The following is a 126,308-nucleotide window of genomic DNA, read 5'->3' as shown; positions in this document are numbered from 1 at the left end:
GACCAGTCCACTACGTCAGCGAAGTCCTGCACGATGCAAAGACTCGATACCCATAGGCCCATAAGTGGCTATACACAACATTAATGACCTCTCGTAAGCTCAGGTATTACTTCAGGCCCACCAAATCAAGGTAGTCTCCTTGTACCTGATTAGGGAGATCCTCCACAATAGGGACACATTAGGGAGAACAGCGAGAAGTGAGAAGTGAAGCTTGGGGAGTTTGATATTCGGTTCGTCCCTTGGACAACTATCAAGTCCCAGACGCTGGTCGATTTTGTGACCGAATGGTCGGTCTTAGAGCCCGAGCAAGAACAACAACCAGAGGTGAAAGAGCACTGGAACATACACTTTGACGGGTCATTCACGTTGAAGGGAGTAGTGGCTGGAGTAGTCTTGACCTCGCCGACCGGTGACACCCTCAGGTATGTAGTTCAATTATGTTTTCCTGCCACTAACAATGTTGCAGAATATGAGAGCCTCTTGTCCAGAATGAGAGCAACCTCTGCACTTGGTATAAAATGGCTGCTAGCGAAAGAAGATTCACTATTAGTCGTAAACCAAGTGCAAACGGATTTTCAGTGCTCGAACCATACAATAGTGGCATATCTCACTGAAGTGAGAAAGCTGCAGCGATGCCATATCGGTTTTACATTTAAGCATGTCCTGCGCGGGGACAACTTTCCTCATTGATGAGCTGGCCTGTCTAGCTTCTTCTCATGCACCTGTTCCAGTTAGAGTATTTGAAGGAAGACTCACATGACCACCCACCGCGGCCTCGGGCCAAGATAAAGGGGATGCTCCACTCGAAAAAGGAGCACCCAAGGTAACACATTTGGAGGCAACATATTCCTTGGTGAAGTCCTCTGGTGACCACACCGTGGTCACCCAGCTTGATTCAGATACGATGTGGATGGATCAGATCTTGGCATACCTTCATAATCGAGCAATCCCTGACAATGATGCGATAACAGAAAAAGTCTTGCGACAAGCCCACAGATATTCCCTGGTAGAGGGACGCATCTACCGCAGGGGAGCAACGATCTTTTACTGAAATGCATCACTCGGTAAGAGAGAAGTGCTCTGCTCTCTGATATCCAAAGAGACATATGTGGTAGCCTCACTTCATACCACACTCTGGTCAGAAAGGCATTCCAGCAAGGATTCTATTGGCCCACGACCCTCTAGGATGCTTGCGAGCTGGTGAAACGGTGCAAACTTTATCAATACCATGGCTGACAGGCCAACCTACCAGCTCAAGCACTGCAAACAATACCACTCTATTGTCCTTTCGTTGTTTAGAGGCTTGATACTGTGGGACCATTACCTAAGGCCCCTGGAGGTTTTGAATTCCTGTTCATGACAGTCGATAAATTAACTAAGTGGATTGAGGCTGAGCCGGCAAAGAAGGTCACCGCCATGGCAGCAATCAAGGTCATAAGGGGACTGGTAATTTCATACGATGGGACTCAGTTCGTTAGTAACACTTTTAAAGACTACCACGAAGAGATCTGGACCAAAGTATGCTACGCGTCGGTGGCACCCCCCCCCCCCTCCCCCAGAGCAATGGTAAAGTCGAAAGGGCAAACGGGATGATACTACAAGGGGTCAAAACCCGAATCTTTGATTGGCTTCGGAGCTATTTGAGAGTTGGGTGGACAAACTCCCCACAGTTCTCTAGTCGCTGCGAAAGACCCCTAGCAAAGCCACGGCCAAAACTCCATTCTTCCTACTGTTTGGCATTGAAGTAATGCTCCCCTCCGAGATCACCCTCCAGTCTCCTAGAGTAATCAGCTACTCAGACGATGACTAGGTGGCTCGATGTGATAATGACATAAACCTGATCAAAGAGTTTCATGATTGAGCTTTAATTCAAGCAGCCCAATGCAAGTAAAGCCTCAGGCGTTACAACGACCGTAGGGTACAGGAGCGAACCCTAGTTGTAGATGACCTTGTCCTAAGAAAAATCCAGAATAAGGCATGCCAGAACAAGCTCTCCCCCCAAGTGCGAAGGACCTTACACAATGGTCGAGGTTACTCGGCCTGGTGTGGTCAAGCTAGCCATAGAGGACGGCCGTGAATTACATAATTTATGGAACATAAACCAATTGCCTAAGTACTATGTGTAAGGCTACTCAAGTGTGAGCTCATTCTCTCTCTCTCTTTTGCAGGATCTCTCGAATTCGGATAAGAGTGAGCTAGCCTCTGCTTGTAAGTTTTTCCTATTCAAGGGTTAGAATGCCTGGTCGGCAGCCCTTCTACCCACCTGACGGTCAGGGGCTAGAGTAATGTTGGTTTTGTGTTCCTTTTTGTGCTCCTAGATTATTTTGCAAGTTCTCGCATATGGTGAGTACCAAGTCGCTTGGGGGAGGAGGGGGGAGAAAATTGCCACCCCGGAACGTCAGGGATGTGGTGGCTGAAGGAAAATAACCAAGAGATCCCAAGTCCCACTTCGGGTCGAGCGTTGGTCGCCACCGAATGGCTTGTCATTCTAAAAATTATCCTAGGCACCACAAACCTAACTAGCGAGCTGTAACACCCTAACTTTCAAATTTTCTCGATAGTTGAAATTTGCTAGAATTAAATAGGAGTTTTAGATTTTTGCATAATTAGAAGAAATTAATTTCTAAATTTGATTTGCCATAGGTTATATTCATGCTTGATGCATTCAGTCCGCTGTAGTTGCATTAGGTTTTATTTGTGGAAAATATTTGCAAAAGTTCGCTAGAATGCATTAATTTAAAAGCTCTTTGTGAAAATGGTTCAAAATTAAAAATAAAAGCATTTACAAATTCTTAAATCCTAATCGGACCATTTTCCCTCTCAAATCCGGCCCAAACCCCTCCCTCCCTTCCTCTCTTGGGCTGGTTTTCCTCCCTCTCCCGCCCGGGCTGAGGCTCATTTTTTTCGTGCCTCCCCCTCTTTTCTCTCGGGCCAAGCCCACCGGCCAAGCCGGCCACTTCCTGTGCCTGAGCCACTTCCTCTCCCGCCCCTTCTCTCTGTCGTGTGGGACCAGCTCAAGCCACGCCAAGCCATCAAGCCGCCGCTCCTGGGCCCGACTCCCCTTCTTCAACCCCTACCTGGCTCGATCCCCTCCGTCGGATTCTGCCAAAAATCACGCCTCCCCATGCCCTCTTCTCTCCCTGTAATGGCTGGATTCAAAGCCTTAATCCCCATCAGGACACCCTCATTGTTTTCCCCCTTCATTCCGCTCTCTAAATGCTTGATTCAATGCGAAAACCACCAGCCTTTATGGCCATGGCCGCCGCCCCTTCACCTCTGAGCCATGGCTGCTCTGCTTGCTCTCTCCCATGTTTAAGCCACCCTCCTCCTTCACGATGAGGTTCCGCATCCTTTTCACCCGCTCATGCCTCGTTTTCTCGCTCGTAGCGCCGCCGCCACCCGCTCCTTCTTTGTCTCCGATGAGAAGCTCCGTTGCCACCATTCTTCGCGTTTGCGCCATCTCCGACCAAGCTAACTCCCTCTTAGGCACTGCAAGACCCTCTAGAGTCGATCCTGTGGGTTTTCGTCGATGTTCGGCCATCGGAACCCCTTCCCCGTCGCTGCACCGACCACGGCCGCCATCTCCGTTGCACGGCCACCTCAACCCCACTTTGGCCTCGTTCCTGCTTGGGGTGAGCTCACCGTGCCTCCTCTCCATATTCCTCCGCTCATCGAAGCTCCCCGGCCACTGGAGCGTTGAGCCCCGCCGACTCATGTGGTCCACCGTGGACTGAGGGCCCCCCTTTGGTTCACAGCCGTGCAGACTTGGTCCGCATGATTTTTAATCACAACAATATTTCAATTATGAATAATGACATCAGCATGCACAATAAATAAGTTTTTCAGTATTAAAATTAATCAGTTTATTATCTGATAATAAGAAAATTTACAGAAACACCCCTAGAACTTCAAATGCTTATAACTTTTTGCTCGTAGCTCCGTTTTAGGCGATTTTTGTGCTCAAATTCTTGTAGTGACGTGTAGAATATTTTTATAGTATTTTTAACCAAGTTTTAGTACTGTTTGGTGTACTGTTCTTATGTTGTCTGTATGCTCGTGTAGACGAATCGGTTCAAGAGTAGTTCGGAAATCTCCAGGAAGAAGACTTTGAAGGAACCGTGGATCACCTTGATGAAGGCAAGTGTCTTGACCATATTGTGAGCCCAGTTTTCAATTAAAGTCAGTTTTACAAAATATGCATTCTATTTTTGTGGTGAAATGAGGTAGTTTAGCAAACACTAGCAACATGTGTAGTTTACCTTTGTAGATGTTTTATTCGATAGCATGAGTATAATGCTTAGTCATGATTTTAGATGAACATATAGTATACAAGTGATGAATCATGAGCTATGAAATTAAAAGTTGAGATAAGATGTATGATATGATAATTGATGTTGCTGAGGGATTTAGCAACAAGAAATCTAGGGTTTGGGCAAGAAGAGGATGGCGGTGTGTGCCTGTTAATGTGTTCCAGGCATGATTAGCTCTGGATGGATATTATGTTGATTACCCTTGTTGGTTAGTTGGCAGTCTTACCCAGAGCATGTTAAGGACCAGTTCATGGAGCAATCACCTATGACAACAGTATAACCATGAGACCTATATGGTACGGCTTGGCTAAGTAACTAGATGTTCTTCCGGTGGTGTCTAAGCCAAATGGATGTGTAGAGAAGGAATGTGTCGAGAAGGCACAAGAGGAGGCTTCTGGGGTGTAGGGTTACTCCACTTATGTACGTCAGTAAAACCTCAGTGAGAAAATACATACTGGGAGACTCTTTAAAAAGGCCTTATAGTGATCTCTCAGCGCACACCTCGGAAGTGTGTAAGGTACCGACGGGTACCGGCAAAAGAGTTGATCACGACTCGTGAGTAAAGTGTACAACCTCTGCAGAGTGTCAAACTGAATATTCAGCCGTGCTCACAGTTACGAGCGGAATGTACCCTCACATGATTAGTTGGGTGGATGTTTACCGTGGTAAATACATTATTGAATTCTCGGAGGTTAAAGGATATCAATTACACTTCTTTTCTTTTGAAAAACTGCTTTCTGTAACATTAGTCTAAAATTGGCTTTTATGTAAATTAAATCCTACAGGATAGAAAAAACTTGGTCTAAGCCTCCATGTCATACTTTCCCTCACCTTTAGAAAAAATTGGCTTTTATGTAAATTAAATCCTAGAGGATAGAAAAAACTTGGTCTAAGCCTCCATGTCATACTTTCCGTCACCTTTAGAAAAAATTGGCTTTTAGAAGGTGAAGCTTTCGAGGAATATCCTGAAGACAACGCAGAGTTCTAGGTTTGTGGAGCTTCCGGTCCACTACCTAAGGAGTGGGCACAACGCTGTGTTTCCTTTTCGCTACCATGTAATTTTTCTTTATACCTGTGTGGTCATTTTGTAATAAATAACATTGTAATAATGAACATTGTGTTTGTTTTCTACTAATGGCATCACTATATGTATGTGTAACTTATCCTAGCATACATATAGTTTACATTCGGTTTGACCTTAAAATCAGGTGTGACACAAGCAGTACGGAAAACCTTGGCCCCCTCTAGGTATAACGGGCAATCGTAGCCCACTCATCACATGGGCGCAGGGAAAATCTATTTAGGAGCAAGTCCTTATATTACAAAATGACCTCTTGGGTAACGCTCGAGGGCTAGTTCTAAAAATATTTTTAGTGTCCCTAGGATCCGAAGACACTTCCAGTGGTTTGAACTAGACAGTCCAAACAAGGGAGCGAGCTAAAAGAAGAAATGATTTTGCAAGGTCATGAAGCTCCTTTGTGGTCTTCTGAGCACTGGCAAAGCCTTCAGAGACTGCCAGAGCAAGGTCATGGTTGGAGAAGTGCTCACTAACTCAGGCAAGGGCAAGACATGCGCCGTAGACTCTGACCTCACAGGTGGTTGCCAACAATCTCACAAAGCCTCTTCTTGAGTACACCGCCTCCTCAGAGGCAACCAAAAGCCAATTGATGTGATCGGCCGTGGTGCTCCCGAGATTTGGATGAACTTGAACGTTGGAGAACCAAAGTAGCGAGTCAATGGGAGAAAATGTCTGACCAAGGCAATCATAGAAATACGCCCGTCGTCGGTCATCTTCCATCGTCATCCACTCCAAGTCCCTTTGTGCTGCAAGCAGCTCATCCTGATAAAGCTGGATGAAGAAATATGTCGTAGAACGCGTAATAGTTAGTTGGCCGAATCTTGCTTGGATAGCCTAAGACTACAAGTGGATTAATCTGTGACAGGGCAAGCGCACCTCGAAGATCACTCTGCAGGGTCTCTCGCTCAACTGCGAACCTAAGTTCACACTCGGCCACTGCTACCCGGCTGTGTTGGTCGATGAAGTCATCGATGGAGGTGGTCGGGGGCACGGAGCGAGCAGAAGGGCAAGTCAAAGCAAAAGCACTACGACCATAGCAACAACACAAGCCCATCAAAGAAATGAAAAACTTTATTCAAATAAGCTACATGCCTATGGTATAGTGCGGTGTTTACTCTTCGGTGGTTACCATCCGAAAGAGAGACCCTACATACTCCACCGGACCTTGGCACTCCGCCAGTAACCTCACCTCAGCTTTGGGACCGGCAGTCACAACCCCCTCCTGAACAAGCTCGAGGTAGAAGTTGGGGTCGCGGCCACATTAACATTGAAGAACGTACTCCACCACGGCTTTTGCCGCCTTCACAACGTCCTCCACGGTCCTCGCCACCAGGATGCCCAGGAGCTAAGTGAACTTCTCTGCCAAGACGCTAATGGTGTAGGCCCAACCCTACGTGGACTCTTCATTTAGCTCGGTGACTTCCAGACGGACACTCCTCAGGGCCCCTCACATTGCTAGGAAGGCATCCCTTAGAAAGTCATAGGTCATCCTCTCAGCCTCCAATTGCTTGGCGCTTCGGGCGATGAGTGCGGCCACCTCCTGCTCAAGCGTGCACCTCGCCTCCTTTTTGGTGGCCACCAGCCTCTCCAACTCAGCACATCTATCGTATGTTGACTCTTTCTCTATGATCAATTTGCTGATGGAGGTGAATTGGCGGGCAACCAGGGAGAGCAGGTCGTAGGTAGGAGAAGGTGTCGTGGGAAATACTGCAGATGGCTCTTCAGCTGTGGAGGCCATGACAAGTGATCCCAGTGTCGGGGTCGCAGTTATCCCGAGGGTTGAGGCATCCAGTCAGGGCGGCACAGGAGGAGTTGCAGCCGAAGTGGTTGAGGGAGTTAAGGACCTGGAGTGATAGCAAAATTCTGAGTCAACAAAAGAATATGGAGTGTCTACGCCTAACCAGAGAACTTGCCATGTAGCCAGAGCGGTGAGCACAACGCTCGTCCTCGCGAAGCCACTAAGAATAGGCGGAGGGGAGGTCGTAGCTGCTAGAGAGCTACCAGTGGAATGCGTCCCATGGGCACGTTTGGATGTTTTTGGGGAAGCCGGATCCACCGCTGACCTTTTGTCCCTTGCCTAGAGGCTTGATGAGCAGTAGCCTGCGATGCCTCCGACGGGTTCGATGCAGGGCTGGTCACTCCTATGCTAACCAACACTGCTTGCAGAACCTCCACCCGTGGTTGGTGGGCGACTCTGAGTAGCATGGTCATCGCCACGACTAGATGAGTCGGTACCACAACTAGGTTGATTGTTGGTGGGGACAGTGCTTGGCAAGGCAGAGGTCGATTGGGTGCCAGGATGGGTGTCTCGGTGAGCCTCTCTGCCTGAGGTGGCCTCATTGATTATCGGGCACAAGACATCGACCTTAAGAAGATACTACAGTGGCACAAACCATGAAACCCTAACCTAGGAGAAGGCTTGAGGGCGGGAATTTTAGGAAATGTTGAACTTACCGTCCTAAACCATGCTCCTTCTGATGAGGGAAGATCGCACAACGGAAGGGCACCGACTGGAGGGCCATCTTTCCTCAGGGCTGCTGACATTAGGCTATGGACACACCAGTTGATAGCCTCGTCAGTAAGATCTAGATAATATAGGAGATGTGAGAGGTCACACACCTAACAAAAAATAAAAGGGGAACATATGTGGTATTACCTGAGGAGCTCTCCAAGGTGACATCGTCTGGCCCGATGTACTACAACACTGGATGTGCTCGCCTCCGCAAGAGGTATAACCGGTGCTTGACAAAGTCGCAAACGACATATGACCCCGTCAGCCTAGCCTCTCAGAGCTGGCTGATCCATCTGTCAAGGGTTAGCAGCTCTGAAGTTGTCGAGAGGCCGCTCCTCCAGTTGTCAATGACATGGGTCAGTGCGCTCAACACGTGGTGTTATCCAAGGAGCCGTCTGCCGTGAGGTAGAACCATACCTCCCTCCAGCCCAATCATGAGGACTTGATGCCCACATCGACGTAGGAGTCCATGGTGTCATCACAGAGATGGAACACGTAGCTTCTAGGGGCAGACCTAGTCACTGACTGGCATGTGTAAAAGAATCGGAAGAGGTCTAGGTGCGGTTCGACCCCAACAAAGTTCTCGCACAGATGAGAAAAGGTGATTAGCATGATAATAGAATTAGGGTTGAGATGGAGGTGACAGATGTCGTAAAAGGAGATTACGGTGGTGAAGAATTCGGAGAAGGGCTACACGAGGTCACCCAAGAAGAAAGAGATGAGCATCTTAATCTCCCCCGGGCGGGGAGCAAGCGCTCTCTCCCCCAAAGCTGTACCCAGAGGACAGGCGACAAGTAAGCTAGCCGGTGTTGTGCATTTGCTTCAGCCTCGTCGCATCGCACTTGGATTTGGGGAAGACGAGCTCGCTACCAGAGTGCGTCGTCGAGCTCGCTACCAGAGCACACCGCTGGGCGACGGAGAAAGATGCTTCGGTGGCAAGAACGGAGGTGAAGATGAAGAGCTCTAGGCGTAGAAGATTGGATGCTAAGGGAGACGAAGAAAATTTTTGTGGGGGACCTTGGCGCTCTAATTTAAAGGGTCACTGCAGTATCTCAACCGTAGCAAGGTCCGATCTTTTCAAATTTAGAGAGACCACGCTTGGAGAATCAAAATTTTCTCGGGTCCAACGATGTTTCATTTCTTTCCCCTCCATGTTCTCTCTCTTCTCTCTCTTTTCTCTCTCTGGTCAGTTAACCTCCCCTTAGGATACGGTTTCCTGAGTCGACCATAAAAACGGGCCACGTTGACGACCACTCCCCAGGACAAACATGCACTCACCTAGGGCCCAAGGGGCACAATCAAACTCGACCACGACGACTAGACGTACAACGACCACAGGCTACTATGGTGAACCACTCAGTCCACCACATCTACGGTGGAGCTTAGGGGCTAATGTCGGTGTAATAGGTAAGGGGGTGTCCCGTCTAGTGGGCCCACGCTGCCAAATGTGTCATCAAGACCATGGGTTCACCCCACGACCAGGGCAGGGCTCAGACGATTGACCCCCTGGTCAAGGGAAAGACCGTGCGACCAGCCCCTGCTGGTCACAGAGCAGGTATTCACCTAAATAGTCAAATCACATTAAATAACATCCACTCAAGTTTTTTCCTTTCCTAGGCACCTCCTTTCGGCTAGCATGATCGTGGACGACCTCGCAGGCGAACGTGACAGTGCTCGGTGGACATGACAGAACCTGCAGGGCGACCAGAGCAGGTTGGATGTGCATACCCCTATAATAATGATTTAAGAGTAGTTGGCTTCATCAAGAGTATGTCTACTATAGGGTTTGGCACGGTCCGTTTGTTTGTTCTCCTTTTCCTCTGTTATATAAAGCGGAGAGGACCCGACTTGTAGAGGGGGACGAGGACATTCTGTGATAAGTTCATCTAATTTATAAGAAAATACACATAATGTATGTCTATTATCGCACGGGAGACCTGAATCTAAATAAATTCCCACATTCTTGCGCTCATTTGATCCAACCACAAAAAGCACCGATCAATGCGTTCGTCGTCCGATACACCACGGATTTATTGTCAGGATCATCCCGACACATTGGGCTTAATAAACTTGGATAAGCTTGGCTCCATTAGATCCATCACTGAATGGTTTAGCAATCCCGTCAACTAATAAAGTAGGTTCAATTATTTGCGTTATGATTTTGATTATGCTGTGATACTCAGGAAAGGAACAAGAACCTGACTATCTACTTGATTTGCCACTCCACGTTTTACAGAATACATCGAGTTCTTGATGCATCATGTCATGATTCATGAACCAAATCAAAGGACGATCAAACAAAGAACATGCCATACCTGTTCATCCCAAGTTCATATGTTGTACAGTTAAAGGACGAGCACTCCATCGGCCTTCCTTTCCCCTCTGCTACAGTAAATAAGGGTGAAACAAAGGTGATTTTTGTTCCGGCGCCGGAGAGGATTGGGAGCCACGGGATTGGTGTCCGATGTATATATTCCTCCTTTTTAGAGTAGGTTTAGATAGGTTAAGGTTAGGAATCCCCACGACGACGTCGGTTGAGATTGTTTTGCTCCTCCTCAGCTTCTCTAGCGATGGTAGTGATGACAGCGTCTTCTTTGGCGATGGGCGACTAAGGTTTGTTCTGCTCTGCATTGTTACGGACGGGATGGAGCTTTTGTTTGTCTCCATTTGTGGGTGGTGCTCCCGGACCGTTGGCTTCACCGCCACCGGCGAATCAATTTCTAGATGGTTGTGGCTGGAGTTACAATGAGCCATCGCAGTTCCTTTTCTGGGCCACTTCTCCTGCTTGAAGGTGGTGGCGCTGGTTCCCTTTCCTTGCAACGTCCGACGAGGTGGCGGTCGGTGGTCTTTCAGCGGCTTAGATGCGCCCTCAAGCGGGGGCGTTGGATGATGCAGCAGCTTCCAAGATTTGAAGCCCCTCGTCAGTGTGACAGTGGAGCTATCTCCGACGTTGGCGGTCATCTACGGTGGCGGCGATCGGAGATGCAGGTATCATGGTTGCAAATGACCCTCATGGACTCCAATGTAATTTTTCTTTTTTCTAGGGTCTTTGGTGCAAACTAGGATGTACTGTGATGCTTTGTTAATATAATTCCATCCCTTCGAAAAAAAGACGAGCAAAAAAAAAAAAGATTACTGCTGCTGCTGGTACGTGGTACAGCCTCTCTTTCCTAAACTGTTCCCTTCCCGGAAGACATGGGCGCCGTGCAAATCATGGAGCCGGCGCTCTCATTTCGCTGCATGTGAGCGTGTACGTCCGTCATGATTAGCCGGGGCCAAAAGTGATTAGGTAGCGTTGTTTCTCGTACTGTCTTCTGCTAAAGATGCATAGCCGATGTGTTTTTGCATTTAAAATGCCGACGCTATTCATTACCCATGGGCGGCAAGTGCCGCGGACTCGCTACCGCTGGTTTTGTAAGCCTAATGACGAGCCAAGTGTCATACTGTACGTCGTCCGTGTCAAATCGTGTATGGGCAGGTACGTTGCACGACTTAGAGAGAGAGAGAGAGACCTGCCGACTCTGGAGGGTTGATGTTTATAGGTAACCTGGGCTTCAGGCATGGTGAAAAACGTAACCGTCCAGAATATTTCCTCGCTGATGCCGACTCATCGAGTTCTCGTTCATGTCATCAGCTGAGCAGTGTGTGCCGATTCTGCTGCTCGGTGGAATGCAACTCGGGTTCGCCGATAGCATTAGTTCAGAAATGATGCGTCACGCCGTATGATGTTGTTGACTTCGCCTGTGAGGTGTAGCGGTTGAGAAGGTGATTTTTGGAAGCATCAACTAGAGTGATGCAAAAGACTAAAACATCCAAAAATAGTAGATCTATCAAACGCAACTCATGCATCCACGATGAGGCTGTTCTTGAGCGTCAGTATGTATATCAGGAACACTTAAACATGCTTGAAAAACTGTGAACTAGCTAGCACCGACAAGGAAGTAACTTGCAGAATATACATTCAAATCATCATGTACAGTGGAAGGAGCCAAAAGACAAGGAGATTTGATTCGTTGGCCAAAAGATATGCTCCGTATATACCAGCGGCTCAAGCACAGCAGGTCCGCCCATAAACGCAACCTGCTCAAAAGGATGGATGGAATTAGCAGAGGACCGAAGGAAACAATAAAGAGAGAAATCAAAGGTTTTTTCTTTGAATGGTCCAACAGCTGTATGTGATGTGCGTGCTTTCGCTTAGGCGTGCCATCCCTTTGCAATGCAGGCAGCTAGGCAAGAACGCATGCGGCCGGGTACGAGAGAAATTGGCAGCATGGGCCTGCCCTTTCGCAAGCGTGGCATGCTTGGTCATGTGTAGCCTCCGTTGTTTCTTGGCCGCAGCATGCATGTTTTGACCACGACACAACAGAAACCTAGCTAATGTTGTTGTAGTTAACTAGTTAGATCATCTTCAACCATATTTTTTTCATTTCGTTTTTTTCTCAATTTTCCTCTCTGTTCACATTCTCTTTATTTTATCTCACCTCCAACAATTTTTTTTAAAGGAATTCGTGAAGAAAAATGAGAGAGAATCCCGTCTCAAAGTGAATGATCTTATAAATTACTTCGTGACAGAAACCGTGAAAAAAAACCGTTAGAGTACTAAAGAGAACGAAAATCTTTTCATAAAAAAATTCTAGATCCTAATAGAAATCAGTTAGAGATGGCCTTATACATCGACTTGGGAGAGAATGGCAAGTAATATAACACCGTCAAAGTATTAAAAAAAACTACACCTGGTATTAAGTAGATGATCAAGAGATCATGGTTTGACACTTTGACCCTTGTATTTTGAAACACCACATATGTAGGAACAGGTGGAGGGAATGTAAAATCAAAACAGCATTTGATATCATTCTTTTTTTAGAAAAGGGTTCTTAGGGGCGAAGGTACTAGCTCCAGGTCGCCATGTGGCCGGCGCGACGAAAACGACAGGCGAGAGAGCCAGCAGCTATAGCCTGACGACGTGTCGCGCGCCACGACAGCACACGAACACATGGTCCGATCTGTATGGCTACATTGCCCACCAACCTCGGTCACAGACGTGGATTCTTTCCGGCAAGAGCAGCCAATTCCAAATAACCGAACGCCAAGATGAATCCAGTAGGGCGCAGAAACATGTCACTTGGCATGATCACCGAAGGGTTAACGCAACTAACACTAGATGATAACATGCCAAGTTCACCGGGTGATCGACCCTGTAACGACAAGCCCGTATATCGCTGTGTATTTCAGCGGTATATGTATAGGGCTGCTGTCGACGATTTATGAACACCAATCTAGCGAATTTGTTGAAGAAATATGAGATATTTTTAATAAACCAATCACGAGGGAATACATTATGATTTTTATATAGTTTTGATTCTTTAAAAGAATAATAACACTACGTCATATTTAACTTGTATTGATTGAACTTATTACAAGTGGTACGTGCCTAACCTAGATGTTCTCCGTAGGGCCGCTAGCTCGGTGTGTGTATATATATATATCAGGGTGTTGTATATCCTCTGGAGTACTCTTTCATATTCTTAGAGATAAATCTTTCGGGTTACGAGACACTTTGGTTATCTACATATAGTTTACTTTCATTTAAGAATCTTCTTTCTAGAGATAAAAATATATCTCGAGAATTGTAAAAGATCATAGGGTTCCCGAATATGGTAACTATCCATCATTCATTGTTAAGACCCCATCAGTACATGAAATAAAGTTTCAATAGATCAAGTATATGACCAACAAAAATAAACTTTTTATCCGATAATATCATTGAGTAAGATTTAAGTCCCCGATTAGGGTGAAGCATCTAACCGGATTCTCCAGGTACTCAGATCACTTACTCAAGATTCTGAACACCTTCGAGTTTTCAAGCGAGTCCTCGAGAAGGTGTTCTATCCGGATAGATTTTCTAGTCGGCACGTAAATATCATCTCGTCCTTACAAAGGTACAAGAGAGATAAGACTCATCGCTGACCAGACTTGAAAGTTGGACCATCATAGCGGAAGTTTTATGTGGTGATGAAAAGATCATTACCTCCTTTTCTGGAAAAGATCATGATGACGTTTGGAAACTAAGTGCATTTGTCCGTGTAGTGCATTAGCTCCTCAGGTATTTTGTACCAACAGCCCCCGCGTGCGTCAGAAGAGATCTCAAACAAAAAATATGATGGCACCCGACATAGAAGGTCATAGCTCTGAGTAGTACTCCAAACCGCTGCGGTGGGTAGTCAGAGAATCGCCAAATCCGCTTATACTTTTATCTGTAAAATGTGATTGGAAATAAAAACTTATTATTTTGTTAGTAAAAAAACAAAAATGATATAAATGAAATTGCTAGGATTCTTAGGAACTCAATACCGAAGAGATAACGATAACCTAAAATGCTTAGTGTTACTCGCTTCCTCCTCCGGCTAGAGTAGGATAACTTCATCATTAATCTGGGAGCTTAATCGAGTCAGCCCTAGGTCCGCGCGTGAGTGGGAGGCGTTGTAGCTCTGGGCACTCAGCGACGCGATAAGAAACCTTTATCATATCCCGCGAGGTCATAACTTAAAACATTGTCCCCACGTGAAGGAAGTCGCTTTAGCACACGCATAATATGTTATCGTTAGCTCTTGGTATATTATATTCATCTAGTCCCGACTGGTTATCAGGGGAAAAAAACTCAGACATACAGTCAAATATAATAAGATAAAAATTACTGACCGGTCATTATGAATCATCCGATTATAGTAAGAGAAAAGAATTAAACGCTCATACTTCCCCTCTGATTGTAGAAACTCTTGTTTCCTGAAGTCGGTTCCTATGTGACCTTATCTAAACTTATCTGGGTGCACGTTTTAGGTAAAAGTACCTAGATTGTGGTTTACCACCGGTGTACCCATTTTACGGGTGCCAGACGTTTATTTTAGGAAAGTCAAAAAAGAACATAAAGATATTCAAGCAACCTTACAAGAAATACGAACATTTACTAGTGTAAACCTACTTTTAGTACTTATATATAAAACTTTTGGAGTTGATAGATGTTACAAAAATTATTGAAGACTCATCTATCCTCCATTGCTAAGATACCTAGGACAAGTAGGCTCAACCACCGTGCAGAGACCCTCCCACTTCGGGGATAGCTTGTTGTCACTATGTTGGCTCTGAACAGGTCATAGAACCAGGTTCCCTGTTCGAAGGATTTTTTGTGGATGTTCTGGTCATGGTAGCGCCAGATAGCTTGTTGGTACTATGCTGATCTTATCAGTACTTGTGTCATTTTTTCTTTGAGAACATTGAGGTTGTCATGTCTTAAAACTTTACCCTCCGGTCTGTAGTAAATAATTTGGTAGATTTGTTAGATTTATAGGAATTTAAATGCTTTTCGCATTTGACAAGAATACTTCATGCTAGATGCATTCGATAACATATCGTGATCTTCTTACTGACTTCTTCCTCTGATTAGTTCAGGACTCGTTAACCACTAGTCATAGCGCTTATTATGACCAGCCTTAGGTCCGTTTGAGTGGGAGGCGTCGTTGCCCTTGGTCACTTATAGAACGTGATAAGGAGCCTTTTTCACAATCAGATTTCTCAATGTAACAATATTCACTTCTCATTGGAATTTGCTTTTTGATGGTACACAATATGTATGTTTCAGTTTTCAGCACCTAGTACTTGTGAAGCCCCCGACTGTCTATCTAGAGAATTTTTCGGATAGACAAATCTAAATAGAAAATGCAATAAAGAGGAAAGATCTCATATTAACTTTAGATTGAGAAAAAAATTTCACCACCCTGGGTGCGCGTTTGGGATGAGGAACCCGAGAAGCGGTTTATCCCATTGTTGAGCATGAGGATATACAGAAAGACAAGCAAGGCAGGGAAAGAATTCAAATAACGTCCTGAGAAATATGATATTTATTATTATAAAGGTACTCTTAGTACTTACGCTTGAGACTTGCAAATCTTATTGACAACTCACGAGTTATTGTAGACCTAAAATTTTAAACCTAAATGATATATACTAGATTAATTCGATAAGGAGTGACCCTTATTACTTCAAAAGTAGTAGAAACTGTTACATGGGTTCCAAACTATTCGTGGAACCTAGCCCCCGAGTTTCTGGATTTGTGTCTTGAAACGTTGTGGTCACGGTTACGACTGAGGTTTTTTTTTCATCTTGATCCTTGAGCTCTTGAGTTTTTTGCTTGGCTGGTATTGAACTGTCATGTCAAGACTCCACTTGTCGCAACAAAGACCTACCTTATGATAACCTCATACGATGATGACTCCCTCGTGTCCAGGGATCTTTATGCACCGATAAGCGTAATACATGACTCTCATGAATTTAACGAGAGTATGTCTTCCTAAGATAGCATTGTATATCGTCTTGAAGTCAACCACGTCAAACAAATTTTTTTCCATCCGGAAGTTGTCATGCTTCCCGAAGGTAACGGGGAGCGATATCTGGCCGATGGGAGTGGCCAAAAATTTAGGTATTATGACATGAAAGGCTTGTGTAACCGGCTTGATGATAGATCTATCATGGATTTTTTATCAGATTGCTCCAGATAGGTATCTTGACAATCCATATTGTCGAAAATTACGAGGGAAGATCTCAGCTTGTGGTGAATATGTCATTCACGGCTGTCTTGGCAACTGGGTGGTTCGACTTGATATTGTAATCCTTGATGCATTGATCCATAAAGCGACTTACCTCATCACTAGAATCGTGGTCGGAAAGCTCTTCGTTGAAGTTTATCCGATCGATTGTCGATACGTCGGTAGGAGGGGTGAAGTCATCGTAGCACCCCTCGTTCGAAAAACTGGTCCTCGGCGCAGGCGTAGTTGACGGGATATTTTGTGTAGACTCTTCAACACCTATTGTTATAATCCCCATGAACAACGTCAGTTATCGATGATTTATGAACTGTCGATCTAACAAACTTGTTGAAGAAATATGAGATGCTTTGAGTAGACCGATCAAGAGAGAATACACATAGTTTTGTTTTATATAAATTTAGACCTCTGAGAGGATAATAACGCTACATTATGTTTAATTTGTATTGATTGAGCCTATTACTAGGGTTATATGGTTATCATAGATAAATCTAAACTTAGTTGGTGATCTCCTTATTCAGTTTCTGTTGGTTTGAGTGGGCTTCTAATAATTTGTGTTTCCTTCTAACTTATCCTCCGTAGGTGCCTTGGTTTCGCGTATGTATATACACACAAGACATCGGGTTACAAGATGTCTGGGGTGTCGTATATCCTCTAGACCCTCTTTTCTATTTTTTTTATTTTTGATGATGAATATTCTGGTTATAAGATGTCTTAGATATCTATAGATAATTTTTTCTTATTCAGCATCTCCTTCGTGAAGATAAATATATGTCTCGAGAATTACAGAAAATTATGGGAGACTAAATATAATAATTCGATCAATCGCCATGAATTACCGAATATGATAACTATCCCGTGAGTTACTTATGACGAGTAGTATTAATTCGATCAATCGCCATGTCTCGAAACTGGAAGTTGCGTACGTGTCTCTAAACTTTTTTAGTTCTGCCGGTCTCCGGAGTAGAAACTGGCTATCGCTTTCTCTCCGCTATATAATAGTCGTACAGGCGCCGTATATTCTCTCCGGTCTGTAAAGGCCACTCACAAACGCACGCGTCCGCGTAGAGCAGATCCATTATTCATAATCCGAATGAGCGGCGCTTTGCGTTTCGATCCCGGCCCTGCCGAATCACGGGTCGATTAGGAACCTTAACTATAGTCCAGAGTGCAAGCAAGAGGCCGGCTTGATTACGTGGGTGCACGTACGCGTCGTTGTTGCGGCCATGTGAACACGTGACGCAGGGTCCCGCGCTGTACCAACAACTCACGTATCTATGGTACGATTATTACGATGGCGCAACAGGCAGGGTTCCATTTTCCACAGCTCGCGTAGCTAGCCGTCCACGCGACCTCAGGCACGACGAAGCGCATGCTGGATAGGGGTGGAAACATATCGGATGGAGATGGATAATAGTTATTTTATATTTTTATTCTTATTTTTAATCAGAAATAAAAACAAATATGGAAATATTGGATATGGAAACAAATATAGATGGTATCAGAAATAAATACGATGCGAATATAAATTGAATATAAATACGGATCTGAATATCTGTCAAATTATAAAGACCCTTTAAATTGTGCGTATAAAAATAATAAAATAACAATGTAGTATGATATCATACATAAGGGAAATAAATTATGCATATAAAAACAACAAAAATAATAATGTAGTCTAAATGGTTAGGGTCGTGATAGACTGTTGCACTGTTGGCGATGGTGATGGCTTGTTCTTTAATGGGTCGGATGAATTTGATATTATCTATATCCTTATCTGAATATTATCCGTTTTCATATCCAAATCCAGTTAAAAAAATATTTCTATTTCTATATCCTTATCCCAATAAAAATATCTATATCCATATCCAATCTAAAAATATTCATATCTGTATCCGGATAAGATCATCCATATTTGTTTTCTTTTATCCAAAACTGAAATCTAAATCGTTTTCAAGCCTAATGCTGGAGCACAACGTATACCAGAAATTTCACATCAAATAACTCTAAAATCGAGAGAGAGAGAGAGAGTCCCATACGTTCGTACGTTTGGTATATGCTTGTTCGGTTGTTGACATAATCTCGCAAGCAGTCCTTAACCAATCTGAGGGAAAGGGAAGCTGGATAGCTCATCCCGGCGTGTGGCGTGGGATCTATGCAACCATGCATGCATCTAGCTGCAATCCTGCAAATAAAGCCCTTATAATTTCGGTGGCCGGCCGGCCCGTCGAAACCCAACCAACAGCGAAGCAATTGCAACAGTTTGGCTGGTTATTATCGAGTACCTTTCCAAATCCCACTTGTTTGCGTCATCCCGTCGAAGTACTTATTAATAGTCTAGGGCTTACAAAGGTTCATCAACCATGCATCAGGATTTGAATTTATCTGAGACTAGCATCGATAGATCAGCTCTTTCCTTTCATCTTTAGTTGCATGCATCAATAAACTAGAGCAGGATATAGCATGTCAGTGGGCATCTTTTCAGCTCAGCCCATGCATGGCATGACTCGGCAGGGGCTTCCTTTTGATACGATAGGCTAGACTCCAGAGCCCACTTTGAGCTGTAGCTGGGGTTTCATGTATGATTTGCACCACTACAGCTGCGAAATCTCATTACCGATGAGCTAGTGGAACCGATGACGAGGAGACTCGCTCTTATCGAGCTGATGCGTTTCGTGGATGCGTGGTCTCGCCCCGATGAGCTTAGCACGCACGCGTACGTGCCGTGCCAGACTGGTTATGGCTGCAGCGTGTCGATGGCTGGTACGAGCTCTATACGCTGGACGCATGGTATCCATCCTCCTTTAAAAAAAAAAAGATTTCCATCCTTACGTACTTGTATCAGCAGTATGTTTAGCTGAATCAACACGAGGCACCGAATTGTATTATTACTCGTGCTTGAAGTTTTTTATGGGAATTTGTGAATCCCATTAACCAGCTGTCACTACTACTACTACAGAAATGATCCAGCTTAAAAGACGATATTGATTACTTGACACTGATAGTCATAAATTATTATGACTATCAATGTCGTCTCTTTGTTATAAAACGATATTAATACTGATTATTAGTGTCGGTTCTTTGTTATATAATAGGTACTGATAATTAGTATTAGTGTCGGTTTTTTTATGAACCGACTCTGATATTGATTATCAGTACCGATTTCAGTTCTCATTCATCCAAGAAACAACATACATAACAAGCACATATACAGATATTTCATTCATAATTCAAACACAGATAACAAGCACATATACAGATATTTCACTCATAAATAGATATTTTAGTCACAATAAACACTACTCCCTCTGATTACAAATATAGGTCGTTTTAAATTTATACACAAGGATTAAAAAATAGATCAAATGATCTTATTGCTTTTTATTTATTCTGCATTAAAAAATATAAGTTATTTATTTATGAGAGTGGTAGCATTTATTAAATAAAGGTAACAAGAGAACAAAAGAGAAAAAAAATGCATAGAAGCTAAAGAATTACTTATATTTAGAGAATAATTGAGGGAAGGTTAAAACGACCTACATTTGCAATCAGATGAAGTAATACATAAATTCAACTACAAGCATTTCTAAATTTACATCAAAGACCATTACGTGTATAGCTTATATCTAAAATTTTAACTCTAAATATTACATTAAAATAGTTCAATGCATAAATGAGTGCACTAGCCGTTGCTTCAAATGGAAGTTCCATTGGAGTTTCGTAGATAACGAAATCGTTGCTATCGCACTGAAACTCAAGATGTGACTGGTATTTTCCTTTATGAACCTTCCAACATTGCGGGCCAAACATTGTGTATCCCCACCACTGGGCAAGGAGACGTAAGATTGAAGTCAATCTATGAGCCGTCTGCATCCGGGTATTCCAGTAAATTCTACATGCAAAGAACAGTAACATAGAGAAAAAACTTAATATTATTGAAATAATCCTAACTACAAGGTACAGGTTCATATCAACGACCATTTAGTAACTCAAATTTGATAAAAATGGTGCAACAACACATGGATAATGACTCAATGATGGTCTTAAGTATCTTTGAATTACCATTAGTAGCACAACTAAATTGCTAATGCAAATTTCGGGATTTAAATTTGCTAACTGTAATTAGAGAATTAACATAGGTGTTTCGTGGGCCTTCCGAGTAGGGCATGGATACGCCGTCGAGGATCTAGAGGTCGGAGTGCGAGGGAGGTCACCCGGACCTAAACGACTGGATAGGATGCAGCGGTTGCCTCCATGCTGTCTGGATCTACACCCTCCACCACCACTGTTGCTACTACTCACCATGGGGATGTCAAGGAGGCGATAAGGAGGAGGAGGTAGTGGTCCAGCGTGCGAAGAGGAGGAGGAGGCAACGGGCCAATGCACGAAGATGATGAGGAGGCAACGGTTCGATGTGCGATGAGGAAGAGGTGGCAGGCTAGGGCGCAACGAGGAAGAGACAACGAGGAGGAGGCGGCGGGCCGGTGCGTGAAGAGGACAAGGAGGCGGCGATCTGGCGCATGACGAGGATGTGACGGCGGGCCGGTGTGTGACAAGGAGGAGGTGGTGGGCCGGGGCACGACGAGGAAGAGGTAGCGGGCCGGGGTGCGCGACAAGGCGGAGGCAATGAGCAGGGGCGCGATGGGGAGAGAAAGAGAGTGGATGCGTGAAGACAGCTAAGGGGTAGTGATATGTAGTATAATATTAGTGTCGGCTGATACCTACGATAGACACTGATAAAAAATATCAATACGGGTTCATGATTACCAGCCGATACTGAAGTATCAGTGCCGGTTTTTCCTAAGAACCGATATTGATGAAGTATCAGTGTTGGTTCGACGTCAGCTCAATCATTGAACAAGAGAAGTTACGAATTGACAATGATACTTCATGAGTGTCGGTTCTGGTCTAGTTGGTACTGATGACTCGGCTTGGATGACCAGTTCTATTATAGTGTGTAACAGCTGGAACTTGGGCTAAAGTTTTAGGCGACTATGCATCAAGTACGAGGGAAAATTCTACAACATGGTGCTCATGCACCTTTTATCTCGCATGTGTGTTTCATTAAGATTCGTGCCAGAGAGTTAAGTGAAAAAAATATGATATAGTTAAGAGTATAAACGAATGGATAAGATAGATGGATAATGGAGATAGTGGATATGTGAACACCATTGCGAAGTTGCATTTCCCGATCCGAGGGCCATGTAATAAGGGCGTGTTTGGTTGCCGTAACGGTGGCCTGCTCTGCTCATGCAAGCTCGCCTCGTGCGTATATGCGGACGAAGACGAATGTTTGGATGACGTGATGAGCAATCCGAGGCTGCATCCGCTCATGCGCTGGAATCGATCGTAGCTCCGATCCAGGCTCACCGGATGCAGCACTGTAGAGCTGGGCCCACTCGTCAGCAACAGCGAACTCCCTCATACAGCCTTAGATTCAGCCTACCAAACACAAACTCAAATTCCTCCTGCATCCGTAGATTCAACCAACCAAACACTCTTCGTTTATAAAATACAACTCCCCCTAGCCTACTTTCCCTCACCCAGGATATACGATGCAACTATACGATACACCATACAGTCAACCAAACACACCCTAAACCGTCCTCGAAAGAAGCAGAGTGGCACCGGATCTCTTGGGCTTAAATGATCCCGGCCTTTCTTTTCTAGAGGGCGAAATGAGTCCCGGCCTGTTCGATCTAGTTAAGGACTAAGTGGATATATAGGTCCATTTGTATTTGAGCCACTCTGAAATCCAAGCCTGCTTGGTTCTGGAATGGTGAAGAACTGATGAAGACCATCGTCACCGAGCCACTCAATATAGGATCATACGAAGTGTAGCAGTGCCTAAGATCAGTTTGTTTCGTGGCAATGGCATTTTTTCTTCATCCATGCCGTACCGGCTCTTGTAAACTTCTCCTGTTTTCATGAATTCAACATTCGGGCATGGCATGAGCCATAATATGTATATATGATGATATATAGCTTAGTACTAAAGTGAATGATAGTGATCTCTAGGAGCTAAGCAAGATCTTACTCTAGAAGAAGTAGAACCCGATCAATGATCTGAAGCTAGAACACACATGCAACCATTGCATATTAGCTAAGCTCTTGTTTTTACAAGACAACATCCTACCCAACTTCAAGGTCTCTCACGTAATACACAACAAACACGCACACGCACAGCGACGCCCCCAATCAATTGCAAATCATCAACCGCAGCCTCCAGCCTACTCTTCGTCTTCGCCGTTGACGAACTTGCCAGTGCCGGGGTTGATGGCGGCGACGAAGAAGAAGAGGACGTTGAAGAGGACGAGCGGCTCGATCTCGTTGATGGGCACGCCGGTCTCGATGTTGAGCTGCGCCAGCGCGCCTTTTCCCGTGATGATCTCACCGATGATGGAGAAGGCAACCCCCAGCTGCGCCAGCCGCCCCACGAACAGCTCGTTCGACTTGGTGAACCCAAACAGCGGCCCTGCATGCGTGCACCACAAGATCGATCTCACACGCGTCAACACGAACTCACGTACACGGCATGGAAATTAATGGCGCAAGTGAGATAGTTTGTGAAGTGTATGCATGCTGTAGTATCGTATTTTTTTACCTCCCTCGCTGAGGCCGAGGGCACCGCGGAAGCCCTTGCCGGGCGGGATGACGGCCTTGTCGAGGCCTGTGGCCTCGTCGACGAAGCTGCCACGGTCTCCGAGAGCGCCGATGGCGCCGAGGAGGGTGAAGAGGATGAAGAAGAGGAGGAGGGGCTCCGCCTCGTAGATGGGGATGCCCGTCTCCAGGTTCAGTTGGGCCAGGATGCCCTTTCCTGTGATGGCCTCTCCAAGTAGCGATGCCTGCCATTGATGTCGTTTAAGAGTAATGGAGATTAACCATTAGCTTCACTGTGCTATGTATAGATTGTCGTTTAAGGTACTCCAAGTAGCAAATAAGGAAACCAAAGATTTTGCCACCTATTATTTATAAACGATTTGATTTGCTGCGCATGTATTCTCATTAAGCATTTAAATTTAAAATATTTGTAAAATCTTGAATTCTGGTAGTAGAATTTTCGAAATCTGTATGAAGTTCAATATTTAGGCGACAATATAAATGTATGCTTGGTTCTTACTTTAAAACTACCTTGGAAATTAACTTATGTTGTGATTCGAATCATATGCAATAGAAATTTAAGATTTCAGGGCACGTATTTTTCATCCAATTACAACATGTGTTTGAACTTTTGATAGGTTTCATTCATTTTTTTGCATTTTGAATTTTCTAATTTTGGACGTGCAAGCGCAGATTGGTTTTGGCTGTACGTTTCATTTATTTTGGTAGGTGCGCCCCTTGATTTCTTTGCATGCATGTCTGAGTTTAGGAAGGATATGCATACATATTAGAACTTACCTTTTAGTTCTGTGCAGTAATTAGATGCAAAACAATATATCTTTTATTAGGAAAAATAGAAATTATTAATCAAACGGCTATGATCTATCACAACTTTTACCTCTTGAGAGCAGGGGCGGATCCAGCCCAATGCCAAGGGGGGTGCTGGGCTTCTTGTTATTGGACCAAATTCATAGTTTATGGGCTAAAATGATGTATTTTTTCTGGATTTTTTATTTCTTTCTCTGGGCTTCCTGAGCTTGTGGGCTAAAATGATGCATTTTTTTTCTGAATTTTACTCTACTTCCTCTGGGCTTCCTGGGCTGGGCCCGTGCTGCAGCCCCCCCAGCACGGGCCCTGGATCCGCCCCTGCTTGAGAGGTAAGAGGGGTACCTTAACAGAGCCCTTGTAACAAAAAATAATATATGAAGTAGCCAATTTATCCTTGGATTGAATTGTCGTAAGATTCGCCAAACATTGTGTATAATTAATTTTGGGAATTGCTAACTATTACTCGAGAATTTTAACCGTTATTAGAAATCCCCCTCCTTTTCTCTGTCACTCGAGCTCATGTTCCCGATTCAATTTTCATTTGCACTGAAAAAACGTGCAACTGTTAATTCAGACACAGCGACCCTACAGCAGTACAAGAATACAATAGCCAGGATACTAAATACCGCAAACATCTAAATATATAAACTGGTTGTCTTTTTTTTTTCTTTTGCGAGGAAACTGTCTGTGCTTTTTTTCCCCTTTTGCGAGGAAACTGGCTGTGCTTTATGGTAACAGAGAGCCAGAGATGGCGTACTCGTCAACTAGCTCGAAGAAGAAAAATGATCGTATACTCCGTAAGCATGCATCTAGAAAATGGTCCACGCACAGACACACTACACGGAACAACAAGATTAACATGAGTGCATGGCTGTTGAGTACTCACGGCGAAGCCAAGCATGGCAACACGCCCGACAAACAGCTCGTTCTCCTTGGTGAAACCGATCCCGCCCGACGTGCCGAAGATACCGTCCTCAACCTTCGGCTTGGGTGCAGGAGCCTGTTCAAATCAGCATCAGACACACGGCACCATGATCCATTCATATAGGGGAAAAAAAGCATCAAAAGCCGATCAAATCAGTGGGTGTGTAGTTGTGTGTGTAGCCGCACGGACCTTCTTCGCCGGCGCGGCCTTGGCCTTGGACCTGCCGAATATGGCCAGGGTCTTGACGGAGACGGACTTGGCGTGCCTGTAGCCCGACGGCAACGCGAGCCGCGGGTACGGCGCCGGCCGAAAGGCCTGCAGCGACTGCAGCGCGCGGCCGCCGCTCACGCTCGTCGACATGAGCATGGACTGTGCCATGGAAACTGCGCGTCACGTACCACACACACACACACAGCTCACTCGCACGCCGACGCCGAGGGTCGAGTTGTGTGTGCTCGTACGTGCGCGGCGGCGGCTGCGTGGTTGTGGCTACTGGCTCCGAGGCTGCGTGGCCAGCTCTTATGAGATGGGGTCACATGCGCGCGAAGCGTGAAGCTGGCGTGGCGCCATTTGGAGGTGGCGAGCGGCGAGGCGGAGGATAGGGTGCGGCCGTGCGGGAGGGGCAGCCGGGAGGCCACGTTTCCACGTATCCAATCTATGGTTGCGGTGCAGTCCGAGGCCAGGAGCTGATACAGCTCGTGCGATCTCCGGCCGCATGTACGTTTGGAGAGGCATGGGGCGTGGAACAAACTGATGGAGCCGGTCGGTAGGATACACGCGTCACGGAAAAGTGCTCTCCCTCCACTCTCCAGGCATGTGCAGAGTAGCAAGGGACTACATTGCATTGGCTTTTAGCGATTGAGAGAGATCTATGGTCGTATGGTTTATGGAGCAGCAAGTCGATGAATTGGAACTTGTTAGTACTGAATTTTGAACTTCCGCTGCAACGTAATCTGTTATATTGATATCGAATCTATGAGCCGTGAAGATCCATTTTGAAAGAAGAATTTTTTTTTAACACCGGATCTTCTTTTCGAAGCCTTCATTGGAGATTTTTTGACATGACATGCGAGACAAGGGCTTGAGACCGGCTCCCTAAACCTTACTCACTAAAACTTTAAAGGTTTGCCACCGAGCTACAAACGTGTTCGCATAGAAATTATTACTTCCGAAAAACTCTCGGGCCATTTCAGGCCCAGAAATTTTTCAAGGGATTCGTCGGATATTCCTGCGCGCGTTCCATTCTGGCGAGTGCAAATAGATTCAAGCCGATGAAAAATGGGCTTCGCTGCATATGCTTGTTAGCTTTGATAAACGACACAACTATCGTTATCAGTGGACCAGGCACAACAGACGGTTCCATAGTGTAGTGGTTAGCACTCCAGACTTTGAATCTGGCGACCTGGGTTCGAATCCCGGTGGGACCTACTATTTTTTTATTTTCTGGCCTCAGGAGAGGCACCAAACTAGTATAAAAACTTCGACGTGGTAGAACGGAGCAAATGAATCAATAACTGAACAAGATGTACTTCACATTGAGACATTATTATATTGTAGCCTTCTAGGGTCACTTTGCAAGTTGCCAAGGCATCTAGTACATAAGATGAGATTTGGGGGGAAAGGGTTTAATACACTTTCCTTCTTTCTACTTGCAATCCGTATAAATGCTGCATCCAGGTCGCCCATCTGCATATTCTCCTAATAAATCATAATGTGACGTCTACGAGGTAATACACATACTGGCAATGAAACCTTTCTGGTAGTGATCTTATCTTGGTACGGAGTACGAGTTAAACACATAAAGAAGTATACATAGATAAACCGTTACCCTCCAGTGTAGAGGCTAATCAAGACTTGAACATACCTCTCTGTCTTTACGAGCACAATTGTAACCTTGTCAAAATTTAGAGAACACCATCAAGGAAGGCACATTCAGTCCCGATGCCTCTGCTGATTTTTTTCTCGTCCGTACGCTTTAAATAGATCAAACCCTAAAAATATATTGAGCAGATTCATCCCTGCCATACCAAAAAGAGCTAGTGGAAGCTCGATGCCCTTACCAAACTTGTTGGCATCAGTGATCAGTTTGTATGTAATCAAGATATGGCATATCACCCTTGCTGTCACAAAGGTAATTGAGTTGAGTACCCATTCCAGCTTCACCATTTTTCTGTTGAAGTCACGAAATCCAGCCATTCGCCTCACTTTCCTTACATGCAAAAATATGGAGTGCAGCTGCAATCATAAACTGTTTCAGTTTGTCTGCTCTGTTAATATAACTAACTTCAGATAAGTCACTACAATTAAAGGTAAACCCCTAATATAACAGCTATCAAGCAAAATTATCAACACTCCTCACGGTGGAGAATGAGATTAATTACTTATTTTGGGAAATATTTATAGACGTGAATGAACACATTAGTATTCTCTTCTAGCAAGCTGAAGAATAAGCTGAATGAACACATTAATATCAACTGCTGCCATGGTTCAGCAACTTTATAGACATAATCTGAAGAATAAGCTCGTTGAGAATCCAACTGACAAAATCTCCAACGCAAAGATGCAAAAAGTTCTAAGATCATCATCATATGCAACCATACATGTCATCTATTCAATCTCAGTAAACCTTTCAAGTAAAAATGAAGATGCAATTGCAACCGCCAATAGTTGAAAGCCCAACTGGGCAGGCAAAACAGTTAGCTTTCAAGGTCATACTGAATGAACTAAACATCTTATTTGTCAGTTGAATGTCTTCACGTCATACTATCATTATGGCAACCATATAGGGGGAGGATTCCTAGTAGCAACAAAGTTGGGCCTAAAACTGGTGCATATGGCCATCTACTGACTAAGGACATACTTGTGACAATAGGTTCCAATCCTGACATTCAAAGGCAGCTTAGAGCCAACAACTCATAAAATCTGTGTCAAGCATTCTCTTTTGCTAAAGCACTATGCATTTATTCCTTAAACAAGTGAGAAAAGAAGTCAATCCTTGCAAAAAGGTGGGACAACAAACAAACAACAACAACAACAACAACAAAGCCTTTGTCCCAAGCAAGTTGGGGTAGGCTAGAGATGAAACCCACAAGATCCAACTAAAAAGATGATGAGAAAACAATAATGATAAAAAAAGGATGGGACAAGAAAGAAGAAATTTATTTCAAGCACGAAAAGTAAGACCAATTATGTCAACAAAATTTAAATGCCTCCCAAGAATCAGAAGAGATGGATGTACCTCGCATGCAAGAGAGAGAATTAGGTAGTTGATTGTGACATTCCTATAGAGAGCTAGTGTAAAGCAAATGAGTAGAATCAGGTGATGCATGAGAATTCCAGGAATCCATCCGCTGTATAGTCGGTAACGGAGCATGTCCAATTGGTCATAAGCAAAGTAGCCACATGAAAAGCACAGAGCAGAATATGCTCCAATCCAACTGCCACCAAATAGTTCTTCATGCTCAAACATGTTCTTGAGGCCCTTGTTACGCCATTGGTTGACAAGAACAAAGATAACTGCAAGTGCGATGACATCAAATCAAAGATGGGATGATACAAGTCAAAGCATGTAAGCAAGCCTAAGATTTAAATGATTTAAAGACGTGATGTACTGATTTTGCTTCCCAATTTTGTGCAAGATCTTTTTATAAGTAATAACTCATAATCATATGCACAGAAGTGTTAAATGTTTGTCTGTTACAGACTTAGTGTCCCAACAATCCTCATATTGGTACTAATGGCTTTGCACATTTAGTTCTTTGCTTCGCCATCCCTAATTTAAGAGTACTAGAGTAAACAAAAGAGAATATTTAGAGCTTAAAGGAGCATCCATATGATCAATACTAAATGGGAATAGCAGTTTTATGTCACTTAAACTAGAGCTACTTTTGAACAAACTTGGCAGCATTTGCCTGCAACGACATTACATGGGACATTTTGAACCACACTATCCCTTGAAACTCACATAACAAGCCACTAGCGGCGAATCCCATGCGAATGTGGCGTTTGATTAATATTGCACAATTTCAATCAAGCAAAGTTCACACCAAGACAAATGACATCACCACCGTGGATGCAGTAACTGACAAAACTAACAGTACTTAAATCTACACTGCTCCCGGTTCCCCAACACGCATGGGCGGAGCTACAGGGTAGTTCGGGTAGGCCCAAGACTACCCTGTAATTTCGACCCTTTTATTGTACTGCCCAGCGGCCCACGGCCAACTAAGAAAAGGCCCACATCACCCTCCAGCAGCATGCACCCTGCAGCCCACTGAGCCAAACTCAGCAATTCCCCGGTCGGCCACAGCACACAGCGAATTTCCCGATCGGCCCATCCCCAATTCGGCAATTCCCCATCCTGGCATCCCTAGCGGGCAGCAGCGCGGCACCGGATCAATCCCCAATTGCAGCTTGCAGCTCACCAGTCGCCACAATCCGTCAATCCCGGATCAATCCCTAATTGCAGCTCGCTGCTGAGGGGAGGGGCTGGAGCTCCGTGGCAGCCGGTGACAGGGGCCGCCGGTGTAGGGCCACAGGGGCTCTCATCCTCACCTCCTCGGTGGCTCGGTGACAGGGGCTGCAAGGCAATGGCGCGTCAGAAGGACGAGTACTTCCAGTCGTTCTGTGTCAACACCGACAACTTCATCTGCACCCTCCTCCCCGGCATCTCCAAGACTCCAATCAACCCCAGATCCAGTACTCCCCAGGTTCACAAACAAATCGTTCTCTAATTTGGATCTGAATCCTCTAGTGCCTCCCTGCATCTGAATTAACCATGTGTCATGTGGGGAAAAAACTGAAACCGCAGATTTGTGCATTGATGCAAGATTCTCACTCATTTGATTTGTGCAATGTTAAAGCAAGTTTATAGTTACTAAGGGATTTCCTCATGTAGATGATAGAATAATGTGTTCTGATATGAGAATTATAATTGCTTATTTATGTAAGGATTCAGCTGTTCAGAATTGGAAGGAATCAATGCACGCTAGTAGCAATAGCTCGGTTCTGTCCAGTGTAGAATTAGGAAGGAATCATGTGTGGTAGACTACTAGACTGGTAATTGATTCTTGATGGTACGAAGTACTGACATAAATTGACTAAATTCAGTACTTTTCAGTTATAAATTGTTGTTTTGGCAAGAAATTCAGTTTGTTTAGCTATAGTCAAGTCCTGACTTAGTTTTACTTGTGATTTGCAAATGTAGAATTGTTAAGACATGAAGGGGAATGGTTAAGACATGATGAGGAATTGAGAATGGTTAAGACATGATTTGCAAATATAGTCAACTTTTAATATATTTCTATAATGATATTGTACTTTTAGAAAATTTTATACTTGTACATTGGATTCGAAAATTTAGAGTGTCCAAGTCCAACGGGCACACCCAGCAATGAAATCCTGGCTCTGCCACTGCCAACACGGAAAGGCATTAACCATCGGCATCGCCTAGTTTACATACTGTTTAATCCGCTGTGCACTTCTCTTTCCTCAACTCATCTAATGTCGGAACCGAAACAACCGCATGGTTTCTTGTAGTCGACGAATACATCGAACGAGAGTAGCAAAAGCTAAGGAACCAAAGGTGGGGGTTTGGGGCAGGAAAGGGAGAGAATCCATACCGGAGGCGGAGGTGAGGGAGGAGTGGAGGAGCGAGACGGCGGTGTTGACGAAGAGGGGGTCGTGTGAGACCGCGGCGCGGACCGCAGCGTTGGCGGCCTGGAAGAAGGCGAACCCGGCGGCCACGGGCGCCAGCTCGCGTCGCCCCCGCACGCCGATCTCAAACCCCACCGACACCGCCCACAGCACCAGCGTCGCCGCGAAGAACGCGCTCGTGTCGCCGCCACTCGAGGCGCCTCCGGCGCGGTGGGGCGCCATCGGGTTCGGCGTCGACTCGTCGTGGCGGACGGTGAACCGCACCCGCACCGCTCGCTCGGCTCTGCCTCGACCTAACCCATTGGGGGCCCGCACGCTACCAAGCCATTGGGCTGCCAAAACCAAAAGTTACTCTAATTAAGGCCCAATTAGCGGGCTGCCTTGCTGCTGCTGACAAGTGGGACCCAGCTTAAATTAATTACGAGAAGCCTTCGAATTTTGAAAGGGATTGAGAGGAAAAAAATTTGGGGAATTAAAATCTCGGTACCATCTCGCTCGTTGGCCAATCGCTGTCGACCCGATCCCCACCATCCCCACCAGCAGCATCGGCCGGCCGCCGCGGTGAGCGGAGCGAAGCATCCATGGCGTCGAAGCAGATGGAGGAGATCCAGCGGAAGCTATCCGTGCTCTCCTACCCGCGCGCCAACGCCCCCGCGCAATCTCTCCTCTTCGCCGGCGTCGAGCGCTACCGCCTCCTCGAGTGGCTTTTCTTCCGGTACGCGCACACCCTCCCGCGCCGCATTTCCTTTCCGCTCTCCTCCTGTTTGGGAGTCGCAATCTCTCTGCTAGATTTGGTCTGCGATTTTGGAATTTGGGTTCGAAACTGAGGGTTTTGCTTGTTTTTGTTGTGTGTTCCGGAGGCTCCTAGGCGACAGATCGCCGTTCACGCAGCAGAACTGGCAGGGGGATAGCCTCGACCGCGACGAGGAGAACAGCAGAATCCAACGTAAGGTTTTTTATTTGCCCCGCGGCTAAAATGTTTTCTATTCCTGGGATCGCGCGTGGTGCTGACGGTGGAAAGCTTGGGTTCTACAGACTTGGCAGAGATAGCGAATTTCCTGGGCATCACGCCTTCGGTTGATACCGAAGCTATTCAGGTGAGAGACATGTGTGCTCTGTTGGTGTTATGGGGTTACATTTGCTCAATTTCGGCTGCTGTTACCATGCTACATGTCTAGCATGGGGGAACTGCAAACTGAGATGCATGGTATGTCATCTTTGGTGGGTTGATAACTATCGTGATTGTAGGGTAGAGGCAGCTATGAGGAGCGGGTGGGGCTGCTCCGTCTCATTGTTGATCTAGCGGAAGCTAGTTGCTACGCTGACAATCCAGAATGGAGGTTGGTTTATACTTGACTATTTGTATCAGAAATGAAATATATTTACTATGTTGAATGTTGATTATACAGGAGAGAGCATACATAAACTTATGTCAGTTTGTGGTAATTTTGTAGTAAATTTTCAATTAACCTTTTCTAGTATTGTGAGAAGAAAAGGAATATTTTATGCAAAATGAATTGTGCTAACAATTGAACTGCGGTAGTGTTGATGAGCAATTAGCAAAGGATGTGCAACTCGTAGATTCAATCGCGGAGAAACAAGCCCAAATTTTTTCAGAGGAGTGCAAGCTTTTTCCTGCAGATGTTCAAATTCAATCAATTTACCCCTTGTAAGTACTTCCAATTTGATATTCTTGTCAAGTGCACTGTTTGTGTAGTTCATATATCAAACATCCACGGAATTGCTTTAGTGATCTGGATATTTTTTGCCACCCCCTGCGCCCGGTTGACGAAAAAAAAAGTCAAGAACCACCTTGATATTTTCTAAATCTTAAATTCTCATTGTGCAGGCCTGATATAGCAGAACTGGAGTTGAAACTCTCTGAATATACCAAAAAGATGTCAAATTTGCAACAAATGGTACAAGAGTTGGCATCTAAGGTATTACAAGATAGAAAGTTGCATAAAAGTTTAGTTCAGTTCCGCTTCCTATTTGTTGGTTCCTATTTGAGCAGAATCTTAAAATTTTAACTATATCTCAATAGCGTCACATATTTCTTACTTCCAAAGCTTTATATTTCATAAAGGTTGTGTCCTAATTATCACGGTCAGCCTTAACAAACTGCGATGTTGTATGAATATCAACCAGTACCTTCCGATCTTGTCTTAGATCATGTCCATTCCATTCTAATATGCATCCTGTGGACCTTCAGACAGTAAAAAACATAAGGAATATTGATATTTCTGTGTGTTGTGCTATCCTTTAAAGCATCCAACCATCATTTAGCTTAATTGTGTTAATAAATATAACTTCTTATAACACAATGATCTGAAACTTCTATGTCGTAGATACCATAGTAATCTGTAGCATGATATTTAACACTAACAATGTAATCGCTGGTGCTCAGTATGACTACAATCCAAATGAAGACTATGCTGAAACAGAGTTGAAGTTGAGGGAACATTTGCAGTCATTTCTGGAGACGGTTAAATCTTTCAATACAATATATACTAAGGTGAATATCTGTGTGGCACTTTCTACTTTTTCTCGTATCTTCTATATATGTTCCAGAGAAATATCCTTAGCGTATCTTTTTCTGCTAGTGATTGACATTTTTATGTCTTTTGAGTTGTTAGATAACAAAGGTGCTATTATCATTGTAGGAGATTCACCCTTGGACCCACATGATGGAGGTGCCACAGTTGCATGGCTTTGGCCCAGCTGCTAATCGCTTATTGGAGGCATATAACACGCTACTAAAGGTAATATTGGGATGTTTGGTTCATTTATTGATCATTTTTTGGCTCATTTCAAGTTTCTTCTCCATTGCTACCCTACATGTCATGATCTGGCTGTTTGAAGAGATGAAAACAGTATGCCCAACAGGAATTAAGCATTCTGTGTTTCTGCTAGAATTAAATCTAGTCTAACCAGGTTTAAATAGCTACAACTTCTCTTCATTTACTGAGCACTTTCCGTATTATACGCTGTGAAATATCTTGAAATAAGGTGGTATGGCCTCATGTATAATTCTGCTTTATCTTGAAAATACCGCTCTCTGTTCAATTGACAGAAATTTCGTCAGCTCTTTTTTCATGTTCTTTTCAACCATGCTAGATAACACAGGTAGTCTTGTGTTCAGCCATCTGGCTTTTGGCCAGTCGTTGCTAACCTACAGAGCATGCTTTGACTTGAGTGCTTTATCTGTGATTTTGCAGTTCCTAGGAAATTTGAGGAGCCTGCGAGATTCATATACTGCAATGGCTGCTGGGTCACTGTCGGCGTCTAACGAGCCTTCATCTGTCACTAAAATCATTTCTGATTGTGAATCTGCACTGACATTCTTAAATCACAGCCTTTCTATCCTTTCAACTTCTGTGGCACGGGAGCAGGGGGAAACATTATGATTTTACAGTTTTAGGATATCAAGATACAACTCCATGGAACTTATGTAAACTTGTTGTGATTGGATTGTTTGCATTTTAATTTCAGTTGAGGCATGTAGTAAAGCTTTTGTGCCATTTGCTGTTGTGCACTTGTGGCTGTAGTTGGTAACTCAATAGATTGAAAGAACTTACTAAACACCATCTCTAGAGTTCTTTTCGAGATTGTGCCGTAGTTATATGTATGCCCTTTCATCCTTGAGAATTAAGAAGTTACCTCTTATTGATCAGATATTCACTCTTGCAATTCACTTTATCGCAGCTTGTGTTGATTGTGTCTTTGTATCATTTGCTCCTCTTTTTCTTTTCTTTTCGGGGGTACCATTCTCTCCTTTACTGTATAGCATTCGGAACAGTCTGTTGATACTTGTGTGAGTGGTTACGAAACATCACAGTATAGCTCTTTTCTTCTCTTTTCTTGTATATACTTTTATAAAGTTGCCACTTGCCAGAGGAGGAACATCAGATATGTTCAGGGAATGCACGAAAAATAACGTAGCAGTTGTTCAATGATACTTATATGGCGTTACATCTCCCGCCTACCAGGTTGTGCAATTCTGTGCTATGTTTATTCTTCCGTAAGAACTAGCGTCCCCAGTTACGGGCGAGAGGGACATCCGAAACGGCCGCACAGCTTGTCCTGGACACAGCGGCATGGCTAATGTATTTTACCCTTAGGTCCGGCGGCTCTCGTCTTGGCGCCAGCATTCTTCGGAGCCGGATGCTTATCCCTGGGCAAAGCAGCATGGCTCATATAAGCACCCTTCGATCCGGCGGGTGCCGTCTTGGCGCCAGCCTTCGTTAGAGTCGGTACGCCTGCAAGATAACACGGTGAGTGTGCTGTGATATTCGGTTGGAGGACGTACGCACAGGTTCCAGTGATCGAACTTATTACCTCCCGGTGCAGCCTGACGCCTCCCGCCTCTGGCATGGGGCCACCCCGGCGCGTACGAAATGTACCTGTTCGTGGGCTGCCTAGGGGCGGACGCGCAGGCGCACGCCGCGAGGCAGAGCGCGAGGAGGAAGGCGAGGGACAGAGCGCGAGCGGTCGCCATGTCTCCCCTTCCTGTCTTCAGTGACAGAACCGAGAGAGACAGTAGTTTCGCCTCGGGGTCTCGTCTGATTTATAGCGGATGAAAATGGGTTCCGAACTTCGGACGTGATGAGGTGTTCGACTGTTTGGCAGCAGATCATTGAAGACGGAGGATGCAGCGGGGCAGGGACCAGGGAATCGTGATTAAAACACACACACACACACAGAGAGAGAGAGAGCAGCCGGTGGTCAGCCGGGGTCTCGTTTGATTTACAGGGAAGGTTATCTCTATAGTGATCAGTTCCGGTTTGCAGCAAGTGTCGCCGTCCGGCGAGATATTGAGACGATGATGGATGGATGATGACCCGTGATCGGTGTGTGTTGATACGTGGCGTCGTAGGTTCGGCAGGCCCGGATTCGTAGTTGAGAAATGAATGCCCCTTCTGGGCCTAGTTCTGGCTTGTAGCTTTGAAGCATGGAAGACGACCTCGGTCCTCGGAACTGTGCCGAAGTTTTGTGGCTGGATGTGTCATGACTCAGACTGTTGGTGGAGCAATGGCTCGGCTTAGGTAATAGAGTTTTTTTATATGTCTCTGTGTTTTCTTTTTTTTCTATAGAGTATACGACTATATTTTGAAGTAATACGAGTATCTCTAAAAGCAATAGTTTGAAAATAAAATGATCTGCAAAGTTAAGATTTCGAGATATAACTGGACCGAGTTTACGAACATCACTTAGCAGCAGCAGGCAAATGTACTTGAACATCTTGTACCTATTTTAGACTTTTATATTAATTGTTTATTCTTCTTGCATGTTTATCTAATTTGAAATCCTATGGTTAGTGTTTACTAGATTTTATATGATTATCTTTGTCGCCATTGATGAGTTATGGGAAATAAAAGATAGATATGCTAGTTGCTATCATGGTGGGAGTAAATGTTAATCTTTACTAATATTTATGCAACAAAATTTGAGTATGTTAATCTTGTAGTAACATGGTATAAAGATCCTAACAGGATGATTGGCATGTGGATGGTGCATGAAGGCGCATGTGTTGTACCGTATGATGTAAATGTGTTTGTTCCTGTGTGAGATCCTAAGGACCGGTTCTTAAAGCCTGTAACCCAGTTGAACAGCGCAACCACGAGGCTTATATGGGTACGACCTGACCAATTAATTAGATGTCCTCCTTATTTTGTATACACCAGTGGATGATTGAGTGGTACAAGAGGGGGTCTCTGCAGTGGATGAAATTCCTATTAACGGTATAATTTTAGTGGGTGCATATGGATTTAGAGACGCTTTGTAAAGGCCTTGCAGTGAGACCCCGGCTCTATAACCGGGAACTGTGAAGCAAAATGGGAATCACGACTCGTGGGTAAAATGTGCAAACTCTGCAGAGTATAAAACTGATCAATCAGTCATGCTCACTGTCAAAAGCAGTTTGGACTTCTTATTGATTAGTTGGGATCAGAGTTCTGGTATGGATGGTCGGGTAGCGAGGTAATAGGATTACCTAGTGAGTTATGGTAGCCGGATATGGAATATTTAGTGAGTTTGGTAGTCGGATGAAATTCGATGAGCTGTTCTTCTTGTTTAAATTGTGTCTTCACACTTAGTAAATAGGATGTCTGATTTTAGGAGTTATAGGTTAAGGTTGTTTAGTGCAGTAAACCGGTGTCTAACTCTTTCTTAACTTAAGCTCCATGTCATACTTTCCTACACTTGCAGAGTACGATATATACCCACACTTGTTATTTCTAATAATAAATGTTGCTCAGTTAGAGAAGATCTCATCAAGATCAAGAAAGTTGAAGGCTGTATGAAAACGGAGCGTTTCGGGTCACGTTGCCTCCAATCAATTGCCTGTGGTGTGCTCAGAAATTTTTTAGAAGTCCTCTTTTGTTCTTACACTGTTGTCCTGTAAACTCTTATATTTATTTCAATAAAAAAAATCATATAGAACTGTATATCACTGATAATATTACTATATGTATGATGAAATTGATTATGATATATATGTGAAATATACTTAATTATTTTTTTGAAAAACCGGATGTGACATGCGTGCGCACAACGGGGGAACCTGGTGGCGTCTCGAGCGTTTGGAACGGAGACGCAGAACGGCGAGCCCAGCGGGCTGTAGGGCGGCGAGGACGACTTCAACGATGACGGTGGACTCTTGCCGATGTGGCCCTTCTGTCTGAGACGTAGGCAGACGTCGTCAGAAGCGAGGATGCCATCGTCAGAAAGTGTGTTGTCTCTTTGCTCGCGGTGGACAGATGGAATCGGAAAATACGCAGCAGATACGCCCTACGCATGCCACATAGGGATGAGCACAGGTCAACGTAAGGGTACATCCACTCAACTATATGAACTAAATTAGTTCATTTAGTTGAACTATAGTAGATCAACGAGTACCAATATTTGGCCCATGCCCATCCCTAATGCCACGTTGACACTAGTAACAGTTTTTAGACTGACTGAACACTAAAGCTAGATCAATCGAAGCATTAGCTAATCAAGCGGAACAAAATATTTGCACTGACAGAGTAAACCACGCACGGATTAAACGAGTGATGCTACTCGAGCGAATGGCTCAAACTGAGTTAGATGTTTATTCACATGAACAAAGGCTACCCTTCTTTTCGCTAGGACAGGAAAAAAAACAGTTTTGACAAAAAAAAATGGGATGAAATGTGCTAAATCCTAGAAGAACGAGAGCATGATCATCATAATTATTGCATCATATACACAACCTGGGAATTTCTTGCTGCTGCAAAATGGCGTGGTCTCAGGCCGCAGAGCTCACTGCGTGACACTTCCTCTGCTCCATCACTTGCTGAACTGACAAGAACACCATCACTGCAGAATTTTGCTCTTCTTGCCCGCATAGATCGCTAGGAGATATATCACAATGCATCCGGCAACCGCGCCCCAGGTGGTCTCCAAAAACTTCATGTTCTTGATCCTCGCCTCCTCAGGAGTCTCCGGATCTTTCATGAGGTCGATGTGGATGTTCATGCCGAACAAGCTCACGACCGCAATTCCTGCGGTGACCACCACGGTCGCCGTCGTGAGCATGACGTCCATTTGCAGCAGCTGGTTCTGCTTCTCGTCAAGCATTATGTTGATGTAATCTTCGGTGTCGTCCACGTACTCCCTGAGCTTTGTGAATGTAATAAGCACATGTTAGGTCACTGAATTCATGCATGGAACATGATAGTAACTGTACTGTTATTAAACACCATCCAGGATTATAGATACTAGTGTAATTTTCAGTGACCGGTTCAACAGCCAATTTCCCATGCCATCGCATCCATTTATGTTCAAGTTTGTGTAATTATCACTATGATCCATCATTTTTCGTCGTTGTGACAGCAACAGTGCAGTGCATCAAATTGAAATAATTGTTGCTATTTACCTCATTACTTTATTTCTACACGTTTCATAATCTTCAGCTGTCTGAAATCGCACGCTCTATTTTAGACACTCATGTGAACGCTGGAAAGTTTAGGAGAGAGGTTAAGGTTCAGAGTTTTGGAGTTCACCGATGATTTTGAGGGGTTAGAGGGAAGACTAGGGTGGCGGCCGGACCTACGGTACGACGAAGTAGCGATAGCACCACCGGAGCTACAGGTGGCAGGTGGGCGGTGGGTGGGGGAGCTCGAAAATGAATTGGTTAGTACGGCAGCGAGCGGTTGTGACTGATCCGGTAACATGGTGGCGAACATCAGGAGAGAGAAACAAATGATAGAAGAAACAACTACAGATTGAAGACAACGTTTCACACGTTGGATGGAGATGGAATGGCACTGAGGCGTCCCGTGAAGGGAGCTCTGTTTTAGGCATCTGAAAATTAGCATCTTCCTTATTTCTAGTAAGTCATATTGCTATTTGCTCTTAGTATCCTGATTATTTATTTGATTAACAATCCTGAGGGATCTCATCTGTATGGCAATCTAATCATGAAGATGTTATGTTAGGCCAAGTTGTGAATAAAGCGAGATGGAACATACATTGTACAATTTGTTCAGAGTGCCATCAACCTGCACGAAGTAAGCTTCAAGAAGCATTTCCAACTCTTCAATATTAGGCTTAACATAAGCAAAACTTTCGCGGCCAGTCTCTATATCATCATCACGGTCTTCTTCCTCCCTGAATATAATAACACAGGTAAGATTGAAATGAAAACCATATATGTCTGGAACAGGGTATGAATAGTCTTTCCATCCATATGGCCTATCAACATCCATTTCTGCTTGATAACATATTTCCAAAATAACTCAGGGAGCTCACTTCCTGTTCTGATCCTAGCAACTGGAAAGTCGAATGGGATTACGTACTTCTCCTCGTCATGATAGGTGGATGCATCCTTATTTGAACCCACCCTGCCTAACGACTCACTGAATCCTTGGAACGTGAGTTTTCTCGTCAGGTACATCTCAGACATATCCATGTCGTTGTCCAGCAAGTGCTCGAGTTCATCCCTCACCTACAAAGGAACAAGCCACACAACACAACACAAACAGATGGCCAAATGATTAAATGTAGCAGCGCGCCACTTCAAGCCTTCAGCTTGCCACGAGCACAAGACTCCCCCTCCCTACCTTCTGCACGCGCCCTGCCAGCTCGACCAAGCGCCTCTTGATCTGCCTGACGTGCTCCAAGTTGAGCGTGCTAACCTTGGAGGTCAGCTCATCCAAGGCCGGGTAAGCCTCCTTCTCGAGAGCCCACACCTAAAATCATCGCAAACATCATCAGCAACAAACAAGATTGGCATTAGTATAATAGTGATTTTTTGAAGGAAATATATGCTATAGACCTATAGTAGTATAGTGATTGATATACCTCAGATTCCAAGCATTTGCATGTATGCTCGAGGCAGACCTCGAGCACCTTGAACTCGAAGGGCAGGATCTTGACGCTCCCAGACCTGTAGAGCGCCAGCGTTGGGCCGTTCCCCTCACTTTGATCTGTGTCAGTGCCGCGATCAGTCGCCGGGCTCGTGCTAGGCACATCCTTCACAGGGAACAACCAACAATTTTGCAGAAACATCACCACGAGTTCGGCTCAAGTGCAGAGCTCACTATACAGCCATCTCAGTTACAGATACATTCTAGTAGTAGTATCATGGCAAGAGAGTACGAGAGTGAATTCGGCTGCGTCTGAATTAAGGCGTGTACCGGGAGCGCAAGGCGGGTGTGGAGGTCGGTGAGGAATGGGCGGAGGAGCGGGTTGACGGGGTCCGGGACGAGCGCCTCGGCGGCGGTGACGATGGCCTTGACGTGCTCGAGGTTAACGACGACGGCGCGGTCGCGGCCCAGGATTGTGGAGGGGTAGGAGAGGAGCGGGTCGAGCACGCGGAGGTCCCGCGCGGGCAGCCCCGTCATCTCCATGATCCGCTGCTTCCCGAACTCGGCCGTGCGCGCCTCCCCCGCCGCCGGCACCACCAGCCACTCCCGGGCCGGCACCGCTCCCTTCCTCCGCAGCGCCAGCGGCGCGGGCTGCCTGCGCTCCATGCCCCCGCGCGCGGTTGGCTTGGCTGGCCTAGGGCTCTGGGCTGCGCCTGGCCGCGGCTGGGTTTGGTTAGTTCGTTGGGGGTGTGTTAACGAGCTTGGCACCTGCGTTCGTCTCGGTCAACAACTGATGCGCGCACTCCTCGCCACGCCACCAGCTGATCTCATCGCACTCGCAACTGCCGCGCTCCCACAACCGACGGCCTTAGGAATAGCTCAAAGCTTGCTGCTCTTGAATCCACCATCTTCTTCCGCTGCCATGGCCTCCAATGCCAGTAATTCTTCTTCTTCCTCCTCACCCTCCTCCCCTGACAATGCCGGCAATCGTGTTGTTCCCCTGCCTGCTTGCGTCCCTGCACCATCCACCATTCAAATGGTCAATATCAAATCTCACGTCCCTGTGATTCTTGATCTCTTCGAATCAAATTACAACCAATGGAGCCCGTTCGTGAAGAAAATCAGGAGCTTAATCTTCTTCGTGGGCTCAGTCCCAAATTCCGTCATGTTGTCCCTGTGATCACTGCCAAGGACCCGCTGCCATCTTTACTCGCCGTGCGCTCCTCCCTTCTGCTCGAGGAACTCCAAGCCGAGCAGTCCGACAAACAGGCAGCCGCAAGCGGCGCGGGGGCTCGTGGCGCGCGGAGGCGGGAGGCAGCCGGTGGCGGCCGGGCTCGGGAGTGTCCGAGTGAGGTGCGGTGAGTTGGTTTGGTTAGCCGCGCGGGCGGACCAGGGTTGTCGGGTGAGATGCCTGGGCGTTTGGGGGCCTTGGCGCGACGACTTCTGACGGGAATGGGTGCGCTTCCTGGAACGTTTCGCGGTTGCCTAGTCGTCTCCGCGCGGGTGGATGTGTCTGGCTGGCGACCGACCGGTGTTTGAGACAGCCGCGCGGCGTTGCGCGGGCGCGTGGTTTATCTGATGACCCCATGGGCGTGGGTTGAATCCCGGCGTGCGACGGGCGACGGAGATTCGCAGGGCGCAGTCTTGCTGAGGTTACCGGATGTGATGAACCGATGGGCGTGGGGTTTTTTTTTTGAGATCGATGGGCGTGGGTTGGATACTGTCATGGGATGCGTTGGTGCCTCCTTGTTTTCGTGGAACAGGGCCCCTTATATATATATCTGTCGATTCCCTGGTGTCACCTCATCTCCCTCCAACCATGAACCATCCACAAGAAGTTCTCTTTTCCCGCGAGGAGCGCACCACCTACGTGTCTACCCTCGTCCCTGCCCCGTCCATTCAGCCGACTCCGTCTCCTGCACGCGCCCGCATATGCATCGTCGTAGTTAAAGTCTCCATCGCCGTGACCATCTCCGTCAGCTCCCTTGCGGTCCTCATCTGGCTCATCTACCGTCCCCAGACGATCCATGTCGCGGTCAGCACCGCGACGCTCGCCCGCTTCGGCCTGAACACCACGGACTCGGAGAGCGCCCCGGTGCTGTCCTACAACCTCACGGCCAAGCTGGCCATCTCGAACCCCAACACGCGGGTGTCCATCTACTACGACCAGCTCCAGGTGGCGGGGTTCTACCAAGGGAAGCGGTTCGGTAAGACCGCGTTGCCGGTGTCGTTCCAGGGCACGAGGCACGCCGACACGGTGCCGGTCATGTTCGTGGGCAACTCGACCATGGGCTTCGGGGACTCGGTTGTCGACGCGTTCCGTGGTGACAACGGCACGGGGGTGTTCCCCGTGGACCTGTCGGTCGACGGGGCCGTGCGGTACAAGTTCGGCGAGCTGATGACCACCTCGGCGAGCACGCTGTCGGTCAAGTGCCGTCTGCCGCTGCAGCCGATGGTGGCATCGGGTTCGGTAGAGTGTTCTGTGTCGACTTCTGATTAGATTTGAATTCGTTTTTTTCAAGGGAAGTGTGATTCTCATCCATTTTATTGTGAAGATATATGCGTACGTAAATGTATCGTTGCACATGTTATTTATGGGAAGTTAATTTGGTTGTTTGACATTAATCATCATGTGATGTAAGTGTATCTACTGAAAAGGTTGCAACCAATCAACTTTTACATGGCATGATACGTGTACAATACTTTTACAACTAAATTAACGTAAGATGATGTGTAATGTGCATGTCAATACAGTAACATGCATGAAGATGAGATGGGCATGGAGCATGCAATTGCAATGTTCTGATGTCCCCAGAAATTGATCTGCGAGGCTGAAGCCAGAAGTTGACTTCACAATCAATAAGAAAAATCCAGCAAGTTACAATATTCTATCCGTGGGGCTATTGACGAGAGACCTATGGGGATACTGAAGTGAAATGTCCAGAATTAAATCTCTATCTACTTCCTGACCGGACGACGACTCGCGTGAAATTTTGGAGACCGGATTCCTCACGTGAAGTCAATCCTTCTCTATCTCTTTTTTTGGGGAAAAGAGAGATAAATCATTACATTGGGGTATTACAATCGTTTTGCACCAGTTCCTCTAAGCAACTCGGCACCCGAGCTAGCCAAGCCACCGAACTGTTAACATGTCTAGCGTGCTTAGCCAACTCATGAGTAACTACATTCTGATCTCTCTTTGTCCTAACTATCTTTAGCTCCCTAAAGCCCGCCTTCAAAAGTCAACCCTTCTCTTTCGATCGTAAGCATGTCTAAACTTTACAATTCCAATCTCCTTCTATCCCAGTTAATCAAGATTAAGATCTAGCCGTATAATCTAATCCCACTTTTTTTTTCTACCATTAACATGGTAATTTCTAGCCATTAAGGTTAAATGTGGATGCTTATTTTCCCCTCATATACTAAGATAATAGATAGATAAATATCCTTGTACCGGTTGACCTACGGCCACACGGAATACGCTTTTCTTTTGCAACTACTAGAAAAAAGAAATGCACAAGAACACACCACTAGCATGGTACTGTGGGCGCCACGGTAGGTGACCTACTGTATTTGTGATACGATGACAGTCGTTTGAGCTCCAGAAGAATCTTGCATATCAGACTTCTAACCCACCACTTTCTTTGCTTTTCTTCCTTCCATGTCCGCCCTTCTCCGAAATGTTGCTCTGGAGCGTGCAACGGTTCGACTCTCCATTGAACGCGCGAAGCTAATCAGGTTCCATCTTCTGCAACGGAGAGTGAACATCAGGTTCCGCTCGATGGACCCGTCGTGATTCACCTGCATGAACACTCAGGGATTGATATGGTCTACGTGGTGAAGGGCTATCCAAACTCAATTCACCATGTTTGGCCAAGATATGACTCAACTTTTTTTTCTGGCTGTAGAGTCTAATTTACGAGGACGATGACAATTAAAGAAGCTAAGAAATGAAAGGTTTTGGAATATGGCTTAAATTGCAGGTTTCATGGTTTTTACTCACTTGGGCAGAGGAGCCACGGAAGTCTTACACTAGAATCATGTCGTCTTTGTTGAGCGCACATAAAAATCACCTAACGGAAGGGAGATAATATAGGGCTCACCATTTTACAGCAGTTTAGGTGACGTGTCGTCTGTTGTTATCTATCTATCAAGCGACAGGATTACCTTACTGTACATCACCTCTTCAAAAAATTATGCATTTTCTATGTGAACTTGGATGGAGTTAATTTCTAAAAATTAGCGCACTCAATAATATCTGCAACTTTATAGTTAATTATTTTTTTATTTAAAGTCATTTAAAAGCTAAAAGAGTTAAGGCATATTTGTTTTGGCTATGGATTCTGAAGAAAAAAAAATAGTTTTTAAAAACTGAAGCTAAAACACAAACTATTTTTCATAATCTCACATTCTTTACTTTCATAATCTATAAGTTGCTTCCCACTAACCTTTTTCTAGATTATGGCAAGAGGTAAAATAAAAGTGCCCACATCAGCCTCATGTATCAACCATTGATATTACTATTCTCCAAACAGTTATTTTTTCTTTCACTGCCGCTAGAGTTCCTCCTCCCCCGACGCTGTCCTGATCCCATTCCAATCGCCGCCCCCGATGCCCAAGTCCCCACTGCCCAGACGCTGCCCCTTCACCGCCATCGGTTGGCCCGCGGACACCGAGATCATCAGGGAGCTCCTCGTCTACATGGGTGCGCACATGCACGGTCAGTGCGGCCAAGCCGTCCTCATCCTCTGTGTCGTGAACTAACTTTCTCCCCTCACCGTCGTTCTTGTTACCTGCGCTCAGGGGTGGACCCAGGGCCCATGCTGGGGGTTGCAACACGGGCCCAATTCAGAAAACCCAGAGGAGGATAGAGGAAAATTCAGGAAAAAAATGCATCATTTTAGCCCACAAGTCTAGAAAGTACAGGAGAAAAAGAGAAAATATCTATAAAAAGTACATCATTTTAGCACATAAATCATAAATTTAGTCCAATAGCAAGAGCCTAGCACCTCGCTTGGCATTGGGCTGGATCTGCCCCTGCCTACGCCACACGCCCATGGCACCGCCGATTAACTCTCGTCTCGTCTCGTGCCGTGATGAGGCAGGACTGCGTCAACAACTACGAGGCGAGCGTGCAGTTCCGGGCGCTGGCCGGAGTGGGGTGCCGCGTCGAGGTCGCGTGCCCGACGAAGAGCAAGGGCGAGTCCTGCGTCACAGCGATCTACGACGCGGCGGTCAGCGAGGAGAGCGCGCGGCCACAACTTCGTCGTGACCGCGGACTGGGCCGATGTGAGCGCCAACGACTACGACTGCGTCGTCGTCCCCGGCGGCCGGTCGCAGGAGCTCCTGGTGAGTGGTGACCCACAATAAGGTGGTGACGTACTGGCGCTCGTCATGGAGTTTGCTGACAAGGGGAATGTGGTGGCCAGCATCGACCAGGGCCACCTGCTCCTCGCCTCGGCGGGGCTCCTCAAGGGTAAGAAGTGCGCGAGCGGGGTGCCCATGAGGGTGATCTCGAGGCAGGTTGGCGCGGAGCCGCGGAGGCCGTGGAGCCCGAAGGGGCCGTCGCCGACGAGAAGCTCGTGACGGCGGCAAGCTGGCCTGATCTTACGCAGTTCGTGGCTCACCTCGTCGACCTCCTCAGCATCACCGTCTCGTTCTGAAGTGGCATTGCATTTCTGCTCTACATCTCTGTGAGCACTGAGCAGTGAACTCTGAGCACCGCCGAGTTCTGAATTGTGTCCCTTTTTTTAGAGAGAAATCGTATCTTTTTAAACAATAAAAAGTTGCATCTTTCATCGGTGCATCACTGAATTGCTGACAGTTCTGAATCGCCATGTGTCAATACATATTTCTGACAATGGAAAAATGAGATTGACGATCCGTGTTGGGAGGGTACGAGGACTTTGAGATGAGACCATCTCCAACAATATTTTTTTCGTTTCGTTCCTTTTTTAATTTCCTTCCTTGCTTCTATTTCTTTTATTTTCTCTCATCTCCAACAGCTTCCCTTCGAGGAAAATCGCAAAGGGAAAGTAGAGAGAATCCCGTCCTGAAGGAAATAACTCTGAGAATTCATTCGTGACGGAAACTGTGAAGAGAAACTATTATAGCACTGAAGTGAACGAAAATCTCTTCACGACGGGATTTTCGCTCGCAACAGGAATCCTTTGGGCGTGATCTGACTCTATACCTATTTTGCGATTACTTATTTGCTACTTTACATGGTTTTTATTATGAAAAATCATATTTTTCATCATGCTATAAGTCCAAAATATTGTAGTTACAAATGCATACACACCGCTCACCTCAATTATCGTATAATTATGAATAGATATGAAAAAATAAAAGAAAATGTTAAATAGGTATAAAATATGCACTCAGAAAAACTAGCGATATTACAAATATTACGCAACCAAACTAAACATCTAAAACCACCTTAGAATCCAGGATGTTAAACAACTCTTAGTTTTTTGGACTCTTAGCTTTTTAGAATCTAACTTTTTAAAATCTATAATCTAAAAACTATTTTTTAAATCTTAAGCTAAAACAAACATATCCTTACTAGAATGTTCAAATATGAAATTGTAGATCTGAACATTCTAACAATTTTTCATTATTCACAAGACTTCAAATAGAAAGTTGGTCAAATATAAAGTTATAGATTTTTATATAAAAATAATCACCATATGTGTTCATGTGAAGACGTTGTGTTTTTTAAGATGTCTTACGCGGTGAGGTGTAAAAATCACCCACTTATCGAGCGACCTAACGTACAGTTAATAAAAAAATTGTTTCTTGCTTGTACTAGTTCATTTAGGTTTTAAGGTGAGATGAGGATAAGAGCATCCGTAACCGTTAGAGCTACTACTAGTTCTAACGTGTCATCTCACTGACACTTCATTTAAAAGATAGCACAAAAGTCTACCAATTAAACTTCTAACACTTTGTTATGAGTTCCGCATATAAAATATTTTTTTACTCATCTACCACCAATCATCTCTCTCATCCACCTCACATGAGAGGCATGGTGGGTCCCACAGCTAGCTTTGGGATGTGTGAGAGACTAGCTGAAAGTGCATCTAGACCTCTAGTGGATTTTGTTGGTTGAATGATTAAATAATTAAAAGACTAATAATTTTGTTGAGCTTGAATATGCTTTTACTTGTAAATGATAAAGTTAAGCTCATGTTATATGAAGTATGTAAAAGTAAAGAAATAATGAGCAAAGATTAAAAAAAACAAAAGTGACAAGGATGCAAGTGCAATTGTATGGTCTCATTAGTTGTTTGCTTGCATAATCAAAGGAAAATTAAAATTATATAAAGATTGATCAAGATTGCAACACTAAGAAAAAAAGGTGGTCAAGGGCTTAGTATTTTAAGAGCTTTGCAAATCAAGAAAGATTTAGTTAAAAACTTGCTTGTCACAAAATTGGTATCTTGATCAAGAAAGAAAGTGATCAAAGGTTTAGTTGATCAAGAAGAGTTTATATGGAAGGTTACTTTGTCACAATATCAATATGAAGAAAGATATTAAAATGAAGATTAAGTTGAAGAAATAGAATACATGAGTGCATATTGATGATGAAGAGATATGTAATCAAGAGCAATGGTAAATCAAAGGGAATTGTAATGATATGTTGCGTTGTCACATGGATGATATTCTCAATCAAGAAAGAAAAAAGTTAATTAAGGACTTAGCAATTCATAAAAAGTTAACATAGAAGCTTGTTTGATTATAAGATTGATATAAAATCAAATATTCAAGCAATGATCGTGTTATTGAAGAAATGGAATTCAATGAATGCATATTGTTGACGTGAGATTATGTGTGACTTAAGATGTTAAGATGGTGAAGGTGTGGCAAATGGCTTGTCTATGATTGACCATATGAGTGGAGAAGAGCAAGTAAAGGGTTTGGTGCCGAGGGACCCATGCGATAGAGATGTAGCAAGGATTGGCCTAACGCCGAGGGACCGATCAATGCCATAAGTAGTCATATGTTATCAAGTATAAAATCAATGTTGAATCATAAGATTTAAGGTGGTTTGAATATGTCAAGTTGATTCTTGACCATATGTATTTAAAAATATCAAGTTACAAGCTTAAGGAGGATATCCTAAGAAGAAAATACAAGAAAAGTTGCACCCTCATGAAGTGAAATTAAAAGGAAGTGGCAAGTTGAAGTTGACCAAACTCAATAGGTTGAATAGATTTCATATTTGACATTGAGTATAGGTATGTCATTCTATCAAGAGGAATGTGACATAGAATGATTTGACAAGTCTTAGTGCTTAAACTAACCAAACTCAAGTACTAACTTGAGAAAAACATATGTCATAACACTTGCACCTGGTGTGTTGGAGCTTTTTTTTATTGGGATGGATAGCCCTCCGAATAAGCTTTCTGTAGAGTCCAAGATCATCGAAATCGAAATTCGTAGCTAAAAGTTATGGCATTTTCACTACAATGACCGATGTTGTTTTGTTAAACTACAGAGTGTCCACACTTTTTTTGCAGATAGTCCGCATTTTTGTGAAGGGTTCGTAAATTTCAGGTCTAATAGCTAGTTTTTTTAAACAACGGCTAGTTGTGTTAAAGTACGGATGGTCCATGATTTTTTACGCAGACTCTACACCTTTCTGACTATAACAGTTAGTTCTCATGTACGGGGTATTTATACCCCCTCTCTTCATTTGAAGGGGGTGATGGTGTTCCTCACGTCCACAACTAAGGCAAAAGCTTTCTCAACCCCTCTTTGTGAGGTGTATCCGTGATTTGTGAGAAATCCTAAGAGTTGGGTTGAGAGATTGGTATTTTGAGAGCACAAGCGAGAGCAATCCATCCTTGAGCACTTGTGAGCTTTGTCAAGCAATTCGTGAAGCATTTATTACTTTTAGAGGTGAAGCCTTCAAGACGGCTAGGCATCGCCCGACGAGCTCTCGTGCTTGTAGTGGTGAGCCACGGTAAAGTTTGTGAAGGTCTATCTTGTCTCCGCAAGGGAAGAGATCAAGCTAGAAGATTGAGGAAAGCAGTTGAAAGAGACCCAGCTCATTGAAGTTTTCTCAACTGAGATGTAGGATTTACAGTGGTTTGTTTACTTTTGAGTTCTAGCTGAAATCTTTTTATCTCCACTTCGATTCGTTTACTTTTGAGTTCTTGCTTTGATTTATGCTTTCCACTAGATCTACTTAGTTGTGCATACTTATGAGTACATGTGCTTTATGAATCTGTTAGTAGACACCTCTAGACGTATATCTCCTTGTTTGGTTTGAGCTATAACTTATTAGACGTAGTTTACATTCGAGTTGCCTCTATTTTTGTGAAAGGTCCGCAAAAGTGTAGAGACTCCGCTTTGTACTAATCCGCTACAAGTTTGTTTAAATTGCAAGGAAATGCATATTCACCCTACTAGGCAACATCTCGATCCTTTCACTAGCGCTCCTGCATGCACTAGTACTGGTCTTTTTTGCCCCCTCTCTCCTCCAGCGTGAAACGGGAAATGAACATAGCACCATAGAGCTATCTAACGTGGGCATTGTTAGAGCTGCTCTAACGCGTGATGGGTCAATCTGTCATCGAGCGTGCGACCCTGCATGTCTCCTTCCACATGTCCTCTATGCATTTACGAGAGAGCACGCTGTCGGCAGCAAAGCCCGGGACATCGCTTTTGGATGAGGTTAGGATGACGTCAACGAGGAAAGAAGTGATTGTATTTACTTTAAATCACCATATCTCTTTCATTGAGTGTTTGTTTTGAGTTTTATTTGCACCGTTGTGTTCTATTAGATGACACTAACAAAATGAGATTTGTATTGCACACTTTTTGATGATGTTTTATGTGTACTAGTAACTTACGTGTAAACTTTTTATTGAAAAGTCTTTATATAAGTTTCTATCATGTACTCAGAATACGCTTAAAAAATATTCACTAAAATTATTGTAGGAGTTATTGTTAGCTTGATAGTAGTTGTTGTCAATAATTTTTGTAGTTGCTATTAGCAACTTTTGTCGAACATGAGTAGTAACTTATGTAAAGGACAAAGTTGCCAGTGAGACAGTTTAACAACTTATATGGTATGTCTGATAGCAACTTATGTAGAGACTATGATCATTTATGGGTACAAACAAAATAAAAAATAGACACCAAATGAGATAGCAATGATCATGTTAGGGGATGATCCCTAACAATGTGTCCGAGATATACAGAATGATAGACGCGTGAGTCTGTGTTTCTTGTAGAAGTGTGTGTCGATTAAACTCAAGAACATAAATATTTATCTAGGTTTAAGGCTCCCATAAAATAATAGTCATACGTCTCATGTATTTTTTTTATGCATATGTGAATCGGTTCTCTCATGTCCTTACAAGCCGGGTCCTTCCCTTTATATACCAGAGGAATGAATATTTACAAATATATTGTGTCAAACTCTATAGCAGTTCTACTCGTGACAAAGCTAACCACTCCTAACTCATCATGACGAGGGATGTGCACATCCATCCTGCTCTAGTCGTCATGCCTGCCCTGTCCCATCCACCGATCGACGTCACACTTACTTGTGAGGCTGTCCTGTCGTGACAGATCACTACAGCACCATGCCTGCCACGACCAAGCTCGTCAAAAGGGAGTGCCTAGAGAAGAAAAAACATCTTAGTGAACGACATTAAATACGATATGACATGTCATATGAGCACATACCATATGACCAGCAAGGACTGGTCGCAGGTCTCCTTTCGCGACCAAGTGACTGGTCACACAAGCCCCACCTTAGTCCTGTGATGAGGTTGTGGCCTTGAAAATATTCATTGTCAGCTGGCAATTGGCGATGTAGGCCCCCTGATGGGTACCTCCTTACTCATTACACCAACGTATCATTTAAAGGAATAAACGAACTAATACAACAAACCACTTGCAGCTGATGCCAACCTAACTCCCACGCTTCGGCTCAAAAGCCTCTCCTCGCGTTTCACCCCGTCCAGCCAACTTCAGCCCATGTCATGATAAAACGCGTCCCCCAACGGCTTCCCGCGGCTTGCGTTGCACGCACCAGTTGTCCAATATAGGGTGTGTTTGATTGCTTGTACGGTGTCTCGTAGAGATGTATCGTATATCCTACATGAGGAGAAGCAGGTTGAGGAAAATTGTATTTTAGAAAAAAAGAGTATTTGATTGGTTAGATCTAAAAAGATAGAAGTTTAATTTAAGTTTATATTTAATAGACTAAATCTAAGATTGCATGAGAAAGTTTACTGTCGCTTAACAGTAGGCCTAGCGCGCAACCGCTGCATCCGAGATATGGCCGATTCCTGCGTACCCTCCATCCTGGAGTTTTTTTATTTTTATATATTTTTTCGATTAAAATTTTAAATAAATAAATTTTTCGTGAAAAAAAATTGTAAAACTAGACGCCTACCGCTCTCTCATAGGGCGGTTAGGCCCATACCGCCCCCTGTGAGGGCGGTCCCACAGACCACATTATGTGAACAGTAACCGCGGTGAACAGTACTCCGAAGTTCAATTTCCGCTCATATCTTCTTTATTCAAAACAGTAATATTCTGTTGCTCCAAAAATCCTAAACATTTTTGTACGTGTTACATAATTCATGTGCAACATATTTTAATTGAATTCACCCAAAAATCCTGTGTATAATTTAAACTAAAATTCTCAAAAAATACTACTTTATAACTTCTAGCAATTGTTAGGGCCTCAAATAAATTTCTAAAAAATGGGTAAAATTCGCTAATATTCTTCTTATGTGATGTGATAATTTCTAAAATTATTTTTAGCAGTAGGTTTATATATGTTTGAATTCAAATTAAGTTAAAAAAAGAATATCACATGAAATTATAAAAATACATATAAATGGTGCATTACAAAGGAATTCACTTTTTTACCATATAATATAGGGCTGAAAATAATTTTAGAAATTATCACATCACATAAGAAGAATATTAGTGAATTTTACCAGTTTTTTAAAATTTATTTGAGGAACTAACAATTGGTAAAAGTTATAAAAGCAGCTCTTTTTTGGAGAATTTTAGTTTAAATTACACACGATTTTTAGATGAATTCAATTAAAATGGGTTGCATATGTATTATGTAACACGTACAAAAATTTTAGGATTTTTGGAGTAATATAACATCACTATTTTGAATAAGGAAAATTGAACTTCAGAGTAATGTTCACCACGGTTACTGTTCATGTAATGCGCTTACCGCCGCAGGGTTGTAAGCGTACCCACCCCATGAAAGAGCGGTAAGGGTCTGTGGGACTAACCGGAGGGCGGTAGGCATTTATTTTTGTAATTTTTTTCAAGAGGAATCTATTTATTTAAATCTTTAATCGAAAAAATATAAAAATGAAGGGCGTGTTTGGTTCGGCTGCTCCGCTCGTGCAGGACACGCGCTTGTAACTAGACGGAGAGGGACTGGTGTTTGGATGCCTGCACCGGTGGGAAACGCTGCACCCGCCGATGCAAATGCATCCGCCTAGCCAGGCCGGCGGGAAACGCCGGATTCGACCGTTTCTCCCGGGGCTTGCCGGCGGGATGCAGTGGATTAATACTAATAACAAATAATTAGCGAATATTAGTTCACATTAGTATATTTTAAATTATATTAAGATTTAATTTGATAAATTAATTACTATAGAGTGTATTTATACAAAATAAACATCATGTTTAACACTTGTTTTTTTATTTCAATCTCATGTAATATATACTTATGCGGGCAATCAAACACAATCTTTTTTCAGCAGGCTGAACACATGCAGCTAATCAAACAAACACTACTGCATCTTCCTAGCCTATCTTAACTCAGCTGCAGGAGACATACTAACCAAGCTCAACGCGTTCGAGCAACCAAACAGACACAAAAGAAACTCTCCATCCTGCATCCGCGCGTACAAACTGCACGAGCGGATGCAAGCCCGCACACTCTGTCCTGACATCCAAACGCTCGTCATTCGGAGTTTATACGCACGCGTGGATGCAAGCACGAGCGGAGCAGACCATCCAAACACGCCCATAATATCCGTTTGAGGTGTAGGGTGTTCGGTCGGATTTTTCCAGCTCAAGCGAAGAAGTCCGGCCTCAGAACTGGGCCAAGGCTCTAAAGTTCACGTGGGCCAAATACAATACTGCCGCGTGTAGTTAGTTGGGCCTAGCTAAGCCTGAACCCGGTGCTGGATTAGCCTTCGTCTGGATAATAATGCACACCGGGGCCGCTACAAGACAACCGGGCCATCCCATCTCATCTCTCTCTCTCTCTAGAAACATCCCATCACGCACCCTCTCCCTTCTCTCTTCTTCCCAAACTGCAGCAAAGCAAAACCCAAAAACGGACCAAGCGCCCAATGAAATCGAGAGAAGGTTCACGTCACCCAGCTGCCCACCACTAACCCCACCCGATCGCCATGCTGCAGCTCCAGCCCCCTCGCTTCCTGCCCCTCTCCCGCCGCCGCATCGCCGGTCGCCGCCGGCGCCTCCCGCCGGCCCTCGCACTCCACTCCCAGTGGAAGCTCCCCGACGTCGACACAGGTACGCCCCCTTCCCTGTACCCGGATCCCAGCACCCTTGAGATGGGTGGGGGGTTCCTGATTTCTCTCGCTGGTCTCCACGGCCACCACGTGCTGTGCGATGTGTCGCAGATGCGGTGCGGCAGCGGGTGCGGTCGTGGATGTCCCTGGCGAGGGGTGCGATCGCCGACGCGGCGCACGCGGCGCGGGAGAGAGCGATACAGCACAAGGAGGAGCCCCCGGAGGGGAGGAAAAAAAAGCAGCGGAAGGAGGTGGCGGTGGAGGAGCAGGCGCTCGTCGCGGTGCCGGAGATCACCGTGGAGCGGCGGGTGGCTCAGGGGTGGCTCTCGCTGGACGCCGTCGTCTCCATCGAGCAGTTCGCTAGGTGGGTAACGTGATCTGTGCGAACGTATCTACGAATTAATTTGTCTACGATGCTGATACTGCGATTAAATTAGTGACTAGATTCATTTTTAAGTGACTAGAGCTATCTCTACCAGACTCATGGGTCATTGGGGTTAGTTATGTATTTAATGCGGTTCACCCAGTTTCTATTAGTTTGACATTTGTCTGATCCCTCGAAGTCAATGTGGTATGAATCATAGCGAGGCCCAGTTTGGTGTTAAAATTACTTGTTAGATTCTGATATGCCCCTGCAGTTCTGTCTGGCGAATACGAAACAGTAGTATGGAGTAACTCTGCCAACTAGCAACTTTTGTTCCAGAGATATAGTATAGATCAAACTGGCTCAGGCTGTTTCCAAGTGGTGATCTTATCATCTTACGTTTCATTTTACATTTGCAATGCCCATTGTGTAATCGGGAAATCGATTCCCAATTGATTAACTTAGCATGTTACGAGATCTTATGTTCAAATTAGACCTTTTGAATAGTCCAAAGTCAAAGCATCTTTTCCTTGGTTTCAACTTCATTCACGATATAATTTTCTGTTAGGTTGAATGGATTGACGGGGAGAAAGGTGCAGAGGATCTTTAAATCACTTGCTCCTGAACGTCTCCACAATGATGCTCGAAGCCTGGTTGAGTATAGTTGCTTCCGGTACTTGTCAAGAGATAATTCTGACTTCCATCCAAGCTTGAAGGTAAAATTAGTTACTGATTCAGCATTTGTGCTGTGATGATCTGCCCCGTGTTTCCCCTGCTGAGTTTGCAAATGAAAGTCATTTTAGGCTTGGCTTGTGGGTCAGCCAAACAAAGCATTACTACATGCTAGTTGCACTTAAACTAATTTTAGTTATCTAGTTTTACTTTGAAAAGTATTAATTTAATTGCATGTGACCAAGTTGGTTGCTGTTTTGAAATGTCTACAGGAGCTTGCCTTTCAAAAGCTTGTCTTTGTGACTATGCTTGCTTGGGAAGATCCATATACCGAAGATGATGGTCCACTCTCTTCTCTCGATAACTATTCTGTACTGGTGAAAACTTATTCCTCTATGTTCTCGAAAGTATGCACTGTGAATAGGGCTCCAAAAACACATAGTAGAGGTGGAGAGGTCCACTATTATGGAGAGTCTATCTTTACTGGAGTTACAAAAAATGGATTCTAAATTAGATATTTTTAAAATGGTAGGGAAGACTTGTTGGAGAAGATGCCTTTGTCCGAATTGCTCCTGCTGTTGCGGGTGTTGCGGACATTTCAACAGCTCATCATCTCTATAGGGCCCTTGTTGGCGCAGAAAAGGGACTTTCATTTGATCTGTGGACAACATATCTTGCCGAACTTTTGAAGTAAGATTGCTTCTGCATGTCGAGCATATTTATATGAAAACTTGAGCTTTTAGTTTATTAATTAGAAATTTTATTTGATTTTTAGATTAGACTCTTAACCATGTAGTTTTTTTCTTCACATCCATCCATAACTCTACCTGTAACTCAGGCAAGAGAAAAACTTGATTATGCAGAGATTGGTAGATGTTGGTGCTTATGACTAACTCCGTTATAACAACGTTGTAGCAAAATATTGTTACTTTCTTTAATTTTGCAAGACATGTTCAGTGGAGGTTCATACAGCTCTACCACTTGATACGATTGTAATGGGATTTCATCTTCTTTTGTTTCATGTTGAGTATATGCTAAATATTGCAACTCTTTTCGTTAGTAACTGAGTGTTATGATATACAATTGTATAGGGTTCATCGTGGCAGGCAGACACATCAAGCAGGAGATAATTTTTTGTCTGACGAGCAAGTCCTATGCATAGCCTCTAGTAAAAAAAGGCCTGTTCTAAAATGGGAGGAAAATACCGCATGGCCTGGAAACCTTACCTTGACAGACAAGGCTCTATATTTTGAGGTAGGTCTTCCCACTTGAACTATCTACTTGTTTGGTGTGATATTTTGTACTCTTTGATTTGGTAATGCAGCTGGCTTATTACAACCAACATTATTTTTCCCTACTCCTTTTGTTATTGTTCTTGTATGTTTTCTATATTCTAGTTCGGTAAGTGAAGCTGCTTTTCTCCTTGATCTCCTTGAAACAATTTATCAAGTAAAGAAAAAACACTTATTTGATGACGCAGTTTGGTACCTTATTCCTGCTTGACAACTCTACTAGATGCAACTTTGAGATCTTATGAGCATGAGGACTGAGCCTCAACTTCTGCACCTTTGCATTGACATTGACAGGCCATTGGACTGGCAAGTACCAAGAAACCAATGAGGCTTGACCTTACCGACAAGAATTCAAGGGTTGAGAAAGCAAAGGTGGGACCATTTGGATCCAAACTGTTTGACTCTGCTGTATCAGTTTCTTCGGGTTCAATGTAAGTACCCATGGATCTATCACTACTCCTGGAATGTCCATACTCCATTTTCTGTCCACATCTAGCTTGGTACTAGAAAATTAGGCCTCAAGGTCAGTGCCTAGTGATTGCTGCTACATGCATAAAGACATTACATTTGCAACATATTAGTTATTTGACCGGCCTAGTTTTTGGTGCTCATAAGTCACTAAAATGTATGTTAAGGAAAATATATTTACCTTTGCCATGTACACATATGACCAATCAAATGAAATCTGAAGTGACAATCATCATACAATCCAGAAGGTTGTCTTATTACTTCTCTGTACAATTTTGCATGATTTCTTAGCTTTTGAAGTAAGTTTTATTGATATTTTTCCTGTGAAAGCAATCATCTTAACCATTTACATCACTTTTTATGGAGTTGTGTAATAATATAATGTGGTTAGTATGATCTCGACTCTGAAGCTAACTCGTTAACTGCTAGCAGGTCAGATGAATGGACATTAGAATTTGTTGATTTTAGTGGGGAGATGAGACGAGATGTATGGCTTGCCTTCATCAGTGAAATTATTTCAGTGTATAGGTTCATTCGTGAATATGGTCCAAGTGATGATGATCCAGCAATTCATCATGTATATGGTGCCCACAAAGGCAAGAAAAGAGCTGTTAGCAGTGCAGCAAACAGTATTGCAAGGTTTCAGTCTCTGCAATTCATACGGAGATTATACGAGGATCCGGCTAAGCTAGTGCAGTTCTCCTACTTATCAAATGCACCATTTGGTGAAGTTGTTCTTCAGACCCTAGCAGTGAATTTTTGGGGTGGGCCTTTGATTACGAAGCCTAAATCAGCAAATCACAGGTCACCTCAATGGCATAGATCTTCAGAGGATCCATCTAATGGTAATGCACATGTTTTTGACATAGATGGCAGTGTGTACTTACGCAAGTGGATGACATCCCCCAGCTGGGCATCTAGCCACTCAGCCACCTTTTGGAGAAATTCTTCTGTCAAGCATGGTGTAATATTGAGTAAATCTTTAGTTGTAGCTGATAAAAATCTTGTAGAAATAGCAATGGTTGACTGTAAAGAGAAGAGCAAAGTAGTAGAAAGGACACAAGCTACAATAGTTGCTGCTACAATCGAAGGTATTCCAAGCAACATTGACCTCTTCAAGGTATTTGGCTTTCACCTAGTTGCATGGCTTGCAGAAACCGTACGATTTCTCTGAATCAGCCTCTTACTTAGACATACCTAATATGTTTGTCATTGTTGTCCTATCACACATGTATGTGGAATCCAAGTTTGCCTAGTTTATTTCCAATAATATATTTAGTTTCTATTTTCTTATTTATTTGCTGATTATTAATAGGACGAAACACCTATTAATTTTCAATTTTAGAAAGATTGTCTTTGCGTCGTACAAGCTACGTCTTGTTTTTACACATATCAATATATGCTAAACCAGAATTTCTTACATTTATTTTTTTACTTGAATCAGGAGCTTATGCTTCCTTTTGCAATAATGGCCAAAAATTTCAAGAAACTGCAATGCTGGGAGAACCCCCGTTCAACCATCTGTTTTCTACTGTTGGTTCATACTGTTATTTTCAGGCAAGTTACTTTGCTTTATGTTGTTATTTTGCTTGGTCACTCTGATAAGTCAAATATAGATTCAGAAAAGATGTCACTGATGAATCGGATATTAATTCAAAAGAAAGGGAAGGGTTGTTTCATGTGTGTTTTGGGAAGGGTGTGTATGGTGGGAGATGGTACTTCTCGGTCAGATATTTCTCCCTTTTACATTGTTCCCTAGGTTCTTCTTGGCAGGATGTTTCTCGCACTTTCCATTGCCCCCTAACAGGTAATAGGAAAAGAAAAAACTAGACTAATAACACACACTGCAACGTTTTCATTCCTGAAAAAACTATGCTTTACCATATGTAGTGTGATATTATGACAATTGTACACTAGCTTTGCTAATCATCCTATTATATTGTGCGAAAAGGTAATGAAATATCCTTTTCCAATCTAATCGAACATTCTTATGTTAGGCATATGGAGAATGTTTTTCGCTGCTTTGAACAAATCGTGTCTTTCCATGTTATATGGTCATTTTTTTAACTATGATGTAATGCCTTGCAAGATTATACTAGCATGGGCACATTTTTATTTACATCTATGTGTCTGTTTTAATTTGTAGGAACATGCTTTCTTATGTTTTTCCATTAACCTTGATGATGATGGCCCTTACCATGCTTGCCCTGAAAGGGCTGAAAGAACAAGGCCGGCTTGGTAGATCTTTCGGCAAAGTGACTATTAGGGATCAACCGCCTTCAAACACAATCCAGAAGATCATAGCTCTTAAAGAGGCAATGGCCTCAGTGGAAAATTATCTACAGAACCTGAATGTCTCTCTTCTGAAAATCCGCACAATCTTTTTAGCTGGACAACCTGAGGTAAGCTAAAATAAATTGTGTCGGTGCTTACATTTGCGGTAAGTTGCCAGTTAATGGGTGTATTGATAATATACGTCCCTGAGTATTTGTTGATCATATGACAGGTGACGACACAGGTTGCGCTTGTTCTTCTAGCATCCTCAGCCGTTCTTCTTGTGGTTCCATTCAAATATGTTCTTTCGTTCTTTACATTTGATCTCTTCACGAGGGAGCTAGAATTCCGGAGGGAAATGGTGAGAGCCTTTATGAACTTCTTGAATGAACGGTGGGCGTCAATTCATGCTGCCCCTGTGGTCGTGTTACCTTATGAGGGCACCAGCCCCAAGACACTCCCTGCAAACGCTACGGAGCAAGCTGAACCCAAGGACGATGTGCAACGTGGCGACAGTTATGTCACTTCAAAGAACGGCATCAGCAGCTCATGATCCTCTCAGCTCTGAGCATTGAGTTGTAAACTTGTAATGTACACTTAAGTTTTGTACAGTATAACTTGTACAGAAAAAAAAAAGATTAGGCATAGCTCATACCAAATGCTTGGATTTTTTGCATGACCTCTTGGATTACTATCATAAAGTGGAGATAACTAGACAAAGTAGGGTAGGTGTACGAACTTTTGTACAATCGGCGGTCATTCCTTTTGGTCGATTATCTGGCATGTTTCTAATGTTGCATGTCCAGGGAACAGGGTTGTTTGGAATGAATGAACTTCACGAGATCTTACGGAGTTTCAAATGCTTGTTCAGGTCAAATTCTCGCGGCACTCCTGCGGAAGTTAACATGCTGCGGCATTGAACACTGAGATTTCCATGGACACTAGGTAAGTGTCCATACATTATGAAGATATGGATAAGTTGTCATAGCGTCATTGAATGAATATGTTGGAAGTGATATCGTAGTTTGATTTTAAATAGGATTCGAAAAAAGATTATCCATTAATTTTCTTTGTAACTTTTTTCTTTATTTTTATTAATAAAAAGAGTCTCATCGAGGATGAAGATGAATAGTAAAAATAAATAAATTATTTAAATTTTATAGATTTTTATTAGACGGAAACAATTCGTGTTGACACATAGGCAAGCGCATAGTCAAGCGCGGACAGTTCTTATGCGTGTTGACACGTTAGTACTTGAACGTTGTACTGAACAAGAAGACTTAAAGCACGACGTAGGGAGTCCTCACGCGGTATTTGCCACTCACATCCGCCCAGGCTACGGCCCCGAAAGCAGGCTCACCGCCGGTAGGCGCAGTGAGCTTAATTCCAACCTCGAACGTCGCCGTCTGCCCCACCCTGCTGAACTCCAGCGTCCCCGGGGACACGGTCACATCGACGTTGCTCGGCGACACCCAAGACGCATGGTAAAACCCCGAGCCCTTCCCGACGTTGGTCACCGTCCTGCTGAACCGCATTTCGCCGGAAGTGGCGTTCGCGCCGAAGATTGCGACGAAGGACGGGTAGTTCACGTCGTTGGACGAGAAGGAGCAGTTGTACGCCGTCGACGACCTAGTGATCGCCATGATCTGGGCGTTCGTGTAGTTCGCGGCGCAGAGGAGCGCGACGAAGTCCCCCGGCCCGGCGTCGTACACCAGCCCCGGGTCCATCGCCGCGTTGGGGTCGACGTGGCCTGAGCCCATGGCCAGAGGGGTCGCGACGGTGGCGTTCCCGAAGCCGGCGTCCGTGATCGGCCGGAACGTGTTGTCGGTGGCGGACGCCGTGGTCATCATCGCCGACTTGATCATGGCCGGGCTCCAGTTGGGGTGCGCCGCGCGCAGCAGGGCCGCGACGCCGCTGGCGTGCGGGCACGCCATCGACGTTCCGGACTTGACGACGAAGTTGCTGCCAAGACGTGTCTGACCTATCAGCCCAAAAGGACGTACGGGCGCCACCGACGCGAGGATGCTGTCCCCTGGTGCAAGGATGTCCGGCTTGAGCACGCCGGCGTAGCTCTGAGACGGCCCTCGAGAGGAGTACTCGGCGACCACTGGCGCCGGCCTTGTGCCGAGGATCGTCTGCTGGAACTTCAGGGCGCCCGTCGGGAGCGTGCTGGAGTTGACGTAACTCAGCAGCCTTGGTGCATCTTTTGGGCTGATAATGACAGCCGGGAGTGGCATGGGATCATGGAAAGACACATCGCCTGAGATGAAGATTGCTGCGACGACTCCGGCCTCCGCGACTGTGTTGATTTGTTCGATCAGATTCCCCGTGTCACGGCACACAACCATAGTGGTCGTTAGATTTGCGAACGCCGCTTTTGAGTCGCACGCTGATATAGCGTCGTTGTAGACCAGCCTCGTGTCCACTATCCAGGCATTCTCTGGGTACGTGGTGATGCCGGCGATGCTACCTAGCATGTCGTCATAGTACACCGTGCCGGCAAAGATCTGCCGGTCCACCGTGCCGGCCGCAACGGTAAGCAGCCACGGGATGCCGTTGTGCAGGCTGCCGAGCCGTGGGCCTTCGTTTCCTGCCGAGGCCGACACGAGAATCCCGCGTTCGATGGCCGCGAACGCGGCGATCGCCACGGGGTCCTCGTACAACGGCACGGCGTCGAAGCCGCTCGAGATGGATATGATATCGACGCCGTCCGCGATCGCCGCGTCCATGCCGGCCAGCACGTCCGACGCGTACCGGTACCCTGGCTCGGGCCAGAGTACCTTGTACATGGCGACGTGAGCTCGCGGGGCAGCGCCGCGCGCCGTGCCGAACCCGTACCCAAAGAAGGACGCGCCGGGCACGGGGCTGCCCCCAGCCGTCGATGACGTGTGCGTGCCGTGGCCCTCGGTGTCGCGCGTCGAGTTCATGGAGATGTTGACGTGAGGGTTCGCGGCGACCAAGCCCTTATTGAAGTAGCGCGCTCCGATAAGCTTCCGGTTGCACATGGAGGTGGTGAACTCCACGCCCGGTTCGCACGTGCCGCGCCAGCGGGACGGAACGGGGGGCATTCCGTCGTCGTTAAAGCTTGCGCTCTCCGGCCACACTCCAGTGTCGATCATGCCGATGATGACGCCCTCGCCGAACTTGGCTGCCGGCCACAGTCCGTTGACCGAGTTGAGATTGAGGAACTCCATGGAGTGCGTTGTGTCATGACGCGTTGTGGCGCGGTGGTCCGGGTAGGCCGAGACGAAACCCGGCGTGCCGCGGAGCTCGTGAAGCTCGGATTCGGTGAGGGTCGCCGCGAAGCCGTGGAGCGCTTCGTCGTAAGTGTAGAGGAGCCGCGGCTCGGCACGGTCATGTGTCGAAGCGTCTTTTACAGACGCGACGGTGGCGGCGTACCATTCCTGGTGGTCGGAGTGGTGCGGCGGCATGGCGGACTTGTCCATGTGGACGATGTATGACGTCCGCTCAGCGGCCGCGGCCACCGGAGCGAGGGAAGGAGAGCAGAGGAGGATGCATGCATGGACGAGTAGTAGTAGCAATGGTAGCGAAGGACGTGCGTGCAACGCACCATGCGCCATGGTGACGGGTATGGGAAGGTTCTATGTAATATCAAGTTGTGATAGTTCGGTGTTGTCCAAACATGCATGGGCCTTATATACTCCTGCTGCTGCACATTGGCTCGACCGTCACAGCTGCAATGCTAGATGGCACCTCGTGTTAATCGGATAGTTTGTACTAACTACTAAGCGACATGATTATTGTTCAGATTTGCAGTGTCAGAGGATGCATCGCCGGCATCGAGGGCTACGTTGCTCGGTGTCTTCCTCGAGGAACAAACAAGACAGTGTCAGGACTGAAACAAGAACGCAGCTGGCTGTCGCTTGGATTAGTAGAACTAGCAAGTTGTACATGCTAATAGAGTAGCTAGCTCCGTTGTAATATTATGTCATGATAATCTTTAAATTAGTCTTTTTAGTTTTGATGAGGTTTGTGCCATTTAGTTAAAAAAGCATAAAATTAGAAAAAGAAATAAAAGTTATGTTAGTGAAAAAGAAAATTATTTATGCTCCAAATTTGTACTCAAATTGTATACATATATTGGTTCAATTCATATACATTTTTATCAGCTGTCAAAATCGTGTGTCAGGTGTAAACAGTCAAACTAAAATTAGAATATATTTGCTTTACACGCGTGTTGTGCCTTGCGTCTGTCTGTTGCCTACTTGATGTGACAAACCTTAAACTGCATGATGCTTCTTAATCTATTGATTAATTTCATTTTACATAGACTCTTTATTTAAGTATTTAATTTTTATAATAATTTAATTTTTTTTATAATACTATATTTGATATGAAACCTTATTTTTTCTATTATAACTCCAAATTTAATTATTATTTTTATTTTATTTGGACTCATTATTTAGATATTTTGCTTCCAAAACCGTATAAAAATCAAACTGCTAATTTTTTATAAATTTTAATTCCGAATTTAGGTACTTATTAATCATATTTGATATTGACTCATCGTTTTTTTTAATTTAGCTATTTATTAATCATATTTGATATGAGCTCTTTGTTTAATCTAGATCGTTAGATGTTTATAACAATAAGTGATCTAGATATTAATTAATATGATAATTTATGATCTTCACATAAAATATGATGAAATATTTTTCTTTTTAAATAATAATATAATAGATGTAAGGCCCGGATTGGGAACTCTCGATCGGCCTTGGAAGCAAGGACAAAATTAGGCCGACAACAAGAAAGCTGAAAGGAAAGGGCCTGCTTTTTTCAACTGAAAGGACAAAATCGTCTAAGCTTGGCGGCATTCTCGACCAATCAGCCGCATCTCTGAAAACACACCATACAAACTGGGCTAGACGTGAGAAAAAAATTTATACGATCAGCATTCTCCAACTGGTCACAGAGCTTAGAAATCTCAGAACCCGCCCATTAGCCCATCCTTTCTTTTTCAGCAGGTGTGTAGTAGGTATTCTTTCTTGTGCCAACTGCCAAAGGAAAATTTTGATCTTTAAGGGTAGTTTGGATGACCAGATATCCATCATTCTACCATTTTTAAATCCCCTTCCCACCATAAACTGATACATTGACTTAGCCGTGTACTTCCCTGAATTCGTGAACACACGTCTCACTTGATCTCTGTCATCAGATAAGGGCATCCGATCAAGCAAAGACATTTAATTCGTACCATTCCTGTTCTTCCTCAGGTCCAAAGGATCATCTGAGGGTCACGTCTAAGGCTGGACAAAAAGCTCACGGCTCACGAGCTAGCTCGGGCTCATGAAGGCTCGGCTCGGTTCGTTATCCAAACGAGCTGAGCCCGAGCCACACCGTTGGCTCGTTTTGTGAACCGAGCCGAGCTAGCTCGCAAGTCGCTCGTGAGCCAAACCAAGCCATGGACCGTTGGTATGCCTGGTTCAGTAGTTTAGCACTCTAGCATCAGTCTGTTTAGTTGTAGACTGTGCATGTGTGCATATTTTTGCTCCATTGATTTACTGCCCTGCTTATTCATAGCTAGACCTCATGATGGATGCAATGCAAAGCTATATAGGCATATAGCTGGGCGTGGTGATGAAGACTGCAAAGCCGCAGCAAGTCTGAGACTACCTGGTGTGAGCTTGAGCTGTGTTTTATGACTCATGCATGAATGTATATAAATAAATCTAATAGTTTATTGTTATCGTGTATTCCCTATTTGCGTGTGAGGTATTTTTGAGCTTCTGTCATGCATTGATGCCTGATGGTCTGGAAGGCTCGCGAGCCGGCTCGAGCCAGCAACCGAGCCGAGCCGAGCCGATATTTTAGCTCGATTCGCAAACCGAGCCGAACCGAGCCGAGCCTACACTTCACCGAGCTTTTACGAGCCGAGCCAAGCCAGGCTCAGCTCGACTCGTTTCCAGCCCTAGTCACATCCCATTCATTAAGCCGGAAGGACTGCTCAGCCGTGGCATCGGATTCTGTGAGATTTGGAACAATAAAGGAAACAGGGCGGATTGGCTTGCTTACGCCATGTCTATTTTTTTTTACAAAGTATGATAAAAAAGATTAAAAAAATAAATTTATTATTTTTGGACATCTCAATATTTATTTATGATTTTATTAATATTTAATTCATTCATTTAATTATGACGAACACAATGATATTTTTATGGATACACGTAATTTTAACATGTAGATGATAGGAATACGAACCTAACTAAATTTGTTTTATATTTTTTTTGAGTTTTAGATATTTTCCTTTGCATTTTAGATTATTTCAATTGATTTTATCAATATAACTAGTATTCCTTTCACTATTTTTTTGGAATTTCGAAAAAAAATATGTGTACGTATATATATAAGTACATATATGTATGCACATATATACAATCATATACATACACGTATGAATATATATGTACATATACGTATACATATATGTATCCTAAAATTACTCTGATTATTGGTCCTTTAATATATGTAATAGACTACCATTTGAGTGGCACATCAGTGATAATATTTTATTTATTAAGTATGGCTCGTGTAATGTATCGTATAATTCTAGTAATTAAGGAGTTGGAATTATTGGGTTTAAATATACTCTTCTCTCCCTTCTATACGGTATCAAATGAATGTATATGTGTTTGTGTCCAGGGGCGGAGCCCCAGTGGGCTGGAGGGGTGCCGATGCACCTAGGTCCAAAGAAAAATTTAGTGCTAAATTTTCTCTATTCATTATCCATGCAGCTCCCTCAGCCTAACACCATACACCCACAAAGCCAACAACCTAAGCCTCAGTAGCCTAAAAACTAGTTAGCGTGCAGCCTAGCCCAAGAGGGCTATGTGCAAGCGACAAGCAACTCATAGCTCAGACACGCGTGATGCGTGAGACAACAGAGGCTCAACGCCGTGACTCCACACATGCCATCTCAAAATTGAGCATCTACCGATCCCCATGACCCACCTCCTATATCACTCTCCACATCTCCGCTCCCACTCGTCGCTTAGCCCCTCCTACTTGTTGCCCGTGCCGACACCCTCATCACCTGTCACTAGGATCCAAAGGACGACTGGCCACGATCAGGGTTGCCGCCCTTATTAGTCGACGCGGTTTCGGCTGCCCCTAGGCTACCGCCACTTCAGTCTTCATTGGTTCGTCCATAGATTCCAAAGCAAAAATATCACGTTGTCAACCATTGTTTGCTTGCAAAATTCTAATTCTCTCTATTTCTTTCAAACAAAACTCTTAATTTTGCAAGATATAGTGTTTCAATTCGATAGCCAGCCGTCAGTCCGCGTCGTTGGACCATCGGGGTGGCCAAGCCTAGCATCACTGTAGCCAACAGGGGACATGGAGCAGGCTGCCTATGGTAAGTCTCCTAATTGTTCGATTTCTGTGTTCTACATCCCACTTAGTTCAATCTAGTAAAGAGAACAACGTTGTGCTCCTGTGTTCCAATTTGATGAATTGTTACAGGGTTCGGTTAGATTCAAGGTTTCAAATTTTTTGAGGTCAAATTTTGTTTGGTAAATTACCTCTTTTATGTTTACTATTGATAGAAAAATGCATGTTTTATGAGATGCGTGTGCCATATTGGCATGTATATCATTAATTTGCACGTATTGAGGTGTATAAGAAGCTGAAAAAAAATTCAAATATGAGCTCATTGGTGGACCGTAACAATCTTAAATATGCAATGAGTCAATAAATACAAAGTTTCATGTCTAAGTAACTTCATATCATCCCTATTTCATTTTTGCACCATTTTTTCTATTTATGTATATAAGTACATATAATCGCTTTATCCACGTATTATTTTTTACTATATAAATATCAGTGTATCCGCATCACGTAGCGGGGCAACATGGTGCTAAAACGGTGCACCCCTAGTTTCAGTAGCTTCGCCCCTGTATGTGTAATATCATGCTTTGAGCAGACACGGGATGCCGTTGTGCAGGTTGCCGAGCCGTGGGCCTTCATTTCCTGCCGAGGCCGAGACAAGAGTGCCGCACGCCGTCGAAGCAGCTGGAGATGGAGATGATATCGATGCCGTCCGCGATTTCGGCGTCCAAGCCGGCCAGCACGTCGGACGCGTACCGGCCCTCGGGTCAGTAATCACCTTGGGCATGGCAACGTGCGCGCGCGGGGCAGCGCCGCGCGCCGTGCCGAGCCCGTACCCGAAGAAGGACGCGCATGGTACGGGGCTGCTCCCTGCCGTCGACGACGTGTGCGTGCCGTGGCCCAACGTGTCGCGCGTCGAGTTCATGGAGATGTTGACGTGAGGGTCGCGGCGACCCGGCCCTTGTTGAAGTAGCGCGCTCCAATGAGCTTCCGGTTGCACATGGAGGTGGTGAACTCGACGCCCGGCTCTAACGTGCCGCGCCAGCGGGACGGCACGGGGGGCATGCCGTCGTCGTTGAAGCTTGCGCTCTCCGGCCACACTCCGGTGTCGATCATGCGTGCCGGTGATGACGCCCTCATCGAACTTGGCTGCTGGTCAATGGTCACAGTCCCCTGACGGGGTTGAGACGAAGGAACTCCATGGAATGCATCGTGTCGTGAAGGGAGGTGGCGCGGCGATCCGGGTAGGCCGAGACGAAGACCGGCGTGCCACGGAGCGCGTGGAGCTCGGAGTTGGAGAGGGTCACCGCGAAGCCGTGGAGCGCTTCGTTGTAAGTGTAGAGGAGCCGCGGCTCGGCACGGTCATGTGTCGAAGCGCCTGTCAGTGACGCGACGGTGGCGGCGTTGTACCACTCACAGTGGTCGGAGTGGCGCGGCGGCATGGCGGACTTGTCCATGTGGATGATGTACGCTGTCCGCTCGGCGCGCGCGGCCACCGGAGCGAGGGGTAGAGAGCGCATGAGGACGCACGCATTGACGAGTAGTAGTAGCAGTGGCAGTGACGGGCGTGCAACACCATAGTGACGGGGGCATTTGTTTTTTTCCACCTACTATTTGATAGAGTGATAAATTTATTATATATATGATCTATAATTTATAGATTTAGAGATCTCATTTGTCAGCCTCAAGAGTCGCAAAAATTAAATATTTCAATGACGGGCAGCAAAATCTTCTTTGCAATCTCAATTTATGATCGTGCGGTGTTCTTTGTATATGAAATGGGAGGTTTTATACGTTTGTTTCGTTTCATGTCGGTGCACATTGGCTTGATCGTCACAGCTGCAATGCTAGACGACACATCCTATTAATCGGACAATGTATTATTATGTATAAGGGACATTATTATTTCAGGTTTACTAGAGTTCAGGTGTCTAAAATCTTGAGAGATTTCAAGTGATAAGTGTGAATATGTAGAAATGTGCGAGCCCTCATGGTTAAAGTTTGGCGGCTTTTTAGTGGGGATTTATCTGTTATCGGGTTTAGAGATAGGTTAGCGGGAGATAAGCCACGGAGGAGACGGGGCAAAGAATGCATCTTGCTGGAGTCAGATTAGAATGACAGAGGTAGTGAAGACGGATCCGACGATAGAAGATTAGGAGTGCCCTTAGAGATGGTGAGAGATGGACGGGATGAGGGAGTGTGCTATGGAGAGAGAAAGGAGGCTGAAAGTTGAAGATAATATTCTAACTGTCTGGTCGGGATCTACTGTTGATATAGATTGACTGAAACAACGCATGATTTTAGAAGACTGAAAAATATCATCGCCTTTATTATTCTTCAGTTTTGTTCTCTCCGAGGATGCACCGCCGTCATGGAGAGATAAGGGAGGAACAAACAAGACGCTTCCCTGGTGCCGTTGGGCCCGATAAGGCCTAAGAAGTTATGGATCAGTAGAATGTAAAACCCAGTTCGGGTGGTTTCGAATCGGTATTAAGCGGTGACAAATTTTAGCCCAAGTGATTGAAGAGGGAAAGGCAAAGGCCTGATTTACTGTGGGCCCATAGGCACCCAGCTCAGCTGCAGCCCATTTGCATCGTCGTACTTGTTCCCCACCCGACCCATGGAAAACCCTAGACCTACACGCGCTCCTGAAACTCTGCGCGGTGCGCGCCAAATGCTCGAACACCTTCCCGCCAAAGCCACCAGCGCGCATTCGCAATAGATCTCCCCACGCCACAGTGAATTCTTGTGTACGCGTGTCTCAGAGAGAGAGAGAGAGAGAGAGAGAAAGAGAGAGGCGATGGAGGACTCACCCGCCGACGCCGCCGGCTCCGGCCGCCGCACGCGCACCAAGGGCGCCGAGGCGGCGGCGCGCTCCGCCGCGCTCGAGCGCCTCCGCGCCATCCGCGGGGGCGGCGCCCGCGCGGCCGCCGCCGTCCAGGTGAAGATGGACGCCCCGATCTACGACACCGTCGCGGAGGAAGAGTACGCGGCGCTCGTCGCCCGCCGCCGCAAGGACGCCGGCGAGTTCATCGTCGACGACGACGGCCTCGGATACGTCGAGGACGGCCGCGAGGAGGATTGGACCCACCGCGCCCTTCCCTCCTCCGACGAGGGGTCCGACGGCGAGGACGGCGCCGCCCCCCGTAAGCGGAAGCAGCCGCGCCCTTCCCAGTCGAAGCGCCCACCGCAGCAGTCCGCCGCGGCGGCGTCTCTCTCCGCCGCCGCCGCCATGATGGGCAAGCAGCGGCTCTCCTCGATGTTCACCTCCAATGTGTTTAAGAAACCCGGCAGCGACCGTGCCAAGGGCTCGTCGCTGGCCGCCGACAGCATCGTCGACGACGTCATCGCCGAATTCGCTCCCGACGAGAACGACCGTGAGGAGAGGCGGCGTCGCGTCGGTAGGGTTTGTGCCCCACAGCCTCCTCCTCCACCAGTTACCCACATCAAGTCCGAGAAGGTGGTCGTAGATGCTGAAATGGCGGTCAGATCAGATAACGGGTTCGATACTGATGGGGTTTCGGATTATGCGAATGATATGGTCGAGGAATTGAAGACGGACGCTGAGATGAAACCCAAATTGGAAGAGACTCCAGGTTCTAGTGCTAAATTAGTGGTTGAGAGTAAGAGCTCGGAGGAATTGAAGCAGGAGGCTAATGGGGAAGTGAAGATAGAGAAGGTGCACCGTCTCAATGCAAAGATTAAGGCAGAGGAGAGCAGAAATGGTGATGTAACGAGTGCAACAGCAGGGTGGATGAAGATTTGCGGGGATGGGGAGAATGCAGGAGGTGAGGGAGGGGTGGCTGTTGACGGTAATGCCGATATGGATGAAAGCTCAGAGTTTGAGCTGAAAGATGGAGCACTGCCATTCTACATATTGGATGCATATGAGGAACCATTTGGTGCTAATTCAGGCACAGTGTATTTGTTTGGGAAGGTAAATAGCATTCCTACACTGAAATTTCAATTATAATATTCTGGTGTAAACTGTCCCTAAGAACACATATTTTTAGTTGCTAGATGACTCTTCTTTAATTAATTGCATGTTGTCAAGTCTGGGGTCTAACTAGAGCACCGGTTTAAACGAAAATATAACTGTGTAAGACAATTGGTATGCCATAGATGTTATGGCCTTTGATGTATTTTAGTATTAATTGCATGACCCCAATAGTATTCCATAACAATATAAAAAAGGTATTCCGTAATATTACAATGATAGTTACTATCATAAACTAGTCACTAGGCAATGTTCTCAAAGAAAATCTTATGTGGCTTTGGCCAGGGATCCAAAATACTTGCTCTGCTGTATAGCTTTTGGACAAATTATTATCCTGAAACGAGGCATGCTTTCATCACTAGATAGTAGGCTGTTCCTTTTTTTTCCTGACAAGCTGCTTTTCTTTTCTAGGTTGAAGTCAGCAAGCGGTTCCATAGTTGCTGTGTCATTGTAAAAAATATTCAAAGATGTATATATGCTATTCCGAACGGTTCAGTGTTCCCAAGGGACTCCATATCAGGGATAGAAAGGAAGTCTACAAGTTCTGATTTTTTGCCATCACTTCGAGCAACTCTACACGTGAGAAGGATTGTTTGTGTTGAGAATAAACTTCATTTTCTTCATAGCGTTGCTATCTAATATGTATGACACATCTTCTGTTACCAGGAGTTGGCATCAGGATTAAAGAGTGAAATAGCTGACAAATTGTCAGACCTCAACGTGTCAAATTTTGTAATGACTCCAGTCAAGGTTAGTAGACGTAGCACACGCACACATACACGCAGGTTCTCTGAGTTGCCCTTTTCCTGAGCTAATCGATCATCTCTGGTATGCCTTAGAGGAACTATGCATTTGAGAGGACTGATTTACCAAATGGAGAGCTGTATGTCCTGAAAATCAATTATCCATACAAGGTATGTTTCTTGCCGACAAATCTTTTGACTGCTATTATACCTAGTATCTAATGATCTTCAAGAGGTCCAGGTCTTTTTGTTTGTATAGTATATGTTATTGTGGTTGCATATTTGACTGCTGTGGAGTGGAATGCTATGATAGTGTTCGAGAAACAAAAGTGTGACTAGTATCCAGTGTTGCCAAGACTTGCGAGTTTGGATTTTTTTTTACCACGTCAACATGCACCGGACACGGCGCAACACGCATTCGACGCGCCGTGGCCGTGTCGAGAGAGGAGGAGGCATCGACGTGGCGAGGGGGAGGAGGTGGCGGCGACAGCTGGAGGGCTGTGGATCGATTAGGACTCGCATGGGGCGGGGGGAGTTAGGTAGTTAGGGCAATAAACTCAGATGGGCTGTAAAATGGTAGCCCATTACATCTAACCCTTTTTTCTTATTAAACATGTGATGCATTTGCTTGTGGATTTACGTGGATCAATCATGAATGTGAAAAAAATAGTAGTTGGAATGCAAAATTAGTTGCCCAACATATTTTCTCTAATTTGAATTTTCAATACACACACACACATATACATACACACGGGAGCGCTGTTCTACACCCAGCCCAATCCTCCCCCACGTGCCTGGCCACAGTTGGACGTGCGGTCCAGGCGGGCTGAGGTGGGTGCAGTTGGCCTGTGGGTGCGCATGTGGCATGCTAGGACGCCGGTTGCTGGTCGCGTGGGAGTGTAGTCTGGTGCATGCGGTAGGCCTAGCTGGTGCTCAGGACGTGGGCCTAGTGGTCCGTGGGGTCGGAGGGACGTGTTTGGGTGGGAAAGCTAACAAGATTGGCCATGCGTACCAGGCGTGGTTGGCGTGTGGCAGGAGAGGCACATGGTGATGTAGCCCACGACGGATTCAGCTCGTGTGCTGCGCGTGGCTATTGGACACATGGAGTAGGTGGTCGTGCAAGGAGCTAGGGCCCATGTTGAGCTAAGCAAGCGAGCAATCTAGGTTGCTAACGTGGAGGCCTGGCGTGCAGGATGGAGCAGGCCAGCAAAAGCTACTGAATACTGACACTACCATGACAGTACTTAATAAACCTACTGACCAATAACTACTAGACAAAAACTACTGACACTACTAAACAACTACTGATACTACTGATCACTGGGGGCATGAACCAGCTACTAAAAACTGTTGAAACAAACTACTGAATAAAAGCTACTAACACTATTGAACAACTACTGATACTATTGACACAAGTTACTGAACAATTTTACTATGAATTGAAACTACTGAACAACTACTGATATAACTGAACAAAACTACTTAACAAAAATTACTGACACTACTGAACAAACTACTTATACTAATAGCAACTACTAACACTACTGAAAAAGCTACTGACATAACTACTGAACAAAACAACTGATACTAATGGCAACTATTTAACAATTTTTCTATAACTTGAAACTACTAACACTACTGAACAATAACTACTGAAAAACTTCTGACACTACTGAACACTACTGAATAACTTCTGAATTACAGAACAACTACCGACTAAAGGAACCTGATCTTGTTAAAGGAACCTGATGTTGAAAGCTAGAGTTAGGTGTGTGCTCCTGGGTGCTCATGTGGTGAACACACCGTTGAGCAGCGGTTGCAGCGCTTGAGCGAGCTTGTGGCGCGAGCGTTGGGCAGGTAGCGCAGTTGGCACGCACGTGCGCACGGGAGCGCACTCGGGCTGGGCGGTAGGCGTAGCTGGACTGGCGGCGCGTGAGCATAAGTTGGGCTCGGTTGGGCCTAGGGTGCAGAATAACTATTTTACACCTATGGTGTAGCGTATTATTCTACACCTACTAAATAAAAATTTAGTAGTAACTACTGAATCGTGTTTTACTACTGAAATTTTGTTCGGTAGTACTGAAATTTTATTCAGTAGGTATAGAATAATATGCTACACCTATGATATAGAATAGCATGTGTGTGTGTGTGTGTCTATATATATATATATATACATACATGACGAATCCTCGAGTTCTGTTTTTTTGAATTTGCCGAATCAGACACCCGCACCGGTGCCCGTGTAATGCTGCTATTATCTAGCATAGCTGGCTGATCACTCCCTTATCATTGAGTGGAACCAAATGACATAAATGATGTAAGATGCTGTAGCATACAAATACTGGATATATCTGTAATGCACACCTAAAATTTTCTGAAGTATAAAAATCAAGAATTTTTGTATTGACTTTGATCCAAGTTATATTTATATTCTGTAATCTTTTAGCATTCACAGGAGAAACATATGAAATAAAAAATTCAAACTTATAAGGTAGTAAGTGAATTCTAGAAGTTGTATGCTGACTCGATATTTGTGGGCTCTACTTGTCAAATACTTGAACTGTGGGATATTAGCCGTCGTGTTTGTAGGAGCGTAAAAGCAACCTAAGAATGAATCGATGCTAATCTTCTACGAAATAAAACCCAATTGTTCACTTATTATCTAGCATTGACATTTAAATATTCATTGTTCATGTCAAATAAGATCTCTTAGGTTCAAAGACCCTAAACTATTTTTTAATTAAAAATTGCTTCTGTGTTCTAAATTTGGTAAGAGGATTACGCTCTTGTTTTACAAGTAAGGGAGTGTTTTGAAGAGTGGGATCGCTCTGATTTACTTAATAAGGAAACATGCCCTAAGTATACTGATCGCTTACTTTTGGATGGCTCCCTAGCCTTTTTTTACTGAGTTCACTCAGCATTGTTTCCCTTTATTTGCCCAATATTAAGCCCATTAGTTCGTGGCTAATCTATGTTCTTTCTTATTGATTATTTTCACAACATGTAAACCATAACGTGCATGTGTCTATCACTCAACTTATCAAAATCTGCAATTGGATTACTTACATCGTACATATTTTCTCAGGATCCTGCTCTACCAGCAGACCTCAGAGGTGAACATTTTCATGCGTTGCTTGGGACAAGCAGTAGGTATGATCCATAAAATTTGCATTATTTGGCACATACTATACATGATAGTTTCACGTGTCTTTTCTATGCCAATTTCTTCTTGATAAATGTTGATCTTTGTACCTTTCCAGTGCTCTTGAATTGTTTCTCATCAAAAGGAAGATCAAGGGGCCTTCATGGCTGTCGGTTTCCAAATTTGTGACATGCCCATCTACTCAGCAAGTATATCCTTAAATTCACTCTGGACTGTGTTTCATTGCAAGTTAGTTAATATTTGAATAGCTCCTTTCTGGTTCTTTTGCCGTGCTGTATTGATGATGATGCCTTTTGACACTACCACAGGTCAGCTGGTGTAAATTTGAAGTCACAGTTGATTGCCCAAAGGACATATCTATTTTGACAAGTACATCTCTAGAAGTTCCTCCTGTTGTAGTCGTTGCAGTTAATCTCAAAACTATCATAAATGAGAAACACAATGTGCATGAGATTGTATCAGCATCTGTCATATGCTGTCACCGGGTGAAGGTATGCTGTTCATTTGGCGTTGAAATATATTGTTCTAGCATTTGCTTCACAAGTTTACATACTTTGGTGATGAGGTGCCAGACAAATGGTTATCCATGTCTATGTGAAACAATTGTTTTCCAGACAAACTGACACACTTCCAGGTTCCATTGCAATAGTCTACATATCAGTAAGGTTAACAAAAGAAAACCCACATATGCTGCAAACTAAACATCTCCTTTTTTGGGTCAATTTCAGATTGATAGTCCAATGCATCCTGAAGATTGGCAGAAACGAGGAATGCTCAGCCATTTTACTGTTATGCGCAAGCTTGAAGGTAGTATATTTCCTATAAGTCTCGCTAAGGAAGCTTCTGATAGGAACCAGAAGGCTGGTAGCAATGTGCTGGCACTAGAAAGCAGGTGGGCGCTGCTTTTTCCTGTTTATATTACCTGTTCATTTTAAGGAGTTCCACTGCCCAAGAATGCGTTGTTTGATCATATTACTCCCTTTCCAGTGAACGTGCATTGTTAAATCGCTTGATGATTGAGCTTAGCAAACTTGATTGCGATGTACTTGTGGGACACAATATTTCGGGATTTGACCTGGATATCCTTCTACACCGTGCTCAGGTTTTTTCTTAGTCATTATATATTTTGTTGATTCCTATATTTAACCTGTAGTACGCTACTCTTCTCGAGTTTGTAAAAAATGAATGGGCTTTGTTTATAAAATATTCAGGGTTAGTATTAGGCAGATTGAAGAGAACATACTTATTGCTGACTGTCAATTTTTTAATTCAATGATTCTGCTAGTCATGCAAAGTGCCAAGCAGCATGTGGTCCAAGATTGGTCGTCTCAGGCGATCAATAATGCCCAGGCTTACCAAAGGAAACACACTTTATGGTTCTGGGGCAAGCCCAGGAATTATGTCCTGTATTGCTGGTCGTCTCCTCTGTGATACCTATTTATGCTCTCGGGACCTTCTGAAGGAGGTAATCATCAGTGCAATTGTTTTTTAGATAATGGAGGGCCACTAACAGTACAATCGTTTGATATAGTTTCAGCTACCAAATTCAGCAACTAAATCTGTTTGTTCTATGCAGGTGAGTTATTCCTTGACACAACTTGCAGAAACACAATTGAAAAAGGACAGAAGAGAGGTTGCTCCACATGATATACCTCCAATGTTCCAGTCTTCAGGAGAACTCCTCAAACTGGTATAGTTTCATTCAAACTAAACGTTGTGCTACTTTTCTTCAAGTGAATGTCTTCCTTCTGTTTTTCTCAAAAGCTATGAACTGAAGTGCCAAATTGTCACACTCAACTAGGTTGAATATGGTGAGACTGATGCATGGCTTTCATTGGAGCTCATGTTTCATTTGAGTGTTCTCCCACTTACACGCCAACTGACAAATATTAGTGGTAACCTGTGGGGGAAAACGCTCCAGGTACACTGCCACTATTATCATGCATATTGTCTAGTTAACTATATAGCAGTGCTGTCTTGACATTATATCTCACATGAAATGCCTACAGGGTGCTAGGGCTCAGAGGGTAGAATATCTACTGTTGCATTCATTCTATGCAAAAAAATTTATTGTACCGGATAAGTTTGCACGCAATAAAGAGCTGAACTCCACAAAACGAAAAATGAATGCTGATACTGAGGGTGCAAATGCTCATGATGGTACTGCTGATCCTTCCATTGATGATGAGGTGCACCATGGTGATCAAGGTAAAGCCAGAAAAGGACCTTCGTATGCTGGTGGCTTGGTTTTGGAGCCTAAGAAGGGTCTATATGACAAGTATGTTTTACTTCTGGACTTCAACAGTCTTTACCCTTCAATAATTCAGGTAAATGATCAACGCTCACAGCTTCTACAACTTTTTGCTTGCTTTTATAAAGTTAAGGTAAACAGATATATTGTTCCATATTTACTAGTGGCTTTATTATTCTTTCTCAAAAGGAATACAATATCTGCTTTACCACTGTTGAGCGTTCTTCTGATGGCAACGTCCCTAACTTACCAGCTTCAAAGGCTACTGGTGTTTTACCTGAGGTAATTGCTTACAGATGTGCCATTGAGATTGAGAGTTGTCAATACTTTTGAGTGAACACTATTTTGTACCATTTTTTGTATATGGTCATGATTTTCTCTCTCTCTCTCTTGCTTATATATGTGTTTGCAATCATGGCTAACAACTCAGTTGCTGAGGAGTTTGGTTGAGAGGAGAAGAATGGTTAAATCGTGGCTGAAGACTGCTTCTGGTCTTAAAAGGCAGCAATTTGATATTCAACAGCAAGCATTGAAGCTTACTGCAAATAGGTAAGATTTGTCTATAACAAAGATAAGTACATCCGCTTGCATTCTTCAAAGTATGATTAATGAGTTCTGACTTACTCTTTAATGCCTGCGCTCCAGCATGTACGGTTGCTTGGGCTTTTCCAATTCTAGGTTTTACGCGAAGCCACTTGCTGAGCTTATTACACTGCAAGTGAGAACAAGCTTCGCTCTCTCACAGAATTTATTAGCAAACATGTAAGTATGGTGTGTTGTGATTAATATCTCCTACAATGTCTCTTTCAGGGAAGAGAGATCTTGCAAAATACTGTTGATCTAGTTCAGAATAATTTAAACTTGGAGGTATGTAGAATTGAATTTATGTTCATGAACTTATCTGTGGTAAACAAGCATCCTGAAAGATCGAAGTTGCTTTTAAAGGGACATGGCAAAGAACAACTTGGTAGATACTAGATAGTAGAATTTAACTCAAGTTCTGTTTCCTTTATGATGTATTATCTTACAGTATACAAGACAATGTGGATTATGTATACATGTTGAAGTCGAACACTTGCAATATCACAACCCATGGAATGCAATGATGAATAAATGAGCTTTCATAAGAAAACACCCTTGCTGTATAATTTATATTCTTCTCAAAGGGTATGCCATGACATAACTTCTTGACAACAAGCTGCATCATAAGCTTTTGGGCCTTCTAATATTTCTTCTTTCCTACAGTAAGAAACTAAAAGTGCTATCTTTACAAAGTTTAAAATTTTAATCACTGATAATTCATATCTCACTAGTCACAATACATGTCTCACTCGTGCAAATTCCAGCATGATATAGCATACACTTGCTGAAGCTAAACAACTTTGAAGTATATATTCATGAGTCTTCTCTCTTTGAAGTTATTTCTTGATTCTGTCTTTATTCATGTTCACTATGTAATCAAAAGTGGCGAAGATGCCTCCTTAAAATCCAGCTCATTAAAGATTCAACGGCTTGTTTTTGTTAATAAATTGGCTGTATTGGTATTTATTTTCATTGTACTGGACAGGTCATTTACGGTGACACAGACTCCATTATGATACATACTGGACTTGATGACATCTCCAGGGCAAAAACAATTGCAGGAAAGGTCATTCAAGAGGTAAGACTCAGCATGTGAGATCTTAATGTTGCAGGCGCAGATGCTAGTTTTAGCAATTCGGGAAGATCAGTGTTAAATATTCTCTGAACTATAATATGTGCAAACTTAGCAAGAATGCTTTGATGCAGGTGAACAAAAAGTACCGTTGTCTGGAGATTGATCTTGATGGTATATACAAAAGAATGTTACTACTTAAAAAGAAGAAATATGCTGCTGTTAAAATTGCACTAGATGGCAGCTTACGAGAGGTATGTGCTTATTGTGAATTTATGTGTAATCTTGTAACACTGGAAGAGTTATTTTGACATGTTTGATGCAGAATATTGAACGCAAGGGGCTCGATATGGTCAGACGTGATTGGAGTTTGCTGTCAAAAGAAATTGGAGATTTTTGCCTAAACCAAATTTTGTCTGGAGGGTAAGCATTTAAGTTTTTATTGTAATGGAAAAATTGCTCATGATGTTTTCTCTTGTCTCATATTTGTGTCAACTGCCTCTCTACAGGACATGTGACGATGTTGTTGAGTCAATTCATAGTTCTCTTGTCCAGGTTAGGAGCCTATTACTTTTTTCTTAATATTTTAAATTCGCACCCATCTATTTGTAGGAACCATTGATTGGGAAGCTACTGGTGCTCTGTAATAAGTATTTGACTAAAAACAAAGGATTTGTTTTATATTCTAATATAGTATTATGATATACTGAATGAGACTATGTGCAGGTGCAAGAGCAAATGAGAAGTGGTCAAATAGAGCTTGAAAAATATGTTATCACAAAGAGCTTAACAAAAGCGCCAGAAGATTATCCAGATGCTAAAAATCAGCCTCATGTCCAGGCAAGAGTTGCCTGTCTTTCATTTCTTTTAGTCTTGATTTGTGGGGCAAACCACAGCAAATTGATGAGCTGATAACTGTATAAAATTTATGATGTTGGGTTCCTCAGGTTGCTTTGAGACTGAGGCAAAATGGTTACTCTGGTTGCTCAGCAGGTGATACAGTCCCTTACATAATTTGCTCTCAGCAGGTATTACAAAATATTGTTCACTTGTTCTTTATGTTTGCATGCCTAATAATTCATTATTCAGTAATCCACATTCTTACCGTGTTGTGATTGTCAACCTGTGATATGACACTGATTGGTACTCTCCCGTTTCACAATATATGTCCAAGCCCACCATGCATACAGACCCAGAAAACACTAAATCTCATAGAAGTTATCAGAAATGACCACGCATGCCCCTAATAAGATTCAACAACCACTTAACCTATTTCACATAATCAAAGTAGGTGCAGATTGTGGAAATATTATGATAATTACACTCTTGATTTCCTTGATGAACCAACATTTCAAAAAATTGCTTCATTAGAACATGGATAAACAGAGGGAAAGTCTGCAATAGGAAGAATTTTTTGTTTACCGGCAATCATATATTAAAAAAAATAGATCTCGCCATGAATTTTCTTGTCTGAAAAATATCCTTTTTTAGCTATGTTTGAAGCATAGTTTATCTGACCTTAAACTATATTTGCCTGTTCTGAACAGGATTCAGATAATACACATTCTGTGGGAATAGCTCAAAGAGCTAGACATCCTGAGGAGCTGAAGAGAGACCCTGACAAGTGGATGATTGACATTGACTATTATTTGTCACAACAGGTTCCCCATTACTATATGTTTTTCCTTTCTGAAAAAAGTGCAGTTGTCTTTCCTTATGCTATATTATACATTATTTCTGATTCTAAATTGCTTTTGCAGATTCATCCTGTCGTTTCTCGTCTGTGTGCTTCCATTCAGGGTACTAGCCCAGCCCGTCTGGCTGAATGTCTGGGACTTGATTCATCTAAGGTGCACATTTTCTGTTGAGTCATGGATATCTTAATTCAATGATTGAATTCTTCACTCTTTTGCTATGCTGTTTGTTGATCCTTCTTATTATGTGGATCAGTTCCAATCAAGATTGACTGAGTCTAGCAGTCAAGATACATCTACGATGCTGCTATCTGTAATTGATGATGAAGATGAGAGGTAAACCGCTACATATTCATTTATTTTTACAACAACAACAAAGCCTTTTAGTCCCAAGCAAGTTGGGGTAGGCTAGAGACAAACCCACCTCTCCATAAGAGTGGCTGGGTTTTTACATTGGCTCGTCAAGCTTATCACAACTCTCCTCCTTAACCCGGGCTTGGGACTAGCTATGTTGATATAACATAGGCGGAGTTATATAACATTTCTTTTTAATTTTTCAATATTTAAATTACATTAAAATAATTTGTGTAATAATGACAGATATCGTGGTTGTGAGCCATTGCGTTTATCATGTCCAAGCTGCTCTGGTACCTTCGACTGCCCCCCTGTATCTAGTCTGATTACTAGTGCAAGTACTACCAGTGTATTGGATCCAAATGAAGGAAAAGATGCTACCGCTAACTTCTGGCGTCGCATGGGGTGCCCAAGATGTCCAGATAATGTTGATGAGTCTAGAATTTCTCCTCCTATGCTCGCCAATCAGGTGAGTATCAATTATTATAGTATGATCTAGCATTCAAGTTGATGAAAAACTGAATCTAATGTTGTCCATTTGTAGATGAAAAGACAGGCTGATAATTTCATCAATCTATATTATAAAGGTTTGCTGATGGTAAGCACTATAGTTTCAACCTTGGAACTTCCATTTTGACGATTCCCTAGTACTTGGATGCTTCTATATGGTACATATCCTTTTTATTATTATCCTTTACCTGTTGGCTGTGCTTTTTACTTTTTGCCAGTGTGATGATGAGGGTTGCAAATACTCAACTCACAGCGTAAACCTTAGAGTTATGGGGGATTCTGAGAGAGGAACCATATGCCCTAACTACCCACGCTGCAATGGTCGCCTAGCAAGACAGGTTTGTAAATACGCGCTTGAGCTTACAATGTGCTCGTTTGGGCAGGTGGCAACTGGTGTCTAATGCTAAACCTGTGTGTTAACAGTACACGGAGGCGGATCTATACAGGCAATTGTCCTACTTTTGCTATGTACTTGATGCAACCCGGTGTCTCGAGAAGGTTACACATCAACCTAACCGCCTAGTTTTCTTTTGACTCTAAACCATCGCATGCCTTAGCTGATGTGATGATTACTGTTGTGGATGTAGCTGGACCAGAAGGCAAGGCTCCCTTTTGAGAAAGAGTTTGCAGCAGTAGGCCAAACAATCAACTTGGCACTGATGGAGATTCAGAAAATCCGAGACAGGTGTGCATTTGGATGGGTTGAGTTGAAGGATCTTGCTGTGTCAATCTGATGAGTTACAATTCTATAAGATTTGGACTGTGCAAGAAATACCTTGCTGTCTATGAGTTATAGTGTTGATTCTAGATCTCTTGCGGGTAAAAGGAACAGGAAGCCAAATAGCCTTTTTGATAATATTTTCCCGACCTGTAAAGAGATTAGTCTTCCACAGCATGTTCCATTTGGATACAATTCTTCTAACCAAATTGTTCCCTAGCAGACCCTTCTAAGGGTCTCATCTAGTTTTTTAGCGAGTGGCTGTGTTGTACTGAAGATGAACATATGGAGCGTCCATTGATATCACTGCCTGTATACATTGTAATATCTGTCAATTGTATGCTTTGTTGTGTGGTATGTTCATGTGTATATATATATAATCAGGATACCCTTGTTCACTGTAGCAGCCAGATTACTAATAAAGTTCTGATGGAACAGAAAGGGAGGGAAAAAGAGTACTACGTAATTCGTATGCTGGAATTTCAGGTACTCTAACATGTCATTTTATTTGTGAAACATTCAATTTGTTCATTGGACAAGAGGTCTGGATGACAAGCTTAGGTGATGTCTTATCTGATGAAATGCCATACATTGCTACAATATTCTTTTCAAACCATTTTGTGGCAAGCAAAACCGTTTGTTGTGAGTCAGACAAATTTCTGCCAGCGATTTATGTCTCTGACAATAAAGTGACAAGTCTTATTCCTTTATCTAAAAAAAATGTGGCACCTTGTAACGATGGCGTGAAACGAAATGATGGCTTATAAAAGCTGAACCTGTGTAATGTTTACGCTCGTATGTAACTCGATTAGTCGATCTTTTCGTCTCTTCTACCTTGGCACCCCAAATCTATTATTGCCCGATTCCTGCCGAACTTGAGGTACCTCGCTAATAACTAGTTTATGCCTCCTTAGGCAAAGGGAGAGATTCCGTAGGCGCTAGCTTTTGGCTAGCTGCTCTAAGATGTTGCTGCCTAGAGTTGTATTTTTTATTGGTTGGTTAGCTATTGAGTTCTATTAAGATTTTGTTTAGCAGAACTATAGCTAAACGGAGTACGTTTGGTAAGAGAGTGACAAGGCGGAGGATGATTGGGTGGGAGGGAGGAGGGGGTGGCTGGGCAAGGTGGCTGTGCGGTGGGCGAAGGGCGAGAGCGGCGGTTGGGCCAGGGTGGACTGCAAATGGTTGAAGTGGTATTACCTAGTAGCGATGGTTAGTAATTTCTTTCTACTTCACGAATTAAGTTTTTGTGGACCAACCTTTTAGTTACTCCATAAATTTGTACTACGATGAGATCAACTTTACAGATCAGATTGCTAAAAAAAAATATAGAGCTATCTGGTTTGCAGGACTTCATCTAGATTCTACGTGGATCTTAGATTTGGAGCTCTGCCAAATGTTTGAAATAACATAGAGAGCTTTATTACTGTTTCAATTTGTTTTGCACATTTGGCATGATACTTGAAGTTATATATGTGCAGTAAAATTCTGCCATAAAATAGAGAGCCTCTAAAATAATACATCGTATTTGATAAAATTATGAAGTATTTATTCCATGTAGGTCGATAGGATGTAGGAGAAGCTGAGATGAGTCCCTGGTCAGTGAAAGATGTTACTGGCATCTTTGGGTCCTTTTGACAGGTCCACGCTGCCATGCTCTCAAATGACGGTGCCTGAACCGATTCACTGAACCGAAGAAGTTCTCGCCTCCTTGGCGTCGACTCTTCTGCCTTCTCCGGCGTGCGCCTTCCCAGTCTCAAGCTCGTTGTTCTCTTCTTCCTCGCAATCTGTTGTGCTTCCATCATCGCCGCCGTCACCATTGGCGACGGAAGACAACAAGCCAGCCTCCTTCCGCCGAAGTCCTCTCTCGTTGGGAGGCTTTGCGTTCCTCTTCCCCCTTCTACTTCTACTGGATTGGACTCGCGTGGAGCGGCCGAGCAGCGACCCGTCCGGACTCATTTTGGTTTCTTCTTTTGTTTGTAAGTAACCCTACCTTGCTTGGACGGATTTTCTCAAGAAAATTTCTTGTTCTGGTGACTTTTTCTTTGCAGCGAGCCAGCGACTATGCGTTATCAAATCCATATCATTTTTTCCCCTCTCCATTCAGTTAGTTGCGGATTTGTTTATTGCGTGGTATGCCACTGAATTAGTTCATCCATCCATGGTTCGAGTAGGTTCTTTTTCTTCAGGGCGCAAGGTCATTCTCAGTTGACAGCATACGACTTGGTACTCCAGTCTCCAGGTGCGGCTGCAGTTTATTTTCCAAATTTTCGGGAGTTCAACTGAAGGTCTGAACGCCGCATGCCGCTTTGAAGCATTCTGTAAGGTGTTGATTGAAGCCGATCCTTGGTTGCGCATGGCACAGCGACAGCAACGAGTGTATGAAGCTTGGAGGGGGAATAACGTGAGAATTATCCCCTTTTCCGTACACATTTCTTTCTTTCTTTTTTGGGGTTTGTTTTGGGAATCGTAGTTTATAGCCGCATCTTGTCATATGGGATCACACATCACAGGTCCAAAAATACTGTCCACCAAGTTTGTAACTTTACCACTAATGGAATTGAGCTAGCCTGCATCGGCCAGCTTCTTCTCTATGGCAATTTCTTGCCCTGTTTAATTAATTCAATAATCTTATAGCCAGTGCTGTCTCATGTACTGAGCAATGTATGACAATAGCTTTGGGAGTTTTGAATTCTTGATACTCCTCATATGCAATATGGATTGTGTTGATGAGTGTAAAAATTCAAGCATGTTGAATTAGAATTTACATTGACAAATGTATCGATTATAAGTCTATTGAATTGGAATTTACTCCAGAATGTTGCACACAGATGTAGCATTATAGTTCATGTGCTATACCACGCATCTGTCCACGAGCTGCATCAAGAAATGCAGTTTTTAGATCATGTCCTCTAGCTTGGATTTGGCTAGGTTATTCCAATGCAACCCTATGTGTCACTGGGTGATGCCCTTTTGTCTTTCCACTCCGGATGCCACTGGCAGAGTGGTGGGCATTAAAACACCGATGCTTGCCTGCTATAACAGAATCACCATTCTCTGCTACAGTATCTGTTTGGCTTGTGTTTAGATGCCATGTGATATATATGTTTTACTTTTGTTGCCATGTGTTCTATCTGTGAGAGCATTATTGTTTTGCATTCCAGTTATCTTACATTGTGGATTCAGAATCCTCTAACTGACTCGTCTGTATCGTTTGCAGAGATTCTTCTTTGGCGGGCGGTTGATATTTGGACCTGATGTTAAATCCCTAGGAGTTTCTGTTGCCCTCATTGTTGTCCCAGTTGCCGTTTTTTGTGTGTTTGTTGCACGACATCTCCGTCATCAGTTTCCTGCATATGATGCAGGATATGCAATTCTTGTGGTAGCAATAGTGTTCACACTCTATGTAAGTATTTGATGCTGTTTCTTGCTGGTACTTTTTTGTGAGCATTTTATAAATTTAATGACACCTAAATTTGTGTGCGCTTGTCTGCAACTCTGGTGTAGGTGATTTTGATACTCTTCATCGCTGCAGCTCAGGATCCTGGTATTGTACCTCGTGCTTCTCATCCACCAGAGGACGAGTTTGACTATGATAATCTGTCTCTTACTGACACACCCGGCACAATACAATTTCGTCGTGTAAAAGAAGTTATAGTAAATGGAACTCCTGTGAAAGTAAAGTATTGCGAGACTTGTATGGTTTTTCGTCCTCCTCGGTGTTCACACTGTTCCATTTGCAATAATTGTGTGGAACGTTTTGATCATCACTGCCCCTGGGTTGGACAATGCATCGGAAAGGTAAGCTGTATCGATAGTATTGTAACCAAAGGATTCGCTTAGCACTCCATGGATACACATGTTATAGAAAATATTGAATGTGCTGCAGACAAAATTATCATGCCTTAAGCAAAAGGGTAAAAACAAATAATCATGTCTTGAACAAATATGCTGAGTTTACAATTTACATGTTCAGTCAGAGAAAGAAACTCTCACAAAATTATTAGAAATCAAGATCCCTGGTGATCACTTTTTTGGTTAATCTTATCTTGAACAAGTTATGCATCCGATATTGACGAACTGCGGTTCCCATGAACATTTCTTGAAATCATTTCGTCCATTCTAGATAAATTTTTGATTAAACCACTCCATTTCTTACCTCTTTGCCTGCTGATTTTCATTTGTTCTACTTGTCTATTGTGCAGCGCAATTACCGTTATTTTTTCCTATTTGTTTCTTCTTCAAGCCTCCTCTGCATTTATGTATTTGCTATATCGGCCTTGTACATCAAGTTTCTCATGGATGGAGACTATCCTACAGTGTGGAAGGCATTGAAACACTCTCCTGCTTCTCTGGCACTAATGATATACTGCTTTATCTCTCTCTGGTTTGTTGGTGGACTAACAGGATTTCATACGTATCTCATCAGCACAAACCAGGTTGGTCTGTTGATATTCAATTCAATATCTTCATTTGTTCTTGCTTAGTGGTTTGTCTGTTTGTCTACACCTGGATTTCTGCATGTTTGTTTTTAGGATTGCTAGTTTCTATCATCTAATCATATTATGCACAGTACTTGTATATTTTGTGACAACATATTCTAGGAACAATTATATGTTTGGTTGGGAAAAAGGGAATACCCTATCTCAACTGAAATTTGAAGTTCCTCTTCTTTACCTTTGCCTTGTGGTATTCCCTTTATGTTTTACTGTTGTGCATTTATGTGGGAAAAGGTGTTACTCTTGGAGAAATGCACACCCCTTAGTTATGTAACTTCAGTTCAGAGTTTGCTTTTGTAAGTTAGCATCGTAGGAGTTTAAAGCAACTATACAGGCTACTGCTGTGGTGCTGAGCTACATTATATTTATCTGGGGTTGTGATTGAAAGAGAAATTAGACTGGTTATCTTGCATGATTATGAAAATGCTTATGTATGCATATTTATTATGCTGTGTATCTAGAGAGAAAATGTTGTTGGATTATCTAGGTAACATTCAGGCGTGCTAGACAACCTTTTTCCAACTGAAAACCAAGGTTTCGATGTTTCCTTAACAGTACACCACTCCTAACATCTGATATAGGTACTTTGTTTTTTCAGACAACATATGAGAATTTTCGATATAGATCAGATGACAGGTCTAATATCTATGATCAAGGATGTTTGATTAACTTTCAAGAAGTTTTCTGTGCCAAGGTACAGCCTTCTAAACATAAGTTCCGGGCACACATACAAGAGGAAGTGCGATTTCCACCAGCTAACTGTGCTGGGGAGGTCGAAGAGGAACCAATAGGTGTTCCTAGGGCAAATGTGGGAGATGACCTTGATATTGGTGATCTGTTAAAGATTTCGCAACGACATAACCATGAGGACATTGATATTGAAATGGGAGGTGGGGAACACCGATGAGATGGAATGTGCAGTCTCAGATTCCAAACTTAAAGCCGGTGCAGATGCACAGATGTACAGTTAGAAGTGAGGTACAACACTCAAGTTGGGATCAAAGAAGTGGAGGTTATTGCAACAAGTGTTTCGGTCTCTATCTGACCGCCATCTCAGAGAGATGATCATTAGCTAGTTGTTTATGTGCTCAGAATATGTGGCTGTGGCATGCATCACTAAACTGGGGAACTGATGATTCTGCATCTGGAGAGGCTGGGCCGAAATGCTTCAAATGCCAGTTGGCTCGATCCTTCCAGCAGCGACATCTAGTTTCCAACATTTTCATGTATGTATGTTTGTTTTAGTTAAAGATTTAGGGCAACTGCTGTCTCATGTGGTCGTGTCATTATGATTCTTTTTGTAGATCACTAAAGCAGGATGATTAAGATGTTACTTGTAGGTTCTCTGTATGCATTTCAATCAGCATTTGTGATGAACTCTTACCCTTGCATCCTTTTGAGGATGACAAGTTCGTCTCTAGTCCAGTTTCTGTATATCTTGGTTGACAAGCCTCAAGATGTAGTGAATTCAGATTGTGTTACCATTAGGTCCAGTCGACCAATTTATTTACAGGCAGAAGTCATTATCGTTCAGCTTAAGTTGTCAATTTCAGCATTCTTGTTTCCTCAGTCTAGAAAAAGAACATTAGCAAGATCGACATGATGGTATGGCTAACCGTTCCTTTGTTTTACTGGAGACCTGTTTTTCTTTGGTATGCCAAACATTCCTTGTTGGCTTCTGGATTCAGAATTCTGCACTGGACTTTGGTTGGGGATGGAGCATCATGTTATAGTAATGCCAAGCTCTGAACACTCTTTAAATCTCGCTCCCTATATTCTATTTACCTACATTTTCGTAATATCATGTAACTAACAAAATATTTTTGGCATATTTCCTACAGCTATAAAAGCTGACAACTTTGATAAATTTTAATTTTAATTTGGCTCAAACGTTTTGGGTCAAACCAGTTAAAATGAGTTACATATGAATTATGTAACGTACACAAAAAATTGTAGAAACTTTGGAGCCCCGGAAGATATCTGTTTGAATTGAGAAATAGGAAAAGTAATAATTGAGCCAGGTAGAGCCTTATCCTCTCCCTGCCCGTTCTCTCTTCCTCCATTGTTCTCCACCAAGCTCACCATTGCGCAGCATAGTACTGATGCCTCCTAGCAGCTCAAGACCTCGGGGAAGCCGCGATACGTCGCCCTGCGCTGCCCTCCGCGTCTCTCCGGGCTTCTCGTCGCCTTTCCCCACCAGAATACGCGCGTGCACGGCTCCTGCTCCAACTCCGGCCGCCACCTTTTCGTGGCAGGGGATGAGCTCAGATGGCGCGGGGGAGATTTCACAGAGAGGAGGGCTAGCAGTTGTCAATGGTGAGCGCTATCCAACTCCTTGAATGTGGTAAGCGAAGAGAGGCGATAGCGAGCCTCAATTTTTGGCGAGCCCAATATCAAACCGGTTTTTGCTCTTGGATCGGCATATTTGGTTACAACTTACATGGAGCCGGTTGCAAAGTCGATTGAAGATGCTCTGAGCTCTCTGAATCTATTAAGTGATAATGCGGCTCATATGACAACTTGCGTAACCTTCTGAGTGAATTACTGAATTCTGTAATTTAAGTCTTTCGTCTTTTTGGCATTTCAGATGGCCCGGAACGCTGCAAGTTTTTTTCTTCTCAATGATTGAAAATGCTGTAGGTTTCCATGCCGCTGTCATGGTGTCTTCAACTACGAAATCTTTTGCCGTGGCTGTACCCGAAGCTGCTTTAACCGATGCCGACTGGTCCTTGACTGCAGTCGTGTGAACCAGTGGACTCGCCTTCTCTTCTCTCTGTTTCATGTGGCAACTTGCGATCCGTGTGCGGTTACTGTTCACGCGTTTTGGTCAATCCTGAGCCGCTGACGAGAACACTCGATGGATAGCTATTAGCTGGTGGCCTCGAACGGATGACAACATTTTGGGTGACGGTGAACCGGCCACTGGTCGATTTCCATTATCCCCGTCCCTTGTCCGTTGCGAGCAATTTTCGTCTGACCCGACGCCTTAGTTGCAACCATCTATGGCGACCGATAGCTCCGCATTGCACAAACGAAAGGGAGATTGCTCATATACCATTGTCAAAGTTGAAGTCACTAGTCAGCCAAGATATGATTTGATTGTGTCGATGACAATGTGGGACCGAGCCTCGGTTGTCGTTGTCGATATTACTATTTTGCGGCTAAGTCCAGATACTCACGATATGATAATATATCATTTGATCTAGAAGAATCAGTTATTCGATGATAGTCATTGGACCATCCTGACCAACACACAATAAGAGAGAATTTTCATTGCCACTTTTTAGAACCCTATTCTCTTTTCTATCATCCAAGAATCGTCTAGTTCTCGCCTGCCACCCAATCCGTTAGTACTCATTTCTGTTTTGTGGTCGCTCCCCTCTGGTGAAGGTGCATCTAATCTTTAAGTATTATTTTAATAATTAATGATAATATTTATGAGTTAATAATTATATTGAAAATCATTAGGAAATTATTCTATCGGAGATGTCTAAGTGATAAAGTATAGATTTGTTGAGGAATATCATGAGATCAAAAGATATGCATCGAGATCATTGAGCTCTAAGTAATACTCTTATGATTAAGAAGAAGCTAGATAGGAAGAGACATCAGAGTTTGAGGATTATCTTAAGAATATTGACAATAAATATGAAGACCAAAGTTACTTGTGGAGATAAAGTACCTATATGTATATAATTGTCAATTGAGTTATATGGGTTAACCCATGTGCTATGTACTTGAGAGTAAATTAGGTTATGTTACATATGAAAATATATATTGAATTAAGATATTTAATATACTAAGTTGGAATAGCAAGATCAAGACAAGCTTAGTGGGTAACTTGTTTGCTTGATACTCGCGGTTCATAAACTGGTGGTGAGCTGGATGAAGATGGTGTAAAAAGAAAAGTCTTCCATGCTTGGTGCATGAGAAGCAATCAAATGAATTTCATCAAGCCTCCGGAAAATGAAGAGAGCATCGAGATGGAAAGCGAGGATGAACATCATCATCAAGCTCAAATGAAGAGTTAATGATAAGCCTAGAAGAAACATCGGGACTCAGATGATGTGTTCATTAAGTCTAACAAGATAGCTAGCTCAAGACAAAACTATAAAATGTATAGCATTTTTTTTACCCGTCAATAATGATTTGAGAAGAGAAATAACCAGATTGATAGCATAAATGTTGTACTATTAAGAAGGGTCTAGATTATTACTTGAGTTTTTAGCATGTGTTGATAAGCTCAATTTTGTATACACATACTCTCTTTCTTAGAATACTATAGTTTGCAGATGGGTTTTACAAATAGCTCAAGTTTATGTTCCTACTCTGTGTGACATGTCACTAAATTTGCAAAGTTGTTTTGCAAGTTGCAATAGTAAATGCTTTAACCCTTAGTCGCATGAAACCTTTAGGTCGCAGATTTGTTTTGCAAAAGGTTAAGATTCATACAGTTTTTATTGCGATGGATCTTTGGACTATGTTTTAAGTTTTATCCAATATATTTAAGATCAAGCAATTAGTTGAGATGTGTAGTTCTCTAAATAAGCTTTCTGTAGAGTTCAAAATCATCTAAATCAGACATCGGGCTAGAAAGTTATCACCGTTTCTCTGAGTATTAGATGTGCTGGTCAGGGAGTGATGATCTGGCCACCAAGAATTCCGGTATGATCGCTAAGGTGACTGGTCTGACCGCCAGGTGTTGCCGGTTTAATCGCCAAGGAATAGAGAGTTTTAGTAGTCTATTCGAGGCTCGCGGTTTGACAACCAGAGGTCTGAAAAAGCTATAATTGATATTTTTAGAGCCATTGGTCTAGTGGCGATCTGACCTCCAGTTGTACAACGATATGACCACTAGATGCGCAGAGAAGTTAGACTTTGAGCAATAGCTAGGTTTGATGGTGTAGCCTATATATACTACTTATCCAGCGTCTTGGAGGAAGCATCCTGCCCCAATTGAGTATACTTGAGCTAAGTAAAGTTATCCCCATACATTTATGTATGTGTTGCACATAAAGATGGTTGTGAGATAAGAATCAAATGCATTTATATTAGAGATTGAGCTTTAGTCACTTGGTGAAAGTCGAGTTCATCTTGGTTTGTTACTCTTGGTGTTTGCCAACACCTAGACCACGCGGTGGCGTTATGATCCGGTGATCTTCTTAAAGAAACTTGTAAGAAGGTCTGGTGTGATTGTGAGAGGCTTTGTGCATGCATTGACGGAGCGGTAAAATGTGACTCTAGTAGAATCGAAGTAGTGAGTGGTTCATTGGATTAATCCGGCTCAAGATCAAGTTGCTCATGGTGAGCCTCTTCTCTTTGTTAGAATTGCATACTTTATAGAAGAGCACTTAAAGGCTTGAACCCATCTCAACGTGGATTAGGGGAGACTGGCAAGTCTCTGAGACCATGGTAAAAAATTTGATGTCTCATTTATGATTTATTTACTTAAGCTTATTTACATTGTGCAATTTATATTCTTAAAATTATAATTGCTTATACATTACCCTAGGTTGCAAACCTTAATATAGACATAGAATTGATTACTTTGTTGAGACATAGATTTTGAGGATTTTATATGTGTTGTAACCGACCTTTTAATTTTGCATTAGAATTGGTTATACATTGTAGAACTTTTATAACCGCATATTCACCCCCTCTAATCGACATTCTTGATCCTACATCCGGTCAAAATAGTTTTGCCATCCAGAAAATCCACAAAATGAAGACTGCTAGAAGTTCATAGAAAGTTATGAGAAATGAAGAAAATTCAAAAACCTGGATTTAGCAATATATTTTGAACAAAAGTTTTAAAAGTTTCACTAGAAGTTTACAATGGGGGGAGACACTTCAAACATCCTTAGTTTTTATGTTATGTCCTCAAAATTTCCACCGTAATTCTTTTAACGTGTTAAATACTTGTTTCAATAGCAACCCGAAATTTTTCTATATTTTCTAGAAATTGTTTTCTTCTTAATGATTTTTTTAAATATCTTCTCCTTGGATTTTCTATATTTTCCTTGAAGGTCAACCTGCATTGGCCTGATGGTGATGGCTAAAGGAAAAGAGCATCAACAGAGAAGTTACAAAACAGGGTTCAAGTGGCCAAAAAAGTCTACAAGTAAAACAAGTATGAGCAGACAATTCTATTAAATGGTTGACACAGCGTATCATTTTCACTAACATGTGGCTCCAAGGCCACGTGACGTCGGTGGCACGACGGCCAAGAGCTATATATAGCAACGAGCCCTAAAAAAATATAATACTTGAAATGTTACCAATATTGCACATACGCTGAACGCTACTCTGATCCGTGGATATTCCAATGCCGTGCGTTGATCAAACTTAGGCGTTGAAAAGCTTGAAACACGACCTTGCATGCATCCGACGACGCTAGGGCGGCTCTGCATCCTGCAGGCCAGATGACCTCGGCTTGAGCCTTCGGGTTTTAGCTGGTTGTCAGTGCACGCATGGCCAAATGGTCACCACGAAAGCTCCATGGCCCCGGCAAGTAGGCATCTTCGTTTTCGTCGGACTTTTTTTACGGACCACACATCTTTTTTTTGACAACTTGGAGTACTTAGGACGCGTTTGGTTTGTTATACGAGTCTGGATGAGACATCTCATCCAGCTAAACAGTGCACACTGGCTGTTTGGTTGAAGGAAGGACTGAGGCGGGATGGAGTCATCAAAAATTCCTTCATATCCGGGATGGTTCGATCCCGGAAAAACACCCGGATGAGTCTGTCCATGTCGCGCTAGCTTAGCAGTGATGTTGTTGTCACTATAAAAAATCTCTTTACTGTCGATTTATAGAAAATATATTTTACAGTGAACAATAAACAATAATAGTTCACAGAGTATAATCACTGTCGGTTCAAAAACTGGTAGTGAATGTGTTATCACTATCAGCTGAATGTTTCAGCCGGCAATGATAGTCGACTATCACTGTCGGTTAAAAACTTCAGCCGGCAATGATAGTTGGACGCCGAATCGATCTTTTTAGAATTGAAAAAATGAAAATATATATATATTTTTCACCCGAGGAACTCTACGCCCACGTCATCGCAAATTACAAGTCACGCGATTTTTCGTACGGTTCGTGACACTCGAACTAGGAACCTCTAAGCTCACGCGATACATCCTTACCATCCCACCATAGAAGTACTAGTGATACCATTAGCATATGCAATCATTTTGATATCTTCTGTCTGAAACTTTAAACGATTATTTAGATATTTAAATGACATCAAATAAAAAAGTTTTTAACTACAAAGTTGTAGATCTCGTCGAGGGCTACAGTTTTGATATAAAGATTGTCCTCGTTCGACTTCTTATGAAAGCATAATTTTTTAAAATAAGCTATTATCTAATATCACTGTCAGCTCTAGCTACGAACCGACAGTGATATAACAGTGAAACCTTGACTATCAGTGCCAGTTCTTTTTGAATGACTTTTTAATACCAGTCTATGATATGAACTAGCAGTGATATTCTATCACTGTCGGCTCGTAAGAAACCGGTAGTGATGAGCTGACATATAAGTCTATTTCTGTAGTAGTGTGTGGGGGTACGTGTGATTTTTTATTTAACTCTTAATTTTATTTAGAGTATAAGAATGATTTAAAAGTTCTAAATATTTTTATGAGCAAATTAGAACTCATTAGTAATCCATTTTAATTGGTTTGATCAAAAAGCTTGAGCCAATATTTAATTAAAATTCTTTAAAGAAATCTATTTTATAACTTTTAACAATTTTTATTATGTCAAATAAATTGCCAAAAAATTAGAAAAATCACTAATATTTTTGTCTAATGTATTCATTTATAACTAACTCAGCTCATTCAATCCACTCTCATCCCACAACTAAATAGAGAACTGTATCATATAATCTATCCAACCAAATAGAAAATTGAATCATCTCATCTTAAAAAATAAACGTGTCCCTATCACATCCAATCTCGCACGTTAATCAAATGGACCCTTAACTAGTGTATAATAGCCACAGATAACATTTCAAAATGGAGTTTTAATTTGAAGGAACGGTCATGGCTGGCTTTGGCCTCAACTAAGCATTAGATGAAAAAAAAAAGAAAAAAAAAATTAGATAGATCTTCAATTTTTGTGTATGCCTTAACAATAGAAAGTGGTCCAACAACCCCAAAATAGTTTATTTTTGCAGAAAAGAAAAGGAGAAGCTTACTCTAAGAGAGTCGTGGTACGAACCACGTCTGCTTCCAGTCAGCCATGAGCGGCACACTTCAACAGGTTTTCGTTTCGGGCAGCAGCACTTTTGACCTGAGGCTCGTGTGCAAGCAACAAGTTTTCCTGCCTGACAGCAGCCGTACGGATGCAGCAAGCATGTGCCTGTGTCAGGGATAACGCGATCCTGCAATGCACGCTTAGATTGGACTAGATTATAGGACAAGCATGCGATGCAATAGTGGTGGCAAAATGTCAAAAAGGTAAATATGAACAGCGCAAATGAGACGAACTGAACATTGCCGGTCCTTGGGACTTCAAATCCTGAATCCACCAACTTGGAACGTTGAATTTTGAGGCTTTGCATGCATGTCCTCCAGCTGCAAGGTCTCAACTCCCATGCAAGTACTTGAATTTTCATGTTGTCTTCAGATCAAAGGCTATGGTTTTGTAATGTGTTTGGTAGATGCTTTGCGTCGTTTCCGAGGAAAATCATCGAATCTTTCTTCATCTTTGACGACCAAAAGGTCCCAGAGTACTAATCAGGCAGACCCTTGCCTTTCCTTCTTTCAGCATGCCTTGGGATCAAAGCTTCTGATTTTTGTAATGTGGTTGTCCAAAACTTTGCACTGTCTTTTTGAAACAGCTCCTCGAATTCTTCATTCTCTGCATGTTTTAATGGTATTTCTCTGTAAACATTTCTTTCTCTGAGCCAAGTTTCTCTGTACACTTTGATTTGCGTAGCATTGGCATCGATGTAGCTGAGGCAGGAATGTCAAACAGTTTGGCAAAAGTGGCTGCTTTGCATGCCTCCTCGGCAAAAAGGGAACGTGACCTTCGCAAACTGAATTTTCCGTGAGCCGAGGCGTTCGCTTGTTCGTCGTCTTGACCAGAAAGGTATCCACTTTCCACCACTGCGTTTGAGAGCAAGGGAGGCTAACTTTCATTACCAGTTTGGTACGGAGGGATTGTACATTTTTTTCCAAAAAACCCGTACACTATGTGTGCTTTCGGCGAGGAACTTCGTTTTGTTTCTCTTCTTCCCTCGTCAGCTTAAACTTTAGGTAAACTAGCTGGCGTAAAAAACTCGATGATAACAGTTGCCAGCATGTGATACTCCCTCCATTTCAAAATATTGGACGCGGTTTGACCCGGTGCGATCTCCAAAACTAAACTTTGATCGTTAATTTCTCTCAACTAATATTATTTGCAACAACAAAATTATAATCATTGTAAAGTACTTTCAAACGCGAATATAGTGGTACCATTTTTTAACACAAAATATACATATTGCTAGACTACTTGTTAGTCAAATATTACAAAGTTTAAATGTTGAAATACATGCACGCCTTATAAAAAGAAATGGGACCTGTTGGTCCATTCTAGTTATTTTACGTACCAACCATGCGTATAAGATAAACCAAAAATTAAGGGAAAAATGAACCATGGACTCAGTAAAATGGACCGTGGCCAATTCGCATTCATTTGCAGTTACATAATACGGCTATAAAAAAATAGATTATCTTACACCTTTCCAAATGCTGCACGAATTTCAAAGCAAATCAGAGGTGGAGATTAGTTCCAGCTATTTCTGATTTGAAGGGTGGTTTAGCAAGTGTTTTTTCAGGTCCAATCCAGTAGCCCGTCATTAACTCCAACGATAATCCTTCAACGCAAAGGCCTGATCGACTCCGTGACGGCGGTGAACTTGTGCGCGCAACGTGTTGGGCGCGGCGAGCGACAAAGGACGGTGCTCGACGAGTCTGCAGCGTGAGGACGTGCGCATGCGGAGCGGCGGCCCAGCGCCGGTCGTACCTGCGTGATGCATCGACGCCGACGGGGCTTCATTTGCGGGTGACAAAATCGAAAGTCTAAAGGAATCGGTTCAGTTTTAGCCCGTTTGCTACTTCACATTTGAATCAGATGGAGGCTGGCGGGTTTCAAATCGAGTATAATTTTGCTCTATTGGATCTGACTTGATTCATTGCCAGTTCTAATTGCTATACTAATCTTGATTCAAAATAATTAATATGATTAAAGTACTTATGTCACTCCTAATAAATAGTGTATATGCTTATTTCTTAAGGTAATAAAGTGCATTAAATTGGTGTGTAGAAATAAGAACCCAATGTATAGTATATATGTGTGATATCTATGTGATTTTTTATAACCAATAATTAAATAAGAGAACACTTTTTGAGAATACTAGCTTTCCTTATGCATATTTGTTGGTTTCTTGTATTGAATATCGAGTCTAAGGTCACTCCTATGCTTTGGTTCTTAGGTGATATCTTAGAGGAGATAGATAGTAAAAAATTAGGTTAAGAAATAAATATACATATGTTGCTTATTTATTAAGATCTTATAAAATAATTTATTATCTCATAATAATCTAGAATTGTTCAAAGAACTAGTTTCTTTAAAAAAAAAATATGCTCTATCTATTTTCTCTTTAAATAACTTATCATATCAGCCTTTTACTTAAGTGTACATCTAATTAATGTTTAAGAAACTAGCCATGTTGTAGCGTTGAGGAATGCCTAACTTGTTTTTTCTTAAAAACATTAACTCATTCTCTATTCTTTCACTACCTTATCGCATCATATTTTGTACTACTACGTGAATATCTAATTACTGACCAAGGCACTAGCTTTGGAGTGGCCTTATACATGCCCTTTATACGGAGCTTTGAGATTCGTGCAGGTTTTCCCTGGGAGGTGTACAGCAACATCGGACAATGCCACAGATGGCATCACACGCAGTTTTTAATGATCGGCCTTCTACATGTCCTTCCCAGTCATGTTCCTGACATTCCATAAACCAGTTTATTTTTAGTGCAACTTTGCCATGTGCTTTCTTGTGCAAGAATAGTGTGAGATCCGTGGTTGCTGATATGCCAGCAAGCACAAAACGTCACAGCACGCGCGCACGCTCCTGCAAGTCCGATTAAGATACTCCTCACAGTACCACAACTATCCATACACTGCACCCCGTACGGCGCACAACAGCCAGAGACGGACTCAGCCCTCTGCATTAAGTGAATGTGCACCGTTCGATAAAAACGGAAAGCCTAAGATAAACAGTAAATTACGATACTACAGCATACCACATCATCACTGCTGCTGCAGTATTTGCTACAGTAATATTGATTAATTAATACAGACTACTGCAGTTGTTGACTCGTTACACTGTACATACAGTGATCCTCTACATTAATTGCAATTAAGGCAGAGGATCCAGGTCCAGCCAGAGACCACTTTGGTGCAGAATCTCACAGATCGGCGAGCAGGCCACTGGCGGATTAAAAAAATAATAAAAGAGTGTGTCTGTTTTAACATACCTTATATCATACGTATTATATCATAAATCTAAAAAAATAAATTTAAATTAATCAAAATACAATATAAATTCTTAAAATAAGAGTACTAAGTTGGTTTTATATGAAAATAAATTTTAAATTATCTAAAAAAAATTACAACCTTGATGATGTGGCCAGAGGAGTAGATGACGACATTATGCCTAGTGGGGGAGAAGGATGGGGCCATCGTTGTGAAGGGATGGAGGGGGCAGGGTGGACCGACCGCTGGTGGGAGAGGAGGAGCGGAAGACGGCGGGGTGACCGGTGGGAGAGAAGAGGCGCTGCATGCATTGAGAAGAGACAATAGTGGCGTTGAGACAATGATCCAACAAGTCCAGAGGAAACAATAGGGGAGGAGGGGACGAGTTAATTGGAATTTTTTTCTTTTTTTATTAAGAGATGGGTCCCACCTTAAGATCCCTCGTAGGCTATATACACTGGAGAAATTTATAACAAACCACATCATCTCTTTAAGGTGAACTTCAATAAATAAACATTACTGATACCCTTAGCCTCCTCATCCATACAGGTCCTAGATAAGCATGGGTTAAGATGTCGCATTCTGATTCTGTTATCCTAATACTGAGTACCACACAATTTGGTCGAGGTCCTTCTCCTTCCTCGGCGTTCACTTATAGGAAAAAAAAGAGAGCAAAGGATAAAAAGGAATACATAAGTATCGATGGCCAATGTTAGGTGGTGGAGATTTAGCTCAAGATCACGACTTAGCTTATCTGCGTTTGGAGAGCCAGGCCCATGCCAAGACGACGATCGCGCACATGCGAAATGCAAAGAAACCTCATAACACAAAGCTGTAGGCCCTCGCTTCATTTGCTACCTTTACCCAACCAACCCAATTGGAGTGATGCAGACACCTGTCACTTCTCTAACAGCACGATCTCGTCTTGTGGATCATTCAGTAGATGCTTGCAAATCCGTGGCGTGCGATGAGCGCATCAACTCTGCTGTTCAGATAAGCAAACACTAGCATTCCATGATGAACTGCTGTCCTTATGTGCAATGATTGGGAGATCAGATGCAACCCTGATGGCGTAAACTAAAGTCACTTTGATTCCTCGATCTTTCCCGTCTTTGGTCCATGTCATGTCCATGTCACTGGGTAGATCGAGATCAAATCTTCCATGGGATCGTTGCTCCTTATGGTGCATTTGTCTTGTTCTCCAAACAGGAACTGCGTAGCCCAGTAGCTACAATTGTTGGGGGCCTGAAGAAACGAAAACAACCGATTTCATATGCACAAAACTCATGACACGCATGGAACGCATGTGCAGGGGCGCGTGCATCACATTTGTCAGTACTCAGCTCTGGCCTGCTGCTAGAAGGGTTTGCAGCGTCACCTCCCAGTGCTAGTTGCAGGACGAGCCGAGCACTCGCATTCGCGTCGCAACAACCGCCGCCTGCCGGTGCCGGTGCCGGTGCCGGGTCGAGCGAACCTGCGAGCCAAACGAATCTCCACTTCTCTCAGTGGCCGTCAGCCCGTCAGCGATCGTACGTAAAAGGTTTCGTGAAAGTTAGCCAAACAGGGAGGTGCACATGACCCGGCTATGGAAGCTCCCAATCACCGATCGGCCGTCACATCCGGCCACTCCCATTCCTCATCGCTAAGGCATCTTCAGTGTTTATTTCTTACACTTATTAAAATATTTTATTCTTAATTTTTTATACTCACAATACTTAGAATTATTTTTTATTTTCTCTACTTTAAAAATTAACTCTCTAAAATTCTCTTCAACATAAGCAAAATTTCTCTCCACATTAGCTTCATCTCCATCACTACTTATTTCTCTTCCTCTGCATGTTATCCCTACTACTTGAAAAATACGTAATGATTAATACACCAGACAGGATGTACTATCTCCAATACTACATACTACTTATAAAATTCACAAAAATTAACTACCTTATACCACTCAATCTCTACTACTCCGCTCGCATATGTTTCGTTCTCAAAAATACTGCTCCCATGTTTCACCTCTGTCTTACGCACCTATCTATCCAACGCGCTACGCATCATACACGTTGACCGTCTCCCACAACATCCGTACATAAACAGATCCAATGACTATTAACAAAAAGAATGAGTTGCTCTAAGCACGGCAACTGAGCATCCGACTCCTGTCAAGAAAAACTCGACACGTTGAATTGGTGGAGCAAAAGATGCTGAACATTGACTGATGCGACGGGACACGAAAGCACTCGCACCTAAATCCCACGCCGGCCGCGCGCAGGTGCCCAACCCATCAGAAACACGGGCTCCGCTCGTGCCAATGATTCGGTACGGGCAGTGGGGAAAGCACGACGACCGCAGAGGCGGGCCGCCGACTTCTCCGAGCACAGGAGACGGGATCTGGACCAAACCTGCACCGACGGCCACGGGGGCTCCGCGTCGCCCGCAACCGACGGCTGGGGGTACGCAACGACACCGCCCGTACATGAGTCGGCTGCCAGGACCACGTTGCCCTGGCCCCGGCTAGCGGCAGCGCGGCGCTGGAACCCCGGATGACGCACGGAACCGCGATCCGGCCGTGGATTTGTGCCTCTCGATCCTCTGAATTTGCCGCGCGGCCGTACGTAGTCCGAGATGGCATGTACTATGAGTTGTGGTCCAGTGACACCAACAGTACGTCTTAGCAACATGCTGCGCCAAGTTGCAATTGCTCGTTTCGCTCTACGAAACGAAAGCTTAGCCAGCCAAAATTTTACCCACCCACCTTTGGCTAGACGGCTAGAGATTGGCAAAAAAAAGTACGAATATGATTGGTGATGGATGCAGATGAGTTATATAAGAGTGAATTATAAAGTCTCTCTCTTTTTTTTTTCTTTCAAGTATCCTTTGACTTAGAAAGACTTTTATTAACTACAAAGCAGTAGTTTGACTAAAACCATATCAAAATATGATCAATTGAATGTGTACTCACTGAGACTTTGACACCCATCTATACGAGCAACAACTTCTTGAGCCCGCCTAGCCTACTGGATCCGCCGCTAAATATGATCAATCAAATGTGCACTCACTAAGACTTTGACAACCATCTATACGAGTGACAACATCTTGAGTCTGGCCAAATTTTAGCATGTTGAATTTGGGCACCAACCAAACAACATTAGCTAGAGGCGCTAATTTGGAACTGAACTCAGGTCCCGGGGGACCTGGCTGGTGGCTGCTAAGCCGTCATTGAGATCGATAAGCCAGAGGCTAGAGTTCATGGTGCCAGGATTAGTCCATGACCCAAGGTAAGCGCTGAGTTTGTCAGACCAGTCCATCAACCTGTGGCACGGGCTGGAAATATTTTTAAAAAATATATGAATAATAGAATTACATAAAATTACTACTATTTAAGATTTAAATGTGACTGATGTGCATATATTGATAATATTTCCTTATTATATTCCTCTGTTGAATCAGAGTTTTGTACAAATTTATTTTTCTTATTTTTTTTCCTCATCTTCATGATATTGGTCAGTTTTCTAGATGAGTTTTTTTGCCTAACTTTGTGGAACAAGGAAAACTCCCCTGGAATCAAAATTTCACTAAATCATACATTTCCAGGTGAGTTTTTGCACAGGAACTCCTCGTCTGTGAATACCTTTCCCCTAAAGAGTAAAGGGGGAAGTAAAAAAAAAGTTTCTTAAAAAAATAGGCACGTACTTTCATTAAAATAGTGGAGAAAATATCTTTTGACGTATGCCTAATGATGGAGAAAGAGTCAACGCAAGAACAAAATGTTCCTTCTTTAAACATCGACCAACGGGTATCGACCAACGGGTATCCTATTATTCGAAAACGAACACTCCACCTACCGGTAAAATAGACGAACAACTCACTACCACATGCGCTACATACGTTGCATCACAAGAGGATCGAAGCTGACCGGATCAACCACCCCCGGTGCGTGAACCACGGAGTAACAGAGAGAGCCAAGCCAATACGTCTCAGCCATTCCCTTCGGACGCCATGTCGGCACAGCGTAATCCACACTTGCGCACTAATTAAACCCAACACCAAACACATCTTTATCCACAAATTCCGCAGGCATCTAACACTGTACCGACTTGCCAATTGGATTAGTGAGAAACCGTAATATTATTGTAGAAGATTAAAAGCCGTTGCTGGTATCGACTCAACTGTGAAAAACCGGCAACTTCTCACCGTTTGGGGCGAGAAGCTCTGCCCTGTGGCTACATCACCCCGTCGTTTGAACACAACTTTTCAAGACGGCTATTCTGTCACGTTGCTCCTTCCTCTCCCTTCTTTTTTTTTCTTTTAAAGAATGATAAAATAAGGTTCAGTGAGCATAGGCACGCCGGCCGTTGCTGGGGTGCCTGCTAGTATATATATATATATATATATATATCTACAAGTCATCCTCTGAAATATTCGAAGGGTTGGACGGCTTGACGGGATAGCTGCCCTCGCGACGACTCTGTAGCGGGCGAGGGAGGCTGGTTCCGTTTTGCATGCGCGAGCGACGTTGATGTGCTTCGAGCTGGCGGACCCACGTGGATCGGACGGCGGCGGCGCGGGGTGGCCGGTGAAGAGCGGCGAGCAGGGCGAGGGCGCGGCGGCGATGGCAATGGCGGCCGGCTCCGGGGAGCTCATGTCCGAGTACTACCAGGCGCAGGAGTTGTCGACGATGGTGTCGGCGCTGACCCAGGTCGTGGCGGGCGCCCCGTGGGGCGAGGAGACCGCGTGGGCCGGCGCGGCGCCGAGGGGGAGCGGCCGGGAGGAGCAGGCAATGCACGGCGGCCACGTTCACGAGCTGGGGAGCTACCCCGGCGCGCCATCGCCGGAGTTTGCAGGTGACGAGCCAGCGCGTTTACTTCAATTCCCAAGCTTTGCACGCTCGCTTTTGCCGTGGTTTTGCTGCTTACCGCAGAGCTTTGCATGCTTCGCTTTGCCCTTGTTTTGTTACTACCCCAAGTTTTGCATTCTTGCTTGTGCCATAGCTTTTATTTTTGCTTTAGACGTGTCAGGTATACACAGTCTATTTTTAGGTTGCAGATATGCTAATGCGTATAATATATGCCATACAGTGCTAGTCTATTTCTATCTTGACTATGAAGATATTTTGCCTTCTTTGATATTATCTCGTCTTACTAAAGCAAACAAACCATGATGTATATCTGAAAAGTTTTGGCATATTCGTTTTCAATCACTTGCCCCCTCTGTTCTCCATTGCATCTCTATCGTTCAGTTTTGTTCCGATCATCAAGTCATACGCAACATATATCTGGTTGCCTTCTTCAGAGCATGTAATTATCTCTTCCTAGTCAGGGACGTGTAGCCGTTAATCAACCTAGAAGTAAGAAAATAATAAAAGACACACGCTCACAAAAAAAAGGTACTCACAAGAGTAAACAAGTCGTACGTGTGCATGATATTTAGCTCGGTGTTGTAGAAAAACGTTTGACGGAACTGACTAATGGAGCAGAGCAGAGCGTCGTTCCTGGTACTGTAGAACCAGATTTTGTCTATCTATCTCAGATCGAACGGCTCATAAAGAAGTGAATTTTCCATGACTTCGGCGTCCCTTAGTCATCACCTGTAGCGCTGCTGACATAAGACGTGAACGAACCATATCTGGACTACACCACTACTTGCGCAGTTGCCCGCCATTCACCATCTTAGCAACTCCTGTGAATTCACTGAACCTCTGCAACGCAACAAGGATACAAGTAGCCACTTCCATGTGGATCCGTTGGCCCCGTACGTTGTATCGTTATACGTACGCGTGTTCTGCTTGCGTAACGCGTAGACTTCAGAGTTAAGGTACATGCATGCTTCTTCGTTGTATTTTTTAAAAAGGGAAAAGTTCAATGCAGTGCCAACAAAGATACACTTCACAGAACTTGATCCCTTTCCCGAAGAAACAAAAAACAGAGCTGTACAAATGCCGAGCTTGTGCTGTCACGTAGCAACTTTTGCCGTTTTGAAGTGCTGCCTTTTCCTACTGCTCTCTACTCTATTCCAAGAACAAACTCGTCGGCGACAGAGGTCTGCAACATCAGATACGCGCCTAGTGCAACGTCGCATTCACATGCAGATGCTGTAGCGCGAAGCATATACATAGCAAGTGTTCAAATCTGATCGCGCTTTGTCGCTTGATCATCTCTGCCTTTTTCTTTTTGCTTACACCTCGTGCGCTTGTGCGCGTGTCTATATATTGCGCAGTCTCGGAGCAGAGCTCGGACACCCAGAGCGCGGGCGGGAGCGGGAGCGGGAGCGCGGCGGCCATGGAGGAGCACCACTCGGCGGAGGCGTCGAACCCGGAGGGGCCCGACACGCCGCGCCGGAGGTACCGCGGGGTGAGGCAGCGGCCGTGGGGCAAGTGGGCGGCGGAGATCCGGGACCCGCACAAGGCGGCGCGCGTCTGGCTGGGCACCTTCGAGACGGCCGAGGCCGCGGCGCGCGCCTACGACGAGGCCGCGCTACGGTTCCGCGGCAGCCGCGCGAAGCTCAACTTCCCCGAGGACGCACGCCTCCACTCGGCGTCCACGCCGGCGCCAGCCGGGCCGGCCTCGACCTCTCCGGCCGTCTACCCCGGCGCCGCCCAGGCCGCGGACTACCTGCGGTATCAGATGCTTCTGCAAGGGAGCAGCACCACCGCCGGCAACCAAGGCACTCTTCTTCCGTTCTACGGCGGTGGCGCCATGAGCGGCTCTTACGGCGGCGGCGGCGGCCCCACGAGCAGTCCTTACGGCGGCGGCGGCAGCGGTGGCGCCATGAGCAATCCTTATGGCGGCGGCGGCAACACGAGTGGTTTCTTGGGCTCCTACTACTCGTTCCCTACCTCCTCTGTTTCGGTGGCCACCGCGCCGTCCTCTGCTTCGGGGCACTACTACCCGTCGTCGCACGACTCGCAACACCAAGGCGAGGCGGCGGCGGAGTGGAACTGGGAGAGCGCCCTGGCCTACCCGGCGACCGCCGCCTCCTGGTCCGACTCGAGCCAGTACCCGCCGCCACCTCACACTCAGTAGCAGCTAGCAGAAGACCCTGTTCTTTCTGGAATAATAAGGCGCGTACGGCTTCGATGGGGACGGTTGCAGCAAATCAAATCGAACCGAATCAAGGAATTGGAGGATGTTTTCTTTCTTGTATGATAGCTATGTGGTCTTTGTTTGTTGATTAGTTTGGCGATCTGGTCATCTTATATCCCCCCCCCCCCCCCTTTAATTTTGGTTGCAAAGAGATGGAGGTTCCAGCGATGTCCACTACTCCATTTGCCGCTCGTACTTCGAGCTGTTCTGCAACTGCTTTCTTTCCGTTGGTCGTAATGTTGTTAGTGTGTTAACAATGCTCAAAGCCTTCTTCTGATTATAAAATGGAATGGAGTTGGACGTAACTAGTGCATACGAAATACATCATCAACGTCGGTCCTGGGATAAGCTTGACCACATTGTACAGAGGATTTGGAGCATGCAGGTATTGCTTGTAATGTGTTGTCATGCACCATAACAAAGGCATGCTGCAACTTAGGTAGAATCAACAACAAATGACCACATGAGCGTCGACTTTGATCGCGCGAGGTAAAGTGAGGTAAAATGGTAGGGATGGGCGTGGATACGTGGATCCACTCCATTTTATAATAAAAATAACTAGTTAGTTAATTTAATTGAATTAAAATGGGGATGACTCCACGCCCATCCCTTTAAAATGGCAAATGCAAGGTGACCCTTGTGATGTTCTTTGATTGCAAACTGTGACGTTTATGAGCCTCCAATGCCACCACCTGTTCTTCTCATGTGGCCCATATTCGATAGAAAAGTCCACCTGAATCTGGCCCATACTCTTTTGCATGTCGGCCGGCCCGCCGGCCCATGAGAATCCACCATGAACCGCTCTCAAATTTTAGCTGCATCCCTCTCCTTGCGGTTGGTCGCCGCGTGGACAACAACCGCCCAAGTGACTCAGTGGGGCCCGCACAAGTCCTACCTGATGAAGCCGTGGAGCGCATGGATAACGACCGTTGAACTGGCCCGGGCCGACCCGACCAACCTCTGTTTCGATTCGAACGAACCACTCGGGCCACCTCACGGCCAGCCCGGCAGGACGATCCGGAACCGGGAAATTCTACTGTGTAACTGTTACACAGATCGGTCTGTAAACAACCAACAAAAATACCGTTAGAAGTTATAAAAAATTCTGATAAAAATATGATAGTATAGAGATATTATTATTTATTATCTTATAAAATTTGAGCTCAAACAATAACTTGTATAAAATGAAAAAAAAAATTAATCTATAAATAGCATATCTATATGAATTTTGAGCTCAAACAATAACTTGTATAGAGATATTATTCTTTTTTTATTTCTCCCTGTATAAGTTGTTGGAGCTAAAATTTCATAAGTGATAGATAATAGTATGTTCTACACTATTATATTTTTGTTAAATTTTTTTATAACTTTTAATATGAATTTTGATTGTTTGGTTACATAAATTGATTTGGGTAACGGCTCTACAGTAGAAATTTTCCACCCGAAGCAGCTCCGACGCGGGCATCCGCGTCACGCGTGGTCCCCCTCCGTCCAACCGATGCACTGGCCGACGCGTGGAGGAGGGCACCGAACGGGCGCAGAAGCTGACGTGTGGGTCCGGAGAGCGAGTGGATGGGTCTCGACTCCGACGTCATGAGCTGGGACTCGAGGGGCAGCTTGGTCCGTCTTCCACGCGAGTTGACGTCGTCGACTCGTCGTCTCTCCTGTCTCTCGGGGACCACCCTTGCGTACTCCGCCACCAGCCGCTTTGCTTGCCTGCTACTCGCCGCCAGCCAAAAGCAGTCGCCCCCGTCCCGCCCGCCCGAAGCGACGCCTCACCTCGTATCTGCTCGGTTCGCTCCGCCCGCCTCGCGAGGAGCTTCTGGAAGGGGGAGGGCCCGGCGGAGCCATGGCGGAGGAGAAGGAGTCGACGTCGATCCCGCTCAGCCAGGCGGCGGAGGCGGTCGACCCAGAGGACCCGGCCAAGTCGCCGCCGCGCCCCAGCTCGCCCACAACTTCCACCCGCAAGGTCCGGATCTAGCCCCTGCGCTCCTTCGTTCGCCTCTGGAGTCGTAGCGGCATTGGGCTTGTCGCGCGCCTGTCCTGCTCTTTTAAGGCCTTGCTGGCTGTTCGACGAGTAGATTTGTGCTTCCAGGTGCTCGGATCTATGTGGGTTTGGCATCGTGTTTGTTCACGCGCGTGTGGGGTGTTGGCCAATTCGATGGGAGCTCCGAGGGGTTCATCGATTGTGCTGTGGGTGGGTTTAGATTTAGGAATTTAGCTTAGTTTGATCGAACTACCTATATCCGAGATTAGTACGAAGGGGACGTTTTCAGCAGTGTGTGTGTGTGTGTTTAAAAAAAAATAGTGTGTGTTTTCTATGTTTGGATGGATAATTGATACGATTGGGAGGTGCGCTAAAGTTTGTAGATGATTGTCTTCATGTGGTTGCAAAGTTCTGTGTTTCCTATATGTGCTTTTAAGTGGCTTAACTTGATGTATTTTTTGTGACATTGACATGCAGCCTTATATTAATATCCAAAACCTTTTAAAGTTACAAGAGATACTTTGTGATTTTGGATATGGTTCTTTTTTTTTTTGTTTATGTGAGGTGGTATGCCATGGTCCATTTTGAAAACTAGAATGACCTGAAGTCTAGAGAAATGTGGATCTCATAGAAAACAGTAAAACATAATCTTTTTCATTACCCTTATCCTTTTAAAATCGCTCATTTGCTCCGGGAAGCACATTTTGACAAATTGAGTAGAGCATTGCTGTACCAAGGGTAATGAAGAGAAAGGAAGTATCTGGGGGCAAACCAATCTTGAGGTTCTAATTTAGCACCAAAAGATGGGTTTGCACTATATACCTCCCCTTGGAAAGAAATGTATCATGTATGAATGGGAAAAAACATACAGTTCCACAACTCTGGAGTCTGAACATTTTTTGCTCAATGCATTTTTTTGCCTTCTGGCTTACTATTTATGCTCCCAGTTGGAGTATATGATGACATGTTTGTTGCAACTCATACATTCTCCAGTACATATCGGATAAATCTTCGTCATGATCTTGTCGTACTTGCTGTATTTTTCCTCACTATTTTGCAAAAAGAACTGTATCCCACATGAACTAAGTAATATATATCATTTTCTTTCACCATTTTGTTCATGGATACCCTGGTATATTTTGTGTAGGCATGCTGTGCTGTTCTTCAAAGTTGGGTGTCAAGAAAATTTATGACTGGATGGTACATCCTTCACTAAACTTGTTGCCGAATCTATGGATTACCTTCTATTTGTGCATGACATGTTTCTCGTCTTCCCATGTTTTGCAGTGTAGTTCTTTTCCCTGTTGCAGTCACGTTCTTCATCACTTGGTGGTTTATTCAATTTGTTGATGGTTTTTTCAGTCCACTATATGCAAAACTTGGAATCGACATATTTGGTAACTCTTGTACACATGCTTTGAAATTGCCGTTCATGATTATTTTAAACTTGCAGAAAGGCTCTATTTGTATCTCTTAGGCCCCCTTTGGAACACATGATTTGTGGAGGGGTTTTGTAGGATTTGGATCCTATAGTATTTCCCCCCCCCCCCCTATATGGCTCAATCCATAGGAATTTTGGAGGAAATCTAACATGAGGTCCAAACTCTTGGAAACTTCCCCCTCTCTCTCTCTCTCTCTCTCTCTCTCTCTCTCTCTCTCTCTCTCTCTCTCCAAATTCCTGTGTTTTCCCTGTGTTGCATCTAAACGCTTCACTGAAAACTTTCCTGCATTCTGAATTCCTGGCAACTCCAATCCTGCGTTTTTTCCTATTTTGCGTTTTAAGAATCCTGCGTTCCAAAGGGGACCTTAATGATAGGTTCTGTAAAGGGAATATTCTGTTGAAATCGCACCCATATAGCTGTACCATGAATGTGATCAACCATAGTCCTAAGAAATGTAGGCCCTTCGAGCAAGCTAACAAGTTGGTTTGCTCTATATTTTGAACCAACATTAATGGTGTTATCAACCATATTCTTGAGCTTGTATTCTTTTATTAAACTCGAGGAATACAATATTGACTTAAGGTCCTCATACGTACTAATAAAGTAATAATTTGTTATTCTTGCCATGGAATTTGAAGAATTCTATCTGCTGTTGAATTCATGCTATGTGCGCCAAATGCTTATTTATCTTAGTGACAAATTGCAGGTCTTGGTTTTTTGACTTCTCTGGTATTCATATTTCTGGTCGGAATATTTGTTTCTTCATGGGTGGGTTCAACCATATTCTGGGTGGGAGAATGGTTTATAAAGAAAATGCCATTTGTAAGGCACATATACTCAGCATCAAAGCAAGTCAGCACTGCGATTTCACCAGGTTATGTACTTTTTACCCAAATGTTCATATTCAGAAAGCTTTAAGATCGTCTATGCCTTCTCACAGACTGCCTTTGATAAACATTGAAACATTGTTGACACGAAGTTGTTGTCATCTCTTGGTATGATTCTGTATAACAGCTCTTTGTTTTCTTCCCACCAAAGTTTGAGTACCAGATAGGTTGGTAGAGTTAATAACATAGCTCCTCCAACACAACCCCCACTCTTGCCACCCCCCCCCCCCCCCTCAAATTTTTTAGATGTTTGAAGACATCAAAACAGATCATTGTTTTGTTCTGGTCATTCTAGTGCATTTGTTGTATGATAGGGTCGTATTATGCTGTTTCTACCAGCGTATCTTAAGCTATATTGCACAAGAAGACTTCTCATGACATATTTCGTTGACAGATCAAAACACAACAGCATTTAAAGAAGTTGCAATAATTCGTCATCCACGTATTGGTGAATATGCATTTGGATTCATAACGTCAACAGTTGTCCTTCAGGTATTTGGTTTTCTGTATATACAAAACCTTTCTAAAGATGGATTCATACTCTAATGACCTTATGATGCTTCACTGTAAAAAATGAATTGCTAGTGTTATTAGTTTTATTCTATTGTGACATGTGTGTGCCCCCCCCCTGCAATGTGACTACTTGTTCTTATGGTGTTTGTTGTGTTGTGCCCCAGACTGACAAAGGCGACGAAGAACTGTGTAGTGTGTATGTGCCAACAAATCATCTGTACATCGGTGACATATTTCTGGTGAACTCTGAGGAGATCATACGACCTAATTTATCCATTAGAGAAGGAATTGGTAAGGTGCCTATCCTCATTAGGTTATGGTGTCCTGCAGTTACTTTCCTTGAGCATTCTAATTACTTGTTTTCCCTCGTTAGTAAGCTTTGCATTACTAAAGCTTAGAAAGCCTTTTCGTTGATGTTTGCTAGAATGGATAGTTCTAATACATTGTTCTTGTTCTTTTGGTTCCTACAGAAATAATTGTTTCAGGAGGAATGACCATGCCTCAAGTGATTGCATCACTAGAGCCCACCCCGCGGAAAAGCCAGAACATTCGCTTAAATAGAATGTGATGATGTAACACAAGTTACCGAAGCAACAAGATAAAAAAAATCACCAGCATATTAGCCCCATCAGTTCTGTTTTGCATCTTTACGGACATCGAGTTGTGCATCAAGCAGTTAGCGCTACCTGCGGACGGGCGACTCGGTGCTTGGAGAGGGGAACACTTTGTGCTGAGACGTCGTAGCATTCCAAACGCGAGAGGAAGCATCGTGTTGATGGGCTGGGTTACTTTTGTATCACTCTTGTTGTGGTACGCTTTGTGCACCGACTGGTCCGAAATGTTAACGTCAACGCGCGAGAGTTGTATGAGTAGCGTGCCTGATTAAATTGATTGTAACAGTATGTTGTATAATGTTGCCTTTGTGTCACATTACAAGAATACACAACCCTCCGACTTGGTTTCTTCTCAGAGAGCAACACTTTTTTTTTTTAATCTGTTCGATTGTGTAATGTGGCTATGAGCCAACTTGATGCACATCTGTGTCACTGTTAATTGATTTGAAAACGTATGTGTCACTATTTGGACCCATTTCCAGCACAAAGTTTATTAATCATGTATAGAAACTAAAGTTTCTCGCCTCAACTAACTCTCGCGTACTGTATACAGTTCTTCAGTTTTGATGGCCAAGTCTATCTGTCGTCTATCACAAGCGTTGCTTCGACTCTGCAATTTCAGTTATGTACCTACCGCGAACAGATGTTACTATCCTCGCCGTGATGCAGTCAAATCGGTTAAGATGATATTTGAACAGTCATGGGCAACAGGAGCAGGAGTGATGGTTAGGGTATTTTGAGAAGCCCATTTCTAGCGTCTTTTTTTTTAAAAAAAACGTTGCTACTTTAAAAGGAAGTGCCACTGGGACGAAGTAAGAAGCACATAAGTATCCACAGGAGGGAGAACATGACATTCAAAAGAAAGGTCGACAGTCAAGTGGACAAAGTTCATTCTCTTTACAACATATATAGATTTCGACTAATTTTACAAACGTGTGTCTCTTGCTCATGTAAAGACCAAAATCCCGATGAAACAACTAGCAACGACTCCCATGTCTCCATGAGGGGTAGCATGTCTATCAAACCTGTATGAATTCTGGTGGTTCAATCTTCAATGAGGAAAATTCTCAACGTTGCAGATGTTACTACAAAGCTCACCCCCACCATTAATCTATGGCAATTATGAGGAAACCAACTGAAATATACATGAGGAAGACAGGATATAGGGCCAGAGCCTTTCTCCTTGGGTTAACAGCAGCACTCATGAACGGATAGGCAGCCCAGGAGCTCCATGACAATGTGATTGTCACAACGATGATCTTTAGTATGACATTGTCCTTCAGCATGCAAACTAGAGCACCAACATCCAGTGGAAACAAGCAATAGCCAAGAAGACTGAGGCTTTGGAAAAAGATGATGTGTCCGCCCTGAAAGGAAATATTCAAGAAATAAATGCAAAATTTCACAGCAGGTAGTTTGATTAGCAATGCGGCAGTTGCACGCCAACAAGCAAGTGCATATGTGATCATGTTCGTGCATAAGAGAGGAAGTTCTTACCAGAAGCAGAACATTCAAGGTCAGAATTATAGCCCCAGCTGCCAGGACAGCGAATGCAACAGCAAATACTTCAGACTACAAGGACAAACAAAACAGCCATCAGCATTTTGCACAAAAGGAACTACATAATTCAATGAACTATGACAGACACATATTACATGTCTATTGGAAGGAGACTGAATAATGGTAATATGTCAACAGAGAAATTTTCTGCCAACATGTTTTCTTCCATACGATGAGCCCATATGCATGTGATCAACCACATACTTCAGTGCCATGACTTATATTTGAACATGATACAAGCAGCGGAGAAAGGAAATGGTATTTCTAGCATATTTCTGCTCATTCAGCATATCGACATTTCTTTTTCAGTATAGCAGTAAAGCACTCTTCTGCTAGAGGTTTGAAGTAAACTTATTTCCTTCCAGCCTTCCTGACGAACATTGCAATAAGGCAGAAAAAACACTACTATAACCTAAAAAACATTATATACTTAACTATATAAGGATTAGTGAAGCCTTTCAGATAGCGACCAATAAAGATCACAGTTTCTGCAAGAAACAGCTATTTTTGAAATCTGTTTTTGTCACTACTCAGTGATTACTGGGTACAGCTGACTCATCGAACAGGTTCTTGGTGTTCCATTTTGTTATAAGCATAATGTTAAAAGTGCGCATATGAAGCTTAACCATTGCGAAGCCTTCAATCAACTTAGAACTAACAACAAAATGCGTTCTGAAAAAACTCAATCCCAAGCAGAATAACTGATATTGGATGGACACTTCAGGCAGCACTGAGCAGAATTCATTGTTGGGATGACAAACTAATTAAGAGGATCAAAGTGTGAGAAGCAAAATGAAAATGGGGAAACAGGAAGTCCCACTTGGATAAAGCACAGGATTCACACCTCACCTTGCTTTGAACCTTAATCAAAAAGCAAAATAGTTTATATACAGCTCTATGAGTTATAGCTCTCATCCATCCAAACGGACATAAAACATGGTCTCTAAAACACCATATTCTATTACCCAAAGGGCAACAATGACCTTACAAATGGTGATTACCAAGTCCACCTTTAATCAAACTTCACATGTGATATCTACCTAGTTTAATAGTAATGTACAGTCCAACCAACCTTCTGATAGATTTAAGGAAAATGCAATCTACCGCGTAAATAGGTATAGCAATGAATCCCATCAGATCAGATACTATCATCGCAACAACTAGATCCATATGAAGGAGAAGACCAGATCTGGCTACGGGAGGAAGTGGGTACCTTCTTAACGGAGGCGGACCAGGAGAGGGTGAGGCCAAGGAAGACGATGAAGAAGAAGGGTCCCCACAGGTCCCAGTCCCTGAGAGCCTTGCCAGGGTCCTCGCGGTTGGGGTTGGGGAAGACGACGAGCTTGAGGTTGCTGACGATTCGGGCGAGGTCGCGCTTCACGGTGTCCCATACGGGCTCAGTGAGCGTGTTGGGCGGTGGCCCGAACCCGTCGGAGGCGATGGGGACGGAGACGGAGGCGGAAGCGGACACGGGCGGCACGGGGGAGACGGAGATCGGGATGGAGGCGGCGGGGAGCGTGGGCTTCGAGGGGAAGGGCGCCAGGGACGGGGAGGAGGAGACCGGGATGGAAGCGCGCGGCGGGGAGGACGGTCGCGCCGGGAGGACGGTGGCCGGGGAGGGCGCGGCGTGGATGAGGCTCTCGATCTCGTCCATGTCGGACTGCGCCGACGAGGGGTGGAGCGGGATCGTGTCGCCGTGGTTGTGCGACATGGCGCCGTACGGCGTGGGCGCGCCGGCGAGGCGGATCTGAGGACTAGGCGGTGGTGGCTGGTGGGAGAGGGGAGGGGAGAGATCTCGCTGGATTTGCGGGTGCGTGCCGGCAACCCTGATGCGTGAGTGGGTTCGGCTGCTTGGCAGGGAAGGCAGCGAGCGACCGTAGGATTGACGCGCCGATGGTTTTCGCTTTAGAGAAATGGACGGTTAGACTATCTTCAACTATATTTTCTTTCCTTTTCGATTTTTTTGATTTTTTTTATTTTCTCTCATCTCTAACACCTTATTTTCGAGAAAAATCACAAATAAAATAAAAAAATACTATCCTAAAATGAATGACCTTATAAATCCTTTCGTGACAAAAATTGTGAAGAGGAATCGTTAGAGTCCAGAAGGTCTGCTCCAGCGTGCAAACCGTAGTCTCCTACACGTCCCACTTCGTTCGGTTTTGGTCCGGGGTGATTAGACGTTGATCATTCTGTAACATTAGACATCGCTTAATTTCGTTACGACAACATTGAGTCGATTTTTAGATGCTTATGTACACTTCAAGATATATGAGTATAAATGCGTTTTAACTTGCACACATTGCACAAAATAAAGGGTTACATGCAAAATATGAATTCATGTTATATATTCTATCGTTCTTAAAAAAATTGCTGTCATAAACAAATTTGTAGTCATACTGTAATACTGAAATGGGGCATCGTAATACAAATTTCTCGGGACAGCCAGTGAACTATGAATGTAATACTATTAGGCCTTGCTTGTTTTTTAGTCTGATTAAAAGCAAAAACAAACATCACAAGTCACAACCTAAAAGCTAATTCTCACAATCCACAAGTAAAATCATACTATGAAATCCCACGATACATAATTTGATAGGAATAAACTTTACAGAATCCAAATTATAATAATTCGCAGCAAAAACAAACAAAAGCCTTAATACAACTGTAGCTACGCAACCATTTAGGTAGCCAAGTTATACCACCAGTCTTATTTTCGCATCCACAATGGGGTGAGGAGAAATCACCGTTGGCCAGTCGGACTAATTCATTAGCTACTTCTTTTAGAGAAAAAAAAATGTGCTCATTTGTCAACAAATAAATGAATAAATCTTACCTATACCTAACATATGGACCACGAGTAAAAATTGCATGGAAAACAACACTTCTCAAGGGCTCGAGAAAACCATTGGAACAAGTCTATGCGTTCTTCCTCTACATGTGTGGGCGGAGGAGCAAGCGGCAATTCTGAAGGCAGATGTCGATGGAATGCGTCTACAGCAGCTGCCACACCATCCTCATTCCCTATTGCAATCGCCAGCTCCATTGCTCGTGATTTTACCTTCAGCAGAGGACCATGAACGGATTAATTAGCACAACTGTGCCTTACCAAAGAACAGAGTTCTGCATCATAAGAATTGACAGCACACTAATATACAGAGAAAGAATGAGAAATAAGCATATCACAAAAGGCATGAGACATAGGTATACCTCAGGATCAAGCATGAATCTTATTGCATTTGAAAGTGCCTCGACTGTAAGTTCCGCTATAGGTATAGGTGCAGGACCCACTCCTCGTGCATGAATTCTGTCACCCCAGAAGAACTGGTCTCCAAAAAATGGCACTACGGTGGTAGGACACTGTTATGGGTACAAAGAGTCGTCAAGAACACTTTTAAGGTATTGAGCATGGTCAATTTTGTAAATATTAACTGCTAACTTGCTGTTGTTCATTGCAGAATAAATGGTGTCCTCGTGTATCAAGGAAACGATGCATATTATGCCCCTATTATGCTATAAGCCTTTTGCTTTACAAAAGATGACGATTATATTGTCATCTGAACCTTTAATATGGCAAGAGGCACCCTCAGGGCTCTGGTTTTCTTCCATTTTAAGTGACACAGTTTTGCACTAAAAAGATTAAGGAGTCAGATTATAAGACCCTTATTATGTTCACTTAACCTCGCTGAGCTGGAGATTTTCAGATTACAAGACCCTTATTATGTTCGCATTAGCAGCTTACCCCAGCTATCAGCCCTGCGGCTGTAGTACCTGCTCCACCATGATGCACCTAATAACCAGACATACAATCTGATTAGTTGTATTCATAAGCAGATAATATATTGGACAATCAAGGATAAAATGACTAAAAATATGTTTTCGGTGAGTTCATACCAGTGACGTTTGCTAACAAGCTTCAGCCTCCTTACCATATAAACAACATATACTGGTTACACACTTACACCACCCAATATACTGGTTATATAAACAACATATTACTCCCTTCGCTCTTCTTTATTTGATGCTATTGACATTTCGTGGTCTTCAAGATGTAAATTTGAACACTATTTTTATAGCTTTATATCAATACATACTACTCCCTTGGTCATAAAAACTTCATGTTTTGGACAATGGCACGGTCTTCAAAATGTAGTGATCACTATTTTCTATTCGGGTATATTTATAAAACGCAACAAATTTGTCACATTATGAAACTACTTTTCAAGAAAAATCTATAGATATGATTTTCATGTTTCGAATCTTATATATTTTGAAAGACATCAATAGTGAAAGTTTCAAAAGTTTGACTGGAACCTTGTCCAAAATGTCATGTAACTTTGACTCGAGGGAGTAATAGAATTGTATTTTATGAAAGCATTTCTAAAGACAAACCTAGTCACATAATTTTCATATAGCCAACCTTGGTAATGTTAACCAATGTACACGAATCCTCGGATTTAAAATAAAAAAGAACATAGGGAGTACTAAAATATCAGAAGTTTGCATTCAATAATTCTATAATGATGCGTACAAGTTTGCATTCAATAATTATGGTTTCCGCTATGAAGAAAATCTCAGCATTTTACTGAATGGCTCCAGTCATTAGTTACTGTTCAGCAGCCCCCAAACCATAATAAATACAGAACAATCATGAACAAAATTGTTTTCTGACATGCTTAAAAGAGTGAGCTTTGTGATGGCATGTAACTCATGAGCTCAGATATTTGTTACAGGAATTTATTTCATAGCATCCTGCATTTGCTTTAACATTTCAATAATGCAAGAAATTTAATCCCCTTAAAAAATCAATTATCATCATATATTTCTGGCACCAGTTTATGAAAATTCTTGCAGGTCAACAAATGGTGACAGTAAAATAGTAAACTCACCACTGCAGCACAGCGAGGAAAGAGCCAGTCATGAGGGCAATCCTCCAAGATGAAGACATCAACTGGAACTTCTGAAACTGCAATTGCAGATTGCATACATAAAACAATAAGGAAGGTAGGCTCTCCATGCTGTTCTACATAATAAGATAACAATGCCAATGTTGTAGCTGAAAGAAACAAAATATACGGGCTAATAGTACGGCTTTTGTAGATGCCCGCATAATTTTTTTTTCCTGCGGGTCATTTCATTAAAGAGAAAGAGGCATTAACAGACAACAATAACAACACACCGTCCACCCCTAAGAAAAGATAACAACACGCCACAAACAAAATAACAAAACGACCAACAAAACAACTTGAAACAAGGGAGAACCAAACACAAACTACCCAGCTAACAAGCTCCGGAGGTCCTTAGCTCCGGCAGCACACCGGATAATTTTCTATGAAAGATTTAAGGAACAGCAGCCTATAACAGCAATGCTGCAGAGTCAGCACTCTGCAGAACAGTGCTAACATGCTTTGAGTGCTCACTGCGCAATGACCTACATGCTACAGGACAACTTCATCATGATAAGGTATATGCACTTAAGGATTGATTGGCAGCAATCAAAATACTAAACCAGGTAACTTACAACTTCCAAGATCTCCCCAACCACGGCTAATGATTCCCCTGTGTCCTGATTCTCTTAGTGCATCCAAAATGATAGTAGTGACTTTCTTCTCATCATCAAGAGGCTTTGATCATAACATAAACCAAGTTAGCAGAAATAAGATGGTAATTGTGTTAACACAACAAAAGGGGGGGAAAGCATTTTTGACAAGATCACATCAACCTATTCTAAAAGGATGATAATCAAACAAAAATGGAAGAGGATAAACCCCCATTGTGGTACTCTCCTATTAAGGCTGAAGCATCTGATATTACACTCTAAACAGATCTGTCGATTATTTAAGTAGCAACAGCCAGTCAACCACAGCAATGTAATACAGTTTAAAGATACAAGTAATGGTTCTCAAGATCTTTGATTCTTTAAAGTTTAGATAGGTGAAGACTGTGTTATCATCATTACTTAAACTAAAGCAAAAGTGGACAAAAAAGAAAAAGAAAGAACAGAGTGGTACATTCATTACGGGTAAAAAGAGGTATGACAATCTGTTGTGTGTGATTGAGAATGGAAAAATAACATGAAAGAAATTACACTTCCAGGCAACACCTTTGAAATCCAAGATGTAACTTGCATGGCTTTAAGGACCCACTTATAAATATTAAATTGGAACATATGTGCATGGAGTCAGAATTACTGATTGAAATAGTAAGCGAGGTAGAATACTAGCTTACAGGATTGCTTTCTAATGATAGAAAGTACTTCCCTCATAGTGCACATACCATGCTACCAAAACCAATGTATATTGGCTTGGGCCCCTGTTGAAGCCACTGTGATAGCTCCAGTGGTGGTTGATACTTTGTTCCAAGATTTAAGAAGCAATATCCCACAACATCCACCAGAGGACCCCAATCTGCAGAGGACAAAAGGATAATTGATAAGGGCTAATCTAAACCTGATTATGCTAGCACAGGGAGATTTTATTGGTTATGAAATTTATCCATTAAGTTGATTGTGGCCAAAGATATATCCATCTAATAATATTGGTAGATGCATAACAACTGCATAGTCCTGACAATTATAACTATAGCACATGATGTCTAGCCTTGCATGCGCAAGAAAGATTTTAAGCACTAAAATCAATGTGAAGGCTTTTCCCAATTGTGTTTGTCAGGGGGGCACATAGCAAAACAAAGGCCTCAAGCGGGGCACCGGCATGTATAAAATTCAAGTCTCTTTTAGACGTTGACTAGTCAATGGCCAACATCTACAAGCCCACGTGACTTAACTCACTATCACAATCATGATCAAAATCATCCAACGGCGTTGTTTATATGATACAATTCAGGGGGATGCATTATATTTAGTGCTAAGTGCTAGCTGTACCTTCTGTAATGTCACATCCATATAAACAGAATGCGTGTGAAAAGAGAAAATGGCATTTTCTAGACCAAACATAAAGTTTCAAGTGGTTTTTTGCCCCCTCAAAAGGTTAATGGGTGAAGATACACATAGGGCATGTTATAATAACCAGGAGAAACCTATGACAATATTAAGATATCATAACTGCATTAATTTACATTCAACATGATCAGCAGATAAATAATATTACATAAGACTGAGAAGGCATTGGGTCATGCATGTGGAAGCGTATTGCATAATGGGGCAGAGGTGCTCAAGCAACTTTGGAAAATCATCAAGCAATTTCGATTGAATTACATTATATGTAGTTTGCATTATGAAGTTAAATAAAGCAAGATCAGAATACCTTTTGGCTTCAGCATAAGTTGAGGGCTCCACATGTATCCAGTAGGTAAGTGTGATATAGATCCATGATATGTGCTGAAGTAAGCAATAGGGGGCAAGTTTAACTTCTTCCTGAAATCATTTATGAATCCCCTGGTGCCCCACCAAATTATTAAATCCAGAATAAGATAGGATAGCTGAATGTGATAGAGGTAAAGATGTCAGAATCGAGTATATTTTTTATGGGAAAAAAAGAAGATAGAACAGTTGCAGCTTCATATACAAAAAATAAAATTCACACGTGCAAATTGCATTTGTACAAAATTGAAAAGGTTGAGGTAGTAGTACCCTGTAAGTTGCACTTTGAGGCATTCGTGCCAATGGATGCGGGAACTCATCAGTTGGCCTGTCTAAAAGTACTAGCAGTTAGGAAAACAAACAGAGCAGAGAACTTGCAAGCCGCCTGTCTACAAATGTTAGCAGTTAAAAACTATGTATAACATCACACAAGTATATCATATATATTTATTAAAGTGGTACTTTTCTATTTTTTACAATGTAACTCGGGAACTGTGTAGCATTTAAACTTCTATACTGAGCTAAACCAATTAGCAATATGTAACATCCCAATTCTCAGCAATTTTGAAATCAATAAATCATTTTAAGGAAATCAAATTCAAACAAAATTTCAAAACCTTTTCCTCTCCTTTCTTTCTCTCTTTCCCTTCGGCTCGCCAGCCACTTGCCTTGTCGCCAAGCCGCGACAATGCCACCGCCTAACTCTACTACCCGTATAACTTCTGTCACCCGCCGTTGGACCCTACCGCCGGCCGTTGTAGCCCTCGCCCGGCTATAAAGGCTTGGTCGCTCGCTCTTCCGCACCTCACCGCCGCTTGCCAAGGCAAGCTCCACCAACCGCCCCCCCCCCCCCACTCGTTGTTTTTCCCCTCCGACGGCATTCGTCGTCGATCCATCACCAGAGATCGCCGCCGACCAATTAGGCCCCACGGCGAGCTTCACCCGGCCACCCTTCACCTCCCTCGTCCCTCTGCCTAACCCCTCCCCTCTCTCCCGAACCCCATGCTTACTCCCGACGCCCAAAAACCCTGCCCAGACCGTCTCTCCGCATTTTCCCCTGTCAACTGCCGTCGTTCCCAACCCCGGCAAGCGACTAATAAACAGTAAAGGCCAAATGAACAGTATATTTTTCTTTTTTCCCAGATTTAAATTTTGGAAACCCGTTTCTCCTCCGTTTCAGCTTCGATTTTCACGATTCTTTCACCGATATTCATCTAAATTCAAGCCATATCCCTTCTTATCAATTTCATGATTTTTGAAGTTTATTTATGTTTTTGTGTGTATTTATTTTGGTTGTTGTGTGTCACACTTTAGAGACCGAAGTGTTCAAAGAAGAGGAGTCGGGAGCACAGGACCCTCTCGAGGTCGTCGGCAGAGGCAAGTCTTAATCCGTTTTCTCTCGTTGATCATATTGTACCCAGTTTTTATCACCACAACCCGTAGCAACCGTTTTTCACCAAATAATTGCATAAAATATTATTTGTCGGCATAATTTAGATTGTTGATCTAGTTATGCCTTAATTGTAGATTAGCCAGCATGATTGCTACCAACCTGAATATTACCTTGATAACCCTAGAATTTTATCATCTCAGCAATATTAACTACGCTAAGACAAATCCCTTGTTACTAGTATGCTTAGGACCGTGTATTACTCTATTGTGTCATGCTTAATCACAATTAGTTTTGCAAAAGGTGTGAAACTCGGTGCTTAGTGTTGTGTGGGTTTCAGGATGGGAAGCCTCACCAAAGAGCTATTAACAAAACAGAACCTGTTAGAGCTGGGGTAAATCAGGATTCCCGCCATGAATGCTTTGGGAGTCTAAGTGTTGCCTGCCGTGTGAAGATTTTTGTCTTGGTTCGATTAAGGAACGAGTTAATGTGATATCTTACCTATTCTTTACAGTACAGTCACACGACCCTGTATGTGGCAAGACTTAGTCTAAACCCCGCTAACTAGCTTGCTAGTCGTCTAGAGGCAAGAGTGCAACGGGAGACCATAGAGCAAGTGTAGGCTTGTCGATCCGGTTGGAGGCCTAGCTTGTAGGCCAGGAACCCCTGGTTAGTGCCCATAAGCGACTAGTTGGATAATGTTACAATGGGTAATGGCTTTGTTGAGTCGCATTGCGACGACGGTGGTATGCTGCCAAACTTAGCTTATGGGTAAAGTGTACCACTCTGCAGATGTAAAACTATTCGAATAGCCACGTCTACAGTCACAGACGAACTACGGTTCGGTCACAAAAACTAGCATGAGTTGCGTGCGTTTCCTTGGGATGTGAGTGGGCAATGTGTGCCCGTTTTGGGAAAATAGATCCGACAGTATGCCGTGGGTTACTGTGGACGGAGTGTGGACCCTAGTGACCTTCCACCATGGCCAAACCCCCTTCATTTAATGATGATGTTATGGTTTTTCACTAAAACCGCTTTATGAAAATAAACCCTTGCATGTGTAAACTTGGCATTTCCGCAAAATTCAACTTATAGCCATGTCCTTGTCAATATTGTATGCATGTATTTATACTCTCTTGATGTAGGGCAAGGGTTGGAACTTGCTGAGTACATTTGTACTCACCCTTGCTTATGATTTCAGAGGAACATACGGACTTCACCGACGCCGACGATGAGGCTGACAAAGAAGTCTTGATCGCGTCCACACCCAAGTTGCATGTGGGATGACATATCCCCATGCTGATCCGGTTGTGCCCTCCAGTGTTGTGAACTATGTTGCTCATGAGCCTTTACAGAATCCTTTATATATTGTTAGCTTGGTTGATATATTTCACCACTTACTCTGTTGTATGACTATGGTATCACCTAATGTAAGACTTATATTTACCAGCGACTAATCCAGAGACCGGTATAATAAAGTTTTAAGCACCGGGGATGACCCAGGGCACTTCACAATATAGCCAAAGAGAGGCAAGTTGGATAGCATGAGACAGTCATACTGATAGTCGTGGAAATATTCTTACACCACACGATGACACGAACAACTAATCTTAGGTAAACAGGACAAACAATACAACTTTGGTTGTTTATGTGCTTCAAACTTTATTCCATGATGTTGAGGAAATTTCTTTAGCAGTTCCAGAGGGATGTAAAGAACTAATGTAGAAATCTTCACAGGGATAAAAAATGATGATTGACTCAAAATTGTGAAATGTATTCACTCTGGCAGTTTCAGCAGTACAGACTTACGTCCATGGAAAGGTGAAGAAGATATGCAGAGGAACTCCAAGTGCCTCAGCAATATGCAGATGTCCTGAAAGTCAGGATTTATAAGAAGCACAGAACAATATACTCTACTGTTGCCAGTATCACAGTGCGTGTGATATTATGCAGAACTTATCACATTATACAAATGCAATCGGACACCCTATTTTATTAGGCAAGAAACCATTGTTGCGCTCAAGTTCAAAGTCATATGACTGGTCAAGTTGGTACAAAATTAAGATGTGACCAAGCACTAACAACAGGGATATTCCTGATGTCGAATTTGTTTAGTTATTAGTACTGACAGCAGTCACTTGTTTTCCTTTTTTTAAGAAAATCATGTTTGTGGTACCTAATGGCGTACTGGGATTCATTAAAATATTAAATAACTCAGGGTAATGGCAGGTAAACTTGGAGAGGTTCTGGAATAGGCTGTCAACAAGCACCAGATGCAAATGAAATTGATTCTTGAGTAGTTTCATGGGCTTATGGTCGTAGTTGCTTAAACCCCTGTCACTTTGGCTTACGGTCCATAAGCACAGATTTTCACAAACACCACCTGTATGAAATTCCACACATGCTGACAAGATGGCCACACCCACAAGACAACATTGTCCTCTTGTGCATCTCCACCTTGGGCAAGCCAGCATAGCCATATTGTCAGATCAGGTGGTATTTCCTAAAGGTGGGGGTTCGAGAAACATTAGGACCATACAGGGTAATATGCAAATATTACCATAAAACCTGTGTTTTTTTTCATAATTACTTAAAAAATATAGAAAATTGGCGTAAAATGGCAGTGTAAAGATGGACAGACCCACCATAAGCAGGAGGATTTGCAATTATTGCCTGCGCTCTAAAAGGTGTTCCGGTTTCCAAATCAGGTTCTGTGCATGCAGGTAGAAGTGAGAAGATGATTTCCTTAAGCTGCTTTCTTTGAACAGAAATCTCTGTGGGCGCAGCCAGGCAAAACCCTTTGTTTTTTGTCATATCTGCAGTAGAAAGTACATCCCTTAATCAAATCAATTATGAGTGGCACAAGCATTCTTATGAATTTGATTGGCAAAAGAATTGATATGCCTTTTGTTCCTCAAAGTACAAGGTGTGCAGTTGTGGACATTAATGTTCATAACAAAAACATCTCTTCAACAAGTTCACTTCGACGGTCAACCAAGTGAAGCAAAATTACTAAATGCCACTTCACAATTGGTTGCATTTTTTATAAAGTGAGGCAGTGAGGTGACTAAATGGAGTGTTTGGTTTGAGGAGTGGGGTGGTGATGGATGGTCCAATCCTAGCTCCAAACCTAACCAACTTGTTTGGTTTGAGAGATGGAATGAGTTGATCCATCACCACCTCATCCCTCACAAGTAACTAACTAGTGTAATATGAGGAATGGTGTGATCCCACCAAAATCCATGGGATGACCCTATGATGGACCATCCCATCCTAGATGGGTTGATCCCTCAAACCAAACACCATATAAATATCTCAGCAGATTAGACAACACAGAATATTCTTTTATCTGCATAGACAACACAATATTCATGATATAAGAGCACTAGAACCATACACTGAGCCATAATCCGTGGATCACCACCCAATGGGTAAAAATCAATGCCAGCTGACTTCACAAAAGTACGGAAATTGACATGAGTTGCCAATCTCACATAATGACCAAATTCCTGTAGAAAAATCCACTTTTTTCTATTATAAGAGAGAGAAAACAACTGTAATTTTCAGTATTATAAAGCCAGTACATTATTTATTGATGGTGAATGAAATTAGAGGATGCTATAAGGAATCATGATTATTTGATATACTTAAAGTTTTGAATGGAAACTCAGATGTTTTTTATTTTATTTTTGTAAAAAATAACAGATACTGGGGGATTGAACTAAGGACCTACACACAGGAAGATGCCAAGATTAACCCCCCACGTGCCAAAATACCTATCAAATGAAGGAAGCCATGTAAAATTCAACAAAAATATCTAATAGCACTGTAACATCTAAAGATTTTGAAGTATAGCAGACATGCATAGATTTGCTAGCTCTTGTTCAACTATAGTAGACTTGCTCACAGCCTAGACCACTAGGCAAGACCTAATAATCCCAACACCTAAGGAACTCTGAGAAATAAGATAACAATACTCCTGATGTACTTGACTGCATGACTCAGAAAAATTGAATTAAGATTTGTATTTTCCAGAAGCTCCATTGGACATAAACATGCTGCACAATGGTTCCTGTTTCCCAGGAGAGGGGAGGGGGGCTCTACCAGGTGTTGCAGGTTCACTTACCTGAAGTCGTTTAGCTAATGCTATAAAAGGCTGAACATCCCCTCGTGTTCCAACTACAAGTATGGCAATCTTCAGCTTTGGGACTGACTTGCTGATTCCAGATGTAAATTCTTCAGTATCATGTGGTACAGAACCAAAAGCATCAATCTCTGAGAGTTCTGAGGCAACAAGAGCACTACGCGTCACATCTACCTCAAGTGTACCATCATTCTGGATCTTTACCAGCTTCTCAATTATCTTTATCTGAAGCACCAAACAACAATGAATAGCTATAACACAAATGACCATAAGTCTGAATAAAGATCATAGAAAGGAGAAACATGGATAATCTAAGACACCGTTTTTATTTGAACAGAAATGTTGTTTCCTGACTTTTCACAAATTATTCTGAACTCAAAACAAACTCTAGCTCCAGTATAATGAAAACATTGTGAACAGCTGAACTAAACTAGAACTAGATAAAGAGATTATTGCAATTAGATATCAGGCTGCTGGAGACGACTAGTATTCATAGCTATCAGAAGATCAACAGGATCACTGCATTACTGGTAGTGAACAAATGAACGGACAGTATCTCATGCCCATGCAGCTTTTGAGATAAATGTATACACTGCAATTTGTATTGAGTGTGCAACAATAACAACAGCCTTTGTCCAAAGTAAGTTGGGGTAGGCTAGAGATGAAACCCACAAGATCCAACTAAAAAGATATGTAAGAATAAAATAATAGATAACAAAGTGTGCATTACTATACCTACCTTCTCATTTTCTGATAGCATATCCAAAGTGAGGTCACACTTTAGCAACCTATCAGAGTATGATCTTACAAAAACGTGCTCTTGCCCTTTAAAGATACCAGAACTTGCAGTTGTGGATTTATTATGCCCGAATGCTGTAGAAGAACAGATGGATAACGTTTCAGAGCAAAAAGGACATATTTAGAATTTATTAGCATAATTCTGTTGTACTTGGTGTTCCCATCACACTTTCTTTATTCTATTAGATAAGGTTCCTAGCTATTTTTACAAGATAATGATTTCTTCTGGATATATGGCATATTGGATTTACCATTTCATCTGACATGATGCAATCAAAAGCAGATTGCAAAATTAAATGCAGCAGATGACATAGTGTTCAGTAATTTGCTTTTCAGGAAAAAAGAAGCTACTTTCTAGCTCTGTTGAAACCATAGTAACTTTGAGACACATGTTTGGCAATTACAAAGCAAGAACACGACTAGCATGAAAAAATCAAAATCTAGACAACATCGCGACAGCCAATCCGGCCATGTAACAACAGCCGTAAAATTAGAAGGCTTAATGCAGAGCTCAAATAAGTTTCAATGACTCATCCTTACACCTAGAATAATGTAACCACCAAGGTTCACCACCTTTTCCTGACCCCCCCCCCCCCCCTCCTCTCAACATGTCGAATTCAAAGTTCAAACGTGGCTAAATATTAAACCATTCCAGGTGTATATCACACATTACATCACACACTTGCATTTGCATGGCACTAAACTTGGCGACTTCACGGTTTTCCTTCACGAAATTGAGCACCCATAACATATCAGTTTCTGCGTCTACACTTATGCTACGGTTGAAATCCTCGCGAACTCACGCGCCCGCCGGGCATAGAAGAATCAATCTAAATAATCCCGAAGCGAACCTGGCTGCAGCGACGAGGAGAACAACCCATCGGCGTCGGCCGATCCGGTGAACCTCGCGTCCATGGAGCGCAGCACGAACTCCCCCATCCCCTCCGCGAAGGAGGAGGACGCGCCCGCTGCGCCCGCGCTACCCTTCCGCCTCCTCACTCCGCCGCCCGCTCCGACCTCCTCCCAAGCCGCCCCCGCCACGCCGTTGCTCCCCATACTCTGCGAGGTGCGACGAGCCGCCTTCCGCCGATGGCTGAGAAACTACCGGCGTCCACGGCCTCGCGCCGCCATTGCCCGCGCCGCCGTGAGAGCTCCAAACCCTTGGACTCGCGGGTGGAGAGGGGGACAGGGCGGGGGCGTGCCAGTACGAGGTGACTGGCTCGCGCGGTGGCCTTGCTGCCGAGAAGGGGTTGGGTCGTCGGGGTTGGGGTTGGGGTGGGACCGTGCGAGCCTGGAACTGGGAGGCAGCAGCGCGAGCGGTCGCGGCGGGAGGGAAGACCGACGGGGAGAAACGGGGTGCCGTTCCACGGGAGAGGGAGTGGGGTCCAGACTTCAGAGGTTCTGGACTGGGAAGTGAACTATCCTTGCCGACCGTAGGTTAGTTCAACGGACGGTGGATGAAGGCTAAGGCTAAGGCCCCGTGGCCCCGTCCACCACAGCTTCTGATCCAATTTTTTTTAATCGGTAAAAATTAGTTCTAAAAAATCTTGTTTCTGGAGTGTGAATAGATTAAGAGTATTTAGTTGATTCATCTAATTTTTATTTTAAACTAAAAATAAAAAGTTTAAACTACTTTATTTTATTGTACAAATTACGGATCC

At 43.5% G+C, this 126,308-nt stretch overlaps 12 protein-coding genes, 1 non-coding gene and 2 pseudogenes across 17 annotated transcripts; 9 read left to right on the top strand and 6 right to left on the bottom strand.

Moving 5' to 3' along the window:
- Window positions 1-22,559: 22,559 nt before the first annotated feature.
- Window positions 22,560-25,396, bottom strand: LOC133909260 (photosystem II 22 kDa protein 1, chloroplastic-like). Its single transcript, XM_062351607.1, has 4 exons — window positions 25,040-25,396; window positions 24,812-24,925; window positions 23,102-23,342; window positions 22,560-22,972 (listed from the first exon to the last, which is right to left on the bottom strand). Exons 1-4 carry the CDS (start codon window positions 25,226-25,228, stop codon window positions 22,728-22,730), a joined length of 789 nt encoding a protein of 262 aa, XP_062207591.1. The 5' UTR covers window positions 25,229-25,396; the 3' UTR covers window positions 22,560-22,727.
- Window positions 25,397-26,205: 809 nt separating this feature from the next.
- On the top strand, window positions 26,206-26,277 carry TRNAQ-UUG (transfer RNA glutamine (anticodon UUG)). Its single transcript has one exon. It is a non-coding gene; the product is annotated as a tRNA-Gln (tRNA).
- An 84-nt stretch (window positions 26,278-26,361) lies between these two features.
- Window positions 26,362-30,828, bottom strand: LOC133909259 (uncharacterized). Its single transcript, XM_062351606.1, has 3 exons — window positions 30,472-30,828; window positions 28,089-28,366; window positions 26,362-27,085 (listed from the first exon to the last, which is right to left on the bottom strand). The coding sequence occupies exons 1-3, from the start codon at window positions 30,725-30,727 to the stop codon at window positions 26,783-26,785; spliced, it is 837 nt and encodes a 278-aa protein (XP_062207590.1). The 5' UTR covers window positions 30,728-30,828; the 3' UTR covers window positions 26,362-26,782.
- Window positions 30,829-30,958: 130 nt separating this feature from the next.
- Window positions 30,959-34,180, top strand: LOC133909258 (AUGMIN subunit 7-like). Its single transcript, XM_062351605.1, has 9 exons — window positions 30,959-31,220; window positions 31,366-31,451; window positions 31,541-31,602; window positions 31,754-31,845; window positions 32,049-32,174; window positions 32,355-32,445; window positions 32,913-33,020; window positions 33,169-33,267; window positions 33,724-34,180. The coding sequence occupies exons 1-9, from the start codon at window positions 31,087-31,089 to the stop codon at window positions 33,910-33,912; spliced, it is 987 nt and encodes a 328-aa protein (XP_062207589.1). The 5' UTR covers window positions 30,959-31,086; the 3' UTR covers window positions 33,913-34,180.
- Window positions 34,181-37,655: 3,475 nt separating this feature from the next.
- On the bottom strand, window positions 37,656-41,570 carry LOC133909257 (magnesium transporter MRS2-E-like). 3 transcript variants are annotated; one of them, XM_062351603.1, is made up of 7 exons: window positions 40,934-41,570; window positions 40,168-40,853; window positions 39,833-40,003; window positions 39,592-39,720; window positions 39,328-39,476; window positions 39,001-39,139; window positions 37,656-38,149 (listed from the first exon to the last, which is right to left on the bottom strand). In XM_062351603.1, the coding sequence occupies exons 2-7, from the start codon at window positions 40,501-40,503 to the stop codon at window positions 37,844-37,846; spliced, it is 1,230 nt and encodes a 409-aa protein (XP_062207587.1). In that variant the 5' UTR covers window positions 40,504-40,853; window positions 40,934-41,570; the 3' UTR covers window positions 37,656-37,843. The 3 variants fall into 3 exon arrangements, with proteins under 3 accessions (XP_062207587.1, XP_062207586.1, XP_062207588.1); XM_062351602.1 differs by having other exon boundaries at window positions 40,168-41,570; XM_062351604.1 differs by having other exon boundaries at window positions 37,973-38,144; window positions 40,168-41,570.
- An 86-nt stretch (window positions 41,571-41,656) lies between these two features.
- Window positions 41,657-42,337, top strand: LOC133908238 (NDR1/HIN1-like protein 10). The gene has a single exon (XM_062350241.1). It carries the CDS (start codon window positions 41,657-41,659, stop codon window positions 42,335-42,337), a length of 681 nt encoding a protein of 226 aa, XP_062206225.1.
- A 2,111-nt stretch (window positions 42,338-44,448) lies between these two features.
- On the top strand, window positions 44,449-45,500 carry LOC133908225 (DJ-1 protein homolog E-like; annotated as a pseudogene).
- Window positions 45,501-53,096: 7,596 nt separating this feature from the next.
- LOC133909256 (uncharacterized) lies at window positions 53,097-59,310 on the top strand. The gene is made up of 11 exons (XM_062351600.1): window positions 53,097-53,379; window positions 53,490-53,742; window positions 54,311-54,458; window positions 54,687-54,791; window positions 54,947-55,104; window positions 55,506-55,668; window positions 56,001-56,137; window positions 56,607-57,294; window positions 57,619-57,731; window positions 58,321-58,576; window positions 58,681-59,310. The coding sequence occupies exons 1-11, from the start codon at window positions 53,256-53,258 to the stop codon at window positions 58,999-59,001; spliced, it is 2,466 nt and encodes an 821-aa protein (XP_062207584.1). The 5' UTR covers window positions 53,097-53,255; the 3' UTR covers window positions 59,002-59,310.
- Window positions 59,311-59,728: 418 nt separating this feature from the next.
- On the bottom strand, window positions 59,729-62,029 carry LOC133908209 (subtilisin-like protease SBT3). Its single transcript, XM_062350240.1, has one exon. The coding sequence runs from the start codon at window positions 62,027-62,029 to the stop codon at window positions 59,729-59,731; it is 2,301 nt and encodes a 766-aa protein (XP_062206224.1).
- Window positions 62,030-68,475: 6,446 nt separating this feature from the next.
- Window positions 68,476-81,282, top strand: LOC133909255 (DNA polymerase alpha catalytic subunit). The gene is made up of 31 exons (XM_062351599.1): window positions 68,476-69,732; window positions 70,204-70,371; window positions 70,459-70,542; window positions 70,632-70,706; window positions 73,621-73,685; window positions 73,796-73,886; window positions 74,007-74,189; window positions 74,427-74,590; window positions 74,686-74,800; window positions 74,984-75,163; window positions 75,275-75,388; window positions 75,500-75,619; window positions 75,708-76,025; window positions 76,139-76,231; window positions 76,380-76,498; window positions 76,595-76,667; window positions 76,760-76,816; window positions 77,517-77,609; window positions 77,738-77,857; window positions 77,929-78,026; window positions 78,113-78,158; window positions 78,330-78,443; window positions 78,551-78,631; window positions 79,151-79,264; window positions 79,364-79,453; window positions 79,554-79,633; window positions 79,898-80,120; window positions 80,196-80,249; window positions 80,380-80,499; window positions 80,585-80,659; window positions 80,749-81,282. Exons 1-31 carry the CDS (start codon window positions 68,596-68,598, stop codon window positions 80,893-80,895), a joined length of 4,611 nt encoding a protein of 1,536 aa, XP_062207583.1. The 5' UTR covers window positions 68,476-68,595; the 3' UTR covers window positions 80,896-81,282.
- Window positions 81,283-82,556: 1,274 nt separating this feature from the next.
- LOC133909254 (protein S-acyltransferase 8-like) lies at window positions 82,557-86,908 on the top strand (annotated as a pseudogene).
- Window positions 86,909-101,279: 14,371 nt separating this feature from the next.
- Window positions 101,280-104,085, top strand: LOC133909253 (ethylene-responsive transcription factor ERF110-like). The gene is made up of 2 exons (XM_062351598.1): window positions 101,280-101,756; window positions 103,129-104,085. Exons 1-2 carry the CDS (start codon window positions 101,432-101,434, stop codon window positions 103,932-103,934), a joined length of 1,131 nt encoding a protein of 376 aa, XP_062207582.1. The 5' UTR covers window positions 101,280-101,431; the 3' UTR covers window positions 103,935-104,085.
- Window positions 104,086-105,630: 1,545 nt separating this feature from the next.
- Window positions 105,631-109,812, top strand: LOC133909252 (protein LIKE COV 2-like). 2 transcript variants are annotated; one of them, XM_062351597.1, is made up of 7 exons: window positions 105,631-105,963; window positions 107,129-107,181; window positions 107,269-107,378; window positions 108,130-108,297; window positions 108,705-108,802; window positions 108,988-109,119; window positions 109,294-109,812. In XM_062351597.1, exons 1-7 carry the CDS (start codon window positions 105,844-105,846, stop codon window positions 109,297-109,299), a joined length of 687 nt encoding a protein of 228 aa, XP_062207581.1. In that variant the 5' UTR covers window positions 105,631-105,843; the 3' UTR covers window positions 109,300-109,812. The 2 variants fall into 2 exon arrangements, with proteins under 2 accessions (XP_062207581.1, XP_062207580.1); XM_062351596.1 differs by having other exon boundaries at window positions 105,637-105,963; window positions 108,988-109,114.
- Window positions 109,813-110,273: 461 nt separating this feature from the next.
- Window positions 110,274-112,897, bottom strand: LOC133909251 (protein YIP4a-like). Its single transcript, XM_062351595.1, has 3 exons — window positions 112,211-112,897; window positions 110,935-111,009; window positions 110,274-110,804 (listed from the first exon to the last, which is right to left on the bottom strand). Exons 1-3 carry the CDS (start codon window positions 112,706-112,708, stop codon window positions 110,544-110,546), a joined length of 834 nt encoding a protein of 277 aa, XP_062207579.1. The 5' UTR covers window positions 112,709-112,897; the 3' UTR covers window positions 110,274-110,543.
- Window positions 112,898-113,563: 666 nt separating this feature from the next.
- LOC133909249 (sterol 3-beta-glucosyltransferase UGT80B1-like) lies at window positions 113,564-126,030 on the bottom strand. 2 transcript variants are annotated; one of them, XM_062351593.1, is made up of 14 exons: window positions 125,499-126,030; window positions 124,589-124,722; window positions 123,832-124,074; window positions 123,103-123,214; window positions 122,351-122,521; window positions 121,515-121,578; window positions 118,586-118,643; window positions 118,260-118,434; window positions 117,274-117,404; window positions 116,519-116,621; window positions 115,887-115,963; window positions 114,740-114,787; window positions 114,208-114,357; window positions 113,564-114,058 (listed from the first exon to the last, which is right to left on the bottom strand). In XM_062351593.1, exons 1-14 carry the CDS (start codon window positions 125,701-125,703, stop codon window positions 113,840-113,842), a joined length of 1,890 nt encoding a protein of 629 aa, XP_062207577.1. In that variant the 5' UTR covers window positions 125,704-126,030; the 3' UTR covers window positions 113,564-113,839. The 2 variants fall into 2 exon arrangements, with proteins under 2 accessions (XP_062207577.1, XP_062207578.1); XM_062351594.1 differs by lacking the exon at window positions 124,589-124,722 and having other exon boundaries at window positions 125,499-125,672.
- Window positions 126,031-126,308: the final 278 nt, after the last annotated feature.

Source organism: Phragmites australis, chromosome 2 (genome assembly GCF_958298935.1).
Source record: "Phragmites australis chromosome 2, lpPhrAust1.1, whole genome shotgun sequence".
Taxonomy (NCBI): Eukaryota; Viridiplantae; Streptophyta; class Magnoliopsida; order Poales; family Poaceae; genus Phragmites; species Phragmites australis.
The sequence above is the reverse complement of the archived record's forward strand: the minus strand, read 5'-3'. Positions and strand labels throughout refer to the sequence as shown.

Coding starts and splice junctions, on each gene's coding strand:
- LOC133908238 (XM_062350241.1), top strand. CDS start 41,657: ATGAACCATCCACAAGAAGTTCTCTTTTCCCGCGAGGAGCGCACCACC.
- LOC133909259 (XM_062351606.1), bottom strand. CDS start 30,727: ATGGCGCCCCACCGCGCCGGAGGCGCCTCGAGTGGCGGCGACACGAGC. Junction 28,367..30,471: donor CTCCCTCACCTCCGCCTCCG/GTATGGATTCTC, acceptor TCGCACTTGCAG/TTATCTTTGTTCTTGTCAAC. Junction 27,086..28,088: donor TTCTCTCTCTTGCATGCGAG/GTACATCCATCT, acceptor TTATGATTGCAG/CTGCACTCCATATTTTTGCA.
- LOC133909249 (XM_062351593.1), bottom strand. CDS start 125,703: ATGGGGAGCAACGGCGTGGCGGGGGCGGCTTGGGAGGAGGTCGGAGCG. Junction 124,723..125,498: donor CTCCTCGTCGCTGCAGCCAG/GTTCGCTTCGGG, acceptor GTTCTTCTACAG/CATTCGGGCATAATAAATCC. Junction 117,405..118,259: donor ACTTATGCTGAAGCCAAAAG/GTATTCTGATCT, acceptor TGTCCTCTGCAG/ATTGGGGTCCTCTGGTGGAT.
- LOC133909256 (XM_062351600.1), top strand. CDS start 53,256: ATGCTGCAGCTCCAGCCCCCTCGCTTCCTGCCCCTCTCCCGCCGCCGC. Junction 53,380..53,489: donor GCTCCCCGACGTCGACACAG/GTACGCCCCCTT, acceptor GATGTGTCGCAG/ATGCGGTGCGGCAGCGGGTG. Junction 55,105..55,505: donor TATCTTGCCGAACTTTTGAA/GTAAGATTGCTT, acceptor ACAATTGTATAG/GGTTCATCGTGGCAGGCAGA.
- LOC133909257 (XM_062351602.1), bottom strand. CDS start 40,503: ATGGAGCGCAGGCAGCCCGCGCCGCTGGCGCTGCGGAGGAAGGGAGCG. Junction 40,004..40,167: donor ACACCCGCCTTGCGCTCCCG/GTACACGCCTTA, acceptor TTCCCTGTGAAG/GATGTGCCTAGCACGAGCCC. Junction 39,477..39,591: donor TGGCAGGGCGCGTGCAGAAG/GTAGGGAGGGGG, acceptor GTTCCTTTGTAG/GTGAGGGATGAACTCGAGCA.
- LOC133909253 (XM_062351598.1), top strand. CDS start 101,432: ATGTGCTTCGAGCTGGCGGACCCACGTGGATCGGACGGCGGCGGCGCG. Junction 101,757..103,128: donor GCCATCGCCGGAGTTTGCAG/GTGACGAGCCAG, acceptor TATATTGCGCAG/TCTCGGAGCAGAGCTCGGAC.
- LOC133909255 (XM_062351599.1), top strand. CDS start 68,596: ATGGAGGACTCACCCGCCGACGCCGCCGGCTCCGGCCGCCGCACGCGC. Junction 78,444..78,550: donor AAAATCAGCCTCATGTCCAG/GCAAGAGTTGCC, acceptor TGGGTTCCTCAG/GTTGCTTTGAGACTGAGGCA. Junction 80,121..80,195: donor CTCCTATGCTCGCCAATCAG/GTGAGTATCAAT, acceptor GTCCATTTGTAG/ATGAAAAGACAGGCTGATAA.
- LOC133909251 (XM_062351595.1), bottom strand. CDS start 112,708: ATGTCGCACAACCACGGCGACACGATCCCGCTCCACCCCTCGTCGGCG. Junction 111,010..112,210: donor GGTCCGCCTCCGTTAAGAAG/GTACCCACTTCC, acceptor TTGTCCTTGTAG/TCTGAAGTATTTGCTGTTGC. Junction 110,805..110,934: donor CCTTGAATGTTCTGCTTCTG/GTAAGAACTTCC, acceptor ATTTCCTTTCAG/GGCGGACACATCATCTTTTT.
- LOC133908209 (XM_062350240.1), bottom strand. CDS start 62,029: ATGGCGCATGGTGCGTTGCACGCACGTCCTTCGCTACCATTGCTACTA.
- LOC133909258 (XM_062351605.1), top strand. CDS start 31,087: ATGGCGTCGAAGCAGATGGAGGAGATCCAGCGGAAGCTATCCGTGCTC. Junction 31,221..31,365: donor CTCGAGTGGCTTTTCTTCCG/GTACGCGCACAC, acceptor TGTGTTCCGGAG/GCTCCTAGGCGACAGATCGC. Junction 33,021..33,168: donor TCAATACAATATATACTAAG/GTGAATATCTGT, acceptor TTATCATTGTAG/GAGATTCACCCTTGGACCCA.
- LOC133909260 (XM_062351607.1), bottom strand. CDS start 25,228: ATGGCACAGTCCATGCTCATGTCGACGAGCGTGAGCGGCGGCCGCGCG. Junction 24,926..25,039: donor AGGCCGCGCCGGCGAAGAAG/GTCCGTGCGGCT, acceptor TGATTTGAACAG/GCTCCTGCACCCAAGCCGAA. Junction 22,973..23,101: donor CCTCGGCCTCAGCGAGGGAG/GTAAAAAAATAC, acceptor GCACGCATGCAG/GGCCGCTGTTTGGGTTCACC.
- LOC133909252 (XM_062351596.1), top strand. CDS start 105,844: ATGGCGGAGGAGAAGGAGTCGACGTCGATCCCGCTCAGCCAGGCGGCG. Junction 108,298..108,704: donor CAGCACTGCGATTTCACCAG/GTTATGTACTTT, acceptor TTTCGTTGACAG/ATCAAAACACAACAGCATTT. Junction 108,803..108,987: donor CGTCAACAGTTGTCCTTCAG/GTATTTGGTTTT, acceptor GTTGTGCCCCAG/ACTGACAAAGGCGACGAAGA.